Genomic DNA, 142,924 nt, shown 5'->3' with positions numbered 1-142,924 from the left:
TTTCTGCTGGGTCCATTCCTGTCAACTGGCGAAGTCTTAATTTACCCTTTTGAATCAAATCAGAGATCTTTTCTACAATAGTCTTTAATTTATTATTTGGTTTACATGGTAGGAATATCCATTCCAATATAATATCTTCCCTCTGCATCAAAATACCTGTTGGGGGATGTCTGGAGGGGAATATGACAAGAATGCATTTAAGTTCTGGATCCACACAATCCACATGTGCTTCTCGAATTGTCTTTTCTACTAGAGCCAATTCCTTCTCAGTCAGGTGCTTTATAACAAATATTTTCTTATGAGATTTATTTTTCACGAAGTCTTACACATTTGTAACTTACACTCCAGACAGGTCATTTTTAGGTCCAAATGGAACACTCCAAAACAGGGCAGGCCCACTGACTTGCCTAAAATGACAGTCTTGGCTCAGTTCAAGCTGGACTATAGGATTGCTGGTGGCACTCACCCTCATCATTCCCCAGGAACCTGTGAAATGGGTTTCTGTCTACCAGGAAGAAGCACTATTGAGTTGTCCCTGTGGTGCATACCAAAGAAGTGGCACCTCTAATGGAGTCTTCATCGTGCTAAATCCAATGGTTACTCGTGGGTCATAGAACAATTTGGTACAAACTTGTTACAGGTGTCCACCAGAGATGACCACTCAGTATTTATACCAAGGAGCTTTTAAAGGCAAAGACTATATCTTGGAACACCACTCTTCAGCTGCAGGGGAGGTTTGTACAAGCAAGCAGTTTTACAGAAGCTAAGGTAAGTTAGCTGGGGCATCTTGGCATCTGGTCCTAGAATAGAGTTGGCAATCTTCCATGGAATTCTTCATCAAGGAGATCAAATTCTAGTGAAACTACCTGAGGCCTGAATAAGTCAAATCATATGGAGCCTTTATTCCCCGCTGATGAGGTTGTCTTAGGTGGAGTATCGGGAAGCAGCCAATACCCTCAATTTGTTTATAAAGGCAAAAAAAAAAAAATCACAATTGTGATGTATACAGAAAGGCAACTCTGGACATCTGCAGCAAGCAAGCATTTACAGAAGCAGGGAGACAGCAGTTAAGTGGTCAGTCACCTAACCTTTAAGTCAGGGTCACATTGTATAGGAATTTATGGCTGTTCTATGTGACCAGAAACCAGTTTACCCAAGATAGCTTTAGCCATTAAAGTGTCTTAGGAATACTTTCATGAGACGGCGTAACTAGCAGCTCACTACTCTTGAACATGAAATGGCCTCGGCAAGAATGCAAGATGGGGAAACCCTGCACTGCCCTTCCCTGTCACATTACGTGAATGTCAACTTTAACCACACAACAGAGAAACTGAATCTAATAGTGTCTTTTTTTTGTGAATACTGCTGGTTTTATCTCTTAAAAAGTTAATTTTATAGCTGGGCAGCAGTGGTGGCACACACCTTTAGTCTGAGCACTCAGGAGATAGAGGCAGGCAGATCTCTGAGTTCAAGGCCCACTTGGTCTACAGAGTGAGTTCCAGGACAGCCAGGGCTACAACAGAGAAACCCTGTCTCAAAAAAAAAAAAAAAACATTTTATTTATTTGTCTATTGTGTGATCACATATGTGCGTGTGCCACAGCACACACGTGGAGGTCAGAGGACAACTTGTGGGAGTTGGAGTTCTCATTCACCATGTGGGTTTCTGGGAATCAAGTTCAAGTTGGCAGGCTTGGCGGCAAGTACCTTGATCTGCTGAGACTCTTACCAGCCCATAAGCTTGCTCCTTCCTTCCTTCCGTCATTTTATTTATTTATTTATTTATTTATTTATTTATTTATTTATTTATTTAGAGACAGTGTTTCTCTATGTAGTCTTGGCTGTCTTGGTGTCCACTATGTAGACCAGGCTATCCTCAAACTCACAGAGATCTTCCTGCCTCTACCTCCTGTGTGCTTGGATGAAAGTGTACCACCATACTTTGCTATCTATGTATTTTTTTAAATTTATTTTTTAAATTACACTCATGATATTAATCACATTTGTGGTATTCATAGATTACATTCGAAGTATTCATTTAAATATATATATATATATATATATATATATATATATATATATATATATAAAATGTTGAATGTCATTTCTTGAAGGGGGTAGGAGGTCTTAATTACAGGCTTACAGCACAATGGGAGGACCCTGGAGGGCAGAAGTTTGCTACTGATGTTTTACAATCTTGCATCTAAGCTGTTAACACCCGTTATTCAGGATACACAGACAAGGAACTTCCCTTAGGCATTCAGGAGGGTGGAACCTGGCAGGGAATTAGCATTGGGAGGATATCAAGGTCAAGGTCCGCAAGCAAGGCAACAGTTACCCAAAATGGGGGCCAGGACCCTGCAGGTCCCCCTTTTATTAAAAAATGAGCTTCTGACTTGGGTTGCGTGGGATGTCAGCAGGTCACCTTATCCGTCATGGAGACACCTGCCCAGGCCACACAGGTGCTCTATCTTAGGTTGGTGAGTGCTCCCCAGGTATTACCCATCTCTGAATACTCATTATCATACCAGCTCAATCGTGTGTGAGCTGCATGGTTAATTGCTGCAAAGATCTCAAAGTGGCACTGGGTTTGCAATCTGTGTGTTTGATACAGAAAAGACCAACAGAGCTCCTATCTCACCCATAGCCAGTAGGCTAAAGGCAACTGAGCCATTCCCTTCCTTATCGAGCCATACTGTACGTTGGAGTCCTTGTAAGATAGTATCCCAAAAGCAACTGGAACTTGAGTTTATAAATTTATAATTTTCAAAGACAATCAAGATGTATATAACTACTGAATTAAATTTATCATGCCCAATAGAATGAAAGATTAACTAACTGTAGTAGCTACTTTTGTTGCCAGGGTCTCCACTGTGCTAGCTGTAGTAAGCAATTATGAAATGATAATCCCAGAAACAGTAGGAGCAGTGTGTGCCATTGGTATAACAGCAACAGTGGCAGCAGCTTGCTATAAATTGCTTTTATTATGTTTAGAAATGTTCCTTGTATTCCTGATCTTTCTAAGACCTTTATCATGAAGGGGTGTTGGATTTTGTCAAAGGCTTTTTCAGCATCTAATGAGATGATCATGTGGTCTTTTTCTTTCAGTTTATATGGCGTATTACATTGAATGATTTTTGTATGTTGAACCATCCTTGCATCCCTGGGATGAATCCTACTTGGTCGTGATGGATAATTGTTTTGATGTATTCTTGGATTCGGTTTGCCAATATTTTGTTGAGTATTTTTGCATCAATGTTCATGAGGGAGATTGGTTTGTAGTTCTCTTTCTTTGCTGCATCTTTGTGTGGTTTGGATATCAGGGTAATTGTAGCCTCATAAAAAGAGTTTGGTAGTGTTCCTTCTGTTTCTATTGTGTGGAAAACTTTGAAGAGTATTGGTATTAGTTCTTCTTTGAAAGTCTGGTAGAATTCTGCACTGAAACCATCTGGTCCTGGACTTTTTTTAGTTGGGAGACTTTTGATGACTGTTTCTATTTCTTTAGGGGTTATTGGTCTATTTAAATGGTTTATCTGGTCTTGATTTAATTTTGGTATGTGGTATTTATCCAGAAAATTGTCCATTTCTTCCTGATTTTCTATTTTTGTGGAGTACAGGTTTTTGAAGTATGATCTGATGATTCTCTGGATCATCATTGTTATGTCTCCCTTTTCATTTCTGATCTTGTTAATTTGGGTGCTCTCTCTTTGCCTTTTGGTTAATTTGGCTAGGGGTTTGTCTATCTTGTTGATTTTTTCAAAGAACCAACTCTTTGTTTCATTGATTTTTTGTATTGTTCTCTTGTTTTCTATTTTGTTGATTTCAGCCCTCAATTTCATTATTTCCTGGCGTCTATTTCTCCTGGGTGAGTTTATTTCTTTTTGTTCTAGAGCTTTCAGTTGTGCTGTTAATTCATTGGTATGGGATTGCTCCATCTTCTTTATGTGTGCATATTTAGAGCTATGAATTTTCTTCTTAGCACTGCTTTCATAGTGTCCCATAAGTTTGGGTATGTTGTACTTTCATTTTCATTGAATTCTAGGAAATCTTTAATTTCTTTCTTTATTTCTTCCTTGACCCATTGATGTTTCAGGTGGGCATTATTCAGTTTCCATGAGTTTGTGGGTTTTCTATAATTTTTGTTGTTGAGGTCTAACTTTAAGGCATGGTGGTCTGATAAGATACAGGAGGTTATTCCAATTTTTTTGTATCTGTTGAGATTTGTTTTGTTGGCCAAGCATGTGGTCAATTTTTGAGAAGGTTCCATTGGGTGTTGAGAAGAAGGTATATTCTTTTGTGTTAGGATGGAATGTTCTGTAGATATCTATTAAGTCCATTTGAGTCATAAAATCTGTTAGGTCCTTTATTTCTTTGTTAAGTTTCAGTCTGGTAGATCTGTCTTTTGGTGAGAGTGGTGTGTTAAAATCTCCCACTACTAATGTGTGGGGTTTGATGTGTGTTTTAAACTTTAGTAGTGTTTCTTTTATGAATGTGGGTGCTTTTGTATTTGGAGCATAAATGTTTAGAATCGAGACTTCATCTTGGTGGATTTTTCCTGTGATAAACATGTAATGTCCATCCTGATCTCTTTTGATTGATTTTAGTTTGAAGTCTATTTTATTAGATATTAAGATAGCTACACCAGCTTTTTTCTTAGGTTTCAAAGGCTTGGAAAGCCTTTTCCCAGCCCTTTACTCGGAGGTAGTGTCTGTCTTTGAAGTTAAGGTGTGTTTCTTGTATGCAGCAGATGGATGGGTCCTGTTTTCTCATCCATTCTGTTAGCCTGTGTCTTTTTATAGGTGAGTTGAGACCATTGATATTGATGGATATTAATGACCAGTGATTGTTAATTCCTGTTATTTTTTGTGGTTATGTTGTGTTGTCCTTCTTTGGTGTATGTTGGTGTGGGATTATCTATTGCTTGATTTTTCATGGATGTGTTTAGCTTCTTTGGGTTGAATTTTCCCTTCTAGTGCTTTCTGTAGGGCTGGGTTTGTGGACAGGTATTGATGAAATCTGGTTTTATCCTGGAATATTTTGTTTACTCCGCCTATGGTGATTGAGAGTTTTGCTGGGTATAATAATCTGGGTTGGTATACGTGGTCTCTTGGTGTCTGCATAAGATTTGTCCATGACCTTCTAGCTTTCATAGTCTCTATTGAGAAGTCTGGTGTTATTCTGATGGGTTTGCCTTTATTGCCTTTACTTGGTCTTTTTCCTTTGTGGCTCTTAATATTTTTTCTTTGTTCTGTGTGTTTAGTGTTTTGATTATTATGTGGTGAGGGGACTTTTTTTTTTTTGGATCCAACCTATTTGGTGTTCTGTAAGCTTCTTGTATCTTCATAGGTATTTCTTTCTTTAGGTTAGGAAAGTTTTCTTCTATGATTTTGTTGAATATATTTTCTGTGCCTTTGAGTTGGTATTCTTCTCCTTCTTCTATCCCTATTCTTAGGTTTGGTCTTTTCATGGTGTCCCAAATTTCCTGGATGTTTTGTGTTACGACTTTTTTGACTTTAGTGTTTTCTTTGACTGACGAATCTATTTTCTCTATCGTGTCTTCAGTGTCAGAGATTCTCTGTTCCACCTCTTGCAATAGTTGGTTATGCTTGTTTCTGTAGTTCCTGTTCGTTTAGTCAGGATTTCTATTTCCAGCATTCCCTCAGCATGTGTTTTCTTTATTGTCTCAAATTCATTTTTCAGATCTTGGAATGTTTCTTTCATCTGTTTAATTGCTTTTTCTTGGCTTTCTTTGATTTCTTCCCATTTTTTGTTCGTTTTTTCTTCTATTTCTTTAAGGGAGTTTTTTATTTCCTCTTTAATGGAATTTTTCATTTCCTCTTTAAGGGAAGTTTTTATTTCCTCTTTAATGGAGTTTTTCATTTCCTCTTTAAGGGATTTTTTTATTTCCTCTTTAAGGGAATTTTTTATTTCTTCTTTAAGGGCCTCTATCATCTTCTTAAAGCCATTTTTAGGATTGATTTCTTCTGTTTCTTCTGTCTTGGTATGTTCAGGTCTTGCAGGTGTAGAATCACTAAGTTCTGATGTTGCCATAAAGGTCTTTATGTTGTTGCCTGTATTTTGCACTGGCGTCTACTCATCTTTTCCTCTGCTCGGTGCAGGTGGTGTCTGTGTCTGAGAGTGCCTCTCTTGTTCTAAATTTTAGTCTTGGTTCAGTAGGAGTTCTTGGTTAAATTGGTGCTATTGGGCTGTTTCTTCAGGAGCAGGTGATCTCAGTTGGTGAAGTATATACTTATGATTCTGGTGATCTGGTTTGGTGGCTAGGCAGCGCCTTCTTCTGTGTTCCCAGGTCACGTTTTGTTCATTCGTCAACTCCTCAGCTGATCTTGTTTCTTCAGATTTCAAACCTTAGGGATCTGAATCCTCTCCAGGATGGATTTCAGCTGAGCGGGGTAGTCTCACCAACACCTCCAAGTTGTTGGGTTTTGCAGGATCAGCAGCTGGGTTGGCCTCAGACGGAGTGTTCAGATTCTTTCTGGTTCCGTCCCACGGAGATAGCTTCTTCCCCGAGTGTTGGGGTTAAAGGCGTCCCTGTTCCAAGCTCTTGATTAAGAGCTTGTTTTCACTAGCTCTTCAGCAGGTAATAGCTCAGTTTCTGGTCTTTATTGCAACTGTGTTTCGGCTGCCGCCTGCTGGGCCTGCCTGCCTCCGCACCGGGCTTATCTGCCTCTGCCTGGCCTGCCTGCCTCTACCAGGCCTGTCTACCTCTGTGGGCCGCCACCAGGCCTGTCTGTCTTTGCCGGCCGCCGCCGCCGGGCCTACCTGCCTCTGCCTGTTGCCGCCGCTGCCTGTCTACCTCTGTGTGCCTCTGCCGGGCCTGTATGTCTCTGCCAACTGCTGCCGCACCTGTCTACCTCTGTGGGCCACAGCAGGGCCTGTATGTCTCTGCCGGCCGCCACTGGGCCTATCTGCCTCTGCCTGCCGCCGCTGCCGTGCCTGTTTACCTCTGTGTGCCACTGCCAGGCTTGTCTGTCTCTGCTGGCCATGGGCCTGTATGTCTCTGCCAGCCGCCACCGCACCTGTCTACCTCCTATCTATGTATTTTTAAGAAATCAAAGTATTATTAAGAGGAACAGTAACAAACTCCCTAAAGCAGAAAGGGGGTTTACCAAGTCAATTGCCTTAATTAGTTCAGATTTTAGTTAGGGTCAGGTCCAAAGGGTATCTCGCCCCCAGCTCCAACATGCACACTTAAAAAAGAGTAGCCTCCTGACTCATCCAAAGTTGAGTCCAGGCCCAGCTGTGTAAAGTTATGTTGCTTTGCCTGCCTATGGCACCTGATTGGTCCAATAAAAAGCTGAATGGCCAATAGCTAGGCAGTAAAGGGACAGGCAGGGCTGCTGGGCAGAGAGAATAAATAGGAGGAGGAATCTAGGCTTGAGAGAGAGAGGGAGAGAGAGAGAGAGAGAGAGAGAGAGAGAGAGAGAGAGAGAGAGAGAGAGAGAGATGCCTCGGGCTAGCCACCAGACATGAGAGCAGAAAAAGTAGGACATACAGAAAGGAACAAAAAGAAAGAAAGGAAGGAAGGAAAGAAAGAAAGAAGGAAGGAATGTAAAAAGCCCTGAGGCAAAACATAGATGAAGAGCAACAGGTTAATTTAAGTTATAAGAGCTAATGGGTCAGGCACAAGATAAGGCTGAGCATTCCTAACTAATAAGTTTCCGTGTCATGATTGGAGGGCTGGGGATCCAAGAAAGCCTGCCATATAGCTCAACCTGGACTATCGGAGGATTTTTGGTGGTTAGATAAAATCCAGCATTCTCCAGGAGTCATTTCCCTTACCTCTGGCAAAAGAGATATGAGGCTCTCCATTAACAAATACCTGCGGTGCCTATCAGCACATCAAGGTCCATGCAGGCCTCCATGCTCCCTCAGTCCCAACTCACACGTAATTGTTACACAGTTATACATTTCAGAGCCCCACACCAGTCTCCTGGTCCTTCCCCTCAGCTACTCACCCTTCTTATGACCTGGCTATTCCTACTATTCTCAGCTTCTGTTCTTGCTATTCTCACCATGTTCTCTATGTTCCCTATCCTGGTTATTCTCACCGTGTTCTCTGTTCTCTCTCCTGGTTATTCTCACCGTGTTCTCTGTTCTCTATCCTGACTATTCTCTCTTCTCTCTCAAAGACGCTCCTAACCTTGTCCAGTCCACTGCCATGCTCAGTTTACTTTTTTCTCTACATCTACAATAAAAACCATCCCCTTCACGGTACCATGGAGTATTCACGTTGGCAGTTTATACACTGAGATCTTTATTTTTTATTAAATTAGTTTCTTTTCAGTCTCATAGTGTGATTCCTTAATTTCCTATATTTTATCTAATTACTTTTTCAAACAAGGACAAACGAAGATGGAGGTAATGGCTACTAGATATTAATGTGCTCCAAAAAAAAAAAAAAAATTACTCACCAACAGGGCAGTTGGTGGCGCATGCTTTTAATCCCAGCATTTAGGAAGCAGAGAAAGAAGTACCTCTGAGGTTGAGGCCAGCCTGGTCTACAGAGTGAGTTCCAGGACAGCCAGGGCTACATAGAGAAAAACAAAACAAAAACAAAAAACAACCCCCCCATCACCCTCCAAACACTCATGTCTTGCACACGTATTTTTAATGAGGTATGTCAAAAATAATGAGTAATATGCTTAAAACATGCAAAATTCACATGGTCCCACATTTGTTCTCAGGAGATTCAAGAACAGAGATTCAAGCACATTACCTTGTGCTGCTTCAGATGCTGTTCTGAGTTTACAAAAGGCTGGTCCACTAGAATTTTCTCCTGGGACACCAAAAGCACCAAGGGAGTATACATGGTGCTCCTCGGGGTTTCAAAAGTCACAGCAGACATCTCCTCCACACTCTCCCTGCTCAGCAGTACCCCAGGGCTCACAGGTCTGCAAAGCTCTCCAAATGGAATGGACTAAACGGCTCGACAGAACCAGAAATGGCTGAGCGGGACTCTGAAAGACAAAGCCAGGAGCCAAATGGCAGTTGCTAACCAAGGCTCAAAAGGAGCACAAAGTGTTACCAGACTCCGGCAACCCCTACAGTAAGCCACGCTCGGCCACCATCCTAGATAAGCACGTTCAAAGCACTGAAGTAATTGTGAGAAGCCCCAAGCTGACGGGAAGGCAAACTGGGAGGTGTGGCCATTGGGGAAAGCTCACCAAGAGTCAGACTTCCTCAAGGGTCCAGAATCCAATTCTCATCTCCTTCACAGAGTGTGGGAAGACAGCAAAGTCCTTGGGATAAAGTGATTCATGCTGTGGAATGATCCTTCGGTACTCTATGAATATGTATCACTCTCATTGGTTAATACTAAAGCTTCTGGCCTATGGCAAGGCAATATAAGGTTAGGCAGGACAATGAAACTGAGGACTCAGATGAAGAGGGGTGTCATCCAGAGAGACTCGAGCCAGCGGCCCAAGAAACAAGATGCCAGAAGATCCGTAGAGCCATGGCCATGTGGAAATACATAGATTAATAGAAATGGGTTAATAATTTAAATGTAAGAGCTAGTCAGTAATAAGCCTGAGTTATTGGCTGAGCATTTTGTAATTAACATAAGCTTTTGTGCGTTTATTTGGGACTGGGCAGTCAGGACAGAAAAACTCAGCCTCTGTTTACAGACTTGAGCAACTGTGTGGACTCTTCAATTTTTCCTCTCCACCTGGGGTCAACTTGCTGACAAATTCTTTTCTGCCAGCCACAACTTGCCAAATTGTCATCAGACTTGTTAGGGTCACAGTCCCTCATAAACCCGCATTGGGCAATCAACCCCAACAGGCCAGTTAAAGAGACAAAATTGACAGTGGGAAGCAGAAAAAAGATCTGATCAGTGTGGTCACATGGAGAAGGGGGACAAGGAGGTCCAGCGGCCCTCTCCCACCTCGTCCATCCTTGGGATCCTGATGTAAGGTTTAGGTTTAAGTAGAAAATGAGACAGCAAAGTGTGTGGTCAAGGTGTGGTCCTGCCCATCATCACGGTCGGGACTCCGCCCTTCCCGCAAGCTGATCCGAAAAGCTGTCCAGGAAATCTCTTCCTGGCAGACAGACAAATTCCCTTCTGACTGGCACCAGGCTTCAGCTTTTTCCTCCCCCCAGCATGAGATTCCTGGAGAAATTCCATTTCTTGGGGTCTTTGTCTCTGAAGGGAGGGGCAGTGCCTCTTCAGAACATCTTTTGAAAACACACACACACACACACACACATCCACACCCGGTCCTATCAGGAGCAGAGTGTAGAACGGAGGATCTCCCCTGCCAGGTACAGGCTATTTTGGTTCTATTATTTCATTCTATGGCCTCCAGTCTTGCCTTTTCAATGGGAATATTTATTCTGTGCCATTGACTATAGAAGCCTGTAACTTTTCATTTATTTATTTATTTATTTATTTATTTATTTATTTATTTATTTATTTATTTTTTGGTTTTTGAGACAGGGTTTCTCTGTGTAGCTTTGCGCCTTTCCTGGGACTCACTTGGTAGCCCAGGCTGGGCTCGAACTCACAGAGATCCACCTGGCTCTGCCTCCCGAGTGCTGGGATTAAAGGCATGCGCCACCACCGCCCGGCCAGGAAGCCTGTAACTCTTAAAACATGTTTGTAATAGGTGCTCACAGAAGAGACTTAGGACTTTTGGTCACTGTTGGAATTGTTAATTAAAGACTACTGTGACCTCTAAAGTCAGGCTAAACATGTCTTATACTATGAGATGGGGATTGTAGGGTCCAGGTAGAATGCTAGGATTTAAAGCAATGTGGGAGCCGGTAAGTTGGCTCAGTGGTTGGGAGCACTGGGTGATCTTACAGAGGACCTGGGTTCAGTTTCCAGCACCCACATGGGGGCTCACGACCACCTGAAACTCCAGTTCCAAGAAATCCAACCCCTTGGCCTCCACAGGCGAAGCACACACGAGCTACACAGACAAAACACCCCTACACATGAAATAAAAATAAAAAGAATTAAAGTGATGTGTTTTGGTGTCTGATTGACAAGAGGTCTCGGGAGTTGTGAGGACCAATCTCTTTGTCAACTTAATGAGATTTCGGATGACCCTGGAAACACACCTCTGCATGTGTCAGTGAAGGCTTTTCCAGAAAAATTTAAAGAGGAGGGAAGACCTACCCTGAATACGAGGGACACCATTCTACGACGGGCTGGAGTCCTGGACTGAACAAAAAGGAGAAAGTGGGCTGAACACCAGCATTTCCCTCTCTGCTTCCTGACTCAAGGCAACAGGACCAGCCCCCACCCTCTCCCGCTTCCAAGCTTTCCCCAGGCTAGACTACTCCCTCAGAAAGAGCCAGTACTCTGGGAAGCCAAACCTTTCCCTCCGTGAGTTGCTTTTGTTAGGTAATGGTCAGCAGTGAGAAAAGCGGCTAACAGAGCCAATGAGATCCCCGTTTCTGGGGACGAACTGTGGCAGCTGTCAGGAGGATGGCCAGAGGTCCCACAAAAGCCAGACTTAGGGTTCTGGAAGGCCAATGTGTTACGGTCGTCCAGGCAACAGAAAAAAACACACTTGGCTTTGTGACCTCTCAGTCTGTACTGTGAACCTTCCTTCCTTCCTTGAGAGGATAACTCGGAATTGATTACTTCAGGCTGGAGGTGACTCAGAATACGGACGGACGGGGCAGGAAGGGTGGGTGGGTCTGCTGGGGCCGGGAGTCTGAGTGGAACTTGTAGGACGCCCTTGGCAGAGGGACGGTCAGCAGAGCTAGGGCGTTTTCTGTCTTGCTGGCCACGGCGGCGTTCTGTGGGCTCACACACAGAGGCCACGCTGGCCACAGGGTTAGGGTTCTGCTATCCATTCACAGTTAGTCCACTGGGGTCAGGGGCGATAGCAGTGGATAGCAAGCCTGAGGACCCGAACCCCGGGCACGGTGGCACAGGCTTCTAATCTCAGTGCTGGACAAGTGGAGACAAGTAGTTCCCATGTAGCTCTCTGGGGCTCAAAAGCCAGCCAGCCAGCCAGCCAGCCAGCCAGCTTACCCTCCCTGGCAAGTTTCAGACCCATGACTCTGTTTAAAAAAGGGGGGGGGGTCATCTGAAGAATGACACATGAGGCTGTCCTGCCTCCACATGCATGTGCATCTAGGTGTACTTACGTACACACAAAATTAAAGTAGTCCATTGACATGTAGCAAGGCAATGAAAGAGCAGGAGGGAGGGGAGAAAGGAGGGAAAGAAGGAATTCTTTTCAAAAGAAAATGGTTGCATGACCAAATAACCAGCTCTGCATCAGCAGGGCTGCCAGGAGCCCTCCTGACGCCTCCACAGTCCCCCTCCTACAGCAGCCCTTCTTCCCCCCACATGCCTGGCGCTGCCCCTCCTTCCCCACCTCCCTCTCCTGGCCACCTGCTCTGGGGCTTTCCTCCTGGTTCTGGCTCTGGGGTTTCCAGACCACCAACCCTGGAGTGGTTTCCACTGTGGCCTGGTTAAGAAATTGGCAAAGAAATCCAAGCCAGCCTGGTCTACCCAGTGAATTTTTAGGACAGCCAGGGCTACATAGAGTTACCCCATCTCAAACAAAACAAAACATAGTTACCCCTTCCTTATAAGGCCCCCAACACCAAATAAAGTGCAGTTCTACCAAAGTCATCCCGGGGAATCAATGAATCTGGGGGGCTTACTTACAGAACATAGGTGACCCCAAAGCAGGAACACTGGAAAGTCTATCCCCATCATGGATGCTGGCTTCCCCATGGCTTCCCAGACAGCTCCCTTCCAATAACCTGCCTGACCTGTATCCGCTAGAACCTCCCAGGGCCATGTGCAATTAGGGCGAAATTATTACAGATGGCTGGGGCTGAGTAGCTGAAGTCTGAGGTGAGTGTCGAAAGATCTTCCCTACCCCCTCCTCCTCGGAGGAAACATCAGCAGTCCCGGGGCCCTACTGAGTCAGGCTCTTGCACGCAGTCACGGGTGATCTGATGAGAACAGCGACGCTTTGCTCTGGAAGACTGCATTCTACAGCACCATGCACCACTGTGCATTCCCACAGGAATGTGGGGGAGGGAGCCAGGGCGTGAAAGTGTACAGGAACCCGAGAGCTGGCCAGGGATCTGGGGAGGCAGGGAGGGAGAGGATCCCCTTACCTAGGTATCTCAGGCTCCAGGCCCTGCTCCAGCTGGCAGACACGCCCGCTTGTCCTCACAGGTGTAGAAGAAGGCAGGGCCTGGCCATGTGGAAGGCAACGGGAGGGTGCAGCACCATGCAGGCTCTGCCCCTGCCGCTGCCGCCAGCCGAGGGGTGCTCCTGAGCTGTCCCCAGGGCTGGGAAGGTGGTTGTGTTTGGAGACAGGGCTTTCAATGGAGTTACCATGAAGTGTTCCCCACCCCACCTTCCCGGAGAAGCTGGGACACCATGCCCACACTTCTGTCTCTGCAAGATGAGGAGGCTCAGAGCATAAAAAAAATGGCTGGCCATGGATAAGGCTCAGGGAACTGGAGGAATTCTGGGAATGCCAGCATCTGTGGGGTGCAAAAAAGACAGAAGGAGAGCCACCAGGCCCCACCAACACTATGATCTAGACTGCTACTGCAGAGGGTCCTCTCCACTGACCAGAGGCTGGACTAGGACATCGTGATCTGGGCAGTGGGGATGGGATAGGTGAGGGAGAAACATCCTCCTGAAGGAGGAGCTGGTGGGAAGGGCGTTAGGAGCAGGGACTCCTCTGCCTCCCCTCCACCGCGGTTTCCTCCCGGCGATCTGGGACCGACTTTCTCCCCACCCAGGGAAACTCCGGCACTGGCCTGGAAGCCCCTTGCAGGAACACACTGCACCATACATCTGGCTGCCACCGAGAAGTGAGGGAGGGGTGACTGCTCCCTGTGCCCACCGGCCCTGGGTCTGGCATCTGGCAAGATGGCCTCTTCTCCACTCCTGATCCAGAACATCCAAGTGAAACTGGGGTGGCAGTGTGTGTGTGTGTGGTTTCATAGCTGGTATCCACTCTGGGAGTTCTCTAGGGTGGGGACAGAAAGCGGCCAAGGCTACAACTTGTTCCTGACCTGTCCCCGGATGGGAGACCAGTGCCGACAGAAGCCTAGATAGGAACTTCACAAAGGGGAGCTGCACTTTCTGGACCATCCCCATTCTGTCACATGGCGCCTGTGACCTGGGAGTCACATCTGTGCCCTTCTGACTTGGGGCTATCGTGTAACCTCCTGCCTGGCTTTGCAAACCCAGCAATGAGGTGAGGATGAAGATGCGTCTCTTGGGTCCAGGAAGCAGGAGCTCGTTTGTGGAACATCATAGCATATTTCCCACCACACCAGAATGGGTGAGGTCTCAATTCCTCCCGACCTCGTGTCTGGAACCTTCTCTCAGCCTAACAGAGTCACTGGGGATGCCACAATCTAAGTCTCCCAACCCTCCCTCATCAGACAGCCTGTTTTCTCAGTGAGTCCAGCAGGCCCAGGCTCCTGGCCTCACCCAAGTCTGGATTGTGGCAAAGTGTCAGTTTCTTGAAAGTTAGAGGTGGCTCCGAGACCATTTGCTGGTCATCAGTAAGGACTCTGGGAACCTCCTCTGCCTCTGTCATACCCAGAAAGGGGGGCTGTGAGAATTAGGACAAGGATGCCTTCATGGTCAGCCCTGTATGCTGCCCTGAGGTCCTGTCCTGAAGACATGTTTGTCCTGTGACTACCTCCACTGGTGCCACACTAAGAATACGCACAACTGTCTCAGAAACTGCGAAGTACCTGGGAACATCGAGAAGGCACCCAACTCATCAACCTTTCCAGGTTTAAAAAGAAGTGCCATCCGGGCGGTGGTGGCGCACGCCTTTAATCCCAGCACTCAGAAGGCAGAGGCAGGCGGATCTCTGTGAGTTCGAGGTCAGCCTGGTCTATAGAGCAAGTTCCAGGACAGGCACCGAAGCTACACAGCGAAAACCTGTCTCAAAAAATGTTCCTAATGCTGCGACCCTTTAATACAGTTCCTCATGTTGTGGCGACCCCCAATCATAAAAGTATTTTGTTGCTACTTCGTAACTGTAATTTTGCTACTGTTATGAATTGTAATGTAAATATCTGATCTGCGACCCCCAAAGGGGTCACAACCCACAGACTGAGAACCACTGGTCTACGAGAACGTTCTCTGGGTCTCTAAAGGACATGGCCTTACTCTGCTGTTTCCCTCTGTCCCTCTCTACTCTCAGCCAAGCCCACGAGGCTCATCTTCCAGAGATGGCATGATCTCTCTCTTGCTTGTTATCCTGGCACTGTACTGACCCCCCCCCATCACTATACTCGGTCCCCCCTCCCCCCTCCCCGCACCAGCAGCCCCAGAGCCCCAGACCCTTTATCCACTGTCCCAGTATTCCTGCGTCATAAACCACTGCACCATGTAGCCATGGTTGAAGCACAAGGAAGAAGTGCCTTTAGGTTAAAGAGGGGGTTAACGTACCCTTTGTTTCCTCCCAAAGATTTCAGCCATATGGTTTGGATGACGTTTACGTCATACTGAAAAATTCTGACAACCTCTGCCGATCAAGTGGTTTTGTAAGTAGCTTATGTAAGGCAAATTCCTTTTGTAAGTGACGTTTTAGTTGGGCAAGAGATGCTTGAGTGAGAACTGGATGCACGCTGACACCTAGAGCAGTGGTTCTCACCCTTGCTAACGCTGGGACCCTCTAACACGGTCCCTCATGCTGTGCTGAGCCCCAACCACAAAATTATTTTCATTGCTACTTCATAACTGGAATTTTGCTACTGCTAATGAATCATAATGTAAATATCTGATATGCAAGATACCCCACCAAGGGGGTTGTGACCCACAGGTTGAGAACCACTGACCTAGATGGATTTTTTTTTTTTTTTTAACCTAGCTTTTCAGCCTAGAAATGAACAGAAGCTGTTTGTGCAGAGGGCAGCTCAGCAGGAACAAACGGCCAGGCCAGGCCGGCTGAGCTTGTGTTCTATCCAGACAGAGGAGCAGCAGCTTCAGGCTGCTCAGCACGCAGGGATAGAAGAGCAGCTGAGTCATCGGCCTGGCATATCCAGGTCTGGGTGATGCACCATGTGCCCAGGGCGTAAGCCGGCAGAACTGGCTTACAGGAACCTTTGGATCTGTGCCAGCCGATCATGCCATGATCCTTTGGGAATTTAAAGGAAAACTGTGAGACCAATATGACAATAAGTTATTGACTACAAATTATTACAAATATAACTATGACAGGAACAACCTAGGCATGGCTGGCCAGGCATTGTGGAGAGCCAGGGCTGGGCAGCAAAACCCTAGTGAGGTCTACCTCTCCTTGAGTCACACCAGGAGCACAGAGAACCATTCACCTCCCCACATGTGATGGATGCCAAAGAAAATCAAACATAGGTGGGCACTGGTGTGCACACTTTTAATCCCAGCATTTGGGAGGCAGAGGCAGGCAGATCTCTGAGTTTGAGGCCAGCCTGGTCTACAGAGTGAGTCCCAGGACAGCCAGGGCTACACAGAGAAACCCTGTATCGAAAACCAAACCAACCCCCAGAAAACGAAACATAACATTTCTATCCCTGCAGGCTGTCTGACTCCACTTCCCCACTAGAGAACCACAGGAGCCCTGGTTGGGGATGCCTTCCTGTCTGAGATGACCCCCAGAGGTGTCAGCCTCCCTTCTAACGTCCTCCTTGCCTGAGGAAGAGGATAGTGTATGCCTCTGGCGCTTGAGGAAGTGAGGGTGTGACTGGCATATACCACAGGGGACGAGGGACCACCAGCCTGCGGGCAGCAGTGACAACGGCCAGCATAGCATACTTCATCCATCTGAGCTCGACGTCACCACAGCAATTCTGGGCTGGAGATTCTTCTAACACCCTCAGTGAGAAGTGAAGGAATCTGAGACCAGTCAGGGAGAAGAGTTGGCCCCAGGTCCAGCAGCCAGAAACAGGAGGAGCAGAGGCAAAGTTCAGGCTGAGCCCTGGGCCCTGGTGCCAGCCCCACTTTCCAGCTGTTGTGGAATAGTAGTTGAAGATGTGTTACATTTGTTTATGCTGTGGAACATTTGTTTAATGATGCGAAGATGCGTTGCATTCTTTTCTGTTGCCTTTGTTTAACTCTGTGAAGCTGTGCTTCTTTTCCTGTCTGAAACATCTAATTAGTCTAATAAAAAGCTGAACGGTCAATATGTAGGCAGGAAAAGGATAGGCAGAGAGAATAAACAGAAGAAGAAAAAGAGGAGATGGAGGGTTGAGAAGAGGAGGAGGAGAGGAGGATGCTGAGGGCCAGCCACCCAATCAGACATGGAGGAAGAAGTAAAGAAAAGATAGACAGAAACAGAAGGTAAAAGCCCAGAAGCAAAAGGTAGATGGGATAATTTAGGTTAAGAAAAGCTGGCTAGAAATGAGCCAAGCTAAGGCCGGGCATTCATAAAGAAGAACAAGACTCCGTGTATTTATTTGGGAGCTGAGTGGTGGGACCTCAAAGAGCCAGAGGCCAAAGAGTAAAAACTAACCACTAGACCCAGCCTTGCAGTAGGAAGCCTAGGAGTGTGGTCTGTCTTCCTCTACTGGCTGTGCAGGGTTCCCCTACTCCCCGCCCCTCCCCCCCACATAGGGGCTACCTATCATCAGTGATGCAGTGTTCTCTGGATTCCACAGAGGCTGGCTGCCACCCCCCCGCCCCCCACTGGGGCTGTGGTCAGTGGCCCGTTTGCTTTGCTGGGCAGGGCAGTCTCCCCCTCCAGGCTGGGGTGTTACAGAACTCCATCAAGTTCACTTCCTCCCGCCACCGGCCTTTATCTCATGGCTCAGGCTCCAATCTGGAGAAATAAAAGTCAGGCAAGTCCCCACTACTTCCCAGGGAAGTCCCAGCGAAGTCCCCGTTCCTACCCAATGTCAGCAGTATGGGTAATTTTAGCCTAAGTGGGAAAGGGATTTTCTTTGCCCTGAGAGGCTGGCAGGGCACACTGTGTCCGGCACATGTCCTCTGCAGGCTCTCTGGCTGCTGTCCAGAGCAGCGCAGCCACGCCTCCAGGCAGTGGGAAGGTTCAGCAGAGAGAATCCACAATGCCTAAGACGCAGTGTGTATGTGTGTGAGCAACTGGATGTGCCGAGCTGGCACTCCATGATTGCACGGCACTAAAACACTTCCCTAGGGGAGAATGGTGGCGTACACCTGTAATCCCAGCACTCAAAAGGCAGAGGCCACATGCTAATGAACTACAGACCCCAATTATCTCAGGCCAGCTTGCCGCTGCGCCTCTCCAGCCCACTGGCTGTCACATGAGCTGTCCTGAGGATACCAGAGCAGCTGCCTCCTGGAGCAGGGCCTGCGGCCTTCCAGCCACCGGCACCTATGACAGGAAGGCAAGACCAGGAGCAATCTGGGGCGACAACATATGACTTGAGGTATCCTAGGCTCCTGGCCTTAACAGGGACTCGGGGCACACCCCTGGCTGCAGACAGCAGCAATGGAGGAGCTTGGACACATCCACAAGTGATCTTGAAGGTCCTGGATCTGGGATCCTCCACAGGGCATCCTCTTCTGGCCACAGGTTCTGTCCTCCATTTTTTATTTTCTATTTTTTCTTTTTCTCTTTCTTTCTTTCTTTCTTTCTTTCTTTCTTTCTTTCTTTCTTTCTTTCTTTCTTTCTTTCTCTCTCTCTCTTTCTTCTTCCTCCCTTTCTTTCTTTTTTTGGCTTTTCGAGACAGGGTTTCTCTGTGTAACAACAGCCCTGAGTGTCCTGGAACTTGCTCACCTAGACCAGGTTGGCCTTGAACTCACAGAGATCTGCTTCCCTCTGCCTCCTAAGTGCTGGGATTAAAGGCGTGCACCACCATGCCTGGCTCTCTGTCCCTCCATTTTTGCTCTGCCTCGTCAACCCCAAGAGTCCTGGCTTCAACAGGTCTGCAAGAAGTATGTCCCTGGGCCCTGAGGCAGCAGGGACAGACAAGAGAGACCCCGTGGAGCCATGACTGGGGTAATCCGACAAATCATTGTGAAGAAAGAGGGCAGGGGTAGCGGGAGAGACACCGAGCAGAGTGGTTAAGAGCAGAGGAGGGATGGGAGGACTTGAGAAGATCCTTTGAGGCAGAGGGAATGATAGGATGAAGGTCCTGGGGCAGCGATGTTCAGTCCTAGAGTGGCTTAGGTCAGAACTCGAGAGCCAAGGTGGGCTGGGGGCAACATGCTCTTGGAATATGACCTGAGCTGAGGCACTACCCCGTGCAGAAAAAGCTTCTCCAGAGCCAGGTCTCCCTTCGGGGCACCGGTCCCGTCAGCCAGTATTATCCCGTGCCTCCCGGCTGACCTGGAGACTCCACTTTCACACTCGGGGTTTCCCCAGAGTGAGTCTGGGACAAGGAGTGTGTCTAGGAAAGTCCCTAGAGCCGAGAGCGAAGAAGGAAACTTCAGGCCAGGCCGTGGTCAGCTGGACTGTGCAGCGCTAGATGGGAGCTAGTTGGTGGTGCTGCCCGGGCGCGTGCACCAGGATGGTCGGCGGCTGCCAGATGCTATTCTTCTCTCTGGGGGCACAAGACCCAGGATAACATTCCTTCCCCTTCCCCCTCACCGGATCCAGCAGCCTTCTAAGGTCCTCTCCTCCAATTGACTGGGGAGGGGCATGGTCCATAGCTGAAGGGCCACAGGCAGTGGCTCCCTAGGGACTGGGGTGATAATGTGAAGGGGAGGGAAGCAGGTGTGTGCCAGAGTAGGAAGCGCCCTAACTGTCCTTCAGAAGCTAAGGAGGGTGATGCCAAGGCAAGTGAGGGACAGGGGGTCGGAGTTTGGGCAGCATCTGCCCACAGAGCCTGCCATGGCCACAGAGGACATCACTCGTTGGGTCTGGAGGACATGTGCTCTTGCCTCTGGGCAGGGACAGAAGGAGGCTCAGCGGGTTGGTAATAGAAAAGCCTGAAGCAGTGGTGGTGGGTGCCTTTAATCCCAGCACTCAGGAAGCAGAGCCAAGCGGATCTCTGTGAGTTGGAGGCCAGCCTGGTCTACAGAGCGAGATCCAGGACAAGCACCAAAACTACACGGAGAAACCCTGTCTCGAAAAAACCAAAAGAAGAAGAGAATAATGATGAGGAGGATGAGGAGGAGGAAGAAAAGCCTGAAGCCAGGAGACACAGCTAGAGTCCATAAGGTAGAAGAGGATGTGAGGTCCCCTACCCCACAGGAGAGGTCTTACCTGTGACCTCAGCTAGGCTAGCCTGATGTCAGCCTCCAGCCCATTTCACAGTAACTTGTGACCTCTGGAATTCCCGCATGGCAGGAGCTGCTCTTCCACCATCTCTGGGGCACCCCATCATCAGAATGAGTGGAAGTAGACAGGGCTGAGTCAGGATGGCAGGTTGGGTGTGGCCACAGGGCCACAGGGATGGTGACTGAGGGCAGAGAGGGGGTTACAAGGCCAGACACCCAGGCTGTCAAAACAGGGAGATGAAAAAGTCAAAAATGAAAGGGCTAAAATAGGACGGAAACCCCCCACCCTATAAAGTCAGGCCCTGACTGCTTAGAGCCTGGCCCAGTGACTGCGATGCCTCACACACAAAAATTAAGCCTAACCCCTAATGGCCCTGGTCCCTGACCCCAAAGGGCCAAGACTTACGACCTCAGGATGGAGCTGCCCTCTTGACCTCTATTCTGTGATGCCACGAATATGTCCCAGGAAGTGAGAACAGAAAACTTACAGGCGTAGAAATGGACCCATCCCCTCTCAGGGAGGCAATCTATCTATCTATCTATCTATCTATCTATCTATCTATCTATCTGTCTGTCTGTCTGTCTGTCTGTCTGTCTGTCTATCTACCCCCCCCACACACACACACTCACATTGCTTTCTATGTTTTTGCCATAATGTCTTATCTGTTACTAACATTTTTGTATCTATTCTGGTCCGGTGAATACTTTTACCCGTGTCTTTCCAGCATGACAGACATCAGGAACCAGAGGCCACACACAATTCAGACTGCTCCCCCCCATCCCCCACTAGCCATGCTTGAGACTACGGGAAGCATGTCTGCATTGAGAAGCTGAAGGGAGAGGCTGTGTCTAGGGGATGTGTGCACTGGAATCTGAGTGTGCCTAGGGGCGAGGTAGGGGTGCAGGCGTGGTCTCTCTTGGCCGTTTTCACTACGGATCTGAGTGTGTTCCTCTCTGTAGACTGGCCGAGGGTCCACAGCACCTCCGTAAGTAAAAGGAAGTGAGCCAGGATAGGGTCCCTGACAGGCTCAGGCCCTTCCTGATGAGGCTGAAGAGGGAAGGATTCAAGACCAGAGGCTGCCTGGTCCAGCTCTACTCCAGGCTGCACTTGCTGTGGTCCCCAGAGGCAACTTTGCGCACAGGAAATAGAACACAGTGCAGGGGTAGGAACTCAGGGCTTCTCTCTGGGAAGGTTGGAAAGTTCTGGAATGGCTACACAGCTGAGCTAGTGGCTCTGTCCCCACCAGACTGTCCACCCCTAAGCAGTTATGATCGACATGTATATTGTTACATTATGTATTTTTCATCACAATTTTAAAAAGTGATGAAGAAAACAATTCTTTTCAGTAAAATATGGGGCAAACATCCAGCATTAGGAGCCATGGAGTCTGGCCTCAGGGTTGCCTCCCCCACCTACAGACTTGTTTATGTGGTCATCTGGCAAGCTGGTGGGGGGTCCCAGGGGAAACAGGAACCACTTCTGTCATGGGAGAGACAGCTTTTACTGCCACCCAGTCATCCTGAAATCCACGCCTACACTCAGCACTTAACACTTCCTAAATAGTCCTGAGACCAGGGGCCAGACTTCCAGCGACACTGAGCCAAGAACACAAGAGCCACAGCCCCACGCCTGGGTGTCCGGGGGTTTGCCCTCCACTGCTTTCCCGGGGCAGCTGCCCCATCCACCTGTATTTTTTACAGGTTCAGTCCGTTCCATCCCGGAGCACGGCTGGTCAGGGAGCATGATCACTTGGTATCTCTGTCCACCTTGCCAAATGGGACCCCACCTTGGCACAGCTTTCTTCTGCTCACCTCCGACAGAGAGGGGAACAGGGGCCCTCCTGCCATCTCAAGCCTACAATAAGGGCACTGTGTATCGGCCTGCCACTGTGTTTGGGCGTTGGTTGACACTAATTCACTCCTGCCCAGGTTGGCTCTGTCACGGCAAGCCTGGCCTTGCCTGTCCCTCTAGCAGATGCCCAACAGCGAGTTATCAGGAGGCCATGGCTTAAACTGAGCTTAGAGTGAGCTGTGAGCTGTCATCCGGAGGCCATGGTCAAGTCAGCTGAGGAGGCTGAATTTTGCACGGGCTCTACATGCCCAGGCTTTGGCGTGGAGGAGGCAGGAGGGGGTGGGGCTGAGCGTACCTTGGAAACTAGCAGGCTAAGGTGTCCTCTTGCCCAGCCCTTTGGGAATCGTTGCTTTGAGTCAGTCACACGAGAGCATGGAAAACAAGCGACAGGCCGTTCTGCCACTTGCTCTCTGGTGAGTGACCACAGGACTTGGGGACGCCCTTCAGTGTCAACCGAGACATCTTGGCTGGGCCTGTGGCATGTCGGGACTTCAGAGATGGGATATGTCCTTGTATCGGCCATCTGGTTCCCCTCTAGGGATATTTCTCCTTACTGCTGAGACAGAGAAGCCGAGGCATGCACAGCCTGCCCTAACAGCTGCCCAGAGGTCCCTGACTCAAGCACTCTGGCCCTGACTCCCAGGACAGATGGGGTGCTGTGCAGTCTCTGCTGGGCAGGGAGGCACCAGCTGCTTTCCCTCTGAGGCGAACCCTGTGGCGGTGCTGTAGACCTTCTAGAGCCCTGTATTCATACTTCCTGGAGAATGGCTAACTTCCAGAAGTTCCTGTGAGTGGGTCCCCCAGAGTGGGGCTGGAGTTTCTGGGCAGGCGCAGGCAGCTGAGGCCGCTGTTTCATAACAGAAAAGCAAGTGTGTGGTCCAAGCTCGGCACTCAGTGACAGTGATTCCTGCCTGCTGTCGTGAGCTACAGACAGCTATACTCAGGCCTGGCTGCCAACAGAAGGGATTTTGGTGTGGCCACCAAGGCTATCAGAGGAGTTGACAACCTTGGGCCTCTTCTTGCTTGGGCTCAGGGCCTCCATTGTATGGGAGGCTGCATTATTCAGGACAGCGGCAGGACAAAGATCGAGCCACTTTAATATAGCAAGGACAGGGGGAATTACAACAGGGGGCTGGTGGGCTGCTGAAGGACATATGAAGAGTGGAGACACCCGGGTAAGGATCCGTGCTGAAGGTGGGTCACGGACACAGACATCCAAGGTGTGCTGGGGAGGTTGATATCTCTCGAGGGTCCCATTCTGAGGCCAGGGCTCTCCCTAAGCTGACCCAGCAATGGTCTTGTGATTCTATGCTACATGGTCACATGCAGAAGCCCAGGGTCCAGGCTTCCTTAGGAGTATGGCTCAGAGGCTACGAGCTAAGTCACTTAACACTGTGGAGACTGTCCCTGCTGCCCAGAGGCATGCAGGAGCAGAACAGAGACACAAGAAGGGGAGTAGGGGGGCTAGGTCCCCATGTCTGCAGGGGCTCTCCAAAGAGAAACGATAGCAGGCTGTCATGGTGGGGATGTACCTTTGCCATGCAAGTGAGACCTTGTCACAAAAAGGTCCCCCCAAGAACATAGACTGTCAAAAAACAAAACAAAACACCCAGAACCAGGCACGGGAAACCTTTTTGATTTGTTGGTCAGGAGAGTCTAAGATACTTCGAAAACCAATACAGGCTATTGCTGTTGCCCTTGGCTGCCTCCCAGAGGTTGAAGGTAAAGTCTCTATTGATGAAAACACGATGCATTTTGGACACAGGACTTGGAGGATCCGAGATAAATCTGACCTAAAACCCTTCTCCCTGGGGATGAGCTTTCCTAGTGCCAGAATGTGCTGTACGTACTGCCCAGGGAAGGAAGCAAGCAACAGTCCCACCCAGCTATTATGCCTATAAACCACAACGACCAGCATAGTAAGATATCCGTAAGGGTACAATAGCAGCACTCATATCTGGGTGGTAACCAATAGCTCTCTAGTTAGACTTAAGGTTCGCTCAACTAGAGAGAAACCATGCCTGGTATTAGAAACCTGTCTGGGGCTAGGGAGGTCATGGATGATGGAGGCGAGCCTACAATTGCCACATTACCAAACCAGCATTATTCCTAACTACATTCTAAATGCTTAACCACAGATAAGCGTGGCTCTCCTCCACTCATCAAAGACGCTTCTCTTTGCAATAGATGGAGACCGTTACAAAAACCCACAATGGATTAAAAATGCAGGATTAATTACTCATGAGTGCCCAGCCCCGATGGAGACATCTACAACACAACCTTGGCATCAAAGGCAGCTTAGGGAACGTGGCTGAAGAGAGGCAGAAAGACTGCAAGAGGCCGAGGACCAGGAAGTCTGTTGTGAGATTGTGTCTCCTAAAAGGACAGGGAAGCTTCGCTCTAGATACGTCAATGATATGGCCACCCACACAAGGCCTGAACAATGACAGTATCTACAGACACGCTAATATGGAAGGGGAAAGCTCACAGGGCTCCACCCTAGACAAAGAACCACAGGCAAGTAAGGAATGCTGAGAGTGGGAGACTTCATCTTCCCCAGAGATTATTCCCTTAATTGGCTATCTAATACCAACCGGTTAGCCCTGAGCTCATATTCACACAAGCAACACTAAGTGGACGCAGCAGGTGCTATTTATACATAGACGCAATTAATAACAATAAATAACAATGAAAGAAAACGAGACCATGAATTTGAGGGGAGGGAGAAACAATATAATTCTATTTTAACTAAAAAAAAAAAAAAAAATGACAAAAGCCAGGCCATGGTGGTGCACGCCTTTAATCCCAGCACTTGGGAGGCAGAGACAGATGGATCTCTGTGAGTTCGAGGCCAGCCTGGTCTAAAGAGTGAGTTCCAGGACAACTAGGACCATTACACGAAGGAACCTTGTGTTGAAAAACCTAAATAAATAAATAAATAAATAAATAAATAAATAAATAAATAATAAAAGGAGGCAGGGTGACGGCAGCCACCCATGTCTCAGAGGCAAGTCACAGGGGTACCCACAAGGTTTGAGCAAACACCCCAAGAGAACTACACCATTCTGAAACCCAGAGTAAAGAACAGGTGGTCGACAGAGGTGTGAAGGAGGCTGGGCCTGGCCCTGCCTCTGCTCACCTGTCCAGAAAGAGGCCAGCCCAAGCTCCCTGAGGCCCCAGCTCCCGTGGATCCAGAGTCCAAGTGACCTCAGACACTCTAGGAAATGTCCTACTTCCCTGACAACACAGAGAGGGGGCGGGGCCTCTGCTAGAGCCAGCTGACCTCTGCTCATGGTGGACTGGCCTGGGCCATAGAGGGAGAGTAATGGGACTCACTGTAATGAGCATTGCAGACCCCCGGGGAGGCTGTGGGGCATTCTTGCCTAGGTCCAGACCAGCTAGGCTCCCTGAAGGCCCTGAGGGAGGATCCCACTCTAACTTGATTCCTCATGCCCATGACACGTGCCCGTGTGTAGGTGGCTCCATCCTCCAGTACAACTATGTCCTTGATTACAACTTCCTATTTCTCGGAAAATACTCTGCAGAGAAAGTCTTCAAGACCGAAATGTCCTTCTCAGCTCTGTCTTCACTAGGGAAGTTGCCCACTACGCCAACACCAGCTATGACAGCAGAAGCCTCGAGGGAGGTGGCAGGAATGGCTGTGGCCTCAATGGCACTTTGAGGGGGCACTGGGTCATGCACATCACCAAGAACAGGGAGGCTACCCCAGTGCGTTCTGTGCAGCAGCTCTGTACACCAGGATGAGTGCCATACGTTTTCTTCCTCTTACCATTTCCAGTGACTTGGTTATATTATCTCCACAATCGCAACTTCACGTTGAACAGGGATGGGCATCCAGCAGCTTGGGGCAGAGCTGCGGCAGGCCAGGCCATCTTTCCCTTCTCTCAGGCAGTGGGGGGGGGGTGTCTCCAGGTCTCCAGTGGTTAGGAGACATCTGCTCCCTGCCCACTGAGATGCAGCACCTCCTACCTCCTGGCTCCAGAGTATACATCCTACTATCATCCAAGACATCCCAGCTTCCTGGGAAGGCCTCGAGGGGGCCAGAAGCCTCTCTTGGAAAGGGGTTTGGGGGTTGAGGTTCCACTGGAGGTGATGGGCTGCAGGGCAGGGACAAACTCAAGTTTTGGGTTTGGTGCTCCGGGGAGACACTGAGATAGGGTGTCCTTTTGGTTAAGAGATTTATTATGAGTTATTAACATCACTATAAGACAGCGTGGCAGGAGCTCTGAAGAGTCTGGGGGCAGAGTTTCTTCTCGGAGGTTTCAGAGAAAGGGGAGGTCATGTACCAGATGATTGATGAGTAGCCCATAGGACTTGCTTGAAGTCAGGTGTCTGAGTCTCACAAAGCTGCAGGGGAGGGGCTTGCGTTTGGGGGAGGGAATGTGACTTGAGGATGTAGGGAGAAGAGGGGAGAAGGGGCCCATTTAGCTAATGTATAGGTCTATCTTATGGGGTGTGTCACCAGTAGGCCCCAATAGCTTGGAGTCTGGTAGCCTAGGACCTGCGTACAGAATTAGCTATGAGAGAGAAGAGGGACATGGATGCAGATGGGTGTGACTTGGGCAGCCTCTCATGAGGAATCTAATCAGCTCAGATGCCCAGGGCGGGTCCTGGGAGTTTGGGAGTCAGAGTTTCTGGCCTTACCTTCAGTTTGGTGCTGTTTGATTTTGGTAGGTCACTGGGGCAGGGAACCCTTAAGAGGAAGCCGGTCTCTGTCCTGGGGATAAGGCCAGGCCTAGGGTAGGAGGCACACGTGTGTTCAGACTCCTTCCCTTCCGAGTCAAGGAGGCAAGGTCCTTACCTGGGCAGGTGATCTGGGAGCCCTGGACCAGGGAGGATGTCGCATCCTCTGCCTGCAGCTCCAGTCCAGCAGTGCACTGAAAGGTACAGAGATCAGGCTGTGTCCTGCTCAAAGCCACCACATGATGAAGAGTACAGTGGCTTTCAGGCTGTCCTTCCCTGGAGATCCCATACGATTGCCACTGCAGAGGAGAGATGGCTGCATTTGCTGGACACAGAGACACGACCTGTTTAGCACCACCCATGAGGCAGAAGCAAAATGGAACCACCGAGGCTGGCGAGACGGCTCAGTCAGTAAGATGCTTGTTGTGCAAACACAAAGATCCGAGTTCAGATCCCCAGCACCCATGTAAAAGCTGGCTGTGGCAGTGTTCTGGGGAGAGGCAGAGACAGGTCTTGGGGCTGGCTAGTTAGCCAGTTTAACCCAATTGCTGAGCGCCTGGTTCAGAGACCCTGTCTCAAAAGGTAAGGCGGAGAGCAGCTGTGGAAGAAGGCATCTGACAGTGACCTCTGACCTCCACACGCATCCACACTTAAACATATATAAGCATGCTCAGCTACATGTGCATATACATGAAGCACCACCTATAAACTTATAAACGCAGGTCAGGAACATATAAACACATGTCTGTATTCAAAGCCTATCAGCAGGAAGGGTGCCAGCACCTTCACCTGGATCCCGGGAAGAAGACACTTAATGCTGTGAAAGAGATGGAGTGTCAAAGAACGGACAAGCAAAAACTTCCAGACTCTTCCAGGGGCTTCAGCTCAGCCTGGCCCTCACTATTTGTCACTGCTTACTCAAACTGTCTCTGTCTGTTTGAATTTTTTTCATTTTGTTTTGTGGTTGTTTTGCCTACATGTATGTCTGTGCACCACATGTACCGGATCCCCTGGGGTTGGAGTTACAGAGAGTTGTCACCAAGCACGTAAGTGCTGGGAATTGAACCCAGATCCCATGGAAGAACAGCCAGTGCTCTTAACCACTGAGCCATCTCTTCAGTCCATCTGTTTGGCCATCAGACCTGATCCCATACCTTGCTTCCAAGGCTCAGTTCAAGCCTACAACACTGTGGCCACTCCCCACACGAGTTTGTTAATGTGCCACGATTCTTCTTATCTCTATCCGCCTCTGTCTCCATGAAGCCTGTTAAACTCCTTGAAGTCAGCTGCTGCTGCTTTAACCCTTTGTGGCCATTCTGCAATCCACACATCTGTGTGTAGGTTGAACCATTGTGATCCAAAAGTTAACAGTAGTGATCAACACTGGAATGAAAGAGTCTGCCAACAGCCATCAAAAGAAATCAGGTCTACTTGGCAAACTGCAGCCAATAAAGCCAATCTAGCTGGTACACACTGTTCTGACATTGTGCAAAGACACCGATGTGTCCTTCAGTTTTTCTGGGGATCCGGTCCGTGTGCTCTGTTTACTCGCTGTTAACTGTGTCTCTGGGGATTCATTTGATAAAGATCTGGTCTTTCACTCTGGTCCCAAATAAAAAGAGCCCCTGGCTGGGAATCCCCTGTAAAGATCAACTTCCTCTCCAGACAGCGTGGTGACTGTGGCTGTCTCTCTGTCACCTGCTCTGTGGTCAAGTAGCATCTGCCCTGTTCTGGCCCCCCATAGAAACTTCTTGGTCAGGTGAGGGGTCAGGAACCATGGGAGGCTCCTTGAAAGCATAGGATCCCTGCACACCACAATCCAAGTGTCCAAGCAAAGCCACACACACACGCTGGCCTTCCCACAGGTGACCACCCTGCTGCCCCCACTGCAGAGGCTACTGGGAGCGTGACCTCCCTCCCCAGAGCTCTTTGTTTTCCTGTCCCTGATCCATTACCCATGACCCTGTCACCTGCATCGAGCAAGCAATGCTGAGACCACCAAGACTTCTCTAGATAGTCTCAGTTTCTCCAGGGTTGTGGGTGGGGTGAAGATGGGGGTCCTGTCTGCCTTGCTAACTTAGCTCGGGTCCCCTGTAGGATCAGTCCTGGCCAAGCATACCTGTCCCCTCCCCCCACTTCCTTCTTCGTCTTTCCTCTGTAATCCTATCACGTGCACTGGGAATCCCTCACCTCTCTGGACTTCTGAAGAGCAGGTACAGAACAGCTGGTAGATCCACCACCCTGCCCGGGATCAAGGCTCGTATGAGGGAATCCCCATGGCCACCTGGGGGCCTCACAGAGGTGCCTTATGCTCAGATGATGCCCTTCGGAAGTGCCAGGTCTCTTCTGAATGTGCCCACATTCCTGGTTTCCTCATATGAGTACCTCAGAAGAGCAAATGGAAGCAGGCCCAGCCACACAGAATGTGTGCAGAGCTGAGCGTGAGCCCCGGGGGCCCTGACTGGTAGGGGGAAATCAATGCTGTGGCTGAAGCTCCAGTGTGTGCTTAGCTATGGTAGCAGAGCAAATGAATTCACAGCCTTGATCCAGACAAATCAACAGTCTCCCAGGTCACGTTTCAGTCCACACAGGCTCAATGGTAGCTCCCAGACACTGTAGGAGTCCTGGGGCACCCATGGAGGCCAGAACACAGCCTTTCTGTGACAGACCCCTGGAACTTCCTGTTTGAGGCCATGTCAGAAGTACTAAAAGATGCTTAATGTGAAATATTTTAGTACTTCTGCTATTTGGCTCAAACCAGGAAGTTCAAGGATGCATGACACAAGACAGAAAACATTAAGAGAGCATTTAAAAAGTGCTGAAAGATGCTGCGATGTGAAGACCATCCCGTGAGTTCCCATCCTTGTCTGGAACACGAAGACCCTTCTCTTTCAGAGCCAGGAGCTAAGGAGCACGCGTCTCCACAGAAGCTGCGAGCGGAGTTGAAGGGTGAGGGGGCCGACGGCCCTGCTGCATGGTGGTTTCCTTCAGGAAGTGCTGGCCCCGTCACGGAGATGGGGTTCAGCTCCAGTCGGCTGGGGAGTGTTGCTACGTCATCTGGTGACTCTGTCCACAGATAGGTCCACACAAGCCAGGGGCTCCAGGGGCTCCCGAGAAACTAAAATGAAGGCCATGACCCAGTACCAAGGGCGTTCCTGGCAGTGTCTGTCCTGTGAAGCATCCCAAACCACCGTCCTGCAGCCAGTCCTGGAATAATGAGTACCAGGCAGTAGATGGGACACAGCCCCACCTGTGAGGATCCAGGCACGGGCATTAGGTATAGATGAGGACCCCACTGAGGTCCCTCCTGTGAACCATATGTCTCTGACATGCGCCCCACTCATGCCTCAGTTCTCTTCTGTGAATGGGCTCATCTGTGTCCTCACAGAATTCTCATTAGAGACATCATGTCAAGCTCAGTGAATGTGACCTTCTCTAAAGGCAGATGGGACTGAAATTAGATTATTTAGGACTCGGGTCCTCTAAGAGGGGATATGTGGATATGGAAAAGCCATGAAGATGTGAAAGCCATGAAGAAATAGAGGCCATGAGGGGATAGTAATGATGAGGAAGTAGAGATGATGAGTAAATGGAGATGATGATGAAATGGAGATGATGAGTAAATGGAAATGATGAGAAAATGGAAATGATGAGATAGAGATGATGAGACAGAGATGATGAGGAGATGGAGATGATGAGATAGAGATGTTGAGAAAATGGATATGATGAGGAAATGGAGATGATGAGGAGATAGAGGTGGTTGAGGAGATAGAGGTGAGGAGATAGAGATGATGAGATGGAGATAGAGATGATGAGATGAGATGATAAGGAAATGGAGATGATGAGGAAATGGAGATGATGAGATGGAGATAGAGATGATAAGGAAATGGAGATGATGAGGAAATGGAGATGATGAGGAGATTGAGATGATGAAGAAATGGAGATGATGATGAGATAGAGATGGTTGAGGAGATAGCGATGATGAGATAGACATCAAGAGGGGAAAGAGGCCATGAGGAAATGGAGGCCACAGTCTGGACAGTGCTGCTCCACACTAATGGATACACAAGATGCTCCATGCCTGAGAAGGCCTAGGATGGGTCCTCCACAGAGCTTTGGAAGGAGTTAGCCCTCTGACATTTCATTAGGAGAATCAATCCATAATGCTGGAGGATTCTATGATGCCAACATGCTCATCTTGTAGGGACGTGGCAACTGAATCAGTTAAAGTACGTCTGTTGCCTGTGAGCAAGCAACATGGGACTGGCAGGCTCCTGCAAGCCTAAGGGATCAGATGAGAATGTGAGCTAAACCTTGAGAGTGACCAAGGAACCGTGGATAGACCTGGCAGCTGGGGTGGAGGGGAACCGTGGATAGACCTGGCAGCTGGGGTGGAGGGGCTGGAAGCTGGCCCAGAAGGTCCCAGATGGGGGACCCACATTCACTCAGCCTCCCATATCATCCTGCAATATGCCTATATCACTTACATCAGGAGTCAACACTGGGCTTTGAAGCTGGCAAGTTAGGGACAGAAAGGGTGTGCCATTTCCCGAGTACTGCTTATCTGTACTCTCCCTTGACCCTCATAGAAATCTAGAAGTGGGTTCTGTGGTTGACACACAGTCCCTGGACTCCACTCTTCCCAAGTACCTCATACATGTCCAGACAGTAGCCCGCATGAGTCAGACACAACCCTTCCAAATGACGACCCAGAAAACAAGTGTGAAAAGAGCCGCTGCTATGTGGCAGGTTCTCTGTGGGCATTGCTACGTGGCAGGTTCTCTGTGGGCATTGCTACGTGGCAGGTTCTCTGCGGGCATTGCTATGTGGCAGGTTCTCTGCGGGCATTGCTACGTGGCAGGTTCTCTGTGGGCATACACCAGAGGCAAGCAGCAGCCAGGTTGGAGATGTGTCACCACCTGCAAAGGGGTGCTCATGTTACCATACCCACTGGCTTCAGCTCAGGCCAGGAGGGGTGGTCTCAGGAGCAGAAGCCTCACCCCTATCTCCCGGAGACCCGGGGCACAGAACCCCAGGTGTTCAGTCACCACAAACAGCAGCCGTTAATTCCCTGGCAGCTTCTGTTTCTCCTGCCTCCTCAGTGCACAGTGGTGAGAGGCTTGTTAGAGTCCTGGCTGCTCTTGTTACCAGAACAACACCAATACATGCTTAGCTCTGAGGTGATGCTCTCTCCATCCCTGTCCCCGCTCCTCCTCTGCTACTCCTCGCTGGGGGCTGAACAACCTCTGAAAGTGTCCGGCCTGGTAGCCCTGGCTTTCTTATAGTGCACTTTGATCTAAGCAGATGATTCCTACTGTGGAACAACAGACAAATGGTTTTGGGGACAGAAGTCAGCCTGGCCATTGTCTGCCATACCCCATCCTGTGGCCCACCTAAGAACATACACACATTTTTACTTACATCCAGCCAGTCACCCATGTTTCCATGCCTGTAATACGGCCCTAGGAACCATGCTTGCTGGCCTTGGATAGTAGGGCTCGTGTGTGTGTGTGTGTGTGTGTGTGTGTGTGTGTGTGTGTGTGTGTGTTTTGGTTTTTGGTTTTTGGTTTTGTTTTCGTTTTTGTTTTTTTTTTGAGACAGGGTTTCTCTGTGTATCCCTGGCTGTCCTGGAACTCACTCTGTAGACCAGGCTGGCCTCGAACTCACAGAGATCCACTTGCCTTTGACTCCTAAGTACTGGGATTAGAGGCGTGCGCCACCACTGCCTGGCTCCTGTGTGTCTTGGTTTGCTTTGTGTTGCTGGAATAAGCATTATGACCAAAAATAACTAGGGTAAGGAAGGCTTGTCTTACCTAACACTTCAAGTGACAGTTCATCACTGAGGGAAGCCAGGGCATGAACAGAAGCAAAGACCACAGAAGAGTGGTTCACCAGACTCTTCCCAGGCTCATGTTCCACCTTTCTCTCACATCCCCGAACCCCTGCCTGGTGGTGGCACTACCCACAGGGGCTGGGCCCTCCTACATCAGTTAGCAATCATGAAAATGCCCCACAGACACGCCTACAGGTCAAGCTGATGGAGGCAATTCCTCAGTTGAGGTCCCCTTCTCAGGTGTGACAAGCTGACTAGCCATTCCACCCTGATTCACCTCTAACCAGGAGACCCCTTGCTGTCTCCTCTGGCACTCCTTTCCCCTGGCCCCTCCTCTGATCCTCCCTCCTCCTGATTCTCAGCACCCAACAACGGGTGAGAGTGTGACGTAGCCCGTGGGCAGCTGCCGGCAGTATACCCTGGCTCGCCTGGGTCCCTTAAGTTCCCAGAGTTCTGCTTAGCCTGAGGCCTCTTCTCTCCACCCCACCAGCCCGTTCCTTTTCCTCCCACCACCACCATGGATGGGCAGGTATCTGAGGACCCACCGACACTTGGCACGGGGCATCTGGAACAAGCACCCAGCTGCCCGGTCAGCTGCAGCAGCGGTGGCTCAGTCATCCCACAGATGCAGCTTCAGTGCAGGCTGTGTGTGCCATCCCATGCTGTGCTGGGGCCCAAGGCTGAGCAGGCATGGCCCCCAGAGAACCACAGCTCATGGGGGACAGATAGATCCAGAGACCCGGGATCAGCAGAGTGAAGGGAACCCATGGGTTTCCTGTCTAGGTTGCCTCCTGGTATATAATGTACTCCTCCCAAACTTGGTGGCTTCAAGCAGCTGTCTTTCCTCTGCTCAAGATGCTGCATGTCACCCAGGTGCTAACTTTCCACAGCTCTGCGGCCACTTGGCCTGCAGCAATGGTAACACTCCAGCCTCTGATCGCAGTGAGGTCTCAGGGTCCCAGTGCCTTGTCCCTTAAGTAGCCAGCAGGTCATAGGGCCAAAGTGAGAATGAAGGAGATTGAAGACATGGCTAGGACTGCCAAGGAAGATTCAGGCTCTGTCCCACCCTACAGACCATCCCTTGACCCCTCCCTCTCGTCCCTCCTAGGGCTGGAGAGCCAGGAGAACAGCACAGGCCCAGGAGGGAGTCCTGAGAGATAGATATCAGAGCCCCCAAAGGGAACCTTCGTTCTGTAGTCCCGAGGCAGCTCCAGCAGCAAAGGCCAGGGCCCCATCCGAGAACTGGCAGAACAGGCCTGAACTGAGTTCAGGTTGAGAGCAGTCTCAGGTCAGAAGACCCATAGCGAGACACACGGCATGCTGGGAGCTGAAGCCACAAAAAACAGCTCTTCCCATCAGGCTCCAGGTGAAAATCAGCTGGAGGCCCCTCAATATCCTGCCAAGCGCACTGTTGTGGGGGCAGGTCAACTGGGGTTAGAAGCAACAGCCTATACAGATGCAGACAGTAAAATCAGCCCTCAGCACCCGGAAGAGGTATGGCTGGACCGGCACAAACAGGGAGCTTCATACGCTCACGGTAATACACGCGGCTCCCCCCACCCTGCCCCCCGGAGTTACACTAATCACTTCAGAGAGAGCCAACACCAGAGCCAGGAAGTATCAGGAAGAAAGTGACTCTCCACAAGAATAAAGGGCTAGGGTTAGGTCAGCTCCCCAGAGACACAGCAATCCGTAGCATGCATGGATGGACACGTGCCTAACAGTGTCGAGCCATGAGGCGACGTTGACTGAACCACATGGAGATGCAGATGCACCCACGCACAGTCAAGACTTCAGCGCCTCTCCAGCAGAAAGGAAGTCAGTAAGGACAGTGCTGAGGTCAGCGTCGACCGCAGTGGACAGCTCTGAGGACTGTGCCCCCAGTTGAAGTAGAAATGCATTTTTCTCTAGCTTTTGAGGAACATCCATCAGCACAGACCACATTCTGGGTCGTGAACATCCCCGACTTAAAGGAATAGAAATCAGACATGGTACATCCTCCGATGATCACAATGGAATTAAATTCCATGGTTGGAAAATCCCCCAAACACTTGCAGATTAAACAACACACTTATAAATACCACATAGGTCAGAGAATTTGGAGATTTTTAAAAACATTTTGAACTAAATGAAAATGAAAACAGAACTTAATGACAACTGTGGGGTGCAGGGCAAACTGTGGCTCGGGGGGTGGGGGGGGAATGTCTGCCCTATGTCTGCCCTGGAACGTGGGTATCAGAGAAGACAAAACCCACATCGGTGTCTCAGGACACCAAATAAAGGAGATGAAATTAAATCTAAAGTTAGAGAAGAAAGAGACCAGATAGAATCCCAATAAAGCCTAAAGCTGGCTCTCAGACGAGATCAATGCACTCATTCAGTTTCTAGCCAAACTAATGTCAATATCAGGAACAGGAGCGGTCACGATGGGCTGTTAACACCATGCCCACAAACTGACAAACTGCATGAAATAGGTGAAATGGACCAACCCCTTTAAAAACACACCCTGCCAAAAATGCATACAGAAGAGACAACAGTCTACAAAGGTTCCACCCATCTGTCTATCTAGGTATTTATCTATGTATCTGCCTAGCTAAGAAACTAAAGTTACTATCAACCTTCCAAACTGAAAGACCCAGGCCCAGAGGCCCAGAGGTTCACTGGTCAATTCTACACTTCTGGGAGGACATTATGCAATTTTCGACTCCCTCTTTTGGAAGACAAAAGCAGAAGGAATGAGTCCTAGCTCATCGGTGAGGCCCACGTTTCCCTAAAACCCAAAGCAGACAGACATTACAGAAGAAGAAGCTGCACATCGTCATCTCTCGAAATGACAGATGGCCAAGATCCTCAGCAGTATTAACAAATACAAGCCAACACTGTATGAAAGGACTCGCACATCACGACCGAGTCAGACTGCCCAGATGTAAAGGGCCGCTTCAACACCAGGATCTGGGGTACACCATCCACATCAGAGGTTAAAGAAGAAAACCACATCAATTTGGGTGGTAGAGGGGACATTCCTCAACTCAATAAAGACATCTGAAGAGCACGAACAGCTAACATCACGTAATGGTGAGAAACTAGGCAGGGACGCCACTCCTCTTCAATGTGACACTGGAAATCCTGGCCAGTACAGTAAAGCAAGAAAAGGGGGGAAAAAGCCCCAACAGATTGAGAACTCTCTTTGTAGATGAAATGACTGTCTATGTAGAAAACCAAAAGGATGGGCGTGTGTGTGCATGTGCACACACAAACTCCCCTGCCCACCTCTGCTGGAACTAAGAAGCGATATAGGAAGGTTGCAGAATACAAAGCCAATTGCTTTCCTACAGGCCAACAACAAACAGCTGGAATTTGAAATTTAAAATACAGTAACATTGACTCTAGTACCTACAGAATCAAACACTTCAGTATAAACCTAACAGAATACATACAAGATATAAGGAAAAACCACAAAACTTTGGTGAAAAAAAAAAAAAACAAAGATCTAAGGAAACAGTTATTCCATGAGCTTGGACACGAAGGCTGTGTTCGTCAAGGTGAGGATTCTGCCAGTTTATCTGTGCCCTCAACACAATCCCACCCGAAGTCCCAGCAGCTTATTTTACAGGGAACTGGTTCTGTTCTGAAGTGTGTACTGAAAAGTCTACATGTTGCTGAATGGGCTAAAAGAAGCAACAGGGCCTGACTTGGAGACCAGCTGTGACGTCTAGTCAAAACGATAGTGTGGTGGTGGCAGATGGACAGAGAGCCACGGTAAAGCACTGTGCGTCCACAGCAGACCTTGGAAATACAGCCAGCTGACCTTGACCACAGCGTGGATGCAATACAGGGAGGCAAAGAAAGTCTTTCCAAGAGGTGGTGTTTGTGGATATCCACATTTTATTAGTTCCCTTTTTGTTTGTTTCTGGATCTAACACCATTTCCAGAAGCTTCTCACGAGTTTATTTTGGCTCGTCAGTCCAGAGCATGGCAGTAGGCAGCCAGAGCAGGAGACTGGCTGGTCACTTTGCATCTACACTCTTGGGGCAGAGAGAACAGGAAGTGGGGTGAGGCTATAAACCCTCAAAGCTCCCCCCATGATGTACAGCCCCCAGCAAGGCCGCATCTCCTAAAGGTTCTGTAAACAGAACACCACCAACAATTAGTGACCAAGCATTCAAATACCGGAGACTGTGAGAAATGTTTCTAATTCAAACCACAACATATGGGGCTGGAGAGATGGCTCTGTGGTTAAGAGCACTGGCTGCTCCTCCTCAGGACCTGGGTTCAATTCCCAGCACCCACATGGCAGCTCACAGCTGTCTGTAACTCCAGTTCCAAGGGATCTGACACCCTCTCACAGACATACGTGCAGGCAAAACACCAATGCACATAAAATAAAAATAAAGTAAAAACAACAAAACCCACCGCATAATGCAAAAGCAAACAAAAAGCCAAAAATATAAACATAGCTCTTCTACCTTCATATTATGTCAAATCAGGCTACAAACCTAAATGCACAATGCAAAGCTTGGAAAGCCCCAGTTGATGACAGAAGAGGAAAGCTAGATGATTTTTTTTTTTTCTTTTTTTGAGACAGAGTCTCATGTAGTCCCGGCTGGCCTCCAATTCACTAAGCAGCCAAGGATAACCTGGAATTCCTGATTCTCCCGATTGCCTCCAAGTGCTGGGATTTCAGGCATGCACTGCCACACTTGGTGTATAGGATGCTACAAATGTGATGTCAAGTGGGTTGGAGTGATGGGTCCATAGTCAGGAGAGGACGGCAACAGAAGAACCAATGGGAAAAGGTAGTGTAGGGAGTAGAAGTCCTCGGAAGCCCCGAGAGCATGCGCATTGTTAACACGGGCATGGCCATGTTAAGGATGCTGAGGCCTTAGTCTCAGAGGTGTGGCAGAGTCTTACCCAGGTGAGGACCAAGAGGGTTGGCAAAACTCTCCTTGGAGTCCAAACCTGAGTGTTCATGAATGATTGATCAGAATGTACACAAACCAGGAAACGCAGCTTCCTCCTCACAGGTGTTCACAGCCTGAGACTGCCCGCCCGCAGACCTGTGGAGAGCAGCTAACCCTTCCCCCTGTGCCGTACATAATCAACAGGATGAGGTTTCTGCTGGCCGCAGACGTCCTCTATCAGAGTGTGCACCCACACCGGACCCCAGCTTTCCTCTGTGTCTACCCTTTCTTCCTTCCCTTGACACCTTAGTCCGGGTTCCAGGGCCCAGGCTACCAGGGTCCTGAGAGGGGGTAGAGGGAGAGAGGACAAGACTGGCCCTCAGGGTGGCTGGAGCAGGTGGGGGTGAAGATGAGAGGAACGTCTGGAGCGGGTGCAGCAGTGGGAGCCCCTGGGAACTCAGCACGCCCTCATTTTGAGACTACCTGTGAAGTAGACCTGGGAGGCAGGGGCCGTGGGGTTCCCAGGAGGGCTTCTGAAGGTGGTCAGGTATAGGATGTAGGCAGGGGCCAGCTTAGCAGGACCTTGGCCTTGGTCAGCTCTGGGAACCTGCAGAAGGTCCTAAGGCTGGTCAGCTGTGCCCCCTGGTGGTGGTACCTAAAATCACAGCCTTCCTAATGAGCCTTGTGGACCTGGGTTGGCATGTCTCTAGGGACAGGATTTGTTCCAAGAACCTGGTCCTCAGGGGCATACCCTCTCACTCACCCTGGCTGCTTCCTTCTTGGTGGGTCCCGACCCCTTCCCGGACCTCCTTGTCCATGTGTCCACTCACACCCCCCAGGCTATCTGCCAACAAACCCTTACCAGCCCCATGAAGGCAAGGTTCATGGTCTCTTATCACATGGCATATGCCTGGCAGACAGTGGGGACTCAAGTCATTTCTAGGAGCCAATAGCTAACTTCTTGCTTTAGGTCCCATTGAGGGCTTTCTCAGCACCCTAAAGTACCGTTCAGCATGGCTCTACCTGGCCTCAGCTAAGCACACCTGTGGTCCCCACCTCCTGTGAAGCTGGGATGGTCCAGGTCAACATCGCAGGGATCTGGTTTATGCTGGATGAGCTGCTGGGGAAGCACAGAGCGTTGGTCATACTTGGTCACTTGTGGAGTCAGGGAAGATGTGCATGGGGCCACTCTGAACCCAGCAGCACATCTGAGCACATGAGCAGAAACTGTGCCCACAGGGACCCAGTGCATGCAGCTACCTTTCCTTTGGGGGCTCTCTCATAAGTTCACTTCTCTCTCGACTACCTGTGGTGTGTGAGGGACACGAGAAAGGGCAAAATCCAGGCAGCAGGTCACCCCTGAGCTCTAGCTCCACTTGTAGGTATATTATTACATTCCTGAAACACCTAAGGGCTAAGGATACCCAGGCCACATGGTAGGGTCTGAAGTGGGCACGGGTTCTGGGGGCACCATCCCCCTGTGGGGGTGCTCAGAGGCTATTGTACTCTTTTCTGCTCAGATGGCACAGCACAGGGGAACAAGCGGCTGCCGGTCTGAACGTCATGGGGTGGACACTCCCTCTGTAGAAACACACCTGAGCATGCCGGCCCCCCAGACACCCAAGGAGAGTAGGTGGAGGACAGAAAACTTATGGACGCTGCTTACCGAAGGATCTGTTAGTAGACTGCTTACCTCTAGCTGGAGAAGAGGCAGACAAGCGCAGCAGCGACATCAACAGACACTCTGCTCAGGGGATGCCCAGAAGGGAGGACAGAGGTGACTAATGTCAGCCAACATCCCGGGAGACACGACCCCCCCCCCACCAGCTGAGATCCCGACAGCCCTAGTGCAGGCGAATATGTCACACGGCGCATCTTCCAATTGTGGTGGGGGAAATATCGAGTGCACCCTGGGCACTGCTGGAGGGTGACTGCTGACGAAACCAGCAGCCTGTAGCCAGGTGTGGTGCTGGAGCTCGGGAGACCCATGAGGATGCCCACCGGTGCTTACCCCAGTCCACTCAGTCCAGCCAGGCGGCCCGGCAGGCTAACAGGAGGCTGAGGGAAGAGTATCGGGGAGGAGGATGGGCAAGGCTGTGCTGTCGCCATTGGCAGAGCAACACACATCATAGGGCGGGAGCTGCCACTCTAGGTGGCTTAGGGTGGACTGGAGCGGGCAGAAAGCAGGGGCTTGGCGGGGGATGGTACTGGCTCTGTAGTTGCACTGTGGAAACTCACGAGTTGTATACATACGTGGAGCTTCTTCAGGTTCACTTGAGGACAGGGGAGGGCAGACCCAGGAGTCTTCAGGTGCCCTAAAAGGGCACTAGTAATGCAGGTGCCATGGGTGCATGCCATAGCTCCTGGTAAGAGGTCTACAGGCCCAGACCACCAAAAATTGTGGCCCCTGGAGGAATCAGTCTGAGAAGCAGCAAGGGTCACCCTCTCCATGCTGTAGGCCAGAGTGTGTCATCTGTAGCAGGGTATGTGTGTGAGTGTGTGTGAGGGAGGGCTGTTACGGAATAATCTTTTTATACACTGTGAAGATGTGTCTTTGCCAAGGCCTTCTGATTGGTTTAGTAAAAGAGCTGACTGGCCGGTAGCTAGGCAGGAGGTATAGGCAGGATGGCCAGATGGAGGATGCTGGGAAAAAGGAGGGAGGCGTCTGAGGAGTCCCGAGCAGACAGAGAGAGAAGCAAGATGAACGTGACAGCTGTGTCATGTGGCAGAGGGTAGACAAGACATATGGGTTAATTTAAAATGTAAGAGTTAGCTAGCAACAAGCCTGGGCTATAGGCCGAGCATGTATAAGAAGTCTCTGAGTGGTTACTCGGAGCAGAGACACTCTGCCTACAGAGGGCACCAGGAGGTGGCAGACATCCTGCTCTGGAGGCTCCCTGCTGGCCTAAGCCTGCTTCTGCCCAGCATCTGACATAAACGAGCTAAAGGAGCTGTCTTCTCCAGTCCACTGCTGCAGCCACTGCCACCAAGGCCAAGGGTCTGACCCTCAGGCTGCCTGGCCCTTCAGAAGAGAATGTTCCAGAAGAGATGAAGTGTGCTCAGATCTCTGTCAGAACACTCTGACATACAAGGGGACACGTGCAGAAGGCACCCAGGGCACTACTGCCCTTTACCTTTCCTTCTTTACCCGGGTTACACAATCTCACGGTCTGGGGCAACGTCCCAGTCCTGGCCCGCAGGCTCACACAGATAGGCCCTGTACTGGTGATTTCCCCCTTTTTCTGAAAACTCAGAGAACTGAGACTCATCGAAACCTCTTGTTATGGAGTACCATTCACTAGTTTCAGAAGACCTGAGACACAGTTGAAAGTAGTTTCCAGTGTGGAAAGGAGTTTATTCTGTGGCTACAGGGACTGCCTGCTACAGAATTCCCCTGGCTTTAGTCAGCATGTGTTTACTTTGAATGAGAGAACTTTTCTTTATCCAGAAACAAGGTATTCTGATTATCAGACTGGTCTGGTAACGAAAACCTAAACTGTTTTCTTTTTTTAAAACTTAAGTACGGGCAGCGGTGGCACAGGCCTTTAATCTCAGCACTCGGGAGGCAGAGCCAGGTGGATCTCTGTGAGTTCGAGGCTAGCCTGGTCTATAAAGTGAGTTCCAGGAAAGGCGCAAAGCTACACAGAGAAACCCCGTCTCAAAAAAAAAAAAAAACAAAAAAAAACAAAAAAAAAAAAAACAGAAAAACAAAAAACAAAAAACAAACAACAACAACAACAAAACTGAAGTACCCCAGTCCATCTGACCCAGGATTGCAGAACCTAAGTGCTTCAACCAGATCCTCTGGAAAAGGTGCGCTCGGACCTTCCAATGGGAACACACAAGTGAGGTAAGCCCCCCTCCACTGAAGCCCTGCTGCTGCTTGGGGCCATGGAGGGGCTCTGAGCTTCCTGCTGGTGGAAGGAGCGGGGTCAAGCCCAGCATGGACGGAGGCAAAGCTCCTTCTTCAGGCAGAAGGCGTCTATGCTTCTAACACAAAGGCACTCCTGTGTCCTGGCTGAACGGAGCCCAGACAGGCCGAGTGTGGCCCAGGCGGCGTTACTTCCCCGTGAGCTCCAGCACCTTCTTCACCATGGCCCCGATGCCGTCGTGGATGTGGTGGAGCGCCGTCTCACACATGAAGGCCGGGGTCGTGACCACCTTGTTTTTCTGGTCTACATGAGCTTCGTGCGTAGATGTTAGGGAAAACGCAGCACCGGACAGGACCACAGGGCACTGTGGGGAACAGGCCTGCCTGCCCTCAGCCTTGCTGCTCAGTGACATCACACTAGCAAGTCTGCACCTGCTGAACCGCTGTCACCCAAGGGGAACTAGCTTCTGTCTCACAGGCGCTCAAGAGGAAGAAAATGTGACAGCCTGGGGGTGGGGTGTGGCGATGCCTGCATGCTGACCCCACATGGGGGGGTAAAACTCACCTCGGCCAGGCCCCCGCCAGTTCCAGCTGTGGAAACTGAGGACCCACTAGAGCAAGCCAGGAGCCCCGCCCACGTCTCCCACACTGGTCTTGCTTCCTTCTGTGGTGACCAGCAACAGCTCCCAACCCTCCAGGCCCCCGAGTCCCGCCCTGGCCTGCACTCTTCGGAGGCCACCTATCCTTGTGGGGACCAGGCTTGCCAGCGACATGCTCCAGGCTGGGCAGTCTCAGTAGGTGCAGAAACGTGGATCTTCCCTGGCCACGCGTGGAGCCGGCGTTCCACCAGCCTGCCTGGGGCATACCAAGCTAGGTCCACCCCATGACACTGGCTGGCCCGGTCTCTTGCCCAGGGGTTCCCTTGAAGTAAGACCAGCAAATATGATTCCTGCAGAGAAGGCTACCTGCCACGGGCACCCTAAACCACCAAAGGCATGGTCCCTAATGTGCTACCCGACACCACACTGACCGGCTGCCAGAAAGGATATGGTCACACCCTTCACATAGTGCTTGGCACCCAGGGCTTTGATGGCTTCTGCAGTTCCAGCGTAAGGCCACTTGCCACCCTCCTCTTGCTCGTGGCCCACGGTGACCTCGACGCCTTTGATCACTTTGGCGGCGAGAACAGGTGCGATGCAGCACAAGCTGAAAGGTTGAAGGAGCTGCGTCAGCACTGAGAGGGAGGCCTGACGACAGTCTGGTCCCCAGACGGGGCGGCTTGGGAGTCGTCAGGCATCTGGGCAGGGATGGCTAGGAGGGAGGCTGAGGGGCCTGGGCAGCCAAACTCCACACTGCCGTCTGGCTGTCCACTGTCTAGATGAGCGGTTTTCAACGGGGGTGCGGGTGGGGGTGGAACGACCCTTTCATAGGGGCCACATATCAGATATCCTGCATATCAGATTATTTATATTATGATTCATAACAGTAGCAAAATTACAGTTATGAAGTAGCAATGAAAACAATTTTATGGTTGGGGGTCACCATGACATGAGGAACTGTGTTAAAGGGTCGCAGCGTTAGGAAGGTTGAGAACCACTGGTCTAGAGTGTCTAGCAGAGGTAACAGCCCTGCATGACCTCGTGACCCTCAGAAGTGAGCTGCCCTGGCTGGGCATGGTGGCACGAGTGATAATCCCAGCACTCAGGAGGCAGATGGATCTCTGTGAGTTCAAGGCCAGCCTGGTCTGTGTAGTGAGTTCCAGGCCAGTCAAAGATATATCGCAAGACTCAAAAAACAAACAAACAAAAAAAAAGTGAGCTGCCCTGACACACAGGAGGTGGGCAGCTGTGCCTAGTGACCATGGGCTGGGCTCACATGGCTGCCCCACCCGGGGGCCAATCCCACCTCCACTGCACCCACCACACTCCCATGCCACCGCTCTTCACAGGCCGCCGCGGGTCTTACCGGGTTCCAGTGCTGGTGGAGGTGCCACAGCAAGAGCTGGCACGACAAAGCCCTGCCACCCACCCACCCTCGGTGTGTCACCTACCCGATGGGCTTCCTGGCCCCATGGAAGTCCTTCAGGACGCGCTCTACTTCCTTGTTAACCTTACAGTCCTTCCCGTCCACGGCGAACGTGCTCCTGCCGTGAGGGAAGAGGCTTTGCTCAGGAGTGTCCCCCCAATCTCGGAGTGGCCCACTGGACGCCAGAGGAGCGGCCCACAGTGTGGCCACATGCCAGGCGGACAGCCTGCTATCACACTGAGGGCAGAGCTGTGGATCTAGCTTCTCATTCACCAGCCAGCAGGGTGGAAGGCAAGAGGTGGGTGGCCAGTCTGTGACTGCACTCTGCCTTCAGAATCCAGGGGCAGCAAACCAGAAACAAAACCTCAAAGAGAGAGTTCCAGGGCTGGAGAGATGGCTCAGTGGTTAAGAGTACCGACTGCTCTTCCAGAGGTCCTGAGTTCAATTCCCAGCAACCACATGGTGGCTCACAACCATCTGTAATGAGATCTGGCGCCCTCTTCTGTACACATAATAAATAAATAAATCTTTAAAAAAAAAAAAAAGAGGGTTCCAGACAAAGAAACACAATTAGCCTAGGAGTAGCAGCCGTTAGTACACAGACAGTGGATGACATGAACAAGCGCCCTGTTCTTCCTGGGAGCAGAACGGCCACGGGCGGCTGGGCAGTTCGGGAGTTACTACAGTACCCCTAGAGATGGCAACCTGGCAGAGCCTAGAGTTCCACATGTGTGTGCACCTTTGTGCCAGGACACAGCTTCCGGGCCCTCCGGTGCTGTGGCCTGGAGATCTGGCTCTGTAGGACCAGGTCCACCATCAGGTGTTACTTCTGTTAGCCAAACTCACCAAATCTTTCCACCCTTTAAACTCTTACCCGCCCCCTCTCTCCCTCTCTCCCTCTCTCCCTCTCTCTCTCTCTCTCTCTCTCTCTCTCTCTCTCTCTCTCTCTCTCACACACACACACACACACACACACACACACACACACACACACGCCCTTTTAGGACGCTGTGAAAAACAAGCAAGCACACGGGAAGTCACCCAAGCCACCAGGCTGACTAGTAACAGGACTCGCAGCGCCTTGGCCACCATGTGGCGTCTACGCCACTGTTGAACAGTTCTCGACTCCGCTGCAGCGGACCACAGATAAGGACGTCAGGCAAAGCAAGAACAAGCACCTCCCACGCTGCTGGCAGCGATGAACACACCCACACACTTGGGGCTTCTCCAGAAGATACACGGGATGGCAGCAGTGCCTGGAACCACGGGATTCCCATTGTGAGCCTGACAGTACTCACTTGCCCTGACACATGTGCACACACGAAGTCCGTCACTTTTCATGTCGAAGGCTCATAAGCCAGCCACCCACGATCTCATACACGCTGAGCCTCAGTCACCTCTCACCTACGTGTGCCCACTAAGGCTTAGCCACCTGTGGCCACACACGTGTGCTACATTTCAACGATGGCTGCAGCCACCAACTAGCATGGTGGTCTCATGGGTTCAAGAGCGGCGTCAACGAGGGCCTTCAATGAGGGCCTGCCACTCTTCTGCAAAGGCCAGAAAGACTGAAGATGGCAGCTACCTCACGGGCTAGTGGGCTCAGACACAGGTACAGAGGCTCACAGACTCCTCATGCCATGGGGACTCAACACCAAGAACCTCACATGCTCCCGAGCCATGTTCACTGCTAAGTGAACAGGACGGACCAGCTTTGCTGGCAGACATGGCTTCTAGACAATCTTCCATGAGGTAGGAGTTGACAGGCAGAAGTCATGAACACAGCTCGGCCTTCCAAGAAACAGCAGTTCAGGTAGAAGGGAAAAAACCCCAGTGACACCCATGCCCTGCCATGCTGTTGTGAGGATGGGGCACACAAGCCCTTGGCTAAGACTGGCACTGCCAGAATCGCTGGTTTCAGGACAGAGGGGGTGGGTGCCACCAAAGAGACTGGAGGTGTGCGGAATCTGGAGAATCTGGAGAAAGGGACATTTTGATGGCCCAACCAAGCAGTCAGAGGGTTCAGCTGAAGAAAGCTGCACTGGTGACACTTGAGAGCATGAAGCCCCGTGTCCTTCCCTTCTGGGAGCAGGGGAAATACCTGGGGATACTGCAGAGCCTGCTCGAGGCTCTCCCTGACAACCAGCTGGGTGGCCACCTCTCAGACAGGGCCACGCTGAGGCTAGAACCACAAAGACTTCCATGAATGCACAAGAAAGAACCAACGGGAGCTGTGGAGAGAAGGACCCCAGTGCAGAGGCTGTCACCTTCAGTTTACTTGCTATTTCCCACAGCAACAGCAGCTCAGATAGCAAAGCACAAAAGGCTTTGTCTTTCCTGTTGCCAGGCAGTGTAAGGGTGTCCTGCTTACTGCTCTAGTGCTGTGAAGAGACGCTGTGAGCACAGCAACTTAGATAAGAAGGCATGTTTATGGTTTCAGAGGGCTATCCACGACCATCATGGCAGGGAGCATGACAGCAGGCAGGCATGCATTGGAACAGTAGCTAAGAGCTTACATGTGGTCTGCAGGGCTAGGGGCAGAGACAGACAGACAGACAGAGACAGAGACTGAGACTAAATGGGCCTGGTGTGGACTTTGAAATTTCAAGGCCCACTCCCCGGTGATACACGTCCTCCAACACCATCACACCTCCTAATTCTTCCAAAACTGTTCCACCAAACAGGGACCAAGCATTCAAACATAAGAGCCACTGTCATTCAAACCACCACGGAAGGAGGACAGCTCTGTGTGAGAACTGGCACTTGCAAGGACAAGCAAGCAGTGTTTGCTGAGACCTGACTCACAGCATGGAGGTCAGCAGACTGCCCAGCCCACCCAGACAGCTTCCAGGCACTGGAGTGCTCCAAGGAAGAAGCAGAGAACATCCCGCTGGTCTTGCTAAAGGGTCCCCAGTCCACCCCTTGTAAAAGAGCAGACACAAGTGTGGTCTAGACCCTTATACTTGGGAACGTACAGGTTTTTGGCAGCTCCAAAGCCTCCAGGGAATATGGCGGCATCATGGTTGGCAGCATTGAGCTGGGCCAGGTTGGTGATCTTGCCTCGGGCAATCCTTGCTGATTCTGCCAAAACATTCCTGGAAAGAGGACAGATGAAATGAAGGGTTAGTGTGTAAGCAGGGCCAGGACACAGGCACCATTGGGGACTCATCTTGAACACGGCTCACAGTCTGAAATGAGCATGTTCACACGTGGAGACCAATGCTTCCCAAGGAGCACATCCAGGCAACATCTGGAGACAGTGACAGGATTCCAGTGCCCTACAAAAACAAGCCTTGCAGGCTGGCCCCAGGATTGACACCAGGATACCTGGAATCTGGGGTCAGTAGGAACTGGGGGCCCAGCAAGTATCCACAGCAGACAGAACCCAGTGCTCCTCACCAGAGTGGCTGTCTAGGAAACTACTTTTAAGGATGTCTGAAGTCACCTGATCATCAGACACAGCAGGAAGTTACTGCTACCTCATCCAGGCTGGTAAAACAGAGGAGGAGGGGCAGATTCAGGGGCCAGGGTCCTGGACTGAGAAGGAAATGGCAGGGATCCCAACAGGCAGCCTTGGCAGGTAAAGTTCCCCTCCCTACCCATTCAATCTCAGCCCTTAAGACACAGCCTTCAGGGCCACCCTGTAGCCAGGCCTCAGATAAGAAATGTAGTTGTGCTAGGCATGATGGCACATACCTTTGATCTCAGTACTTGGGAGGAAGAGGCAGGTGAATCTCTATGAATTCAAGGTCAGACTGGTCTACATAGTGAGTTCCAGGCCTGTTAGGGCCACACAGTGACTAGGAAGAACAGACCAGGACCGTACATCCAGAGGAAGTACAACAGTGGCTACTGCCATTCCTGTAACACTCACTGGGAGGTCAGTCACTGTGCCCATGGTAGTGTATTCCCAGAACAGCTGGATGACAGCTGCTTTGAGGGACATATGCTCTACCACAAAACCAAGAAGGCTATACGATCGAAGCTGTGCGTGGGACTAGGGGTCCTGTATGGTCCTTCCCCTACCCATACCTGCTTTCGCTCTCAGAAGGCTCTCCCTTGGTGTGGTCAATCACATGCATCTGAGGGACATCAGGAGCAAAGATCTGGACCTCAGCCCCACCTCGGCTCAGGTGTACCAGGATCCTATGTGGAGAAAATCCACAAAGATGTCACTTCCAAATGTGTCCTCCAGACTCATGCCAAGATGATTTTACAAATGAACTTTCACCAAGTGCACGGGGAGGGGGCATTCCTAATTTATAGGACACCTTGTTGCTTTTATGAAGCCATGGCTGGCTCCAAACTAGTACCTACCACTTACAGACCTCTGCAAGGTGAGGGTGGAACCAGAAGAGCATGGAGGCATGTGCGTCAAGTGGTCTCTACAATTCATTTTACCAACTGGTGAGCAGAGGCGGCTGTTGATTCAGCAAGCGTTGCATTTTGGGTTCGGAGCCCCCAGGCTGCTGCCAGGCACTCTGCCTTCACCCAGGGCCCAGGTGGCCTCTTTTAGGTCTTGCCTGTGCTAATTATGAGTTTGAACTGATCACGATGTGAACCCACTGCATTTGGTTACGCTTCTGCCTTTTTAAACCAAGAGGGCGTTTACACCACAAACTTTGAGGACTTACGCAGAGGCCTCGTGGATCTCGGTTCCGTCATAGACTCCGCAGCCCGACAGCACCTGCAAGAGGAGAGACGCTGACGAGGACGAAGGGCCCAATACGAAATCACCAAGGGGAGAGGAGGGCTGAACCCCCTCAGGGGCCGACCCTGGGAAGGTAGTGGGTCGACCCCAGTCTGCTGGGAGCGAGCAAGGGGAGGGAGTTGGCCTGGGAGCCTGTCCGGCCGTGCACTCACCAATGCCACCCTGGCCCCGGGCCGCGGTGCGGAGCTGTGAAGGGCAGCGCGCTGGGAGGGAGCATGGTGGCGCCCCGAGAGCGGTGCGAGCGCAGAAAGCAGCCTCGGCGCCACCAGAGCCCTGACGACAGCCATAGCGAAGGACAGACAGCAGTGTCAGGAGACGAGCACCCAGCACGGCGTTGCTGCGTGCGCGCAGCTGGGCGGAGTCGCTCCTGGCCAATGGAGGAGCGCGCTGCACGCCCTTGCCCTAGAGGCGGGCGGGACCACGCCTGCGCAGTGATCGACGGAGCCCATGCCCCGCAGCACTTGTTCCGGAGTGGACTAGCGGCTGAGCCCGGCCGCAGAACACGCCCCCTACCCCGGAACCCCCGACCTAAGGGACCAGTAAGCGGACTGCACCTGCCCAGTGACCGGCCGAATGTGGGGCACGCCCCTCCCTGGTTTTGAGAGGCAAGGGCGAGCCTGGGCAGTTGCCAGCGCAGGTTAGGACTTTCCCATGAGTGTGCTGGTGGCCGTGCCCCGCGTGCGCAGTGCTTGAAGGGCACTCATCTTGGAGTAGGCCACCCCGACTGCCTTACTGCAGCTCCATTCTGTGCAATCACCAAAAATGCCCGTGAACTGATTTTAACAAAGTGAGTTCCAGGAAAGGCGCAAAACTACACAGAGAAACCCTGTCTTGAAAAACCAAAAAAAAAAAAAAAAAAAAAAAAAAAAACCAAAAACCAAAAGAGAAGAGCTGAGCACCTGTGCTTTCCTTTTCACATTTTTATTTGTTTTCTCTGTGTAGCCCTGGCTGTCCTGGAACTCGCTCTATAGACCAGGCTGGCCTCGAACTCAAAATCTGCCTGCCTCTGCCTCCCGAGTGCTGGGATTAAAGGCGTGGTGGCTGCAGTTGATGAAAGGCTTGTTACATAGAGTTCAGTGTCCATTGGGGTAATAACCAGACACCTTTCAAAGTTTCTCTTCTTCTCCCTTGCCACGGTGAACGCTGTCAGAGGTGGCCTGGCTTCTCTCGGCTCCTGGGGGTGATCGTTAGCACAGTGTTTGGTAGGTCGGCTGCCGGGTGTTTCTATCTTAGGATGGCAGCCCTTTCACATTTAGGAAGACACATGGTGAAAATAGGCCTGGGGTGTATAGCGGATGTAGAAGCCAGGGAGCATACAGATGTGGGCTTGGTGGTGCACCACTTATTGGGAGCCACGGCAAAGATACTCAATGGAGTGTCAGGCAATTTGCATCTGGCTGTCCACAGGGGCGGAGATGGGCGTGGTTACCAAGGAGCAGACCTATAAGGTACTCCAAAGGGTGGCTAAGCCCTGTTTCTGGTATAACAATTAAACTTGTTAGAGATGGGTGATAGCGGAAGTACAGCTCGGTAGTACTCGCCTGTCATTCCCCGGGCCCTGTTCCACATTCAGCCCACCCCCCCACCCCCACCCAGACAGACAAAAATGGTAAGGCTTCATACAACTGTATTCACTACTGCAGATGGAAATCACGGGAGGGCACTAAAACAAGCCAGGGCGGCCAGGATCCTGCCCCTGGGCAGGCAGAAGTGCCTCTATCCCAAGCTACACACAGAGACACTGCAGGAACAGGAAGCCTGGCGATACCAGGCTGAGCTCTGCTTTCTCTCCACACCCACTGTTCAAGCTTGAATGGATTCCAGGTGACCAGGACAGTGTCAGGTCATGGCTCAGCCTGAGTGTAACAGCAATGGCTCTAAGTGCACCAGGCGTCACACTGATCAATTCTTGTAGCCTGGACATAGAGGCCAAGGGTCTAGTATTCTGGCATGAGAGTTGGGACTTGTGGGTCACTTCACTGGTAAGTTGACACACAGAACTTGGTCAACCGCATGAGCAGGAAGTATCAGTAAGGCAGCACTGTGGTATGAAGGGACTGACCCCTCTCCCACAGAACCTGTACACACTGGCACAGATCTGTACAAGCTTCCCTGGCCAGGCTTGGGTTGTCACATGCACCCTTCTGGGTCAGCCCAGCACACTTTCTGCCTTGCTCTGTCTACATATAGATATCCCGGGCCACAGGCCTGAGCAGAGAGCCACTCTGATTTACCCTGCTTACTTAATGATAATGTCTCACCCAGGACACATTATAGACGTCAGAAACTCAAAGTTGAGAAGTGAAGTCCTCACATTTAAAAAAAAAGCTTTTCAACCCTAAGTTGGAAAAAAAAAATCATTCTCAGAAGTTCATATTAAAAATATAAATAGCTCTGACAGGAAGTTTGCAAGTCCACACTTCTAAAAAAGCATTCTGGGCCTACAGCATCCATGTGTCCACTGTATCCATCCTGGTCCTGGACCTCAAAGGCTGGCTAGCTGCCTCAGGGCAGCATGTGCAGTCTCACAGGAAGTCCCGGCTGCAGGCTCTCGAGGCCTCTGGCATCTCTCACTTCCTGGGCTCGGCACAGTGGTCCCATCTCCATCGGTCACTCAGGCTGTGCGGTGGTAGATCTACACCAGCATCCCCTCTTCTTCCTCTTCCTCTGCAGCTGTCCTGAGTAGGTGCAGACTGTCATCATCAGATGTGTCTGTGTCCTCTTCTGTGTCTAAGGGTTCCAGGGTACGTTTTACGCCCCGCTGCTTGGAAACTGCCAGAGCGTACTGGATGTTGTAGCGGTTCCAGTCACAGCTGGGGACAAAGGACATTAGGTCAGCATATGCATCCCACCCTGCCAGCAGGAATAGATGCCACTGTTCCCAAAAATTATCTCCTCCTTTCTCAAGCTGACTCAGTCCCTGCTGCACCCAGTGTAGAGAAGCATCTGGCTGCTCTCCTTGCTGGCCCTTCCATTACAGCCATTCCCAGAGCCAGGGGGCTGACTCTCCACATTCACAGGACTAAGGGGACGATTCAGACCTTATCTCCCAGAGCCACGGTTGAGGGCAGAACCCAGTAGAAAGGAAAAGCTGCACCTTGCACTTGTGGGTGCTATGGCCATATATACAGGGCTGCCTCACAAAGCTACACAAAGCCAGTAATGCCTATGCCTTGCCAACAATGCTAGACCAGGAGCAAGGCCTGGAGGAGAGGATGGAGATGCAAGAGTCTGTGGAGTCAGGAATGCATCGGCCAGGGAAAGGCTAGCTAAGCAGACCACCACAGCCTAGCACAACCACCTCCAACACCAGCCTTCCTGCAGCCAGGCAGGAAGAAAGGGCACGAGGAGGAAGGGCTTGCTCTAGACTCAGAAGCATTGTAAAGATAATCAGGAGGACTATGGGGACCACAGTGCCCAGGTGCCAGCCTCTCTTAGGGACCCTGTATGGAGAGACTAGTAGACAGGGATATTCTAAACCTAGCTAGGACACATGGCTATGCTCACAGATCACCAAATCACCTAGAGGAGGAGGCTGAGGAAAGGAAGGATGGATATGGGATCTTCTAGCTAGCACTGTCCAAGTACTGCAGTTATACACTGGCATCACCACCACACCAGGGAAACCTGCACACGCTGATCAGATTTCAAGAATCCAGGCTACCTGGCAATAAGACCTGTGGCCACCTCTTAGTGCCCAGAGGTGACATGCAAATCCATGCCAGGCTGCCTGGTCCTGCAATTGTGAGATGTCCATCCCCAGGGTGAAGGGTTCTCACTACGCCTCAGGCATGTCCCACCTCCACCTGTCCAACTGTGGCAAGTGTTCAGTGTCCTCACTTTAACGTCAGACACCCCCAGAGGTGGTGATCACACTCAGATCCCACTGTGAGTGGCAAATGGACTCAGTTCACCCAGCAGAGAACAGAACATGCATCTCTAACACCAGGATATTCCGGCCCAAATCAGACACCAAGGGAGCAATCTTAATCAGAACCAGCTGCATGAGCCCCGCCCCGCCCGGCCCCGCCCCCGCCCCGCCTTACCCTACCCTGCCCTGCCCTGCCACCAACCCCAAGGCACATACAGCTTGGAAACGTCATCCAGGTGTCGCTGGAGGCCCTTCTGAAGGAACTGGACTACAGGCAGCAACTGTCCTGCCCTGAAAGGAAGATGCTGTCAGTGTGTGTGTGACGGGAAGCTTCCCTGTGGCCATGACCAAATGGCCGGGTGACTTGACCCACAGGAGAGGAGCAAGAGGGAACCCATTCTCTACCTGGACTTCAGCCGCTGTCCATGGGACATAAGTAACTTCTGGGTCCATATAAGGTAAAACTCAAGGTGCCTAGACACTTCAAAGGAGGCAGCTAAGAACTCGAGTACTTTCTCTACATACAGCTCAGGAAGGGAAGCGCTGACAACATCGACTGCAGAAAGAAAAGCCGCGATCAGTTTGCAAAGAAGTTGCCAGAAGAATGGAGAGAGACACCCGGAGCTCCCCTGTCCTAGCAGACCAGGGCGGGCGGTCCTGGCTTACTTTCGTCCTGTGGCACAGCCTCCAGGACCTCCTGTGCCAGTTTCCTCTCATTGAGCCGGAAGGCCATGAGGATGGCCCGGGTAAACTCCCTCTGCCGCAGCGCCTCGCGGATCCGCCCAGGCGTCACACTGGTGTCCAGCTCAAATGGGTCGAAGAGCATCTGGGCATCCAGAGAGAAGATGAGGAGCCCTTCTGTGCTGGTGGCTGCCCAGCAGCGCCCTAGGGAGCAAGCAGCAAAGGGACTCCTCAGCTCTGGAATGCTCATCTGCCCCACTTCAGTGTCGACAGACCGCTGGCAGGCACTCTTCCAGGGCTGCAACTGCCCAGCCAGAGCACAGGTGCCCATTGCCTCGGCCTGTCCCAGGAGTCGGCAGGCTTCCCAGAACAGGGCAGACCTGCAGCCTCGAAGGCCACAGTCTGTGCTGCAGTTGCTCAAGCTGCCCACACCCAAGGTGTGCCCACACACTGGGCATAATCAACAGTGGCTCTATCTTAGAAAGACCAAGGCTACAAAATCGTGTGACCGGACAGATGGGACAGATCTGGGCCTCAGGCTGTGGTTTATGGACAGCTGGTCTATCTCCCAATATGGGAAGTGGGATATGGGGTGATCATCTCCGAATGTGTCTGACACAGGACGACAACACACCTTACCTCACCCTGTCCCCTCCACTAGTGCTGCAGACCACTGGCTCAGGACCCTAGACCTTGGCTACAATAACGGAACACACAAACCTAGCAGGCCGCAGGCCTAGGCAGACCCTTGAACATGGAGGGACAGAGGAAAGGTGGGAAAGGCACTGTCAATAGCTGAGGTGCTGAGACTGCCTCTGAGGAAGGACATGTGGACTGTCAGCTCCTACCCCTCCAAGAACAGGGCTTAGGATCCCACTATAGCTCATTATGGTGTGGATGGAATTTCACAGCTGTCCACATCAAGAACCAGGGTAAACATGTGGCCAGTCATTTCCTACTCACAGGACAGCAATGCCTAGAGCCTGCCAGCAGCAGCTCAACACTGCCCCTACCCCGGGAACAAAGGCCCTAACGCCTATCAGAATTGGCACCTGCTTATGAGGGTTACCCAGGCTCACCAGTGGGAGAGAAGCGCAGAGAAGTTACCCTGATTTCAGGTTTGAAGTGTCTAGAACTCATATCACCTGAGGAGGAAAAACAAGTGTGCTTACTCGACTGCACTCTGAGGCCAGCCTTCAGGTCCACTGTGCTGCCCGACGGCAGTCACAGGGACCTACAAAGAACAGCTTTCCCAGAGTTCAGGAGGGAAGCAGTCCTTCCAACCACCTGTCAGCAGCCCGAGAACCCTTGTAAGTGCTGTGGTCTCATGACGCTGGGCATCAGGGCACAGGTCTGAGGGCATGAGCTCCTTGAGGGCATCTGCTGGCCAGCAGACCGCTCTTCTGGTTCAGAGGTCTGCCCAGCCCAGGTGGGTCTGGCTGGCCCAGGGAAAGCCTCCATAAAGGTACTCCAGCTTTTCGACTCATGTGTATTGGGCCAGTCTACCTGGGACCTGGGTGGCTCCTAGCATTGAGTCTCTGGAGAAACAGATGGGGCCTTCTCCCATATGAAGCAGCCCAGGCATTCCAGGTTCCAGCCAAATGTCAAAACGCGGAAACACCGGACTCCTCACTGCAGCCTCACAGAGGGAGCAGCAGCGTCATCAAGGAAAGTGGGTGGTGGGCAGGGGAGGGCTTCTGCTCACCTTTCCTTACACCTGGCAAGGGAACTGCCACGCCGTTCTCCTCCCCAGCATCTTGATCAATGAGGGCCAAATTGCCAAACTCTGTCATCTTTCTTCGGTTCAGAAACTCCTACAACAGAAGCCGCCCTCATCTCGCTCTTGCCCATGTCACCAACTGTGCCTTAACTGGCATGTGGACCCTAGCCACAGACCCTTCCTTCAGAGCATGCACACACATGCTCACTCACAAAGGCACCAGAGGCCTGCTCAGAGCCCTCAGCCATATTCCTGAGGCAGCTGAGTATGAGGAGGGCCTGGGGCACAGACTGGTAAACAAGGAGAACAGATATCTAAAGGGTAGTGAGGACACAGCCCTGTAATCCTGGGGCTGCAGAGAGCCAGGGCCAGGCAGAAAGCTGTGCCTGGTCAAGACCTGCCTCTAAACCTGCCCTGAGCCAGTTTACGCCGAATGCTCCTGTCTTCCAAGCATCCTAACCATGTGGTATTAATACCAAAGATGGTGAAGGTGCCAGGCCCTGGGGGGTGGAGGGTCTTCTGGGCAGTCGGGCCAATACAGCCTTCCTGCTTTGCCACAGCCATAGGCTATGTGCCAACATCTTGGCCCACTCAATGCCCATGGAGCCAAAGCTAAAAGGCCTGCACCGCTGCTTACCTCCATAGCGTCCAGAGAGAGGTTGCAGGAAAGCTCAAACCTCTTCACCAGGATCTGCTCCCGGACGTGATAAAGGCACACAAACTTGGACATGCCTCCCGCCAGAATGTTCTGCCCATCCGCAGAGTAACACAGGGTGGTGAAAGCCCTGAGTGGAAGACAGGTTTCTCAAGCACCAAGCACTTGACATGTGGGCTCAAAAGTCATCTGGAGCAGGTAGGGACCCCACAGTGACACCCCAGGAGGCAAATACTTCTCACATTATTGTTGCTCAAGACTCCCTGGCCAACCTCAGCAAAAAGGTAAACCTATAAACCTAAACCAGCTATAACACACCCAGATGGCATCATCTAACCACTGGAGACAGCCTAGAATCGGTTCACAACTATGTGGTTCTAATCCCAAGGGGGCACAGAAAGTAACACACGTGCTAGTAGCCCTCTTGGCCTCTCTGTGGCCACCACACCAGGCTAATGGCAATGGCTTGCCAAGTGGAGCACTCTTTTCCTGCATGTGGAAAAACCAGCAAATCCACGGCGCTTCCTTGTTGGGTATGATGTGGACTTGCTTGGCTCTCAGAAGCGGCCTCTTTGCTATAGAGGCAGGCCCCACCTACCTCCACTAAGGAGTAGGCAGTCTCAGACGTATTTAGCAAACAAGCTGGCAAAGGGGCCTCTCTGTGCCCTGTGCTGGCTGTCCCCCACTCTTGCCAGAAGAGCTGACACTCACTTGCCCTTGGCTGAATGTTTGGCTGTGATCTTGTCCAGCTCCTTCCTGCCTGTCTTGAGGTCATGCCTGCCCTCGATGGAGCCCATCTGTACAGCGTTCTCAGGGTCCCAGAAGGTGATCTGTGAGTTCAGTGTGGCCACAGCCAGCTCTGCACCATCAGGCCGGAAAGTCACAGCCAGGGCTAGAGAGAGACCAACATCAGGCCCAGGCGACCAGGGAAGCCCAAGGTGCAAGGATACTCCCTGAGAGCAGTACCAACCCCGGAAGGCAGCCCAGCCCAGCTGGGAACAAACCAGCACCACTGGCTACCTCAGTGATGATGCAGAGGGGGCTTTGCTAAGACATGTAAGTCTGACAGAAGGGCAGCCAGGCTGGAAGTGAGTCACAACCAAGATTAGCCTGAGGCAGCATAGGGTGACAGCCTCAGGGCTGCAGTGTGCCGATGCTGCAGGTGACAGACCGAAGGCCACTCCCGGGGACTCGGGTTTAGCTCTGGAAAGCAACAGGACGCATGACAAACGCCCGGGCTCCAGGTCTGATGCAGCCCGCCGGTGGACTAAGCAACCAGTTTTCTCTGGTCACGACACCAACCTTCGGGGCTGCTTAGCTGCTGCGGGGGGGGGGGGGGGGGGGGGGGGCGGCAGTCTAACATCACTCTCACCCCCCACTGAGCTCATGTCAAACACGCAACTAGGATCAGGGAAGAGGCACACTAGAGAAGATCAAGGCTGGATGGCGCCAGGAGAAAAACAGCTCTGGCCCTGGGTCCCATCTGCAGAGCCCAGCCACAGCTCACCATCAGAGGTCAAAGCCAAGGTCTCTTTGGTTCTCCAACTGTCAAACATGTCCCACAGGCGCACTGTCTTGTCCCAAGAGGCACTGGCCAGGATGGACTTCATTGGGTTAAAGCAGAGACCACTGATGGGCCCCTCATGGCCAGACAGAACCTACAGAGGCAGAGGTGGGAAGGGCTGGGGTGCTGATGCAGGCTGCAATGAGGGAGTGTGGGAAGGCCCGAAAGGCCAGGCTGAACCCCGTCATCCACTTCTGCTGCTGCTTGCTCCATGGAGGTCTGGGCCTGGCTCTGCACCCAGGCCCGAGGCCCCGCCCCTGCACTGCTTTTGCAAGGCAGAAAGAAGTGACAGCCCTGCCCACCTGCCACCCAGCACCCTCAGTCCATGGCCCAGGGGACCAGCTCGCTCTTACATCAAGAAGCCTGCCTGTCTGCATGGACCACACAAAGATCTCGAAGGAGTCCTGCGCCCCTGCAGAGACGATTTCTCCACTTGAATCAACAGCCACACAGGAGAACTGTGTGGGGCGCGGGGACGTGAAGGTGCGGAAATTCCGGTACCTGAACAAAAACAAGGTCAAGGTAGACTCCCACACACACTTGCACCTCTTGAGTGCTCGTCCACACAGGAACTGGGGCCCGAGTGCTTGGAGGGCAGAACCCACCTGTGAAGGTCAAAGGCTCTCACGGTTCCATCCAAGGAGGAGGTGACAATGACATAGCCCGTGGCGGTGAAGGTCACACCAGTGACCCCGCTGGAGTGCTCCGTAAAAGTCACAAAGCAGAAGCCACTGAGGGTGTTCCATACCTTAACCTATAGTGGGAGCGCGGGGAGCCATGAACACAGCCAGCCCAGACCCTGTCCATGCAGCCTCACACACAGGCGTAGCGGCTACACCAGGTCACCAGGTGATGGCTAGAGAGGCCACCTGCCCCCCCCCCCACGGCTCCCGTCACCTCTGAGGGGAGACTGAGGGCACCTGTGGGTGGCAATGGGAGTTCTAGCCTAAGGCAGGCCCAGCAAGCGCCTGCCACTTCAGATGCTGGCCACTGGCACTGTTAGAATCACAGAGTCAGAAACAGGGACACTTGGACTCCCTCCATTCAAAGTCCACTAAATGGATAGTCTTTTAGGAGCCCATTGGGGCTGTTAAACCTGAGAAATTAAGGCCAAACCTTCACCCACCTGGCCTACCCACAGCTCAGCCCAACGAAGCCAGTACCCACCTTGCCATCGTCCCCGCCAGTGACGATATACTGCCCATCCGGGGAGTAGGCCAGGGATACCATGCTGTTGAAGTGGCCCTGCTGCTTGAGCACGTAGGATTCACTCTGCCATTCCCACACCAGCAGCTGGCCCAGGCCTGTGGGTACGGGAAAGCTGAGGTACTGTCTGGACACCTACCCCTAGCCTCTGCACATAGGATGGGACAGGGTATCCCCAACTACTCTTGCAATGCAGTCAGCTGGGTCTGGGCTCACCTTGAGTATTCATTAAGAGCATAGGCCTAAGGCAGCCCAGGGCATGGGAAATGGTTCCACTAGCTGCAGCTGGGCTGGACTGGCACAGAGGGCAGGTCCAGGACTGCTAGGCAGGGAGATGGGCACCTGCTGCAGGCCAAGACCAAGGGGCCATTGAAGGACTGACATTTAAGTATGAGCATGGGTCTCAGAAAAGCAACAATCTGTAGCCTTCAGTGACTGTCCTGCCACACACTCCATCTAGAACGGCTGTGGTTCTACTCCCCAGGGGAGCTGGTGTCTATTACAGAAGGTACAGTGTGGCACTCTGCGGCCTCACAAGGCCCAGTCTGGCTTCACTGGGCTCTTTGCAAGGCTCTACTTTAGCTTGTCTTTAGGGCAGGGAAACCAACCTGAGCAGCCAAAGGCGATCCAGTCCCCAGAGCTGTTGATGGCAACCGAAGCAACCCTCTGATCGGAGATACTGAGCAGACGAGAGCACAGGGAGGGAGGTGAACAGAAATGGCCACCCTGTCCACTGCTGCACCCTCTTCCCTGCAGGAGCTCAGGTCCCCGCACGCTGGCACCTGCAGTCACTTGAGGAACAACTACCACTTTAACACTCCTGAGGTAAGAACGGAATGAAAAGACCCAAGGACAGAGAATGGACACCCACGCCCGAGACTGACACCTGTGGCTGGAGTAGGGGGCGCAAAGGCTGGTGGGAAACTGCTCTGCACACTCGTTCTCCCTGGGCCTCACTGCGCATGTACAGAAGCACCCCAGTGGGCCAGACTCACCTCAGGGAGTGGATGAGGTTGAACTCTGGGAGCTCATGCAGATGGAAGACTCCAGAAGCAAAACCTGTGACTAAGAGATGAATCTTCTTATGGTAGGCGGCAGCTGTCAGGTTGTTAAAGTCTCCTTCTTTATTCAAGAAGTACCTGGATTAACAGACAGAGGGCTCTGTCCCCAAGCTCAGGGTGGGTCTGGGTCTCCACTCTCATCCAGAAGCCCGGGACAGAGGCACACAGGGAGCAGGGTGTGCAGCCAGACCCACTGTCTCCTAGCACACCCGCCTTCTCTAGGGCTTCCATCTACATGTGAAGGACCCTGGAAGCACCCCGATGTTTAGGGAAGGCGACCTGTTTCCTGAGTCTTCGTCACAGGTCCCATCCCAGCCCTTTCCTTACTGCCCACAGACAGACTCCTTCCTTCTACCCTGGCACCTGCCCACAAGCACAGTGGGTGCTCTCTCACTAGGTTGAGGCCAAGCACACCCCATCCTGGTCTACGTCTTGACTCTGCTGGGACATCCTGAGACTTCACAGAGACCTTAAGTCCACCCAGCCCTCCTCTTCCACCTCTGCCCGACATGGTAGAGTTGCTCTTTCCCATCCTGGACATTTTCATCTTCCAGTTCAGATGCCACGATGGCCCTGTCCTTCTCTACCCTGGATAGTGGCTCCCATCCAACGCCAGGTGTCTTCAAAACAGAACTGACATGATTATTCCTTTGCCCATAGTCCCACCATATTGCCTCTGTCACACCACATGGCCAAACAATCCCTCCATGCCTCTCAAGTGGAAACCTGGTGATATGTTCCCAGGGCCAAGACCAGAGCCCGGCACACAGCGAGTGCCAAATAAGTGAAGAGAATGGTAAGGGCTGGAACAGCCACAACAGGGCAGGCTGCGGTGACGGATGGCTACCCCAGCTATTAATTCTGCTCTCAGGTGACCATGACCAGCCTTTGTATATGATATCAGTCTCCTCGGGCCTACCTCTCCTCCTGCCAGACTATGAAGCAGTAGGTCCTCTCGTCTTTGGGACAGGGTCTTACATCTAATATTTAAGGACCCCAATCCAGGCTCACACACTCAAGGGCTTGTTCTCTGGACCTAGGTTTAGGTCCTCCCCAGTAAAGTCCCCCTGCCCCCACTTGAGGAGTATAGACCTGGAATACTCAGCCTTGGAGACCTACTTGGCCAGCCGTGAGTACTTCACTTTCCCAGCCTTCTCCTGCTCGGCTGGCATGGCCTTCCCTCGGATGGTGGTTTCCCGATCCCCCTCCTCTTCATCCTCCTCCTCCTCCTCTTCCTTCTCCCTCTGAAGTAGGTCTGCCTTCCAGCCCCTAGGGGCTTTCGGCTTCAGGCCCTCAGGGGGTGTGTCACACTGCCACACACACAGGGCTCCATCTTGGCTGAGTGAGTACAGCTGTAAGAGAAGCACCTGGGCTGGAAACAGACCACTCATCTGATGCCCAGGCCCTTCTATCAGGCGCCCCCTCCAGTTTAGCTTTTGGATTCCAGCTCCACCAAGGGCCCTCCGACCAGGGCAGTGGCCAGGGATAATCCTGAAAGATCCCCAAGCAACCTAGAGGCAGCCTCACAGAGGCTCAGACTGCCAAGCTAGGTAGGCAAAGGGACGTACGTACATCTAGACTGTTGGATTCAAAGAAGCAGGCCACAATGGCATCCTTGTGTCCACCCAGGGCATAGTAGATGAGGTTGTCCCAGCGTTCAGCTCCAAACACCCAGGTGGACATGTCTTTGCTTCCAACCACAAAGCACCTGGGATAGAGACACTTTCTCAGAGCCCACGACAGTGCTTCTCCTCTCGTGGCCACACAGTCATAAGGCCCTGCTTCTCTCTGAAGGAACTCGGAGACCACTGATGCCCTGTAAGGGGCTTAAAGGACAGCTCAGCCTATGGCTGTGGGCCTTTCCGGGAATGGGAGCTGCTGCCTTCCACCCGGGATGTCTGTTAACTACAGCCACATGCACGGGACGGGCTTGCTGCTGCTGTGCAGAGGCAGCATCCTGCGGCAGGGCACTGGCAGTGCAGTCTCGGCTCTGTGCTTGCTGGAGGTCGGGACAGTGTGCAGGAACAAGAGAGATCCTGTGACCGCCACCAACCTCTCCCTAGCACCCAAGACAAGCCAGAAACCCACAGATGACTTCAGGGTAAGGACAGTCAGACAGTGTATGAGGCGGGACCCAGGCCTCAGCAGCTCCACAGCTCCCGGACAGCATAGCTGGCTTGGGTGTTCTTGACAAACTGAATGTAGAAATAAGGAACTCTTATTTCTACAAAGGTCTGCATTCTATTAGGAGGTTTACAGTGGCAAAGAAGGGAAGAAGGAATACTGTAGACCTCACTTAGAGCCAGGAGCTCAGTCTTGCTGTTGGAGGCTACACCTAACCAGAAGAAGGCACATGCACATTTTAAAATGCAGCCATGGCTTATAGAAGGAAATTGCACTCTCCAGGGACACAGGGCCCAAGGTGCCCCCCAGCCTCACTTGGAGTCATCTGTCCAATCGATGCACGTAGTCTCATCATAGGGCCCAAAATAGGTTTTGTCCAGAACAAATGCATTGAATTCTCGCTTCTTTCCGGGGGCATGGTACATCTGAGCAATGTTGCCCTTAGTAACAACAAATTTTCTGCAGAAAGAAGAAACAGGGTCACAGGTGATATAAGGGGGGTGGGGATATGATATGATATGAGCTGACCCAAGACCAGTGCCCTGTATCCTGCTCTTTACAGAGTGGCACCCACAGCAACATCAAGCCAGGAGGCTCTCACCTGCCATCAGGGGAGAAGGAGATGCTGTGCACGGAGCCTTTGAAGTGGAAGTGGTGTAGCACCGACCTGCAGACCAGGCTGACTAGCAGAGCGTCGCCCCCTGGAAGAGGCCAGAGTGAGATCGTGGCCACCTGACCCCAGATGCAGCACATCTGCATTGAAATGCAGGAAGCTGCGGTGCATGGGGCATGGGTTTCCCGGACCCATGCTACAGAGCTGAGCTTGGCTGGGGTGATGCCCTGGTCACACAGCACAAAGGACACAGGGCCCCCCCAGCGCCTACCCACCCGGAGATCGATTACCTTCGTCAACGATGATTGCAAGGCGACCATCTGGAGACAGTCCCACACACTTGATGTTGTACTTAGTGGCCAGGGGCAACGTATCTGATCTGTTGCTGAGAAACACAAACACCCCAGTGCACAGTTGGTCTCGTGCACTCGGACAGGGGAGACGGCCAGACTAACAGCTGACTCTCCTGCCACAGGGCCTCTCTATTCCAAAGTCCCTAAGAAGATGCTATTTAAAGAAACAGCGACATAGAAGACCTGACTGGGCTCTATAATGTCGTCATATCCATCCCCCCCCCCCCTCATCACCAACAGGCAGGCTCCCTGCTGCCCCACCCGCTGGAAACAGAGGCCCAGAGCTAGCCAACCAACTGATGCAACAGAACAGAGAGCACAGCGGCCTGAAAAGTCGGAGGCTCTTGCCCAGGCTACCCAGGGCCAGCCCACAGCCTCTCAGACAATCCAGGATGGGGCTGGGTCATTCCCAGCCAGACAGGAAGTGGGCAGCACATTTGTTGGGACTCACGAAGCTAAACCTGACCTCCAGCTGCCAAGCCGTCCATTCTAGATCTGATCATCTGAGCAGGGAAGTCAGGACCCATCAGGGCTACGGAGCAAGGGTCCAGGGCAGCCTGAGCTCTCCAAACCACTTGGCCTCGGGTCCTCAGAGGATTCTTCCCGATAGAAAGTGCTCACCTTTGAGATGACCCTGCTACCTGCCACCACCTCCATAGAAGAGGTAGCGTCCCTTGCCAGGCACTAGCTGAAAGGCACATGACTTTTCCTTTCCCTTTAAGGGTAGTGTGGGTATCCTAGACACTAAAATGAAGACTGAGTATCCCCACAGGCAACTCTACCGTGACCAGTGGCCTCCTAAATCCAGCAGCCCTGCAAGCCACAAGGAGGAAGGCTCAGAGGACGGCTAGCCTTCATGTGCAGGCTCTAACTGCCATTGCTAACATTGCTTCTCCATACTTACTTTTTAAGGTCAAACACAGTGACTCTATTTCCCACAGGGCTGATAACAGAATTTCCATCGCATGTGAAATTCAAGTTTCCACACCGATAAACTGTACCCAACAAGTTCGAGAACTGCAAAGAAAACGAAGTCATCTTAACACAAAGAAAACAGTGTCAACTCTCTGAAATGGTGACAGGAAGCATCTGGGCAGAGGTGGCAAAGTGCCTGACTCCTAGGCAGAACAGGAACCCAACCTAATTCTCAGGAGCCCAGTGTTCCCACTAAGGGTAAGAAATTCCCAAGGAAGGAGGCATTTGCCAGGCACAGAAGGACAGGCATAAGATCCCCATTCCAAGAGAAGCTACGTCAATGAACAGGGCTCCAGGAGGTGCTCACCACACCAGTGCTGTGCATCAGCACCCATTCAATTATCAAATGCAAGCACCGACATCCAGCAGACACAGCCCAATGCAGACACCTGGACCTTGTCTTTTATGTCCAATATGAAGGTAAATGGCACATAGGCAATCAATTAGACTGATGTCCGAACACAGCAGCCCAGGAGTGCAGTCAGGTAGCTGCTTAGAGGGACTGCCTGGGCTGAAACCTATGGCAGGACTCAGCCAGGCCAGGGCTTGGGTTGTCGGTGGACAGCTAAGCAACGCTGTAGCAATAGGCAGAGCTTGGCTCCTAAGAGGTGTGACAAGCTCGAGGCTTGTCGAGACTGCTCCTGGGACTGGCGGCCCTGTGGAGAGCTAGCTGTGGCTTGGGGTTTGGTGTTAAGGGCCTTCCAGCAGCCACCGCTGCATTGTCTGACAGGATGAGTGAGGACAAGGCTGAGACCCACTCTGGAAGGAACCGGGGCTTCAGTGTGACTGGGAAAGGAAAAGGAACAACAGCTTGCGATGGGCCGACCAGTGCTTCCACAGGCAGACCTCAGTATCTCCCGCGTCCGCCGAGCTTTCGCTCGCCCTCCCTCTGCCCCCCGTCCAGCCCGCCGCTCACCCGGTAAGCGAACTTCATCCTGCAGCCACACGTGCGGTATCTGTCCTGAGCTACTTCCGGAATCCGAGCTACCTCCGGCGCGCTGAACACGCACTTCCGGGGCGGGACCACGACCAGAACGTCCGGAGAAGCCCCGCCCCCTCCTCGTCGCCAGCCCGCACTAAGCAGGCTCAGAGAGACCAGTAGGACCACGGAGAACCAAGCTAATGTCTGGGTCGCGCTGTGCAGCTGCTGCAAGCTCCCGGGCAGGAACTATGAAAGCGGGCAGATCACCGCATACTCGACTGTGACCGAGCCATCGCAAAAGAACCAAATTCAAACGGACTTTCTTCTTAAAATGTGTATTTTTAGAATTTTAATGCTTACACTTTTAAACAATCTTAGTACAGTGACTTTACTCAGACATATTACAGAATACTGTGAAGATAGAACCAACTCCTTTATGTCAAGGTCAGCCTTCACCTTTCCTAGCCCGAGTCCCAGAGAACAGCTGCCAGCTGTCTTACAAAGAAGGATCTTCGTGAGAAATAAAATTTTAAAGTCATGTAGGGATTATTTTAAGCATCATGGTTGGAGGGAATCACACTGATCTTCCCAGTTCTTTCATTAAAAGTAGCATAATTTTATTTTGCGTTTTTAGATACAAACGCATCTTTTTATTTCATGTTTAATTTCATTTTAAAATTTAACCTTGTTTATTTTTTTAATTTTTTGAGACAGGGTTTCTCTGTGTAGCTCTGCGCCTTTCCTGGAACTCACTCTGTAGCCCAGGCAGGCCTCGAATTCACAGAGACCTGGCTGCCTCTGCCTCCCAAGTGCTGGAATTAAAGGCGTGCTCCACCACTGCCCGGCTTTAACCTTGTTTTAAACCTTAAAGAAAAAGCCAAGTTATCTCCTCTTCATAAGATTTCTCTTCTTGTCTGAAACTTGCAGGCACCCACTCTAGGCTGCACAATGGGGCTATAGGCAGGAGACATTAAATACAGTCCCCACATTAGAATCAGAAGTTACAGTCCTTCCAATCACAGGAGACTCCAAGAAATTATCAAAGGTTATAACTGACTTTCTTTCCTGCTGCTTGTAGCTACACGCAGTACTAGTTGTCTGAACACCGGTGTGCTTGCTTCTGAGACACACTCCCTCCCTATCTGGCTTCACAATGTCTAACATCTGCTACATCTTCACAAACTAGCCTATCTCACACATACCCTTACAACAGAATCCAGTGACAGTCTCCTAGCTCCTCTACAAATAGGATGACTTTGGGTGATATCTCCCATCTTGAAAACACACACATGTAATTTCTGGGTAGCTAGAGGGGAGAAAAAAAAATCCCCTGACAGATTTGATTTCATCCTGTTTCCAGACTGACAGACCTACCAGCAACATTTTAGATTTCCCATTGTTTTATTCTAAATATATGTAATTAAAAATCTCCAGAGAACTCAGAAATATGAAAGCCAAGGCATGGTAAAAGCAGACTTAGACTCCACTCTAAAGATGAGCAGTACACCACACATGAAGAGGAACAGTGCCAGGTGGAAGCTTTTCGAAGGAGCAAGTCTCAGAGACCTCCTCATACACGGACTTTGACTTCTGCAGGGCAACTCTCAAGTTTTACAGCAAACAGATTTCAGAGGGCTATAAACTTTCATTCAGTAAGTATGAAAGTTCTATTTTGCATAACCAGCTTGCCCAAGTTTATTAGTTTTAAACTTCAATAAAGTAACTTTCAATAAATATTTATTTTCGGTACGCATTCCTCCAATTCCTACAAATGAAAGAGATGGGAGGGGGTAGGAATAACATCATCCTTTATTTGCTGACTGAGTTAAAAAGGAAATACACTAAACACTGAAAATGTTGGCTTGGTTCTCCTGGTTTCTGCCTGTGTTCCTGATTCCCTGTGCCCAAACTCGGTCCCTGGGGGACAGCCACTGCTTCCTCGTCCAGCTCTGCATCTCAGGTTCCACTCATGTAAGCCACGCCAATGAACCCAGAGCACTCTATCTCATATGTACAAAAATACATGACTTCGGAGGAATGAAAACGTTTAATACATACAGCATGTATTTACAAGCTATGACTTCCACACCAGTAAAAACAAACACACATTTATTTTGTCCTTGATTTTTGGTGCAACTTATACACAAACATTACATCAGTTAGTCTGTACTCTTAAAAATAATAAATCAACAATATGTACAATCAAATTTACAACCAAAAGTCAATGAACCCGTTGGCGCGGTATGACTGCAACCCAGTGGACCAGCAGAGGCTCCTCCAGGCCCTGAGTCCTTCTTTACGACTGACCAGAGCACAAGAGAGACCTCTCTCATCTTCACTCCGGATGGAGCATCTTCAGTTCCAAGACTTAAGGTGCAAAAGATGTCGATTATACAGCTACAATACATGAGCAGACTTTAAAGTGAGAGAAAACATTTCACCCCCACATCCAACAATTATAATAAATATAGATTTAATTCCAAGTGCATATGATATTCAATCAACATTAGGGAGAATCAGGGATCCAGAACTTTTAGCCTAAGCCATGTCCACATCACACTTCCCTGTGCTCTGGTCGTCTCTCCAGTACCTTTCATGTGGCTTCTACAGATGGACCTTGTGATCTGCCGGGCATCCCAAGGCACAGAAGGGGTTATGTTCCCTCCCACCCCACCCCGGCCCCAAAAGGTGTTACTATAAAACCATAACTAGGGAATCTGGAGTGTAGGACAGACAGTGTTTCATCCCTCAGGAGGCCCACAAGTCGCCCAGGGTCTGGGCTGTGTGAGCAGAAGGGCACACAGTGCCATAAGAAGACTGCAGAGTCTGCTGAAGGTCCATCTGAAAGAAACGGAAATGGATGGGGAGCCACCCAGAGAAAGGCTGTGGGAGGGGACCAGTCTTGTGGGGAGGGTACGATGAGTTGGGGTACCAGCATGGGGACAGGGTCAGGGGTGAAAAAATGAAAACAAATCCTGTGTCATAGACAACATGAGGTGATTCTCTACTCCACTGAGCAGCTGAAGGACACTGTTCTCTGCTGTGTCTGTAGCTAGGCAGAACTGCCAAAGTCTGGTTAGAACTAGTGTGTTACCACAGAGCACAATCCAGCCACATTCCCTAAAGTGCACTCACGGCCACTCTGACTTTGCTGCCCCATGGCATCGTCAGGTAACACTGACTTCCAGGACATGGTCGTCTTGACTGGGAATGACCAGGATCTGCATGCCAGTGCTGGAGTTGAAGACCTGGCCAGCGGGCAGTGCCTGGAGTCGGGGCATGGGCAAGCCTTTGTGCTCGCTGCTGGAAGCCGAGTGTGTGCTGCCTCTACTCCGCACGCTGCTGCAGTCCAGCTGGTCATCTAGGTGCTTGTCCACTGACAGGCTGTCATTTTCTATCCAGCTGTCTGTGGAAGACACAGGAAGTCAGACCAAGCCACTGCAGCCAGCACGAGCCTGGGGAAGGGGGAAGTCAACCTGGGCTGTTATATGGATATAGAAGGGTCACTTGAGTGTCACATCGTCACACAATTACTGTGACTTTGAAACTAGTGCAACAGACTTCGGTTTGGGTATTAACTTCTACTGGCCATAAAAATATGTTCTAGGTTTCAGTCTGCCACATGAAGCTACAGCCTAGTCAAATGCAGATTTGATCATGAATTCTAAAAGGGCTCTGTCTACAGCTCTCACACTATGTTCAGTAGAAATCACACTTCAGATTCTGACTCTGAACTGGCAATGTGGTTTGGTCCTTTCAAGATGCCAGGTAGTGACAAAAAGGACAGTCCCGGTCAGCCCTCCCACCCCTGCCCCGCCCCCACCACGGCTGGGAAACATCAGGACAGCACTAAGAACACTGTGCAGCCCACAATTTGGGGAATCTCATCTCGTCTATATCTGCACTTCATCTATCTATCTATCTATCTATCTATCTATCTATCTATCTATCTATCTATCTATCTATCTATCATCTGTCTATCTATCTATCTATCATCGTCTATCTATCTATCTATCTATCTATCTATCTATCTATCTATCTATCATCTGTCTATCTATCTATCTATCATCTGTCTATCTATCTATCATCTATCTATCTATCTATCTATCTATCTATCTATCTATCTATCTATCATCTGTCTATCTATCATCTATCTATCTATCTATCATCTGTCTATCTATCATCTATCTATCTATCTATCTATCTATCTATCTATCTATCTATCTATCTATCTATCTATCCATCCATCCATCCATCCATTTCAAGGCAGGGTTTCTCTATGTAACAGCCTTGTCTGTCCTGGAACTTTTTTTGTAGACCAGGCTTCCCTCTGCCCCCCGAGTGCTGGTATTAAAGGTGTGGGCAGCCAAGCCCAGCTACATCTGTACTTTTAACCAGGCTCTGTGCGAGTGGTTCTGCACGGTAGGGGTTGGAGGTGAAGCTGTGCTCAGATGCTCAGTGGGTCTGGGCAGTGAGTGAACTAACTTGCGGTACTTTCCACTTGGGATGGGTTACTAGGCATGACCCACTTTCTGTTAGGAGGGAAGCTTCTGCTCCTCTGTAAACTCCTTACCAGCATCCAGTTGAGAGGCGTGAGCAGAGTGATGGGGGAGGTACTTAAACAGTCGGACATCAGGCAAGGGGAGGTAACCAGCAAACAGAGGCATCACTTCCATATGGACTCTGTGAGTGGCCTGGGCAGCCACAGGCATGGAGATGACACCACAGCTCTTCCCACACACAGCCCAGTTGCTGCTGTTGTCCACAACTGAAATGAGGAGGACACGGCATTTGTACAGACAGCAGAGTGGGACCCCCTTCCAGTGAGCATGCGTTCGGATAATTAAGGCACACCACTGTTTTAGTGAAACACTCAGTTAGTTCTAGTTTAGACAGGATCACATTAGATGCAGACAAAAAACACCTTTTCCATCAGATAAGTGAAGTGTTAAATGAGGCTGTTTGGAGGTGGCAGGAGACAGATCTGTCTGTGAGTAATTGCAAAGACCAGTGACCTGTGCTGCGCTTTGGATCTCAAACTTCCCAAAGGCTCCCGTGTCGAAGGCTTGCTCCTCAACTGGTGGTGCTACTGCAGGGTCACACCACAAGGATGCCAGTGATAAGTTCATGCAAATGGCTGTTAGGAGGTGGGGCCTGGATGGATGAAGGCCACTGGAGATGTGACTTGGAAGGGTCTCTCTTGTCCACAGATCCTTTCTCTTCTCAGCTTCTTGAGTGTCATGAAGTGAGCAGACAGACACCTTCATCATATTCCCCAGCCGCCTTGTTTCTGCCTCGCCTCAGTCCCAAAGCAATGGAGCCAGCTTGATGGTGAGTAGAACCCACTGAAACCACCAGCCAAAGAAAATGTGTTCCTCTGGATTTCACAGGCATCTGTCACAGTGATAGAAAGCTGGCCAACACTGCCTTGCTCCTGGTCCTGGGTGTGACCCTTCTTGGAGTGAGAATAGTGACACTAGCCTTCAGATGCTTCCCAAGGATGTGGAAAGGTGGCACACACTGCATCACTGTGGCACATTTTGGACACAGCAGGGCCTAAGTATGTGGCAGCTTCATCAACATAGATTTTTGTTGTTGTTGTTTTAAAACAGGGTCTGGCTGGTCTGGAACTCACTATAGGGACCAGACTGGCCTCAAACTCACAGAGATCCTCCTGCCTCTGCCTCTGCCTCTGGAGTGCTGGGATTAAAGGTGTACGCTACTATTGCCCAGCTGATCCACATGCTTCTTAAAGTCACCCCGACTGATCTAGGGTGATCCTAACCCAGCCCGGAGCCAGGATGGTGAGCAGGAACAGATCCTTCCCACAAGAAGCAGACGAGCAACAAGGAGGTTACAGCTTTCTATGCCATGTGTGACTTGAAGGCCAGGAGCGACAGAGGCAGGTAGGACTGTCATGATGCCAGCCCATGCTACAGAACAGGCAGGGAGGCAGGTCTCAAAGTACGGCTGCAGGGTGCCCTGATCTCCAAGTGAGCTCCAGGCTGCTGCCTCCATGCCACACTCATGTTGGTCCTGATGAAGGCACAGGCCACAGTCACCATCATATCCCTCACATTTTTCACCAGTATGGAAGGACTTCCTCCACCAAGCAGTCACATTACTACTGTGCAGTCTCAAATGCAATGGGAACTTGGACTGGCACAGCATGACCACCAGGCAGCGGTCTTCAAAGGCCCACCTCCTTCAAAGGCACTTGGATTAGGCACTTCTTTTGGTCTAATTCCAGAGAACCACAGACACAGGCTGCCTACCCTCACTCTGACCCTTGCCACCTCTAATCCATTCCCCTTCCTGTAATGCTCTCACTTGAGACTGTCCCCATCTCAATGTGTAACCTCTTCAGAAGAGGGGTAAAGATGTCCAGTCAAAACACCATGTGTAACTAGAGTTCACTGTTTTACCCCATCATCAGTAGCTGAGGACATCTGAGCTACTTCAGCCTGGTGCTTCATGCTTTTCACATTCTCAGCTGCAGGGTGGTAGCAGAGCGCAGAAGCGTGTAGAGTGTTCTGCACTGTGCTCAACAGGGCATTCCTCACAATAGCTCGGTACGTGAGATAATGACTTGCAAACTATGGTAATCAGTGCTAGTATTTAGCAAATACTTTCTTGAAAATGAACCACATGAGGTGGGCATGTCATGTCAAAGAAAACAGTTTAGAACAAGGCATGGTGATTCACACCTGTCATTCCAGAACTTCAGAGGCTGGGGCAGGAGAACTTCCATGAGCTCCAGGCCAGCCTGGGCTACAGCGTGAGACCATCTCAGCCCCTTCACCCCCGCCCCCCATAATCCCCAGTCAGTCTTTATCCTAACTGAAAAAACTTGGGACTTTAAGCAAAAATTGGAGTTAGCTAAGCTTGCATGCAAGCTGTATGAATGCCTCTGTACTGGACAACCCCAGCTCCCCCTGGGCAGCTGGGCTGCTCAGATGTGGGTTCTGATGCTGTGAAATGAAATACGTCTACAACTCGAAGATGTGTACACTTGGGAAATGGTGCACTCATGAAGCTACAAAGTGACACCTGGCCAAAGATCCACTCAAAACAGAAGATGAGAAGGCTGCATGAAATGAGCATTTCAGACTCCAAGCAGTGGTGATCTGTAAAGGCTTCCTCATGTATTTCAATTATACACTGTTTCTCCTCAGAGTGGACACAGACAAGGCACAGAAATTCAGTTACCTCTGACTCAGCTAGATAGCAAAGAGGTGAAAGACCCCAGAACATCACATGTACTGTTATTTTTCTACTTGGGAATAGTGACTTTTCATGAAAAATATGTTATGTGTTCACTGTACTATTTTATTGTTATTGTGTGTTTGTACATGATGATATTCACACTGTGTGAATCAGGCACACACATGTCCCCGTACACACGTGGAGGTCAGAAGACAGACAGGTTTGGGAGTCAGTCAGTTCTCTCCTTCCAGAGTGGGTTTCAGGGATTGTTAGACTGTGCAGAAAGCACACTGTTACTCCTGGGCCTTCTGCTAGCCCTGCTTTATTTCATGTGTATATGTATGTTCCTATGTGTGCACATGTGGAGGCCAGAGGTCAACTATGGCCATCATTCCTCAGGCACCATTCACCCTGCTTGGAGACACGGCCTCTCACTGGCCTGGATCATGTTAAGTAGACTAGCCTGGCAGGCAAGTGAGCACCAGGGTCTGCCTGTCTTGGCCTTCCCACACTGGGATCTCAAGTGTCTGTCACCACCTCAGCTTTTCTATGTAGGTTCTGGAGACTGGCCTCAGGTCCTTGTTCTTGCTCTTAGTGATCAAGCCACTTCTCCAATCCTGATTATGAAATAGAATCTCAAGTAGCCCAGGATGGCCTAGAATTCACTTTGTAACAAAGGCTGGCCTTAAACTCCTGATTCTTCTGTTATCTATCTCCCAAGTCCCGGTGTTACAGACACGTGCCACCACACCTAGAACACTGGTGTTTTGTTAAAATAAAATCTTTACATTATTATTAATGTATGTGCATGTGTCACAGGCATATGCATGACATGGCACGCTTGTGGACGTCAGAGGACATTTGGGAATTGGTTCTCTCTTTCCACTGTGGGCTCCAGGGGTCAAACTTAGGCCATCAAGCAGGAGCTTCAATGGTAGGTTCTTTTACCCGCTGAGCCATTCTGCTGGTTCCACTGTTGTTTTAAAAATAATAAACATCTGATTCATTAAAGGGGCTTTTGAGAACTGCAGGGCCTGGAGAGGGGAAGAGAGGATTGTGTGTGGTCAGGGCTTCAGCTGCCGGGAGCATACTGATACAGCATTAGGGCAATGGTGGGGCTCCGAACCTTACACCGAAGAGCAGATGCATCCATGGTCCTGAGTCCCCAGACTGCTGCACAACGCTTGTCAGAACACAATGAATAACAAAGCTGTGTTCAGTGAGCCCATGGCTTTGTTGTATCATGAATCTATCAGGCAAATGTTCTGATTCTAGAACACTCTCTCCCAGGACGCCACATTTCACTGAAGGCCATGGAGCATCACACCATCAAGAAGAGCTTGAGGCCTACCTTCGTACATAAGCTTTGTGGAAAAATATTCCTCAGACTCCACGAGGGCTTCATCCTTGTCCACATCCAGGAGGTCGGCGAGCCGTGTGATAGACACCTCCAAGGAGCAGAGCGAGCCTGTCCTACAGTACTCAGTCCCTGAAGCAGGGAGGATCTCAGCTCTCACATTGTACAGTGTCTGGAAGGAAAGGACAGACAAGATGAGGGACTACTTATCCGAGTGGCCAGAGGAAAGGCTGCTGAGGGCCAGGGCTCTTAGGTGCCTTTTGAATACAGGCATTTTCAAACATGGGAGCAAGGGCAGTGGAGTAACCCTCCATGTGTCTCTCCCACATCAAGGTTATTAATATTTACTTCATCTGTTTGATCTAAGTATCCATTAGGGTTTCTAAATCCTGCCTAAGATATTCTGAAGCAAATTCCAGACAACTTGCCATTTCCTCTCTTATGTCAATACTGACTATTACGAAAAAATAGATGTTTTTCTTACCAAAACACATCATTACCAGAACTGGTAAAATTAACACAAACCCCTGGGTATCATCTAATTCAGTCTATAACTTCCTTTTTCCTTACCAGCCTCATTCTCACTGGCTTTTCACACAAGCTGCCCAACACAAACCAAAAAAGATCCCCAACCTGCCTGCTGCTGTGCACAAGTGAGAAACGAGAAACATACATCACACACTGGCAGTTCCAGCGCAGAAGCCAGGCACTCTGCACCTGGCATGTGAGGGGCCACACGGCAGATCTCAACAGAGTACAATGCATTGCCATTCAAAGGAGATATCTGAGATCGAGAATTGTGTTCTTCTGAAGATTCATGGAAAGATGACAACTCTCTGGGGATTCATAAGGCCAGACCAGTTCTCAAACAGCCTTGGTAATGACTTACTTATCAATCATTCAATTAAGTCTGATCAGAAAAGGCAAATGTCCACCAATCCGATGGGCTGGTCTCCTGCTGCTCTTCCATTATGGGGCACCAGGAGCTGACACACGCAGACATGAGAACATACATCCAGCCCTCTGACTGGGGTGAGGTGGGGTGCAGCAGAATGCTGAGTAGCCCATTCACAGAGGCCAGCTCTGAGGTACTCAGCAGAGATACAAGGTTGCCCGTTCACACATCCTGCACCAAACATTAGAGGGATCCACTGGGTGGAATGGTTTTGACCCTACCAAAGGACACATTTCCTAAGGGTTCAAAGTGCCATCGATGGTGGCAGCGGAGCTGATCTCAAGTTATCCTCTCAACCTGCCTTCTGGAGAAAAGCCAATGGCTGCAGGAAGAGCTTGCCCTGACTGTTGACTCTGCAAGTCTGTGACTAGAACCTGGGTTTTTCAGTAAGAAACTACCAGCCGCAGCCAGTGGTGTCAAACCGTCCTGTGGCACAGTCTTTTCGACAAGCAGCACAGGGGCAACTGATGAGTCACAGAACAGAGTGGCACACACAAAACTTAAACACGTGGTGGTGGCGGCGGCGGCAGCAGATGGGGAGCGGGGGTGGAGTGGGGTGGGGGCGGGACGGGGGACGACAGGGATCTTTGGTTGGTGTGTAAAATGGATGAAGAAAATTTTCTTAATGAAAAAAACAACAACAACAACAAAAAACATAAGCACAAGCACCAAGACTATCAAGCCCTTAGAAACCTTTCTGACCTTGACTGCAGCGGTGATAGATTCTTAGATCTGAAACCGGAGATTCAAGTGTTGAAGGGAAAAAAGTTAGATTTCATCAAAAGTAAAAACTCTGTGCTTCTGTGGATATCATCAAGAGTGAAATGCTAACTGAAGAAGGGGTACACGTTTACAAGTAACACACAATAAGGGACAGATGCCGGGAAGATACCAAGAAGTTACAATCGAATAATGAAAAGCCAAACCACTCCATGTCAGCAGACAGAGGACTCAAGCCAGCATCTCTCCAGATGACCTGTAACTACAAAGCCACGTACCACCTGGCCTCGTGGGAACTCCCCACCCCACCCGACACACACTCTGCAACCACTGCAGGATGGTTTTGACCAAGGAACCAGCAGCTGCAGTACTGTGAGAAGGTAGACCAGGACTCCTGGAGAGCTGTTGGAGTCCAGCAGCTTTTCAAAAGCCTACCCAGAGTTACATTATGAGCCAGCTCCACTTGGGGTACTTATTCAAGAGAACCAGTTATGTGTCTATGTGTGTCTGAGTAAGAACTCACGAGTAGATTTCCCTAGCATCATTATCACAGTAGCACATTATCAACATGGAAGATTCTGGCCACTGGAAATAGATGGACATGTGGTCCATCTGCAGTGAAATAGCACATGGGTAAAGGAACTAAAGTCCTGATGTAGGCGGCGGTGGCACACGCCTTTAATCCCAGCACTTGGGAGGCAGAGGCAGGTGGATCTCTGTGAGTTCGAGGCCAGCCTGGTCTAACAAAGCGAGTTCCAGGAAAGGTGCAAAGCTACACAGAAAAACCCTGTCTCGAAAAAAATAAAAATAAAGTCCTGATGTGCTTCCAAATGGATGAGCCTTGAGGACACTGCTAATAAAGGATGCTAGTCACGTGTCACATGATATCGGGGTGGGAAACTCTGAGGAAGCGTAGATCCACAGGCAGACCTGCCTGGAGCTCACAGATTCACCTGGGTAAGGAGGAAATGAGGTGTGGACGTGGATGGAGAGAGGTTCTTTTGGGACACAAAGTGTTCCCCAACAAGATCTGAAAAGTGTTCACGTAGCTGAATGTAAGAACACGGTGAAATGCGCACTTTAAAAGGTGAGCACTGTCACACAGAGAGACACCTCAACAGCTTTCCACACAAAGGTCCTATCTGATTCTTAATCTTAAGAATACATTTCAGAAAGCCACCCGACAAAGGCTCGTGACTAGAACCTTGTACTCAGCTTGCAGGACCCTGAAGGCGAAGCTCTGCACACTGGGCATGAGAGGAAGGCAGAAGCCACATGGACAGTGAGCAAGTCAGACCTCCTCCGCACCAGTGAGTCCTGCTGCCGATCTTCACCTATCAGAGCTGAGTGACGGCACTACATACAAACAAGCCACACGCTGGTTATATTTAACTCTATGGCTAATGTACACAGTTGAAGACATGGGCTTCAAAACAATTAGACTGATTTGGTTTGAGGGAGGTAGAAAAAGAAACAGTGTCAAGAACTGTAAACACAAATGCCTTTCCACCTGCCTAGCACACGGTCAAGGGACTGTGTTGACTGAACCAACCCCAAGCAAGGCCGTGTGCCCAGCTCCTGGCCATTCAGAGCAGCACAGTCAAACTCCAACAAGAGGTGGACTATGAGGAAGTGACGCTGTCCTGCAACACTTGCTGTTCTGTATCTGAAAGCAGTGCCTGGGGCAGGAGCTCAGGATGGAGATGAAATGGCTTCACCATGTCCCCAGACTGTTCCGATGACAGCAGGGGGACAGAGCAGGGGTCTCGGTCACACATCATCAGCATTGTTGGAGCAGCTGTACCCCAGGACACAGTACCACAGATTGGACAGGCACGGAATAGCTGCTCAGAGGTCCCAACCTTCCTTGAGCCGTGGCTCCAGGATATTGAAAGAATCCCCCTGAACCTCGACAGTATCAAGAACACGAAGTGCCCTGTGCTTCCAGCCCACACTCCATTTCCCAATAGTGCGTTACATACAAAAAAGTTCTCCACGTGAAATTCGTAAGTGTAGGGCTTCAAGGAGATGGTCAGCCGCTCTTCAGAAGCTGGGGAAAACCCCACAGAGAACTGGCAGTGCAGAGGAGGGGGAGGTTCCTGCGTCCACGTCAACTCCCAGACAAAGAACACGGACTGCTTGCTGTGGATAAGCTGCAATGAGAAGCACGACTTGGGTCACAGTGCCAGGGGCCTTGGAGAGGACATGGGCCTTCCACTGTGCAAAGGGGCATGTGTCAGGCAGTCTGCTGGGAGCCTGTGGGTTCCTGTGCTTTATCAGCACTTACCACTGCCTCCTCAGTCCTGCCTGCCTGGCCTGACACAGAACCTGGCCCCCAGCTGGTAAAAGGAGTCTGCTTTATGACTTCCTGCACTCTCAGCATCAGAGATCACGAAAAGGAGCTTTCAGAATCATTATTAGTACACAGCAAGCTCCCTACATGGCTCCATAATGGAGCATTAATGCCACTGTCAAATCTGGACCAATGGCACTAACCAGAGATGGTGGAAACTTCAGGAGGTGGGTTAGTAATTGAGGAAGGATATGAAAAAAAAAAAAAAAAAAACTGGGGTCTTGCCTGCCTTCCTCTCTTCCCCCTGGTTCCCATGAGGTAATGGCAACAGCAGGTCTGCTCTACCATGCTTTCCCCTCCATGACGTGCTGCCTCTGCACAGGCCCCAAAGCAACCAGGCGAAGTGACCATGGACTAAAACCTCTGGAACCAAAGACACCTTCCTTCCTTTCCGGTGACTGCTCTCAGGCACTGTATCACAGTGACAGATAGTTAACATGACCATCACCCAGTTTACATCGTGGCAATCATTTCCTATTAACATAAAATAACTCAGAAACAAGTCTAGCCAGACACATGGCCTAAACACCAGGGTCCATGCCTACAGGCTCAGGGACAGGTTCAACAGAGAGGTGATAATGGCCAAATAAATATCAGTGGGGAAGCCTTGAAAACACTGAAGCTACAGTCACGAGACACCAGGAATCCTCTGAGCAACAGCCAGCAACACTGACTGTCCAAAAGGACACAGGAAAGGGCAAAACATGCCAGGGAGCGAGGGCCCAGATGTGGGCTTCTCACAGCAACAGAGTACGGTAGGCCTTTACCTACAGCAGCGCAGGACCGCACTGTCTCAGGGTGACAGCCTGCACGCAATTAAGGTCACACACAAGCCTCTGTTTACATAATCCCACATGGGACAGGGCGAGCTCAAGGGCGAATTCTAAAATGACAAAGGCATTCCTGTGCCCTCTGCTGTCCCCTCAGCCTTCCAAGCCCACCTGTTCCACAGGTGAACTACGCAGGCACACGGCACCAGTGCGGCTCTGACCCAGGCCCTCCTTGCTGCCCGTAAGCTCATCAAATCAGCTGCAGGCTCTGCTCAGCTGCAGCCAGTCCCTCTGGTCTCCTTCCCTGAGTCCGGCCCTCAGACCAGAGCAGTTACCTGCTGAGACTGCGTGTTCAGGGGTTCCAGCCTCAGGTCAGTAGCATGACCCATGTCTTCCAGACGACTATCAGACAGCTCAAAGTCCAGTTCTGACAGGTTCTGGACACGGACTTGCACATATTTCCTAAAGCACAGGAACAAAGTAGGTCACTCAGGACTCTTACTCCCTATGTCTCGACTATGTGAAAGGGAGCCCCTGCTGGAGGGAATCCTGAAAGAACACAGGAAGAGTGACTGGTGTCGGGGCTTTCATCCGGGACACATTAAAGGTTCGTTTCAAACAGGCAGTCTGGGAGACAATGGCCCTGAGGACGGTGAGTTGATGTGTTGCACTGCGCAGTGTCTAAGAGCCAGTGGGGTTCTTGGGAGAAGCCTGACTATCCTCCCCACTTCAGGTTCTCCCTGCTCACTTCTGTTATCTGGAGGACATTGAAAAGCAAGTCTTTAAGAAAGACTTAGAGTCAGCATGGGAACAAATCTTTGTGCATGTCCAAGATGGCTGGTTGTCCACATCAGGTTAACGGAGGTGAAGGCCCACCCTCAATTCAGAGGTGTCACTCCATGGACGGGCATCCCAGCGGATAAAAGGAAGTGGAGCACTAGCCTTCATCTCTCTCTGCTTTCCGACTGTGACACAACATGACCGGCCGTCCACTGCTCTGCTGCCATCCCTTCTCTGACATGGTGGACTGTTCCCCAGAACTGAGCTCAAATAAACCCTTTAAGTTGCTCTTGTCATAGCAACCAGACAAGTATAATTACAGCTGGCTTTTCAGCCGCTTCAAAAAGGCAGCCGTGTTCTTTTAGCGATTACTGAGGGTTTCAACCTTGGCATGGAATGTTTCTCTGCTGTGTGTTACATGAAGAGCAAAAATACTGGAGGTATAACATTTCATTCTTAAAACTTACCCAAACCCGTCAGTCCCCAAGAAAGAAGGACTGTGACAGTGAGAGGTAAGAGTCAGGTGGTGCCAGCGTTGTCATTTAAAGCAGGAAGAGCAGACACTGTGTGGCCCTGACACTATGCTGTCACCTCTAAACTCGCCCTAGGTTTGATGAGTAGGAGTGCTCAGCTAGGCAACTTGGCTCCTGCTGGAAGACATCTTCATAGCTGAAGCATCTGGGGCTGGGATACTGCTGTAGTGAGAGCACTCAGACGTGCCCCTGCTGAGCATTCGGCAGAGTATGGAACAGCCAAGAAGCACAAGGCCCCAAGTATTAGTGCTTTAAAAACTCTACCCTGGAAGTAGCTGACAGTTACCAAAGGTGCTACGACAGAGGACTAGCTACACAAAACTATGAGGATGCACTGGGCAGCTCAGCACATAACACCTTGTAGAAGTTGAACAAGCGGAATCTGACAGTAAGCCAGTAGTTGAAGATCTTGTTGTTTTAACCTCGGCACAGTGGCTGTGTCCTAATCTACTGCTATTTCAGCCAGCAACTGCAACTCTGCAGTTACCGGCCTGTTTCTCTAGCAGCAGCCTGGCCACTCAGGCTGCAGCCTGGCGCGAATTCTGTTCCCGCAGGCACTGGCCCTGTCATTGCCACTAAAGGTAGCTTTACCTAAATTTCTATCATTCTATTTATGAATAGACTCAATTCAAAGGCTGGGGTGAAAAACTGCGAGCTCAGAGAGGCTGAGTAGCTGGCGTCTCTGAAAGACGCATGCTTCTGCTCCGCCAAACCAGAAAAACCGTGCTGCACCAAATCTATCCCTACTACTCCGAGTCTCTCTAGCTCTCCTGGATGCCCTCTGATGCTCTATGATTACTTTCTGTCAACTAACTCGGCCTCCTACCCAAGGTTAATTTTATTTAATCAATGCAAATGCAAACTCGAAGTTCACAGTGTGATCGAATATCCCCCAACAAGATCTGGTTTGGATTTCACCTAAAACTTTATACTGACATGTCAGCTGTGAGGCAGAGAAGCTGGGAACATGGCCTGGGGACCCAGGACACAGGGAGCTACTCTAGTAATGTGTAAAAACCCCAGTGACACACAAGGACAAGCTATGCACCCTGTCCGTTCAGGGGGAAGAAGCAGAGCTGGCCCCATTCCATCCTTACCGAGTTCCAGCGGAGAGCAGAGAGTGCGTGGTCCTGAAGGGCACACTGAATGTCAGTGCAATGACAGTGGAGTAGATAGACCACGGGCAGTCAATGGACACCTGCGAAGACACAGAGGCCCCTTTACCCACTGTCCAACAGCACAACTCTGCCACCATCCGCCCAGCTGCAGTGGCTTTACTGTGGTTCACCACCACTGTCCCAAGAGGAAATTCTATTAGACATATTTTCACATGAACAAGTGAAAAGGAAAACAAGGAGCTGCAGAGTCAACCAGAAATGGAGACGGAATTGTAAATGGTCCCAGAACACCAGCTCAGCTCCCAGCACAGGCATCCGGGCAGGAAAGAGCAAGACCACCTGTGTTTCATGCATCTGGGGTCAAGACTCCAAATGCACCTCACAGTGCAGCATGTCTCAAGGCTCTAAGCAACCATGAGCCACCGGAAAGCAAGCAATCATGCAATTACTTCACCTGTCTGACAGAACCCAGCTAAAGGCCAACCAAAGTGAGGGTATGGTGTAGACAGAGAGAGACACTCCCTAGGGGCGGGAGAGGGGCAGGTCTTGAGTTTGCTTTTATCTATTGGGTGCAAACCACATCTCCCACTAACGGAGGATGATGATCTTTACCTCCTGCATTCTCTGCACAGGGTGCAGGGAGAAATTTCCTAACTACTCTTGAGAGACTGTGCAGTGGTTTGAATGTAAATGACCCCCATAAGCTTGTGTTTGAATACTTGGTCCTTAGTTGGTGGAACTGTTAGAGAAAGATTAGGAGGTGTGGCCATATTGAGGGGGAGTCGCTGGAGGCAGGCTCTGAGGTTTTAAGAGCCTACCATTCCCAGTTAGCTCTCTGCCTCATGCTTGTGGATCAAAATGTAAGCTCTCAGCTACTACGCCAGTCCCACGTCTGCCTACATGTTGCTATGCACCCCACCATGATGGTCATGGATTCTAACCCTCTGAAACCATAAGCCACAAATCAAATGCTTTCCTTTATAAGCTCTCTGGGTTATAGTATTTTATCATAGCAACAGACTGGAAAGGAAAATCTCTTCTACAGAGACTATTTTTATACCTTAAGCCACAATGCATTTAAAGTAATGTTGTCTGAGGCCTGTCCTACTGTTCCTGTACCCACACTGCACAATGTGGGAGGCTCAAAAGGGGCCACAGGATTGGAACCTGTGGCACAGGAGGTGGACACACCTGGCAATACTCCATGGGTTGATTTCACATGCAGCACCTTTGACCAGAGCAACCATCTGAGTAGCTGTCAACATGTGCCAGCCCTAGAGACCACTCCAATAGAGATGTTCCTGGCTGAGTTGACCCAGGGCCTGTGTGACACAAACCCCTGCAGCCTGGTCATAGGATGCATGGGTCCACCCTCCTCCCAGTGTCATGATGACTCCACTTCAATCAAATCAGAGACTCGATGTCTTCTATGGCAGCTGCAGCTCAGATGAGCACACAGGGGAGCACAGACTCCATGCTCCTCCTACCCAGACAGGCAGAGGAAGCCAAGACCTCTCTACCTTGTGATCTGTGGTGACCATGCAATGGTCAGTTCTCTGTGTGTCTTTCTGCTTCCTGTGGGGCTCTGGTGTTCCCAGAATACTGGTATCCCCACCAGCTGCTGGAGCTGAAGGTAAAGACAGAACCTCCAGCTCAAACTCGATCACGTGGTACGCAGGTGCAGTGGGAAGACCGATGCTTGTGACCTTGTCAGAGGACTGGATCCGGAGTAAGGCAGTGGAGCTCTCCTCTGTGGGAGACAGAAAGTCACCTCATGTCAAGTAGGGAACAGGCACAATGGGAGGCACTGCTGAGCTCTCGCTGTCCTGTGTACATGAATGAGGACAGTGCTAGGGGAGAGGCAGGGAAATCCAAGACCCAAGACGGGGCTCCACAGGAGGCTGGCACCAGGCACTGCTCAAAGCACAGACAGGCAGGGGCAGCTCCCACACGGCTGCACGCTCCGTCTCAGGGCAGACCTACACCTGCCCCAAGGAAAAAGAAGATGAGGGCTAGGGATGGTGCCTAAAAGGGTGAGGAGCTGCTTCTGCTCTTCAGTGGTGTGTGGGGTGGATGGGCCTGGAGAACTGCACCCCTGTGGAACATGGTCCAGCTATAAACTGCACTGAGAGTGTCTTGCAAGGCTGGCAGCATGTGGCACCTAATGAATACACCATGCTCAGTATATGTCCCTATATGTATGCCCCACTCAGGTGCTAGCTCAGGTCATCTACAAATGCTGACCTCAGAGGACAAGACAAGGTGCCACAAAAGGGTCAGGACAGGGATGCCTGTTTATTCCCCAATCCTCGAAATGTGTGAATACAAGCGCACCAGCACCTGCCTGCCTTACCTCTTGAGTTAGAGTAGACCACGGCTCTGTTCTCCCCCTGACACAAGATGAGCATGGCTTCAACATTGCTGAGCTGAAGGCTGTCTCCATTTTTTACTGTATAATGGCCAGTAGTGACAGTAAACTTGACTTTCTGAGGAATGCCCGCCAAAAGGCTATCTAAATGAAACAAGACCGCAATTAGGACCACTGTTCCCCAGAGCAGCGGCAGGAGCTGGGGAGAGGTGAAAAGAGCTTTTCTTTCTTTTGCTGCAGCTTGTTAGCCCTGGACACCACTCCCCCCGGCCTCGCCTTTTCCTCGGTGGCAGCCACAGGACTCAGCAGGACTTCCCTAAGAACGAAGGACACTGTGCACTCAAGGGAAGAGGGGGTCTCCTGGGCTCCAGAGTGAGAGATTATGGTGTTCACCCAGTTATCAAGTCAGACTGGCGGCTCCAGGACAGAGGAAGGAAGTGGGCACTGGAGCTGCTCAGAATGGAGCAGGCGATCCCCAGGGCAGAGGAAAAGGTGAGAGGCCAGAGACAAGAAGGAAAGGCAGGAGAGGGAGACAAGGCCACGGCAGAAGGGGACCGAGCCAGGGCTTCCTCGGAGCTCAGCTCACACTGTCCCCCATGCATTTCATGGAAGAGCCCCTAGAGACAGCTGTGCCTGACCCTCCAGGGCTGCTGGTTGCCCAGGCAGAAGCTGGGAAATGAAGAAGTAGAGAAAACTGAGGTGATTTAACAAAAAAAAAAAAAAAGAAAAGAAAAGAAAGAAAAGAAAAAGGAAAAAGCTTTCCATTCTGTGTTTTTCCTTCTGTTTTAGATAAGCTAAAGTCAAGATCTGCATCTGCATCTGGTAATGGCCTCCTGAGGCAGCCAAGGCCTGCATGGAAAGACAGAGTGTGTGTGGTTTGTGTGTGCACTTGGTGTGAATCTGGATGAGCATCAGAAAACTATAGTCCTTGAATTTGTTTGTGTATGGAAGAAAACAGCAAACAAAGGTGTTCCAGGTCCAAAACCTTGCCTCTCTAGTGTTCCAGAACATGGTAGGAGTCATTTGTGAATGCTGCTCCTTCTACTCTGAAAGCTTACCAGCAGGACAGAATCTGGGGTTTCTTAGGGCCACGCTGTGGAGTCAAGCCCTCTCAGAACTTCAAGGGGGAAACTGATCAGAGTGTGAACTACCCTCTGTGTGCTGCCACCAAAATCGAGACAGTTGTACAAGGTCCCTGCAGAACACCTCCGTGTCTTACTTTCAGATACGCCATGGTTACTATGCATGACGGCTAGCAATCACAAGACAGTGGCTTCCAGGCCATTCCCACCACCCTTTCTTGGAGTCCCCTGCAGGTAGACAGCAGAGGAGCAGGAGCTGTGGAAAATGTGTATGAGACCCTCCCTGGAGCCCTCTGTGGCTTCCTGGGTGGCTGCAGGGTCCACTCACCAGCCAGTGGTTCCACATGCAGCTGAGGCTCCTGAGAGTACACATCGTACTGTACAACGGGGTGGATGTGTGCAAGGACAAACCACACGGGGCCCACCGAGGCCCGGAGCTGTCGCAGCGTGTATGTTCCAGGTTCCTTGGCCTAGGGGCAAAACAGGCACTTGGAAAGACGACAGTTTCTGTGTTACAAGTTCCCCAGGTAGAGATGGTCTGTCCTCTCACTCAAAAGCTACCCATCTTCCCTTCAGCCCTCTGTCCTGCGCATCACATCTGCACCCATGCTGCTCCAACAAAGCTCTGGCTCTCAAGCCCTCTGAGCAACCGATGCTTCTGGTTCAATATTAGCCTCTAATGAGGCAGACCCAGGGTAAGGACCTGTTCATGGCACACTTCTGGGAAGGTAATGAGGGAGACATTCAGCAGGTGTGAGGCCCACTAGGGCAAGACCATATCCAGGGGAGGCAAAAACATCTTCCTCAGACCCTGTCCTCCCATGAGGTGAAACCAAAAGGGCATGTTCCATCAGAGCAAAGGGCACAGTCCTGACATCTGGGCAGCCACCAAACAGAACAGCTTACAGGGATGGTCACCTTCAAAATCTCCTCAACAGCCAAACTACTGTGTAAGTACAAAGGTTGAATCTTCCCTAGGATAAAGAAAAACCTGGAAGCCTCAGAGGGCCTCACAGTGCTCTCAGGCTCCCTCCCCGTCTCTACCCACTTGAGAGCCATGTCCTGAGCTAGCCCAACCCATACCTGGGTCCTGAATGCTATCTTGTTGGCTCCTGGCTGCAGAGTCACACTGCTGCACCTCAGCACATGGGCCCCATCCTCCAGGGCCAATCCTGAGGGTGTCTCTAGAGAGGAGCCACTCTCCTGCTTCCTGAGGAGCATGTGGACATTCCTACAAATAATGCCCGTGGTGTTCAAAGAATTATCAGAGGGGCTTCTCTCCAACATCTCCGACAACTCCAGGGCAGGCAGGCTGTTCTGAGATGCAGGGAACAGGGAGGCCTCGGCTGGGAAGGTGATGATTCCATTGGAAGTCTTGTGCTTGGTCAGCCACTCAGCTGTCTTCCGGTAGTTGTTTTTTTCAATGCTAAAGTGGACGTTGACAGCAATCTGGTCCACGTGGACAGGGACAGGCATCTGGCTGCATACTGTTATCTCCACAGTCAGGACACCACCCGCATGGACCACAGCGTTGGGAGGGTCAAAATGGAGATCCTTTAGCCGTGCAAAAGAGTGCATGGGTAGCACCACCTTGTGACCTGCAAACACACACTCCATGTCCCACACTCGAGCCATAGCTCCTGCGGGCAGTGGGAGACAGTGTACTACCAGCTCAGGACCAGGGATGTTTATTTACAACAAAGACTGCAAGCTTTCCAACCTCCCCAGTTCCGTACACCACAAAGGCAGATTAAACAAATACTTCTAGAAGTCTGGGAATGAGCAAATTAACAGCAGTGAAGATTTTCACAGCTGTTTGGCAAATTTAGGAGGAACAAAGAACAACCGCTCCCTAATTTCAAACTCAAACTGGTCAGCACTCTGACTCCCAGAGTCACCTGCGAGGGACCCGAGCACCTTCCCAAGCAGCTCTTAGAAAGTGAAGAAGCCCAGTGCTCCACCATGCCCTCAAAGTCAGTCCTGGCGTCTGCCAGACTATGGACACAGCAGAGGGACAGCTGCCTACTGTTTGGGGACGGGAGTGGGGACAGCAGACACTGAGATGGGTGAGAGCCCAGTGTTCTCTGCAGCCTCTTCTATCTTCCTCTGCCCACGTGCCTTGGTGGTGTTTGGGAAGAGTACAATGCTACAGAACCACGGAACAGGAATAACACACTAAAGGAGAGTCTGGGGATGGGTTCCGTTAAGTGGGTCAAGTGCTTGGTGTGTGTGCACGTGTCTCTCCATTCGGAAGCTCAGCATCCACATACGAGCCAAGCACAGCGGTCTGCGTCTGTTACCGCAGCACTGTGAGCAGGAACAGGCACATTCCAGAGCTCTCCGGACCCCAGCCCAGTAACAGAAAACTCTAGGTTCAATGAGAGACCTTGTCTCCAAACCAAGTGGAGAAGTGAGTGAGAAAGACATCCTGACATCACTCCTGGCCTACACACACACACACACACACACACACACACACACACACACACACACACACAGACACATAGACACACACACATACAGACACAGACACATAGACACACACACACAATAATGCATACTTAGCACTTGAGAGGCAGATGCAGGAAGACTGTTTCTACTTCAAGCCAGCTGAATCTATATAGTGAGTTTCAGACTAGCTAGGACTACCTAGTGAGATCATGTCTCAAAAAATAAAACATAAAGATTACAGCAATTCAGCCGGGCGGTGGTGGCGCACGCCTTTAATCCCAGCACTCGGGAGGCAGAGCCAGGCGGATCTCTGTGAGTTCGAGGCCAGCCTGGGCTACCAAGTGAGCTCCAGGAAAGGCGCAAAGCTACACAGAGAAACCCTGTCTCGAAAAACCAAAAAAAAAAAAAAGATTACAGCAATTCATGGAAGCATTCTCGAGATAATCAGAAAGACCTGAGTCTGGGCCTCCAGCTAGGTATCAGAGTCCTTCAGTCCCTGTGAATGCCTCTTGTGTGATAAGGAGTCCAGAGTCCTCGTGTGTTTCACAGATGCACGTTAACCAGGTGAAGTCCACAGCTTCACTCAAGTTCAGCACAGAGAAAGAGAGGAGACTGACCCACGGCTGCTGCACAGGCAGGTGGTAAGGCTCCGCTCCTCCTCCTTTCATCCTGTATGGAAAACGCTGTGACACAATGGCCACCGGTCTCACCTGGGTTGTCTTCTTGCTGGCTGGCATAGCTGAGGATCTCCTGGCAGAAGTACTTCCGCTCCTCCTCTGTCAGATGATGGTCGCTGGCTAGAAGGCTGCTGGTCTGCAAGTAGCTGAAGTGGAGAGTTAAGGGCCTCCCAAGGAGGAAGAACCTCCCGAGGAGGAGGATGGGTTTTGCAAAAGGGCTTCAAACGGCCTCTCTTGCCTTCAAAGGACAGCCCAAAGGAGAGCTGTCATTTTGTTTAAACGTTATTAGAAACTAAAGATGTAATAAAATCTTCAGGTTTAATAAGAGTGAACACTGGGTCTGCTCTACGGGACCCCAGTGAGGCAGGGCCTCTCTCCCCATGACTAGGAGCTGTCCGCACACTCATGGTGAGCCATGCCACCACATAATCAGACAGTGACTTCTTGTTTCAGGACAACACTGGACTCAAAGGATACTTTTCCATTTGCCCAAGGTGTTTTTGGCACTCGGCTAGCTGCTTCCTCGTGTGTGTGACAGGCAGGGCCCAGCCCTCAGCCAGGTAGTTTTTCAAAGCTCCCTGAAGATACATCTCTGCCTTCTGTGGCGACCTTTTCCTCCTTGCAAAGTTAGCAAACACAAGCTTGTTAGGCATCACAAGGCCAGCATTGCAACCTCCACCGGACACTCACATGCCCACAGTTTGGCCACAGTCCCCCACAGCCCTTCCCACCAGGGTCCCTCCCATCTGAGCAGTGGACTCACAGTGATAGCATGCTGTTGCTCTGCCATCTTGACACTAGCACCGCTCACCTCTCCTAGCTAGACTTTCTTACTGGCAGGTGGGACACCAGAGCTGGGAGAAGGGAAGGGCATGTCCCTAGCCCTGGTGGCCAGCCACAGCCATGCTGCCACACCACACTGAACCCATGTCAACAGTCTATGTGGCCCAGCTTAGGTCAGATATGACAGGGCAGACACAAGCTGGTTTCAGAGACTGAAAGCACTGAAGATTAGACAAGTGATACCAGGAGAAAGCCTTCCTAGGTCCAAGGAAACAGCATCGATGCTCAGAATAAAGCCAAGTAAAGTTTACAGCACAAATTCACCAGGGCCTATTATACTTCGGGGAGACTGGGGCTCCCATTTCTTCCCCAGAGGTTAGAATGCTGGGCTAGCCAGAAGTCAATACTGCCAAGTTCTTCAGGGCATCCTTGGGAAGGAATCCTCATTTCCACTACTCTAGACATAATTAGAATTCTTGAGTTTCAAATTAAATGTTTCTCAAATTAAGTAAAATTTAAACAGGAAAATACATTTTTTTTTTTTCTGGATTCTTTTGTTGCTCCTGCAAATCCTAGTTTTTTTGTTTGTTTTTAAAGGTCCAGAACGTTCCATACCTCTTCATTCATAACCTCTAGTGCTAGAAAGCACTCTTTATCTCCAATAAGCCTACAGAGTCTGGGGAATCTTAACAAGAAGAGGGAGGCCAACTGTCATTCAGGTAGTATGTGGCCAAGCTGAACTGGGTCTGCAGGTTCTAACTAGCAGGCCAGTGCCTGGCATTGGCTTGTGTGCCTCTGGATTCTGCATCGGTCAAGTGCATTAAACTCCCAGCACCCAAAGGCATAGTTTCCCCCAGATTCAGGAGTGGACCATGACTCCTTGAACTTGCTCACAGCTCTGGCCCCACCATGAATGAGCTAAGGGAGGGATGGCTGCTCCAGAAAACTCGGAGCCACTTAGTCATCTACAAGCCTCTACCTAGCCATCCACACCAGTTCTTTTTTGTTTCATCTACTAAAATTACTTTAAGTACAGATTTCAAAACTCTGTTTCAAATACACAAGCTCCCCTTCCCTTTATAATTGCTATCTCTTACACTGTGTTGAAACTGAATCCCACTGTGCCGGGCTAAGCTTGCCTTTCCTCAGCAGACAATTTTATCACATGCAAACACTAATGCTAGCAGGTGTCTGTGCTCACTCCAGCTCACCCTCCCACCTACATCCAGAGGGTTTGTGATACACTTGAAAGAAAGACGACATGACCAAGTACTGTTTACCGACCTGGAAGGTAAGCTCTGCAATACTTCTCATTATTCATTCAAGTTAATTACAATGTTTTGTGCATCTGTATCTAGATATGTATCATTAAAGTTAATTAAATATAACAACCCTTAAAGTAATAAGCCAAAAACCTCCCCATGTGGTTCTGGAAAAAACTCAGAGAAACGATGACTGCCTAATGTAATGGATTCTGCCTGTTCCCATCTACCAAGTTATGCAAACTTTACACTAACTCTATGTATAAATCTTCTCATATGCATGTAAAATGCTTAAAATCAAAGAAGTCACCATCAATTACATGTAAAATTCTGCCAGATCTTTTCCAACAAGCTTAGCAGATCGAATCCTCCCAATACTTGTATACATCTCAATGGTGGCATGGGACAAGTCCTGTGAAAAAGCAAAAAAAGCACAATTACGTACTTGAGTTTATTTTTAAGGTTTTTTTACTTTTAATTTTGTGTATGTGGGTGAGGGTATGTGCACATGAATGCAGGTGCCTGAGGAGACTAGAAGCATCGAATCCCCCTGGAGATAGTGGTAAGGCTATTCCATATGGATCCTGGGAAAAGGACTCAGGTCCTCTGCACAGGCAGTAAATGTTCTTAACCACTGAGACCTCCCTCTAGACCTGTCCTTGACTTCTTAGGGCACACCTTACATTTACTTTCCCAAAGCTGCAGCAGGATACTGTGATTAACAGTTTTCACCTGGTATCTCCTTCCAAAGTGTCTCATGACATGCCAGAATTTCCATACAAAGGCAGTAACTTGGACGGGTGTTATGAAGCACATGATGAAAGACACCCTGAGCTCACAAGCGTAGCCCACCTCACTTCCCCACTGCTTCTGTCCGTGCACCCGTCCTGACACTCTTCCCACCAGCTTATGGAATGGGAGCACCATCCCAACAGATGTGCAGAGGCTTCCCACTTCATGGTCTACCTCCCATTACTTCCTGGAGTCTCTTGAATTTAACCTTTAAAACCAAGCATGGCAGCTCTGCCAAGCACAAACGGGGGCTTTTGACAAAGAAAATTATTCATTTCTGTTCTTACACATTCTATTTACTAAAGGGGAAAACCTTTGTTGAGCAAAATTTTAATTATTTCACTGTTGGGTTTGTGCCTAATTATGGTATCAGGGCACTAACATGTGAACCATTACCAATGTTTGTATAAACAGTGTTTGTTCCCCAGTGCGCTAAGTGAACTACCAGGGCCAACAGTAAGGGTCTAAAGTAGCAGCTCACCAATTCAGAAGGCCGTGCAGAAGAACCAAACCAGCTAAGGCTGAGAGGCTCTGTGGGCAGAGGAGGGACTCTGGCCATACTTACCAAGTAGTGCTTTTCAAAAGCTTCTACTGATGACAGTGCTTCCTGGAGTTTCTTGTAAGGACTCTGAGCTGTGTTGGCTGAAACACAAAGGCAGCAAGTGTCCTTATGCTGCAGCAGCATAATGGTCATATGTGTTAGACTCCATTTCAGACCTCGGTGGTGACCTCGCCTGACGCTTATGGGAATCGCAAAACCACAAGCTTTATCAGCATGACCCACATTATAATGTTTATTTCTTTCTACCTTATGAAACAGCCTAGAACCTTCCCTTACAACTGTTCTCTGAGATTAGACTTCTCAGAGCCTTGCACTCCGAACACTCGGATGGGGAAATGACTGTGAATGGGGCACACAGACCCACACACTTTCCCACCTGGCAGGGTGTGCTCTCACTGTGGGCATTCTCACTATGCTTCAGCAGCAATCATACCTGTTTCAGGTCTCTCAGCTCCTAAGCCCGCCAAAAGATCAACTGTCCTGTTGAGATCTTCTGAGTTGGGTCCTTTTTCTGACACAAGTCCACACAGGTACCCTAAGGACTTCAGCTGTTGAGGGAAAGCCATAATTTCAGTTCATTTGCCTTAAGTCAGTAGGCAATCCACAAATATAGTAAATATATAATCCCGACTCCCACTCATCGTGGAAGAAACAGCTTTCTTATCTAAATGATTCTTGTCTGAATTGTACCCACATCTTATGGGATTGCTGCAAGCTCACACCTTTTCTAGGTTAGTTCCAGCACAGAGCTGATGTTGTGAATCCTCTCTGTCATTCGGCTAGCTGTGCCCCACTTTCTGGGCTACTGCTCTGTGGGCACACCCCCCCCCACTGTACCCTGCCCCGCAGTCCACTCACAACACAGACTGGCCCACCCCGCATTTCTACATGCCCACTGCACCTTCTCATCTGTCCATCCCCGACACTGACACTGCCTCACCTGCCATCTGCTAAAGAAGCCGACAAGAACTAAGAGACTACGACCCATGGCTGTGTCCAGACACACTGTAAGGACAGGAGAGTATCCAAACCCATCTAAAGAAGCTAGGTTTCTGCAAACAGCCCATGCTGTGTGCCACACAGGCACCCTTAGAGACAATGCAAAGCCTTCACACCCAGTAGCAGGTACCTTTTCCATTGCATAGCTCCACAGTCCCACCATGTGAGCAATGTTGGAGTCTATCTGTGCCCGGTCACAGCAACCTTCTATCCTCTGCAACACCTCCAGACAGCTCAGAAATACCCAGCAATCCAGAGCACCGGGAGGGACAGAGACCTATGAGGGCACAAGTAGGGGCACATAAAACTGCTGTAAGCACACACCTATGTGCTCACAGATTTAGCTCCACAAAGTTACAGAAGGACAACCTATCACAAGCTTTCATCAGAAGCAGGCCACACTAAGGGGTCAGTCCTAAGACCCCATAAGAGCATGTCCCTCAGGATGGCAGCATCTTCACCTCTCATGCTAGGGTGAACAGGGAGGTTCTTCACTAAGAGGCATCATCACTACAGGCTGCAAGTCTGTGAGCCTAAGTGAACATACCATCTCCCCTGTACACACTGGGGAAAGAAAGACCTCTGGAGCAGGGCAGCACAGAGAACCATCATAGCAGAGTCCCTCCTCCAGTGTCATCATAGGTGTCTAGCAGAATTATGCTTCACTGTGGAGTATTATTTCTCCTACTTACTTGATTACATATAAGAAAAATAATTCGTTTAAAAAAGAGAGAGAGAGAAAGAGGGGCACCATGGAGCTGGCTTAATGGGTAAGAGTGTTTCCATTGAAAGCATGAGGACCTGAGTTCAAATCCCCAGTAGCCACATAAAAAGCCAGGCATGGCTGCACTTAATCCTCAGTAATGGAGGGTGTAGGGTGGAGACAGATCCTGGGAGCTCACTAACCGGTCACCCTAACCCAAATCGTGAGTCTCCAGTTCAGTGAGAGGCCCTGTCTTTTTATTATTATTCTTTTAACTGTATTTTACATAAAAGAGTGTTTTGTTCTGTCTGTATGTGTGTCTATATACCACATGTGTGCCTGGTGCCCAACGAGGCCAGAGGAGGGCACTGGATCTCTTGGGACTAGAGTTATAGATGGTTAAGGGCGCTGAGACTCAAACCTGTGTCTTCTGGAAGAAGAGCCAGCACTTTTAACTGCTGAGCCATCATCTCTCCAGCCCCAGGAGACTCTGTCTTAAAGAAATAAACTGGAGAGCAATAGGCACACAACCACAAACATGCACTCTCCTTACACACTTGTCCACAAAATACATACAGCTTTTCAGACTGTTTCAAAGACATGTCGGGCCTGTCATTTAGTATTGTATGGTATACAAAAAAAATGTTCTTGTATTATGAAATACTGCCTTACCAACATTTTAGCTAATGAAGTAAGTTCACACTACGTCTTGAATCTGAAGTGTCTCCCATAGGCTCAGGTTTTGAACTACCCTCCAGCTGGTAGCATTATCTGGGAGACTGTGTTACATTAGGAGATGGGGTCTAGCTGGTGGAGTAGGTCACTAGGGGCAAACTCTTAAAGGTAACAGACTGGCCCCTGGTTCTGGTTACTTCTGTTTCCTGATCCTCTGGGATGTGAGGAACCTCTATCAGACACTCTCAGTGTCATGATGAAGTGAAAATCTCTAAAACTGTGAGCCAAAAGTATTTCCTCTAGCTGATTTAGTCAGTTGTTCATAGCAAGGGTAATGTGACTGACATGACTCTCCACATGTTAACAGGGCTTTACAAGGACTATCCCTCGGGAAGCCTGCAGCAGGTCATGGGATGACATGCCCCAGTGGTGGATGAAGGTTATGTAACAATATCCTATGGCTCTGGGTAAGACACTTTGGAGGTCTCGACTGAGAAATGGTGCTGTGGATCTGACATTCTTTGTATGCACATGTGAATTTTCTCAGTGAAGAGGTCACTGAAACACCATCTTACTAAAGTGTGTATGATTCCAGGTAGTAAAGAGATCAGAATCTCCTAGGTGAATTATCCTCAAAAGGATTAAGATATTACTATCACTGCAGGTAACAATTCAAGCCCTCCCTGCCACTCACTGGCTTCCTCACGCACCATAAGGTCCCACTCTTCCCAGGGTAAGTGGGGAGAGGCGCCAACTCACTTCTAAGAGCTTCAGCTCCTGCACACAGCTGTGCAGCAGCTCCAGGGCACGCTGAGCCACCTCCCAGGGTCGCTGAAGGAAGAGGAGCAAGGTGCACTGGCGGGAGAACAGGTAGCTTCGCAGGTCCAGCAGTGTGGCTTCTTGCCTCTGTATCAACTCCCGTTTCTCCATGTCTATGGGCTTGCGGAGCACCAGTCCATTCCAGCTCTTCACCGGCTGGCAGAAAAAAGTCAGCCAGTTGGCACCATCTAAACAAACACACATCATGAAAGATGCTGACTGCAGGTACTTCACCTAACTAAAGCTCCTGCCCAGGACCTCCAGTCTCAGGCAGGAGCAGGCAGCTTTCCTACCAGGCACCACTAGACCCCTGCCCCACCAATCAGCTAGTGCTGTGAGATGGGGTGGCTCCCATAAGCACACCCATTTGGATCATGGCATTGGTGGTGGAACACAGTACATAGCATCCTACCATGCCCAAGAGGTCCTATGTAGGTATACAATGAGGTATACAATGCCACCTCGATGCTCACAAGCTGCAGAGCTGGGGGCACCTCTGACCCATGTCAGTAAGGCAGGGAGAAGGCACTGGGCTGCCTTACCTTACCTGAACATCTGGTAGTTGCCTTCCTCACTTCGTAGCTCCTCCTCCAAGCCCCCTTAGTGGAGGTATTAGAGGACAGGATGAAGGACAGGGAGGAGGGTGCAGCACCCAGAGGAAAGGCACTTCCTTTAAGCTTCCCAACAAGGTCCCCAAGTCTAAGTTATAGCCTTGATACTAAATATGATCTTAAAATAAGAATCTATGGAGCTGGAGAGATGGTTCAGTGGTTAAGAGCAATTGCTACTCTTCCAGAAAATCCAGGTTCAAATCCCAGCACCCACATGGCAGCTTACAGCTGTCTGTAACTCCAGTTCTAGGGGACCCAACAACTTCACACAGACACACATGCAGGCAAAACATCAATGTACATAAAATACAAATAAATAATTACATAAAAAAGAAACTATAATAACTCATTTCATCTGTATGATTTAACCTCACAGCCACTCCATGCTCAAACTGGTGACTGACATCCTTCAAGCACAGCATGTGGCCTCTCTAACCACAACCACTGTGATCATCCAAGTGGAGTTGCTGCATTGAGCCTGGGTGATACCACCACAGGCAGGCAGTTCCCTTTGTCAGAATGGGTGTTTTATGGTCACTCTCATGTTCTTCTCGGGCCTCTGGGCAGAGGACACCTCCCAAGGGAGGTGGTCTCAGCCATTCCTTTTCCCAAATTCCCTTCCACACCCATGACTATTGCTGCTGCAGAAAAAGCTGATTTCGTTCACATTCACAAGGGCCGCCCCGTGAGGGCAGGATTCTGCCTTGCTCCTAACTGCATTCAGAGCCGTGCCTGGCACCAGGTGCCCTCCAGAAGTCCATAATGAAGCAAGCCTTTCATTCAGCTACAAAGCTTGGCCTGGGCTTATTTTTAGACTTTAAATTGTTCCACATTTATTTTTAAATTGAGGAAAAACAAAGAAACTGTGTGAAATGTAAGAACAATTTTATATTCAAAAGAGGAGTGTATATTATATGGAGGCATAACATAAAAATGAATGTGAGAGGGGCTGGAGAGATGGCTTAGTGGTTAGGATCATTGGTTGCTCTTCCAAAGAATGTGGGTTCAATTCCCAGCACCTACATGGCAGCTCACAACTGTCTGTAACTCCACTTCTAGGGTATCTCACATCCTCACACAGATATACAAGCAGGCAAAAGCAATGCACATAAAAAAATAATAAATCTTTAAAAAATGTGAGAAATAGTTTACTTTCTAATTTCTCTAATTTAATTAGCAAACGTCTTACTTTGGTTATAGATTAGCATCTGTACATTAGCAGAGTAAGACATTCAAACTATTACCTAAGGATTGGTCTGGAGTTGGGGTCAATGAGTGACATTTTGAGACCCATCTAGAACTAGGGCAGGCCCAGGAAAGCTGACTGTCGCAATTAAAAACATGTGTAGCTTAGCCTAGATTGGGAGGGCAAGGAGAAAACAACCCCAAGTGTAGCACTAGGGGACATCTGAGCAGACTCTCAGGAGACAGTTGAACCTATTAACAAAAACAGCCTGGCTCTTGACTGGGCAGCTTGGAGGGATGTCATGACAGTGTTAACAAGAAAGAAAGAGGGAAATGTCTCAGCAAGGGGCTAGAGAGATGGCTCAGTGGCTAAGAGTGCTTGCTGCTCTTGCAGAGGACCGGAGTGCAGTTCCCAGCACCCACATTAGGTTAGCTCACAATTGCCTGTAACTCCAGCTCTAGGGGATCCAATGCCTTCTTCTGGCTTTCTTAGGTACCTGCATGTACATGTACATACACAAGAGACATGCACATACATGTAATTTTTTAAAAAAATCTTTTTTTCTAAGAGTCTCACTACATGATAGTGTTTCTATCTAAATAAACAATGAAAGCAGGATGGCTACCAGCTCTTTCTCTCTCTCTTTCTTTCTCTCTCTCTCTCTCTCTCTCTCTCTTTCTTATTTATTGTTTTATTATTTTTGTTTTGTTTTGTTTTGTTTTTCAAGACCAAGTTTCTCTGTGTAGCCCTGTCTGTCCTGGAACTTACTCTGTAGACCAGGCTAGCCTTGAACTCAGAGATCTGCCTGCCTCTGCCTCCTGAGCACTGGAATTAAAGGCGTGCACCACCACCATCCAGCCAGTACTTTTATTTTTGTGTATATGTGTATACCTGTTTGTATGTGTGCACATATGTACATGTCCCTGTAGAAGATGTCTAGAGATCAATGTTGGCTGTCTTCAATTGCTCTCTTATTTTTTTAGGGCAAGGTCTCTCACTGAACCCAGAGCTTGCTGACTGGGTCGAGTGGCTGACCAGTGAACCCCTGCCACGGGACTACAATGCACCACCACACCCAGCCTAGGATGAGTTCTGGGGATTCAAAGCCAAGTCCTTGTGCTTAACTGAATGTGTGTACGCACCAGCACAAGCGCCTTACCCACTGACTGACTCTCCACCTTTCAACTGTTTTCTTTGTGTGTGTTTTCATTGTGGCAATTTTGTAATCTTAACAGAATTTAGAACGACTGAAGCGTTTGAAAGGTCAATGGTGCTACTGCGATGGTGTCACAGTCAACTCACAGAAGGAACTCGGGACTGCAGACAGAGAAGGACTGCAGACAGAGAAGGACTGCAGACAGAGAAGGACTGTCTTTCCTCAGAACTCTGCAACCTGAGAGTAGCTTTGTAAGCGAGTTTACTACTTGAGATTCCTCTAAAAGCGACAGTGACTAATTCTTAATTATCTCTCATTTTACTTCCAACAGGAAAGAGAATATCCCTTATAATGTGCATAAACAACAGCAAATGGTTAATTACAGGGCAAACGGACTAGCTGAAATGAAAAGCAAGGAAACTGCTGAGCAACGGCGTGGTGATTGAAACATGTACTCACCCCCGGCCCCAAAGTTGACCACATACTGCGAGAACAGGGCATCCAGCTCGTCGTACTGTACCAGGGCATCTTCAAACTGCTGCAGCATCTCAAAGACAAAGGCAAGCTCCTCCTGTCACCAAAACCACCAGTCAGCTCCTGAAGCCACATGAGCCATGGAGAGCAGACAGTGCTGGGGAAGAGGCTCGGCCAGCGATCACAAAGCCTCCACAACATCCCATCAGTACTCACTCGCATAGGAGGGCGGAGAACACAAAGGAGAAGGGAAAACCAAGACCAAGTCTAGCCTGCCAGCAGCACTGGACACAGCTGGTCACAGCATACCCAGGCCCAGTGTGACACTGCGTCACAACCCAGCCTCTCGCTCTTCCAGGCACACAGCTGCCTCTTCTCTTGACCTGGAAGGTTCACTCTTCCGCCTAATCTCCACCCAGCTTCCTCTGGCCTCTCCCAGGCTGTTTGTTTGCCCTGTCCAGACAGGCTTCTGCTCGAGGGCTCCTGACCCCGGGCTGCTGATGCCTTCCTTCTCCACTCTGACCAGTTTACAGTAGATTCGAAAAGTGATGTGTGGACATCACCCTGGCACTCATGTGTGCAGCACAAACAGGTGCTTAGGATCTGTTGAATGAAATAGTGAACAAAGATGGCCATGGGAGATTTTTTTTCTCTGATTACTATCATTGTAATTAAATTTTGCTTTACTGTAAAGAAAAAGCCAGAGGGACAAACACATCTGTGTAAAGTCACACTGATGCACTCAGATCCACTTCATGTGGCTGCAATGCTTACAGCCTAGCGCCCCACATGGCACTCACTGGAGAGGGATCAGGAACACAGATGGAACCTACAGCCCACTTCAGATCCAGGCTCCAGCCTCACCAGCTCTCCCAGTTGCAGCTGGGCTGACCAGAAGTCTGGGCCTCAGGTTCCTCATCTGGCTCCTTATCGGCTAATAAAGTTCCCCATGCAGGGTTTCTGTATGAGCATTAAACTCCTGGCACAGTAACTAGGCTGTGAGTTCAGCTGTTCCCTGTAACCCGGAGGGAAGCTGCAGGGAAGCAGCTGGCTTGACCTTCAAAGCCCAGGACCCTCTAGTTCTATGTCTTGCTGCCTCTGAAAACACTACTGGATTCTCCTAACTTCCCTTCCCTTCCCTTCCCTCCTTCCTTTCCTTTTTGTCAAGTGCTTTGCAGGCTGAACTGCAATAAATTAATCTTTTTCAATTGTGATTTGATTTTCCTTTCAAGATAAGCTCTCACTACTTGGCCCAAGCTGGCTTCAAACTTCAAACTTGTGACCTTTCTGCCTCCAGTCTCTAATACTAGGATTACATGCCTGGCTGGTCTGCACCAGCTTAACTGTATAGCAGTGTCAAGTACACCCACACTATGTACAAGCAACATCCATGACCTTTTCATCCCCACAAACTGCAGATCTGTCACTACTACACAACTGACCATCCCCTCCAGGCCTTGGTAACCTCTCTTCATGGCCCGTATGTGAAGTAGGCCACTCCAGGAAGCTTGTCTAGGAACAGCATGCAGCGATGTTCTGTGCAGGCTCCTTTCACTGAGCGCAATGTCCTCAAGGCATGCCGTGGCATGGCATTTGTTGGGCTCTTTCCTCCTTCACTCCATGGTTGCTTTCTTACTTTTAATCTGAACTACTTTTAGACTTAGAGAAACGCTGCCAAGAAAACAGTGGTTTGTACAGAATTCTTAGTCAGCTTCCTGCCACACTAACACCTCATGTAACTGCAGTAACATTCTCAAATTCTGAAATCAGTTTGTACAATACTATTAACTAGACAGCCCTTATTCGAATTTCATGAAATCCATCCATGCACCTAACTAACTCTTAACTTTATGTGTATGGGTGTTTCGCTTGCATGTATGTCTGTATACCATGTGCATGCAGTCACCAAGGAGGCCAGAAGAAAGTGTCAGTTCCCCCTTGGAGGTGAAGTTACAGACAGTTGTGAGCTGCCATGCTGAAGCTGAAAATCAAACCCAAATCCTCCACAAGAGCAACTAGTGTTCTTAACTGCTGAGCCATCTCTCTAGCCCCTGTATCTAATTCTTCATTCACCCATCAAAATCCACCCACTCTTCTACTCACCTATTTATCTCTTCATCTCTCTATCCACACAGCTATGCATCCATGTATCCATCCTCCCACCCATCCACCCACCTGCTTACCCAGTCCATATAAGCATGTATCCACCCATCCATCCACCCATCAATCATGTATGATTCAAACTGACCTCCACCCTAATCCAGGCAATTTGTCTTCATCTAGCCATTCCCCTTCCTTGTCTGTAATTCCCATACTAAGCTTAATAAGCTTCAAAAGTGAGGAGACAGGGCCATCAGAAAGCTGTCTACAATCCTACAGAGAATGATAAGCACACTCAAATCTCTTCACCTGTGCCAAACCTTCCTAATATCCCTTAGATGCTTCAGAATAAGAGATAAAATTCAGTATCTAATCAGAATGGGTCTTCTATGTATTCAAAATATGTCATTTCTTCAGCAATAAACACATGACTGGTAAGTAAACATGAAGCTTAGTTTTCCTAGTCAAAAGACAGTGAAAAAAAGCAGAGAATCCTAAGAGCAAGACTGTCCCTGCATTACTACAGCTCTGCACCACATGGAACCACCATACCCATACTCCTATGCACCCAAGAATTTTCCCCTTCAAAAACAAAAGGTTGATTGTAAACAACGATTTCAAAGGCCTAAATAATTGGGTGAATTCCAGTAAAGAACCAGCTTAACACAATCCTTTACTGGAGCCTGGAGTCATGGAACATTCCCAGAAATCATTGCTTAATCCCAGTGTCTGGACAACGGTGAACCACCATACCACATCAGTCATTCTCCAATGCTGCACCTCTGCCTAGCTCACAGCAGACTGTAGAAGTCCCTGTGTCCAAACGAAACAAAGAGGAGCCCAGTGACCACAACTAGGTAGGGCAGTGCTGAGCTGGGAGGCGGTAGGAGAGCTACAGAATCATGGCCATCTGCTTACAATGGAAACACCCACTCTGTGCTACATGATTGGCTCCTAAAGCCAGGAGGAACTAGCCTGAGAGCTGCCTTGTGCAGTTAGGAGGGGCCAGTACCTGAACCATGAAGTATTCACAGAAGCTCCAGCCTGGCTCTGTTCTCTTTTCCCTCAAGGTCCGCATGTCATCCTCAAACTTGCCAAGGTTTTTGGTAAAAGACATGAGCAGCAGCGTCCTGAGTTTGGTCAGGAAGGCATTCCAAGATTCCTGAGTTCGAGAAGAGTCCTTCAAGGGGTCGGAGAGCACAACACACCTGCAGAGACATGAAGAGCAGTCTGGGAAAACCTTGGGTACAGCACACGTGCTCAGCTGAGCCTCCTTCCAAATCCCACTGCCTCTCCTGCTGTCCCTCTTCCATCCGTGGAAACCTGGCAACCGTCCGGGAGGGCCAGGCCCTGCTGCCGGGGCCGGACGCTCTGCCGACGTTTCCAGGACAGGCTAAAGCAGAACGGACAGGAGTCAGAGTGGGACTGAAAAGGAGGGAACCTGCAGACTTGGTTGTGACACAGGAGCCACACCACCCCGGTTCCCAACCCTCGTCCTCACGTCCTCACAAGTCCCAGCAGCTCCTTCTGCTGACAATGAAACTGAGGTAACTCAACTCGGGGTGGGAGGACACAGGCCAACTGCAGTTCCAGGTTTCTACTCGCCTCGTTTGGGTTACTGAGCTCGCCACACCCCTCTCTTCCCCAGCACCCTCTTGCTCAGCTGACACCTCTTCCACACTGAACCCACTCCGCTGGTCCCTGAAGCACATCCAGGGAGACCCCCTGCCGTGAGCCCTAACCCTCCCCATAGACATGCTTCTACATTCCACTCCAACTCTGCAGGACAACAGTAAGACACAGGACAGAGAGATGACAGACAGGTGGGAGACAATTCAACTGCAAGGCAACTGTGTCCATGATAGAAATAAACCTGAACTCAGAAATTACTTTAAATCTTGATGCAATGGACACCAGTAGTTCTTAAGAAAAATTTTATCAAGTTGCTAGCAAACAGCAAGATGAACCAACTCTGTGCTCCAACCCATCCCCCTAGGTACAGCAGCCTCCAGGCAACCACCAAAAGGGTAAGGGGGCACAGAAGAGCCGTCCCTCCATCACCCAACCAGTCGGCACTCATCTCTCCCAGAAGGGCCGAAGCCAGGGCCCTCCGCCCCAGGTCATCTCCCAACAGGAGCTGCTACCCGCCAGTTCAGCACTTTCCTAGAGCACTCCCAGGAGCTGCAGCTGCCAACACCCTTGCTGAGCAGCAGCAGCACAGTCTCCTGGAGTCCCCACACTGCAGGGATGGGAAGCACACCACACTCACAAGGCAGGGCTTTCCCTCAGCAACCCGCCGCCTACCCACCAGTACCCACGCTGCACGGCACTATCATTCCTTTATCCTTCCTTGTTAGACCTTTCAGCTCCCACCATCTCTGGGTTATCATCCAATTGTAATAATCAGAAAGGCAGAGCCCAGCACAGCTACTGATGCAAGGAAAGAAGACCGATCAGGAGGCCAGTAGTGTCTCCCAGGGCACAGAACACCAGAGCAGCTGCTAGCAGGGGCACACGGGAGGAGGAGCTCCAAGGAGGACCTCATACACCCCTTCAAACACTCGCTGAGTCAACATCTGACTCGTAGCATTTTGCCAAAGGTTTGAAGAACGCACAGAACCTGTAGACAAGCAATTTCCCTTTAAAGAGTTTATCCTACGAAACAGTTAAGGACATTCACAGTGTCCGAGCTGGGAAGACATGCACAATGTTACCTATAATAACAGTAAGCAAACAAGAGCCCAACAGTCCTTGAGGTTCCTATAAATAACATATGGCTTATTAATGTAATGCACTATTATGTACTGACTAGCAATAACGGGACAGGATATACCGTTCATGGAAAACTCACAATGTACTAAGCAGGTATCAATGTCGCACAGAGAAGGACAATGCTCTAAAGACACACAGAGGAAAATGCTCTGCCCTAGGCTGCTTCCCCACTTACTTCATACAGCCTGCACTTTCCGGCCCATCCCTATCCCAGAGCACCTCCCTCAGGCCCCCAAAGCAGGCTGGCTACACTCTTATAGGCTCTTGCAGTATGGGAACCCTCCACTGGTGGTAGTGACATGGAAATGACAACCTGTAGCACAGGGCAGGGTCCAGGTTCCAGTGCCAGTCTGTGAGACCCAGCTATAAGCACACGAGTCAGCACACAGCCAACTGGCCAACTGGGCACTAGGAGAGAGGAAGTTCGAGCACAGACCGGCAGTAAGCCACTGCATTGGGATGAGGTCGGTGTTTTGCAACTTCCTTCCAGGAACTTTCAACAAGTGGACTATAAACAGAGAAATGTGTGTCCCACAGTTAAAAAGCTGTTTAGGGAATTCTACACTATTCAAGGACTGATCTTCCTCAGGGCCACTTGGCCCAGAAGCCTCTCCCACTACACTGCACACCTGGAGATGACCTGCTAGGCTAGGAACTGCAGAGGATGGATGGGGGGTGGGGTGCCCAGTATCTCTCTGTAGCTTTCTAGACTGGCTGAGTCAGTGGTCATCACTGACATCAACCAAAGGGGGTAAAATGGAAGACACACTTACCTGTCACTCTGTTTATTACAAAAGTCATTTCTTATTTTGTCCACAATAGAAGTTCGGGGAAGGATGTTGGTTTTGTTTTTTTTCTTGGCGTCATTTTCAACTACTACTATCAACCAGTCCACAGAGCTGTGAGCTTTCAGAACATTCTGCCACTTGGTGAGGTCATCTTTTACCGTAGCTTTGTACACTTCAGTATCCTAAAAATAAACAAGTCACTGTGAAGGCAAGCTCCCCAACGCACAGGGTATCAATAACAAAGAGGCTCTAGCCACAGAATGTTAACACACCAGGGCAGCCAGAGGGTGAACTGGAGTGGGAAAAGCCCAGAGGCCCCAGCCCCAGCCTCAGCATATTCTAGCACAAAGGTATGAGATACAACACCACAGGCTTAAGGGCTGAGGAGGTCACCCAGGGTGACACTGTCCATGAGTGAGGAGGAGCTTTGCTTAGGGTTCTGTGCCCAAGCCTCCTAAGGCTAACACTGTCATGGGTCACCCAGGAGCCTAGCCTCCTGACGGCTGCCCTGTAGCCTTCTGGGGGGGCCCTAGAGTCCTGATCCAACCTCAATGCCCCTTCAATTCTCCACATTAGAGCCAAGAGAGCAGACCACCTCAGCTCCCTCATGCTGTCCCAGCTCACAGGAGCTGGCAGAAGCACTCAACCTGTACTCAGTTCACTTCTCTCTCAGGACTAACCCAAGTGGTCAGAGAAAGCACCCTCCCCCACAAAGCCTTGGTCAGAGAAAGCACCCTCCCCCACAAAGCCCTGGTCAGAGAAAGCACCCTCCCCCACAAGGCCCTGGTCAGAGCAAGCACCCTGCCCCACAAAGTCAAGGAGCCAGCACAGATCTCCTCTTGGTTGTTCATTCATCTCTAGTGCTCCCAGGACCATACTTACAATTCCATTTACACTTAGCAAATCTAAAACCAAGACGCAAGGACTGGGCTTGGCTCTTGTGAAGCACTTGTCTAGCATATGCCTTGGGTGCAACAACAACAAAAGATACTTAAACACAATTCAAAATTCTGAGTTTTAGAAACAGCTATTGTTTAAATACACACACCCCTTTTAAGTGTATACAATTTACTTGTTTTTATTTTCTGTGAATGGCCTGCACGTTTGTCTGTGCACTACGTATGTGTCTGGTACCCACAGAGACCAGAAGACAGTGCTAGATCCCCAGCACTGAAGTTACAGACGTTCCGAGCCACCTTGCCAGTGCTGAGACCTGGATGCACAACCAGTGCTCTTAATCGCTGAGCCATCTCTACAGGCCTGGCCTCTCCTTTTCCAGTCCCCTCACTGTCTCACTCCAGGGCTCTTCGGATTTCCAGCCACTCCTACTGCTGATACAGACATGTGCGGATTTTATTGACCCAACAGAAAGCCCTTCTGTTTCCAGGCCTGGGAAATGGCTCAGCAAGTAAAAGTACTTGCCGCCCAGCCTGATGACCTGAGTCTGATCTCTGGAATCCACAGGATGGAAAGAATCAAGTCCTAAAAGTTGTCCTCTAACCTCCTCATCCATGCAGTCACACACTCGTACGTACGTACGAACGCGCACCACACCAACCAATAGATCCCTTTCAGTCCCTCTTTTGACTTAAACCACTAGGGAACTCTAAAGGCAGTACTTAAAATTGTTTTCAAAGACTATGTTCTGGTTTAAATTAGAAACAAATACAACCCAGAAAGATCTTTTACTTAAAAACAGAGGAAAAACCAATGTGCAAAATCATGCATGTGGGGCATAGACATATATGTAAATAAACATGCATACACATAAAATAAAAACAGAATCGTAGGCAAAGCAGTCAGAACATAGCATCTGTAGAAGCAGGGAAGTCAAACAACAGAAGGAGGCCCCAGGATGGCAGAGGGTAGAGGCAGAAGATAAACCTTCACTAACACATCATGCATGTTCAAGAAGACAGTGGAAGACTGAAGCGAGGTTCCCAGGAAGTAGGGACCAGGACCAGGACTGGGAGCCCTGGGCTACAGCTCTCCCTCGAAGACTAAAGGAAGCTTCTGAAGTCTCAGTGCCACACTCTGTCAACTTGCTCCAGACGACCTCTTACAATAAACAAGACTCAGGTGGAAACAGCACTTGTATCAACCCTGACAACCTCAGCTGGATCCCTAAGATGCACATAGAGGAATAGAGAATTAATGGCCAAAAGCTTTCCTCTGACCTCCACGTATGTGCCATAGAACATTCACGCCGCATGCGCGCGCGCACACACACACACACACACACACACACACACACACGATGAAATAAATAAATAAAAAGCCAAGTGTGGTAGCACAAGCTGCAACCCTAGAACTCTGGAGGTCAAGGCAGGGCTGCAAGGCTGAGGCTAACATAGCATGTTAACATAGCATGACACAGACCAGCACAGGGAAAGCTCGTCTCAAAAACCAAAACATCAAAACGCAAAAACACACACACACACACACAAAATGCTCCTTATTAGGATAATTTTAATGAAAAATGAATGCCATTTACAATGACCACAGAAATTAAACTAACGTAAGTGGGGGTGAGGGAGTTGGACAATGCAAAGCTCCTATCACGCTAAGGCTAAGACCATAGCAAGGCACAAAGGAATACAGAATCACATCATAGTCCTAGATTCAAGAAAACTTACCACTACTAAATTTTTCTTCAATCAATAATGAATTACATGACAATTTCAATCAAAACTCCCATGCCTCTTCTCTTCCCTCTCTCTCCCTTACTTCTTCCTGTCTCTCCAACTGCAGTCCTGTCTCCCACTGGGTAAGAACTACTCCAAATGGCAGCAACTTCTAGTGCCACAGTGCTCATAGATCCGCAAGCAGAAGGTGAGGTAGGGCAGCTTCATGTTTCCGGGTTGGAAGAGAGAATACAGTGGGTGGGTCTCTAATGGCCCGGGTCCCTCCTCATGGCCTTCTGAGAGCACAAGGCTTCCCACAGCACAGTGACTGGGGTCTAGACAACAGACAGTACAGACTGCTTTAAAAACCACAGCCCACCCGAGCTGAACCGGAGAACATAAGGACCGGGCCTCTCAGCCAAGAAAAGTCCCTGGCACACGGAAAAGAGCACGTGGAGCAGGGCATACTGGAACAACCATCTTCAGAAAACACAACTTACACACTTGGCATACAGAAGAGAAAATGGGCATCAGCAAACAATTATTTCCAAAGAACAGACAGTACAATAGGTAAGAAAACCCCGATTGTCCCCAACAGACAACAGTCAACAGAGCTGAAGTATCCACAGTGGTATGCACACAGAACATGGTTTAAATAGAGTTGAGCTTTATAATAAATGGAAAAGGGAGAGGCTATTAGGAAATGGTGCCCTGCCAATTTGCTGCCCATTTAGACAAGAAGATCAGATGTCTAGACCCCCAACCCACAGCTCCCACCTGCAGAAAAATAATTTGCAGTTTCCAGACCAAAACCAAGTGAAACCAAGGGAAGATCAACTCTTAATCAGACACTAGACCTTCCTGAGTAGGACACACAATCTAGGAACCATGTTTGGCAAACTACACGCTTCACTCCATATAAATTAAGCTAGCTGTAGTACGTGTGCCTGATACTGCCTATCCCCCTATCTCAAGGAGGATGCCAGAGGATCTGAAACATGCCATCACTAGATCAGTAAAGACAGGCCACCAGGACACAAGCCACAACACTAGGGACTCTGCAGCACATGGAAGAAGACAACTCTTATGGATCCACATTTTAACAACACAATCTGAAAAAAATGGAGTCACAGAGGAAAATGAAGCGGCACAAAACAGAAATAGTATAAACAATCTTTTGTGAACACAATGCAATCAACCAAGTTTAGCTGTTTCTAGAAACTGAGAAAATACTTTCTAAGTAACCCTAAGAAATGCTCAGGAGTCAGTGGCAGGAGGATCTCCATGAGTTCAAGGCCAGCTTAGTCTATACAGCAACTTTCAGGTCAGCCACAGTTACACACAGTGAGACTCTGTCTTTAAAGGGAAAAAAGGAAGAAGAAAAAAAAAGAACAACAACAACAAAAAAGAACTGGCTAAAGATTAAATACAAACAGAAAATAGCAAATTTCTTGGGCTGGGAAGATAGCTCAATGGTATAGCACTTCCCTCTAATGTGTGAAGCCCAGTACCCCCCCCCCACAAAAAATAATAACCACCACAATAATAATGACCATGTCTGAAAAACAAGACACTAAGATGTATTTAAAGTAGTAACCAGAGGAAAGTCTGTAACTTTAAAGATCTATTATCACTAAAAATTTAAGAATAAAAACATATACATTTAAACTAAAAAAATAAACAGAAGAATAAACTATATGAAAATGAAAGCAGAAATGGAGTAGAAACAGACTAACAGTAAATGAGATTAATAAATTAGTTGTGGCTCTCTGACAAACTAACTTAACCAAGGAAAGCAAGCACAGACACACACAGTAAAAACCAGGAGCCCAGGTCAGAATGGACCACTTGGTCCAGGTCAGTGGAAACAATTTAAAACTTAACTAAGATGTGCAACTTCTAAGCAAAGCACAGTCTATCAAAATTAACCAACGGCTGAAACAGACCAACTTCATGGAAGGGAATCCAGGAAGTTTTCAGGCAGTTCTCACAGGAGGGCAGCTGCTGCCTCAGTCTCTCACACAGAACACCCGCAGCTGTACAGCCAGCAGCTCCTATGCGACATAAACGGTTTCAGAAAGAGAACAAATGGAAACTCCCAGTCCCTTTCCTGACTCAAAGGTTTTACTGAGGGGCTAGAGAGATGGCTCAGAGTTCAGAGCATTTGCTCTTCTCCTAGAAGACCCGGTTGGTTTCCCATAACCCACATGGCAACTCATAACCACCCTTAATTCGAGTTCCAAGGCACCCAATGCCCTCTTCTGTCCTCTGTGGACACCAAGCATGCATGTGGTACACATACATACATACATGCAGGCAAAACACTCAAACACATAAAATAAAAATAAATGTATCAGTACTTAAGCCTCATAAAGATGGCACAAAACAAAAGCTACAGACCAACCATGTGTGAACAGAGCAGTCACAAGGACTCCAGTGAGTATTCTCCAGCATCATGCTGAGAAAACAAGGCTGAGCCAAAGGGACCTACACCAGGACTACAGGGCTATTTTGATAGGAGAACCATGCCTAGAGCTCAATGAACTCGCAGATGCACAGAGAAAATTGTGGGGTTTTTCTACCATTCTAAAAAGGCCTTTTGGAAAGTCAATTTACATTTCTTAGTGTCAACTCTTGAGAAAAAAGGGAGTAGATGCTGTTTCCTTCATGTGAGCATGTGCCCCAGTCCTAGTAATGGAGAAAAGCTAGGGGCATTCCACAAAGAAGTCAGGATGAGGCAGAGGTGGCCATGACCTCTCAACAACCAGAGAAACAATTCTATCAGTTAGAACTGAAAAAGTAGAAGGGTCTCTCCCCTCCCCGCTCTCTGCACATCACATGATCTGGACTTAGGGGCCAAGAAAGTCAACAATAAAACTAATGCATACAATTAAAGAAGTCACCAAGGTTAATACGAATATAAATCAACAGGATTCCTACACACAGAAAATACATATAATAAAGCCCAGGGGGAAAAAAAGTAATGTACTTGGGCTGAGATGCATCTCAATGTTACACACTTGTCTAGCACATGCAAAGCCCTGGACTTGATTTCCAGCACTTCAAAAACGGGATAAAATAAAAATAAATCTGACATTATGGATAAACGGTCATGGAGAGAAACATTCATAGGGTAAGTCTGGCATGGCCGTCCTACCTCTAAGGCAGCTTCTGGCTACATCTGGGGTTTGAACTCCAGGAGGGCTCCCAGAGTTCTATCAGGTCTATACTATGTATATGTGGTTAAGAACAGATCTGCTTTCCTTTTCAAGCTCTGGTAGGTAGAGGCCTTGTGTGACCATCCTCAATAAGAACCATAAATTCCCAGTCTTTACTGAGCCTGCCTGGTAGACAACGTCTCACACTCATCCCCCACATCCCGTGTGACTTCCTGAGAAACAATACATGGGGCAAAGTATGGGTACAACCAGGCACAGGCCTCTAGAGTCCTGTCTTATTCAAGTTACAAAACACTGCTGTAGCCTCAAGTGCAGGCTGAAATCCCAGAGGAAATGACTTCTGTATTCGCACACTGCTAAGTGCTTATTTTATTACTTAGGCCGGAAGAAATAACCCTCAGAACTTCCCCTTAGTTCATGGGCAGGAGAATCCTATTTGAGCTCATGAATACACAATTACAAAACACAAGTGAAAGCTACAATGCCAAGCAGAGTACAGAATGGGGCCTACCAAGTAGAGCAAGTCCTGGGGAGGAAAAGAAAGGGTCACGACGACACGGGGTGAACAAGTTCAAGAAGATTAAACCCTACGGCTACCGGGTCACGCAGTCAGAAGCGTGCCAACTCAGGGAGTCCCCAGGAAAGCCACAGTTAGGTGAAGCAGGAATACAGGGACACCACCACCTCTCTGAGGCCACAGACAACAAACAGCAAGAGAGCACAGTCCCCACACTGGATCCCGAGGTCACACTTCCACTCCTACAGGCTTCTGCCCCAGCCAGTACTTACACAGCACTCCGTCCAGTAGATGTGGAGGAAGGGGAAGGTGAGCAGGGCTTTGTTCCCTTCTTTGGGCAGCAGCTCCTCCTTGAACTGAACAAAGTTGGATTCCAGGTGAATCATCTTTGGAGCTCGGCCATAGGACCTAAAACAGTTTTTAAAAGTCACTGAGAAAACAACTGAACACCACAGATGGGAAAGTAGTGCTGTGACAACACAGAATTCATTCACATCCAGGACTTCAAAACCATGCTAATTGTGAATTAAAACTGGCCAGAAATCCTGCATGAACTATTACCGACAGCCGTCATATCAAAGCCCCTCTCCAGAGGGCCTTTCATTTGTTCAAGAACACAAGGCAGATAAGCTCAAGGGTCAGCCTGAGCAAGGCTGCCACGACCTTGTGAGAATAGCACTCTGGCAGTGACACCTACCCTAGGCTCACCCTAAAAAAGGAAGACATGTGTCCCAAGTGTCAAAAGTATAGAAAGTTATTTACGCTTTCAAAAGTCCTAATGCTTTTGTGACATACTGAACTACTGGTGCAAAAGAACAGATTTTTGTTTGCAGAACTCAAATTAAAGAGTGGCACAAGCCTCCCTTTCAACCCAAGGAAGCAGCCACAGAGACCCATAGACCACCTGCAGCTCATCTACACATAAGAAGCCCCTGCTGCTTCTGTAACACGAGTCTTTCCCATGAGGTTCTGTGTTTAACTAATGGAGGCTATCTACATTAACCACGACTATACTTATATTCACACTTGTGGGCTTTCTATTTGCAAGATCTCTACTGTCTGTCTTCTGTGAGATTAACTCAATTTCCTTTTTGCATTGTTTTGTTCTGCTGGCTTCAAAGTTTACGATCTATTTCCATTCTGTTGATTTCATTTTCACCTCAAAATCCTCCAAGTTACCTGAGTTAAATGCACTTTTTCAAAGATGGAAGCTTCATTGGGATTCCTCCTTCAGTTAGCCTAGAGAGGCTGCCACTGCTTCTCATCTCCTAACAGTCTAGAGATATCCTGCTTCCAGCAGGGCTTGTGACCAAATCCAATAGGTTCCACATGGCTGCCTCCAGGCCTAGGAGCACAGGACCCCAATGGTGGTTCTTGTTCACATGTTTGGGCATGAGGCCCTAGAGCTCTGCACAGGAGGAACCTCCAGGCATTAACAGAGGTGACCAGGAGCCACTGCCCCTGTGCAGAGGAGGTAGAACTCGGAGGCATCCAGAATTCCTTGTCTATCCCTCCAGCAACCTCCTTACTAGCTCTGGCTTTCTCCCTTGCCTTTCAAGGTTCGTTCTACACTTTATCACCTGTCACAGACTGCTCTGCTCTGATAAAACAGGTCGGTCCAACATTCTTCCTCAACTTCTCCAGCTGTTTTTCTTCTCCCCCAACTATGTCCACATTCTGCTGCCGTTCCTGCTGTCTCCCTCTTCCTCTGCTGCTGCTCTTAGGAGTCCTCCAAAGCTCCTGTGTGGAGACTTAGTCCATGTTTCACTGATGCTGAGACAGCCCTCTATGTAGTAGCACGTATAATGACCCCATTTCAGGAATGGAGTAAGCTGCCACTGAGGAACAGGCCCATACTTATGCAGTCAAGGGCTCTTCTCAGAAACCAGCCCACAAGCTCAGCATTCCTGGCCTCCAGAACAACAAGTCAAATCAATTTCTGTTCCTATAACAGTTTCAGCCCACAGTGCTCTTTAAAAGCCCTGTCCCTGGGAATATTTGCTAGTTAGTCCTTTACACTCAGTGACTGGGGCTCCAGGAAAGGGAAGAAATAAATCCATGTTGTTTCTCTATTTTGCTTTTTCCCATAATCTTCTCTTTTGCTTAATGAACACAGTTAGTTCTTCTTGTGTCTTTTGGAAAGTTAAGGAATACACTTCTTTGACATTCTTTACAGATCACACCATTTCTTCAGGGATTAACCACCCACTCCCAACGTCAATCGGCTCAACTGCTTTCTTTCTTTAATAGCATCAGGACTTTTCAAATGTTGGATAATTTTTCTCAAAGAGCACTCTCCAGCACTGTGTATTTGTTATAGTATTAGTAGCCAAATGAGACATCACATTCAGTCACAAAAATACTAGACACTCACTAGAGAGCCAGAGTAAGACAGTCCCTGTGACCATACTAATCTTTTGTGTTAGTAGGGCAAAGTGCATAGTCTGAAAGAAGATGACCGTAAGAGTCAGACTCGCACCAAGATGCACACCAATGAGAAACTTCAAATGCTCTGACAAAAGTCAGATCACCTGGACTAGCCAGTTTAAATCTACACATCTTCTACAAGTGATAGCGAGCTTACCAGGACAATTTCCCAACCAGTGGTTTTGTCTGGGCAAGTGACGAGGCAACCCCCAGATCCTGCCCCTCCCCCGAGACACGGGTGGGAGCAATGGCAACCAGAGGAGTAAGTTACTCAGTGAGCTTCGACCTGCCTCCGCCTTCTCTTCTATTTTTCATGCTCATTTCCAAGCAACGCCTTTCTCTAGTTTCTCATCCTTCAGAACGGTGTGAGAACACCGTGGGGACACACACCTGTAACCTCAGCACCTGGGAGGCAAGGGCAGGAGGATCATCACAATCTAAAGCCAGCCTGGTCTACCCAGTGAGCTCTAGACCAGCTGAAAATACAAAGTGAGAATGTGGAGAGGAAAAAAAGAGGCTGGGGGCCAGAGGGGCCAGAGAGAGAGGGGCTCTGGTAAGACAGCTGTAGCCCACATTTTCTACCGGCAGGTAGACGCTAAGAATACTGTTTCCTCTGTAAACACCCTACACTTTTAAGGCACTGGTTAAGCAGGAAAAAAAAAAATCAGTTAAAATTTCTACAAAATAGATCTCTAACTCTAAGAACTATCATCTAATGTCTAGAACAACAATAATTCCCATCCAATGTGCAAGTCCCTGGGTGCAGGTACAGCACTCAGTATCACAAGAAGGAAAATAAAATCAAAAGCCAGAAGTGGTGGTTCGGCCTGTAACCCTAGCGCACTACTCATTATGTGGGGCAGGAGGAATACGAGTTTGAGGCCAGCCTGGGTTACATAGTAAGTTCAAGGCCAGCATGAAGTGCCTAACAAGATTCTATCTCAAAAAACAAAAACAACAACAAAAACAAAACAAAACCCATGATGAGGTTAGGAAAGTCAAGGCCTGGGTCCAACCCCAGCACCAGGAACACAAAAACAAACCAACCTTAAGGAGCCAGCCCTCCAGGGCAGGAAGCCACCCTGTCCTTTGGGCTGCACTTCAGAACAGAGGCGCTTACTATCTGACTTACTCATTCGGCACCTGAACTACATGGAGAGTCCAAACAGACACCGTACCTTCTCCATTCCATTGGTTCTCGTGGAAGCTGCTGAGAAAGTGTCGGATAAATAGAGGTAAACAAATTCTGATCTCCAGCACCTGCAAGGAACAAGTGAAGTCCAGTTATGCCATTTTAAGAGAAATACAGCAGAAATATACTTGAAAGTTTACAATGTTGATACTCTTAAGCAACTTTATATTCAGTAGAGTGGATGGAAAAGCAAGGCCCTTTTGTGCCTAAATGTAAGTGACTAGTTTCAGGAAGCCAGCACTTAACCTGCCAGGTTGAATGAGGCAGAGCCTCCACAAGGAGCTATGGCTCTCACAGAGAAAGAGCTGCCTTGGAAGCAGCTCAGCCCAGCCTCCTGGCCTCTGTGGCCACTGCTTTCTAATACTACAAAGGAGCCGAAAACTCCACACAAGCAAAGGAAGCTGAGAAGTGAAGAGGCCGTTCTGCCCTGAGACGGTCACTCAGAGCTAAGAGCACTGAAACACGCCAAGTCCATGTGATTACGCAGGGCATCCATGGGGCATCCCCAACTAAGAGGAGGAAATGCACATGACCCCAACACAGACTGGGTACTTAATCTGTGAGCCCCTGACCCTGGTGAAGTTAGAGGTGAGCAGGGAGAGGCCTAAGGCTGGCCTGGGAAGACACCTATGTCTGACTTCACACTGGTGCTCCCCATGACATTCAGCTTGCATCCTAACTTTAACAGAACTGAAAAGTCCATGTGTCTCTCCTGAAATGACAGCATGACCATAGCATACACAAACTAAAAAGGAACTGTTTACTACAGACAACTCCACTGTCATACCCAGGGTCCTCTTTCCGAGAAAGCACTCTCCTAACAGCCTTCATTGATTCTGAAGAGGAGATTGGGAACTGATGTGAGCCATCAGCACACTTGCTTATTTTGCCATCATGAGCCAAAAACAGATCCTGAAGATTACACTGCAGTATCAAATCTCTGGGGAGGGAAATGGTGTATCTGGGCCCCTGGAAGCAGCGGCTAGTGGGGTGTTGGAAGGCTGACTGCCTGGTCCTGACTAACAGCATATGCCTGCATTTTGTGCTTCCTGTGGTTTGTGCACTAGACAGGAAAGGGAAAGGACAGCTCCCCAGCAGGGCCAGGGTGTGGCTAAGTACGTACGTACATGTACACACACCACCACCACCACCACCACCACCACCACCACCCTTCCCCAAGAGAGACCTGGCAGAAGCCATTCCAAGTCTGCTATGCTTTCGCCCTGTTTGTTTATGTGCTAGTCATCCCAGAATCAGGAAGAACTCCCCAAGCCATTCTCCACAGAAGGGTCTCTGAGTACAGCTTGGTTCACAGCAACCTTTCCTTCATTCTGGAATCCACTCACCTTTACCTGTGTCCTGATTTAGAGTTATAGGCCATGTACCTGCCATATGCAAAGCTATCATCTGACACACCGTAGGATTTAACCTGCCATAACACCTGGCTTTCACTCCTATCAGGAAATGAGTTTTGTCTTCCAAAATCCAAATGTCCCTGAAGTCCTAACCCCAGCTCCTCAGAACAGAGCCTCACTGAATGATCAGGCCTTTGGAACTGATGATTCAGTTGGAACTAAGTCTTACGGGCAGGCCCTAATCCAACCTAACAGTGTCCTGATGAGAAGAAAAAAATGTAAGCTCAAAGAGCCACCAGGGATATGAACAGAGGGAATGGATTTATAAAGGCAGGGAGAGGGGGCTTAGAGCCCAGCCCGGCACCATGGATCCTGAACACTTATCCTCCCCTGGGCAGTGGTCCTTTGTTACGGCAACCCTAGCACCCCTCACTTTGATAAGAAGGGCAAAGTCTTCTGAGCCATTGAAGCTCCATAGTAAATGGCTAAGACTCTAACTACAGGGTCGAGGAGATGCTCAGTCTACACAGTGCTTGTCCCACAAACATGAGGACCAGAGTTCCGTCCCTAGAACCCATGTTAAAAGGCTCTCATGGGGGCACATACTTATAATCCCACCATGGGAACCAGGGGGACCCTGAGGCTTACTGGCCACTCAGTCTTCTAGGCCAGGAGGTGAGTTTCAGGCCAGGTGAGAGACTGTCTCAACTAACCAGGTAAATGGCTCCTGAGGAATAACATCTGAAGTTGACCTCTAACTCAATGCACAGAAGTGCATACTTACCCACACATGTATCTGCACCCACACACACCTGTGCACACACACATGCAAAGAATATGAAGACAAGCCATCCTAAGTTTCTCAGAGCACATAGCCATTACTAATTACTATGGTCTTATATATTTATATCAGCATTACAGAAACGAGAGGTGCTTTCCCCAACACCTGAAGGCAAGTGTTGGAATTTTCAGAAGAATCCAATCTCTACTCCCAGGGAGGAGATGAAACGAGCAGCATTTCTTTCTAGCTCCCTGAAGCAGAACACCAGAGAAGGAAGTGTCTCTGGATCACGAAGACCTGGCTCAGCGCAGCTTCCTCAGAGCAGCAGGCTATGACAGGCAGGCCAGCTGCTCCGAAAACAGCCACTGGAGCACAGCTTCCAAGAACACTGCCCAGAAAACTCCATTCTACTGTCCTGACTCAGGGGGCTGTGAAAAGAGCCAACTCAGGCCATTTCCTAGGAGGACTTACCCAATTAATGTAAAAAGGTCATCTGAAACACTGCCATGAGCACAAGTCTCCTTCCCTGCGGACCCCAGTGCTCCGTCAAGCTGAGAGTCAAGAGGATGGGTCGGGGAGCACAGGACAGACCTGACTGATGAACAGACCAATCCACAAGCAGCTACAGGAGTGTGTCGGACCCCCTTGGCTAAAGCCCCTCCAAGCACACTGGAACCAGACTAAAGGGCCGATGCCAGAGTCCTCAAACATCCAGTCAGAGTAAGGAATGGCATGAGATCGCTGTGCCCTGTACAAGGGTGGGCACTACCTCAGTGTGCTGTTTGAATCAGCCAAAGTCCTGAGGCTCAGAACAGAAAATTGTCCACAAGAGAAGCAGAGCTCAGACATCTACTGATACAAGCAACACTTGAGGCTACCCCAAGAGCACATGTTCATGGCCTGCCCATGCAACTTAAAACTCTGTACACTCAGAGAAGGAGGGCTAATTACACTTGGTGGGGGTGGGGGAACAGCATCTCTTCTCATTGGACTAGGTGTCCCATCACCAGGTGACAGCAGAACTCTGGATGGGGTTCACAGACAGCAGAAAGCACATCTCACTGTTCTGAGGCCTCAGAGGCACTGTTCGGTGAGATTCCAATTCTCCTTGTTCAGTGTCCTCCAGTGGTGGAAGGTGTGAGGAGTTCTTGGGCTCTTTGACAAGAACACTAATCCCTTTGTAGGGATTCTGGCCCAGCACACCTGAAACTTCAAGCCAGCCTGTGAAGGAGGGCCACTGTATAGACAGGAACTGAGGAGGGGGTGGGAGAGTGCTTCCCAGCAGGCCATGGTCAAGCAGCTGGTAAGAGTCAAAAAGGCCTGGCACCACGCTCTTCAGGGTCAGCACCTGGACCTAGCGGATTGTGACAGGAGGAAGATCTCCAGGAAGACCCCCAGTGCCCACTCACCCTGTGCTACCCCTCAGTAAACCTTAGGGACAGGAGCCAAGCCATGGGCAGCCCAGCTGTTTCTGAGGAGACTCCTCGATCTCACCAGCTACGTCTCATTCTGAAGGTCGGATTGTTCTAGGGGCCCCTCTGCTCCACAGCACTCACAGTGGGAGGCAGGGGCAGACTTCAGCTAAGTTCCACGGCTGGACAGTGGCATGGCTGGCGGCACTCAGCCAGGGCTGAGTACGACTCGGATTACCAAAGAGCCCTGTCACCAAGGGAGGACACACAAGAATGAGGCTGACCTAAGAAGATCCTTCAAGAGAGACCCCAGGGTTCCACTTCTGAACAAAAGAGTCAAAAGAAATGCACACTGTACCTAATACCTGCTGACTACAGACCTTCAGAAATTGCTGTTTTCTACACATGCTGTCGCAGTGAACAAGAGCTGCAGCCCAGAAAGAGGCAGCTCCCACAGCTGGAACTCCTCTCTGGAGGGCCAGTCTGAGCCTAAGCATGCATGTTCTTGACCCAACAGCCAACACACATTAATCCCTCCTCAACGGCATTTGCTAAGACAGACCCTCCAATGGACAGTACAACAGCCAAGGGCACGGTCTGGGAAGTTATCTCAGCCTGCTCAACAACTCCTAGTGGATCTGCTGTAACTCACCATGTCAACCCTATAATAAAAAAGTCACTAAGGAAAACTTCACACTGGAGCTATCACGGGGAAATCTAGGATTAAACACATAACCTGCCCCCAGTGGTCCTTCAGTGACCCTGTCCCTTCAACATGGGCTGTCACTATGCCTGTCCCATCTAGCCTTCCTCCTGACCCCCACTCTGGTCCCTGCATTTCCACCTCCAAATCTCATCCACGCAGGCACACCGCATATGTGCACTTGCTCATGCACAGGCACACACAGGCATAAGAATGTACAATACCACACAAGCGCTTCCCCCAGTTCCTGCTCTAGGGGACAATCACTTCCTTCAGTAGGAGTGACGACAGGGAACACAGTATGGTTCCTTAGAGGCCACAAGCTTTATGCCGTGAAGGTTTGCAGAAAAGGAAATTCAACTGACACAGAATACCAGCCCCAAGACACAGAGTGCCAAGGTCCTTTTCTGTATACACCATCACCACCTAACTGAGGAGACAACAGCCACCTTCAACAACTCACAGAGCCCAGGCTAATCTGGAAACTGAACAACCTAAGGAAACAATTGGATAACTGCATCTCAACATAACACCATGAAAAGACGATGTAAACGATAGATTTTTAACATAAACTTTATTTATCATTACTGTGGTGTGTAAACTCACATGCACATGCATTATGTGTGCATGTGACCACACATGCCACAATACGCATGTGGAGGTCAAAGGACAACTTTCTCTTCTTCTGCCTTTAATAGGTTCTGGAAATTGAATTCAGGTCATCGGGCTTACATAGTAATAAGTGCCTTTACCTAGGAGCCATCTTGATGTTTCCAGTTTGTAGGTCGGTTTTTTATTTTTTGGGTTTTTTGAGACAAGGTTTCTTTGTGTGGCCCTGGCTGTCCTGGAACTCGCTCTGTAGCCCAGGCTGGCCTGGAACTCACAGAGATCCACCTGCCTCTGCCTCCCGAGTGCTGGGACTAACGGCGTGCACCACCACCGATGGACTAGTTGCTAGGTTTTTATGTCAGAGCAAACAGGAGCACTGTGGCTGCCTGGGTGGACGGTGCAGGTTGAGAAGAGCCCTGCGTTAGACTAAGGGGTTCCTTGCTTCTTTTCTTGCTCTCCCCTCATTACCCCAAAGCCTTTGTCCAAAACCACCCTTCTCAATGGGTTTACTGCAGCTTCAAGACCGCACGATGAAGGAAGAGAAGAGCTGGCAAGTCCAGCAATGTAACACAGCAACCGGCATGGCCAGGAACAAGACAGACACAGCACAGTGAAGCTCCTCAGGCTGGGCCCACACCCCAGGGACAGCACAGTGCAAGGCACACTGAGGAAAAAGAGAGCTGTAGGAACCAGCTGAGTTGGCAACCTCTCACCTGAGAGAGGAAAATACAGAATATCATTCCTTTAAAAAATTTTAAATTACATTAAAAAAACTATTGGGGGGGGTCATTGCACCTGAACCATGTATGCACGTGGAGGTCAGGAGACAGACTGCAGGGGTCAGTTCTCTCCTCCACTACGTGGGTCTCAGGGATCAAACTCCAGCACTGACTGAGCCACTTACCCACTGAGCCATTCTCCAAGCTTATGTTATTTTACTAAATTTGCAATGGGATCCTTAGGTAAAGGAGACGCCAGGGTAGAGGGCAGAATTCAGTTGTCCCTTAAATCTGAGAGACTTGCCCCAGGACCCCAAAGGACACCAAACTCTACCAATGCTCAAGTCCCTAATATAAGGTGGCACAGCACTTGCACAGAACCTACACACATGGTTCCACACACCGTAAATACCTTAGCTGACTGCAGGCCTGATCTAATGTAAATGCTGTGTAACTCAGTATACTGATTATACATAGTGTCATGAGTTGAGTTACAGATGCAGGGTTTTTTTCCCCAAAAAAGAAAGAATGTATAGAAGATAGAATAGTTGAGTAAATAAAGCCTTGCATTATTGAGTTTTTACTCTGACAATCTTTAAAATAAAAAAGACCCCACTGTAGCCGGGTGGTGGTGGCGCACGCCTTTAATCCCAGCACTCGGGAGGCAGAGCCAGGCGGATCTCCGTGAGTTCAAGGCCAGCCTGGGCTACCAAGTGAGTCCCAGGAAAGGCGCAAAGCTACACAGAGAAACCCTGTCTCGGAAAAAAAAAAAAAAAAAAAAGACCCCACTGAACAAACCTAGTGACAAGTATCCAAGTCAAGGTAAGCTTCTAGATTGCATTTATACTGAAAGGAAGCAGGGCTCCTTGGATGATGGCGACTGTGGATCAGAGGCAGGAAGCACAGCAAGCCGAACAGTCTAGGACCTAGCAAAGTGCCCTGCCTCAGAGAAAAAAGCTCTGACTGGTCAAAGGTAAAAGTGCACACACCAGTGCAGCAGCAGCAAGTGGCCAAACACACCAAGGGTGCTCATGACACTGGAAGAGCCAACTGTCACTAGAGAGTACAGTGAGCCAGGTCTCAAGACACTCTGTGAAGGGGAACAAGGCATACTAAGTACAATAAATCTGCATGTATAAATGCTTTTAACTCAAGTATTCCTACTAATAAATGAGGAAAAACATTCAAGTTAGAATCTCACCATTTTACAACCTTCAGGAGTTACAATAAGATTGGAGAGACAATAAGATATTGTGCACCTGCTGATGGAGGAACACACCACCAGTAACGAGACAGTCCAGCAAAGGCAAGACAACAAAAGAATAAAATGTTGAGCTCCCAGCTAAGGCTGATCAAACAGAGAGAACTCTGAAGAACAGCTGAGATAAGGCTGCAAAAAACTGGAAGGCAAAAGGAACAGGGGGGCAGAGGTTCTAAGAGAATGACCTCACTTTAAAAACTTCATTTAAGAGGCTGGAATACGGCTTGGCAGTTAAAAGCACTGTATGTTCTTCCATAGGACCTGGGTTCAAATCTCAGCACCCATACAAGCTAACAACTTCTGTCACTCCAGTTCCGGGGATCTGACGCCCTCTTCTGGCCTCTGCCGCACTGCACGAATGTAGTACACAGACATCACACCCAGGCAAAACACCAATACACATAAAATAAAACAAGTCTTTTTTAAAGACCTTTATTTGAATACTAATTCAAACTACGCTTTTTAAAGCGTTAAGACACCTAGGAGGCCAGGTATGGTGGTGTACAACTGTTACCATCCCAGCACTCAGAGACAGAGGCTAGAAGATCATGAGTATGAAGCCAGGCTGGGCCACATAACAAACATCTGTTTCAAAAAGACACAGTGAGTTAAAATTCACTATATTCTATTTTAAAAAATGCTTTAAGTATAAATTCTGTAGCTATGCTTTTAAAAGCTCATATCTTTGAAGATTTATTTTTATTATTTTAAAAGTGTGTGTGTGTGTGTGTGTGTGTGTGTGTGTGTGTGTGTGTGTGTACACATATGCAGGGGAGCGTGCCTGTGGAATCCAGAAGAGTGTTGGGGCCCCCGGAGACGGAGTTACAGGTAGTTGTGAACTGCCCAACATGGGTCCTGGGTCCTCTCTTAACCATTGAGCAGTCTTCCCAGCCCCTCTAAAAGGGTCTACAGCTCTGACAAGTCACTGTCATCTTGTTCAGAGAGGTGGAGACCCAGAGGCTGGACTCAGGTCTGTGTACCTTCTACAAAGAGGGTCACTCCAGAGGGAAAGGTCCTTATCGCTTTCAAGGGAAACCATGTTATCAGTAAGACCCCTGATCCATCTCAAATAAAAAGAGCCATGGGACTCCTCCTAAGTCCCTGAGTAACTCCTAAGGAGTCTTGACTGACCAGAACAAAGACCATAACAAATTTAGGGCCACCAACATGGTCTTAAACACCCGACAGGAGAGCATAGCAAAGAGTCATCTAACTAGCACTATCCCAAAGTAAGTTTCTACCAGCACTGTCCAGACTCTCGTCCTGACCTGGGCCAGCCAGGGCCTGGCACTTGTAAAGATTTACAGAGGCATCATTCAGGCGGCCACTTTAGCCAATGTAAAAGGCTCTACAGAGTTGTCAGGACTTTGTCCATCTGTCCAGAGTAAAATCCTATCTCCCACAAAGCACAGGAGAGGCAAGAGAGTCCTACCAAGTGGTAATCAACTAAGGACCTGAACTGTTTCTTCAAGAGACCTTACCAGAACCTGGCTCAGATTCCTTCTACAAGCCCTTCTTGTAGAGGACATCCTAACCCCTTTGGGGGCAGGCATGGCCTCCGTCTTTCTGGATACTATTGACTAACTCCTGTGTTGTTTTGTTGTTGTTTTTGGGAGCCCTTGGGCTTCCTTACTAGTTTTGTATTCAGATTTTTTATTAACATTTGGCCCTTTATTTTACATACCGACCACAGTTTCCCTCCCTCCTCGCCTCCAGTTCCCCCCAACCCACACATACTCGCATCTTCCCCTTTCGGAATGGAGACTCCTGTGCTTTAACCTCTTGTAAGTTTTGTGTCTTCTAGGGTTCAACAGTTCTAGCCCATGTGACACTTTGACAATATTCACCCCCTGGCACTGGAAGCCCCACTTCCCATAAGCCTCCTGGACTAGACAATGCAAACCTTCTCCAAAATTACTCTAAGTATGGTTCTCTTTTCATGGCCTGCCAGGAACTCCTGCCAGAGTAATCAGCTACAGACAGGGCCAAGCGTGCATCCCCCTTGCTCAGCCCAAAGAAGCTACTAAAGAAGAGACTTACAACCAACCCCCTCAATACTGGGTTCATGGCTCTGCTGGGGCAGAGGGTGGCAATGTGAAGGAAGGCCATGATGGAGAGTTCACAAGGGGGAATGTGTCCCCGATGCAAGCCTAGTCGACAGCTCCATTCCACCCAAACTGAGGAAGAGGCAATCTTATAACACAGAGCTGCTCCATCTGCATGGGGGAAATTGCATGCACAGTGGTTGGCCCTAACCACACACCAACCAATCAGGACTGTCCTCGTTTACATGCGGGAATTACATGCCAGGAAATTGCAGCCTAACCAAAATGTAGTTCACCCTCACTACACAAGGACTCCTCAACAGCCCATCATCTTACACAAGTTGTCCTTCTATTCCCACAACTGCTCTCTGCCATGTGCTGTATCAGTGGTTCTTAACCTGTGGGTCACGGCCCCTTAGGGGTCACATATCAGATATTTACATCCTGATTTATAACAGCAGCAAAATTAGTTATGAAGTAGCATCGAAATAATTTTTCCACAACACAAGGCACTACACTAAAGGATCGCAGCATTAGGAAGGTTGAGAACCACTATGATAAATAAGCATGTTTTGTTCTAACAAAAGGAAAGAGGAGCTAGGGAGATAATTCCGTGGATAAAGGGCCTGCCTTGCTGCACATGGTCAAAGGCAGCCGTGGTTGTTAGTGGGGCCTGTAACTCTAGCACTGAGAGATGGAGGGTGGCGGGGGACAGACAGATCCTTGGAACACCGTGTAGCCAATCAGCAAGTACAAGGTCCTGCAAGAGACCTTCTCTCAAAAGATAAGGAACAGAAGACACCCAATATCAACATCAATCTCTCTTCTCCACACATGCATGTACATACACAAAAGGAAAAAAACAAGACATTAAGAGAAAATGCCTTCAAATATGTAACTGAGAAAAAGATGTATTATCTGGAAAATAGAATTGAATTACAAATTAAAATGAACACTTAACAAACATTTCACTAAGGATTATATGTGTGGGGCACTCGTCATCTGGAGACTGAGGCAGGAAGAGCTCCAGGTACAGGCCAACCTGGACTGTACAGTAAGTAACACAGTAAGGCTGTCAAGACAAACAAACAAGACAGAGGAATCTTCCACTACAGGGAAAAGGCAGACAACAGGCTGTCAGGGAGGATGTGGGAAGCTGTACACTGCCAAGGATGTTAAACAGTATAACCACTTTGGGAAGAGTTGGCACTTTCCTAAAAAGCTAAACATAAGCTCACCATGTGACACAGCCATTCTCCTAGAATCCTCTATGAAATAAAAACACATGTCCACGCAAAGACGTGCAGTAGAATTCAAGAGCCAAAGTGTAGAAAAAATCCTAATGTCCACCAACTAGTGACCAAATAAACGGGAGGCAGACTGGTCACACAGTGGCTGATTGGCAATCAATGGAAGAGGCTGCTGACAGCAGGATGAACTAATGCACAGTGTCTATCAAAGATGCCAGACAGACTCCATGATGTGATCTTGTAGATTCCTGGAGTTCCAACCGCATCTTCTGAGGCCTCTTCTAGATGCCAGGTGGGCCTCCCCAGCACAAGGCCAGCCCATGACCAACAGGCCTTGGTTCTGCTGTGATGTTCATTGTGCACTGACTTGCAGTAGAGAAAACTTCCCTAAATGCAGCTGCCACTAACTTTCAAATATGCCCCCGGCATACTGGTTAGATTTGCTTAACTGGATTAACATGTATTCCCCTGTTTAAAAGTCCACACAGAATGGGCAAGTTCAGTTTACCTAAGAACAAGCCAAGTAGTCTCCAAGAGTTTTCTACACTGCTCTTAGTGTACAGAAGGAAAAGAACATTATGGCATCAGAAGTATCTACCTCATGGAAGCAGTAAAAAGGACACCCAGCAGGATGTTCCCTGAGAGAATTAGTACTCGCTTATTTAATCTACTCCACAAGCAGACTCAGCACCCAGTACTTGCCAAGTGCTATTCAAGGTGCCCAGAGCACAGCAGTGAAACAGATCGAGCCCCCTAGTCATGAAGCTTTACACTCCTTACACTCTAGCCTGGATTCAATGTGAAAAGAAACAATAACAAAGACAAAAACAAATATTTATGTTAGGAGCTCTAAGCCAAGAAAAATGGGTGAAGTCAGTGAGATCCCAAACACAAGTGAGGTGTGAGAGGCAAGGCAGGCCTAGGGGTCAGTGACATTTCGACAGGTTCCAGAAGGCAGGCAGGGAACCATTATGTCCCCAGAAGCTGGGAGAAGAGGAGGCAGAGAATCAGAGAGTGCCACAGAGAGCACCAGGCCAGGGGCAGGGCCAGGGGCAGGGCCAGGGGCAGGGCCAGGGGCAGGGGCAGGGCCAGGGGCAGGCTCTACGGCTCCAGGCAGAGGTTAGTTTGGGAGGGGTAGGGCTCTTGGGAGGCCTTTGAAGGTTACTCTGTTTCTTTTGGTTTTGGTGGTGCTGGGGTAGAACCCAGGGCCTTGTCCACGCTTGTGCATCACGCTAAGGCTAAACAAACATGCGCGCACCACTGAGCCATACCTTAGCCTTGGGAAAGTTATTCGAAGAAGGTGCTGTGACAGCCGCAGGGCCTGAGCTGAGGAGTTGTGTGCTATGCCTTTTCTGGAAGGGTGGGTGGATATAGGGAAGCCACTGCAGGAATCCCACAGACAGAAAGAAGGGCCTGTGATGTGGGGCCCACCATAAAGTTGGGAAAGATGACTGGATCCTAGCCTTATTTCAGCCGTAGGAGGGGGAAAGTCAAAGCCATCAACCTGTAACTTAAAAACAAATACTCTTGTAGACCAAGGTCTGTGACTAGACTGACAACTTGTGTTGTGAGCAGACAGGCAAGAAAAGGCAGGACACAGGAGAGCACTTAGAGGAGGATAGGAGGAAACAGACACAGAAAGATGCCAGGCAGACCTTTGGCCTGCAGTCCCTGCCCTCCTGGTCTGCAGGTGGGGAACAGAGGTCAGCAGGTAAGAAAAAAGATGCTGGAGATCAGCCTGTGACACCTCATGAAACTCCACACTCACACTAAATCACGTCATTCACGTGAAGACACTGTGTGCCAACAAAGAACTTTCCCAGTACCACAGCCCTCTGTGACTGCTAGAACAGGCCAAAGAGATTACTAAATACAATAACCAGGTGACATTCTGTGACATTCAAGGCACTGAGACCAGAAAAGGTTTAGGGATCTCTTCTTAGCTAGCTTCTTTTGCATATATTCATTCCTCTAACCTCATATCAACTAAATTATCCATTTCACAGCCTGAGGTCCCCCAAGAATAAAGATGATCACCAAATGGCCTGGAAAACACAAGTACTCCTAACCAGCATGGGCAGAGATGGCACACCTACAAAGCCAGGCTGGCTGAAGAGTCCTGTAACCTCAGTTACTTGAAAGGCTGAGGCAGGACAATTCCAAATTAGTGAGTCTCAACAAGTAAAGACTCAGGTGGATATACAGACGGCTCCACAGCCGAGCACTTGCTGGGCTCCATTCCCCCTGCTGGAGAGGCAAGGCAGGTAATTACATGATGTGTTTCCTCTTCTTGCCTGCCCTGCCTACCGACCTCCTCAGGCTCCTCCCACTGTTCAGTCACTGGCTGCTACCCGATCCCACCCACACCTATGTTTACTAATTTTAAGAAACACACTTCACACTTTGTTTTTGTACTTTCAGACTGGGTAGGAAATCCAAATCTATAACCTCTCATCTACAGGGGAAAGTCCAACTCCAACCAGGTACAAAACACTGCAGAGCTGCTGGTTTCTGCTGTCTTCTTTCTCCTTCAAAATGTATAGCATTAGATCTGTCCCTAGGGCAAGGTGGCCACCTGGAGAGGACCACCATCTCTGAGATGTTTCACCATCCCAAGGTGACCACATGTGCTCCATCACGGAGGAAAGCTACAGACAGTGGACCATCGACTGTCTCTGTGAATACGCACACAGTAGGAGGAACACGTCTCTCCTAACATCTCTTGGGTCAGGAGCCTGTCTTTCTTAAACAAAGAAACTTGGTTTTAGGGGCAGGAGGAACTAAGCTAAAACTTAAAATGTAAACAAATGGATTGGCTGGATTTCAGTATCACTGAGCATTTTCCATGATTAATAAATTTTATGGTAAGCATCGAATTTTTCTGACCCTGCAGCAGGCTTCCCCAGCTGCCCAGCTGGCACCCTGCAGTTTCCACACAAGGGCTCCAGCACTAACAGATCCTCTGCAGAGGTGGTCTCTCTCCACCACAGCCCACCAGGCAGGATGTTAAGAATCTTCCAATTATGGCTAAAATCGACTAAAACGGCTCTGTAGCCTCAAAACATTATTAAAATAACTCAGCAATATTTCCAAACAACAACCTCTTCTGTTTCCCCTTAACCTCTGAGAACTTTCCATTCTTCACATGCCCACAGTCCAGCACTGTCCAAAGGAAAAAATGAGGCTAGGAAGATAACATAAAATGCTTGCCAGGGAAGCATGAGGATCCAAGTGTGGGTCCTAAGAATCCATGTGAAAAGCAAGCCGTGGTGACATGGTTGTGATCCCAGCAATGTGGAGGTGGATGCAGGTATTATTCCTACAGCTCACTAGCCAGCTAGAATAGCCTAACTGGTGAGCCCCAGATCTCAGTGAGAGACCCTGTATGAAAACAAACAAACAAAAAAGCCAAGGTAGACAGCCAAGGTGGACCACCTCCTGAGACTGATTTCTGTTCTCCACAGGTAATGAACCTGCACACACACGAACATACACACGATGATAAACACAAACTCTGCTTTCATCCTAAAATGAACAGACTGGCTAGGAAGGTGTTTAAAGAGATCTGAAGGAAGACTTTTTTTTGAATGAGATGAAACAGATTGGGAAGCAAACACTAAGAGAATTATAATGCGTAGTCCTGGAGTGCTGTTAAAAGCGAACTGGCCTTCGGGTAGATGTCTGAACGGCTTTCACTAGCTTCTCCTTCAAAACATAAAAAGATGAAGAAGGAATGAGGTGAAAATAGGATGAGTGACTGCCAAAGCTCCAGCCCCAGGAACATGAAAATGGCACTGAGTATACACCGTCAAGGTGGAATGTCCAAGTGTCAAAAAAAAAAGAAAAAAGAAAAAAATCTTTTTTTTTTTTTTTTAAAGAGATTGCTTTACTTTTCTCTGAAATTGCTTTGTTTTCTGAGATTCCAAAAAAGAGTTGCACCTTCCAAGTCAGGGACACCATCAGCACACTTTCTTATGATGCTACCTCCAAGCCATGGGAATTCCCCCACCAACACCCCAAACTCCAACAGGCCTGCAGGAAGGCACACTGCACCCTGCCACTGTCCTACACACAGGAAGGCAAGAACCTGAATATCACACATTTCCAAGCACTAACTACCGGAGTAATTAATCCTTCCCCTTTAGTCACAGCTGATGCCTCCGAGCTTGGAGCTTTATCTTCAGAAGGGTACTGATAAAATGCCTATCAAAGTTAAAATGCCTATGCTCAAAGTTAAGTAAGGGTCGGGAAATACAATCAGGTAAGTGGATAACCCTACAAATAGGAAGTACTTATCCAGAATTCCTATTGTGTATAGTACTTGAATTGGGTGCAACTTTCCCGAGGGGACCATGGAGAACCTGGGCAGGGTGGGGCAGCCTCAGGACCAGCTCTGCCACATCTGTCCACCTGCCTGCAGGTGAAGTCTGGCACACCTTTCTTTCAGTTGCCAAGCATTCTGGGGGGAGGGAGGGAGCTACTGCTGAACTATGCAAGTCTCCCAACTTTAAGGGAGACACATCCACTTCCCTGAGAAAGTTCATCTACAGACAAAGCAATGATAATCTGGGAGGCTTCAGGAGGGAAGGCTCTGGGAGGAGTATGCCCATCCGTCCAAGGGCCCAAAGGAGAGAGCAGAGCAGCGTGTGCTGTAGACCTTGGGAATCCCGGGGCCTAGCACCTAGCACCAGGTTTTGCAAACAGTGCTTCCTGTTTACAAAAAGTAACTTCATAAGGTCACATACATACTGAACTACCAACAGCCAAATATCACACCTGTGATATTTGAGAGACTATACTTACACCTGTACTTTGAGAGACAGCATGGCAACTTGTCAACACGTCAACTAACATGTCAACACTTCCCATGAGTTCGTGGTTTGCAAAACTACTCAATTCTTTTAAATTATGCTTTTTAAATAATGAGAAGAATTTTCTTTTTCTGTAGCAGAGAAACAATCCGTGTGTGTGTGTGTGAATGTGTGCATTAAGTGGGAGAAAGAACAAGTGCAGAAGAGGCTGTCCGAGCGGAAACTCGCTGGTAGCGCAGCCCAGATGTCTCATGAAAGAGCCTGCAGGCACAGGAAGATTCGACCTGACAGAGCTGGGTCCCTAAGCGGCTTGGCCGGCCACCTGCCACTCCGGCTTGTCAGTTACTAGAGGAAGAGCACCTGCAATCTGCGGAGAGCCGGAGGCCTGCCCACCGGACTGCGGGTCAGTGCGCAGCTCAGCCCGCAGAAGAGCCGACCCGCGGGGAAGGGCGGCCCGGTCCCGGACCAGCAGCTCTGACAGCACCGAGAGAGCTGGTCTGGACCGCCGCAGGCAGGACCCAAAGCTCGGAGCCGGCTGCACAGCGGCTCGCAGGTCACCAGTGGAGAGGTCGGAGATGGACCGTGTCAGCCTAGGTGGGAGCTGCCCCGCCCGGCCGCGCCCCCCGACCCGGTCGGCCGCACTTACAGGTGACGATGGGCTTGTTCTCCATGGTGTAGACCACCGGCGGCTGCGGCTCCTCAGGGGCGTCCATGGGCGTCCGGCGTCACCGGCCCGGCCCCCCGCCCCCCATGGGCACCCGAGGCCGCGCGGGGCCCGCTGAGCCCGCGCCTCCGCGCCGCCGGCCCCAGGCAGCTCCTAGCCGGCCGCCCGCCGCCGCCGCCGCCGCCGGCCGCGTCCACTTCCGGCCCCGGCGCCGCCGCGTGACCACTTCCGGGGCGCGCGACTTAAAGGGGCGGGCCCCGCCGCCGCCTGCCCTCCTACGGGAAAGGCCGCGTGCCAGGCGGGCGGCGGACGGCGGGCGACATGCGGAGCGCGGCGAGGCTGCTCTAGTTGTTGCGCTGTTGCGGGCCTGGAGACGCCTCTGCCTCGAGGCTCGGGCAGTCCCGAGGGCTGCGGGGGGACAGCGGGTGGTGCACCTGCCTGCGCTCGGTGACTCGCGCTTCTCACCTGCCCAAGCAGGGTGACCCTTGGACCCTTGACCTCGTCATACCTGCCTAAGCTGGGTGACCCTCCGCCTGGCACCTGCGGGTGCTTCCGGACCCTCATCCTCGCTCCTATCCGCGCACCTCCCCCGCCACTCCTTGCGGGATCCTGGTATCTCCAAGGGAGCTTCCTCCTTTCTGGCCTCTGCAGGATGCCTCAGAAAAATCCATCAAAACCTTGGATCGGTTTTTACCTCTGGACGAGCTCAGCGGCGCTGTGCCAAGCTGAGTCCCTGCTCACTTGTTAACACCGATTTGTCAAGTGTGCTAGATCAAAGCAACCAAGATCGAAAGCGTTCCCACCCACCCCCTGCAACTCAGAGTTCTCTGTGTACACCCCCTTGCCGGCCACTTTCCCAACTGTCCTTTCTGGGTGTTTTCACGGGTGTCAACGACACACGTTGTTTCACCTGCAGTCAACACTCAGCACTAAACTTGGCTCACAGAATATGCTCTTCCGTGTGCCCCACCTTCGCCAATACTGTCCACCCGTAGCTGGTACTGCTTTGAAGCCTCTGGGTATTGGGAATGCCGCAAAAATCAAATCTTACTTTGAACCTCATAAAAGTTTCTAGTGCAAGTACAGCAGACCTCTGGGAGCTTTTGCAAATAGACTTCAGTGTGCATATGGAGTGTCTGAGCAAGGCTTAACTGTCGGGTACATGTTGGTGTAGGCTTTGGGGCAACTGATTAAGGAGGCTGGCGGAGACTGCCAGGCACAGCCTAGAGAACAGGGCTAAGCAAGCGTAAGGGTCCTAAGACTCTGTAAATGCTCCAAAGGTTTTGGCCCCTATCCATCTAAGCATTTGTGGGATGTCCGTGCAAAAACACAACTCTCGCCTCAAGTGGAATAAGAGACGGTTTATTTTGGAACCAAATTTGAGTGACCACCGCCCAGGAAACAAGGGTTTTGAGGAATCTTCTGAGGCATCTATCTCAAGCAGGTTACCCCAGGTTTCATGTTTCCCCCATGGAGGCAGTTTGAAGAAGTTGTGTAGTAGCAGAACGTAGAAAAAGTCATAAATCAAGACATTTTAAAATACATTGGTGGGTACATCAGAGACTCACTGACAGGACAATGGAGGAATCTCTCCTCTTGGCCTCAAGTGACATTCCTAGCTTTGGAGTGGGTGGGAGCTAGTGGTCGGCTAAGTTAATAGGTTTCAAAAGGTTTTTAATCTATTTGTCACAGGGTGCTAGTTCTGGCATGGGCAATGAATGGCCATTTAGGGAGCTAAAGCTAGGATATGCTAGAATAATTAGGCTCTAGACCTGCAATGGTACAACCTCTCTCTATCACCGTAGTTGTAATTAGTCGATCAGTCTTGGCAGACTTAGCTCCTTTCCTGGGATTCTGCTTCACAGGAATGAGCTCCAATGGGGCCCGTCAGGAGCAACAGGGACCCTCAAGCCCAAGCAGCGGGACATTCAGCTGAGACACTAGAGTAAGGACCCTGTCACCAGGCCACAGGCTCCCTCTTGCAAAGTGACAGAAGGACTTCTGATTTTACATGCCACTACAGTTTTTGTGTCTTACCCTGCTTTTTGTTTTTAGCAGCCCTTTAACAACTTCAACTCAAGTCTTAGCTCAGGGACTCCATAGCAAAGGCTGTGTGTGGCCAGATCGGGCCTCAAAGCCAGAACTTGTCTGTCCCTGCCCTCCAATAAAGCCTAGAGCAATGACTTGATTTGATCTGATCAAGTTTGGAGATGGAGTCCTGCCAGTTGGAGGGACAGGGGGGGGGAGCACCTTGAAACAAACCTACCGGAGCTCCCAAGAGGGAAGGCAAATGGAGCTCAAGGGGAAGAGAATCCAGACTTTGCAGTGTATTACTTATCAAAGTCTAATGTGCACCAAGAAATGATTAGACAGAGCAGGAAGTGTGAGGCCCCACTAAGACATCCAACCTCAACAGAAAGCAGCCAACATGACCCAGAGACTCTGTTTACAAAGGCCAAAGCAACTAGTCAACATATATTCAAGGAACTAAATTAACACACATGAGGAAAGGCTGACAGGAGAGTAACAAAAATATTTCATCTTATTTATTTTTATGTGTATGGGTGTCTGTGCATATATGCCTGTGCAACAGTACATGCCTGGTGCCCGCAGAAGCCAGAAGAGGGCACTGGATTCCCTGAGACTAGAGCTACAGATGGTCCTGAGCCACCATGTGGGTGCTAGAAATCAAATGCAGGACCTCTGGAAGAGCAGCTAGAACTCTTAACCACGAGCCATTTTTTCAGGCCTAGAGAGAAAGTATTTTAAAAGAATCAAATGGCTGGAAAGATAGCTCAGTGGTTTAAATCTTGCTGCTATTGCAGAGGACCCAAGTTCAGTTCCCAGCGCTCACACTGGGCAGCTCACCACCCCTGTTAACTCCAGTTCCGGGGACTCTGGCACTGTCTTCTGGCCTCTCAGACACACACACACACACACACACACACACACACACACACACACACACACACAAATTAAAAGAAACCTTTATTTTTATTAAAGAACAGAATTCTAGAGCTGGAAGATGTGGTAACTGGAATGAAAGTGTGACTGGGTTGGATGAGAGCCAACTTAGAGATGACAGGAGGAGGAGCAGTGGTGTGACCACAGGTGGACAGAAAGCGTTCAGTCCAAAGGAAGAACCACAAGAAGTAAAAACCTCAGGGACCAAAAGGGGCATGGAGACTGGGCTGGCTGCCGTGGGACTGGAGTTACCAAAGGAGAAGAAAGGGAGACCAGGCCAGGGAAACATTTAAAAATAACGACGACGACGACGACGACGACGACGGCATAGTGAGAACTATTTATTCACAGGGTAAAAAAATTTGGCAAAGCTGGGTGCGGTGGCACACGTCTTTAATCCCAGCATTCGAGAGGCAGAAGCAGGAGGATCTCAGTGATTTCCACGCCAGCCTGGTCTACAAATAGAGTTCCAGGGAAGCCAGAGGCATTACACAGGGAAACCTTGTCTAAAAAAATAAAACTTGGCAAAATCTGAGTGGGATACTCAGAAAGAAAGAAAGGGAGGAAGGAAGGAAGGAAGGAAGGAAGGAAGGAAGGAAGGAAGGAAGGAAGGAAGGAAGGAAGGAAGGAAGGAAGGAAGGAAGGAAGGCCCCCCAAAGGGAGTGGCACTGTTAGGAGGTTTGGCCTGTCTTGTTTTTTTTTTTGTTTGTTTTGTTTTTTGGTTTTTCGAGACAGGGTTTCTCTGTGTAGCTTTGTGCCTTTCCTGGAACTCACTTGGTAGCCCAGGCTGGCCTCAAACTCACAGAGATCCGCCTGGCTCTGCCTCCCAAATGCTGGGATTAAAGGAAGTGTGTCACTGTGGAGACTGGCTTTGAGGTCTCTTTTCTCAAGCTTCACTCTCTGTGACAACCAGTTGACTTCCTGCTGCCTTCTGGTCCAGATGTAGCCAGCACCAAGTCTATCTGCAGGCTGCCTTGCTCCTCATCATGATGATGATGGACTGAACCTCTGAAACTATAAACTACCACCTCAATTAAATGTTTTCTTTGTAAGGGTTGCTGTGGTCACGGTGTCTCTTCACAGCAATAAAAAACCCTAAGACAGGTACATACAAAGATAATATTCAGAGATGAAGAGGAAAGTTTAAGAAGGCCAAGAAATATGGACATTACCTTTGAAGGCATGATGATAAGGGTAGACTAGCTTCTTATCAGAAGCCAGAGATCTGAAACCAGGTGGAAATTTATTTTATTACAATATTTATTTATTTATTTATTTATTTATTTATTTATTTATTTATTTATTTATTTATTTATTGTGTGTGTGTCACATGCACACGTATGTGTGTAGATGTAACCAACCATCTTATTAAATAAGAAACAGAACCAATGTAAAAGAGAAAGCCAAGAGGTCAGAGCTCAGAGCTAAAATCTCACCCTTCTGCCTGTGGTGGTCCTAGCTTCCCGAAAGAGAGCTATTCCTGTGCGTATGTCTTTATATAATCTTTCTGTTCTGCCTTCTCATTGGTTGTAAACCCAAACACATGACTGCCTCGTCACTGCCTATGAGTACAGCCCTCTAGGTCTTAAAGGCGTATGTCTCCAATGCTGGCTGTATCCCTGAACACACAGAGATCTATGGGATTAAAGGCGTGCGCCACCACTGCCACACTCTTTCTATGGCTCTAATAGCTCTGACCCCTGGACAACTTTATTTATTAACATACAATTAAAATCACATTTCAGTACAAATAGAATACCACCATATTTCCCCTTTTCTATTTTAATAAAAAGAAAAAAAGCAAAAGGTTATAACTAACAAAAGAAAAACTATATACAAAAGTACAATAACTATATACAATATATACAAGTAATAAATACCTAAACAATGTCTAGTCCATTTGTATTTGACAAATCAGAGAAAATAATTCCATTATCTATCCTATTTTGGTAAGTCCAAAATGTATCTAATTCCTTTCTATCCTAGTTAATCTTCAACTATAACTAACTAACCTTCAACTATAACTAATTAATCTTCAACTCTCTCAGAGACCCAAGAAGGAAATAATATTAGCTAACAAAAATAAAAACAGGAAGTGCATGCAAGCAACTTCCAAAAAATTTGTGAGTTGACAGAAACAGCCAGCTGCCTGGACAGTCACCTGAGTTTTCTCTGCAGTGTTGGGGCATCATCTTCAGCCTATAGGCTTAACGTATCTGACAGACTCATTTGTGAAGTAGGATGTACACAAGGTCAACAGTTCAACCTCACATTGGGTGAGAGCAGTCCATGTACCAGAAACACCTGAATTCCACTAGTGCCCTGTCATGATTCAGGATTTTAAATTCTGGAAACTGTTGATGGTATTTTAATTCAGCTGTCCATTCTTCTTGGCTGTGTGTATATGGCTTCATCTCAGCATCCCCTTCTTCTCTACACCCCTCTATTAAATGCCAGTCTACTATTGAGAGGCGTGAGCCTTTAGCTGCTGTTCCATTGCACAACAGAAGCCATCGGCCCACTGCCTGTTCAGGTGCCTTCAAAGAAAAGGGCACTGTACCTTTTCTGGATTGCGAAGGCCACTTCAGGGATGGTGCCATATTGTCCTGGCCTCAGAAGATGCCTTTTGATAAAGCCATAACCACACTTGTTTTGGCAAGAATCAGTACTGTCGATGTAACCAACCATCTTATTAAATAAGAAACACAGAAACAATGTAAAAGAGAAAGCCGAGAGGTCAGAGCTCAGAGCTAAAATCTCACCCTTCCTCCTGCTGTCCCAGCTTCGCAAAAGAGACCTACTTCCTGTCTGTTCTTTTTTTTATAGTATGTTGTTCTGCCTTCTCATTGGTTGTAAACCCAAACACATGACTGCCTCGTCACTGTCTGAATGTACAGCCCCCTAGGTCTTAAAGGCATATGTCTCCAATGCTGGCTATATCCCTGAACACACAGATATCTATGGGATTAAAGGCATGTGTCACCACCGTCACACTCTTGCTATGGCTCTAATAGCTCTGACCCCCGGACAACTTTATTTATTAACATACAATCAAAATAATATTTCAGTACAATTAGATTACCACCACACAGTACTCCTTTGTTTCATGTTCTGTCTGTCCATTTTGTCCTATTGATTCGAGGATACTTTGTTGTCCAGTGGCTAACTTTTGCCACAATGAAAGTTAACTCCATATGCAGTTTCTTCAATGCCCATATTTTCTCTGAAGTAGATTGGTACTGCTAGGAGCCGACATGTCTCAAAAAAGAAAAATTTCTAAGTTATTAAAACATTTTAAATGCCATATTCTGTAGATCTCTGAAGGGTTTGAAGATGACCTGTCTAAAATATATCTGCTCAATTTTTAAGACATATATAATATGACTACAAGTTCTATTGTAATGTCTAACTACTAACTTTCATTTCTTTATATCCTAATAGTTGGTAATAATAACATTCAAGGATAAGAAAATTGCATTACATTGTTAAATGAATGGTATAAATACAATTAGAAATATACATATAGCATTTTCTAACAATATCAATTTCAAATTTGTATACAATATAGAACAATCCAATCCAATGTAAAGTATTTAAAACTAGTAATTGTCTTTTTCTTTTCTTTTCTTTCTTTCTTTTTTTTTAAAACAAGAACCTTAAATCTAATCTCCTTTGCTTAGCCTTTTTCCTAACCCTTGACAACAACTTGTAACCAACCCCCCTAAACATTGAAAATTATCCCAGACCCAAAACCCATTAAAAAGACCAAAAACACACAGAGATCTATGGGATTAAAGGCATGTGCCACCACTGCCCGGCTCTTTCTATGGCTCTAATAGCTCTGATCCCCAGGCAACTTTATTTATTAACATACAATTAAAATCACATTTCAGTACAAATAGAATACCTCTATATATGTGCCATGGTGTGCATGTGGAGGTCAGAGAAAACCTTCAGGAATCAGTTCTGTCCTTCCACTCCAGGATCAAACTCAGGTTGTCAGACTCAGCAGCCCAAGCCTTTACCCACTGCTCCATCTCACCAGCTCTCCGAAATATTTAAAACACTAAATTTAAAAATATGTCAACCTCAAACAGTACCAAATACAAATTATTTTTCAAAATAACAGGAAATAATAAATATGTCTCAGGTGGCCTGAGGACATATTGTACAAGACATAGAAGACCTCTTCAGATGTGGGGGCGGGGGGCAGCGCAATAATACCAGCTGAGACAGTGATGCCCAGGAAGGAAAACTTGTCTCAAAAAAACCAAAAGAAAGAAAGAGAGAGAAGAAAGAGAGGGAAGAAAGAGAGAGAGAGAGAGAGAGAGAGAGAGAGAGAGAGAGAGAGAGAGAGAAAGGAAGGAAGGAAGGAAGAAAAAGAAAGGAAGGAAGGAAGAAAGAAAGAAAGAAAGGAAGAAAGAAAGGAAGGAAGGAAGGAAGGAAGGAAGAAAGAAAGAAAGAAAGAAAGAAAGAAAGAAAGAAAGAAAGAAAGAAAGAAAGAAAGAAAGAAAGAAAAAAAAAAAAAGAAAGAGACAAACAATACATATGAAATTCCAGGCTAGCCTCTTCTCACTTTTTTTTAAAGTTTTATTTATTGTTTTAGCATCCCAACCCAAAGTTTCCCTGCCTCCTCCCAGCCCCCTCCCCATCTACTCCTCAGTACCGACATGACAGCAACCAGCCAGGTTGTAACTCCAGTCCCAGGAGACCCTATACCCTCTTCTGACCTCTGTGGGAACCAGGCACGCATGTGGTGCACAGACAACATGTATAGGCAAAACACCCATGCACATCAAAAGAGAGAAAAGGACAGAAGAATAAAAACAAGAAGGGGGCTGGAGGTGGCCGCACAGCTGAGCAGGTGCCAGGCCCTGGATTAATGGCCAGCACCACAAAAATAAATGAGACAGAGAGAGACAGAGACAGAGAGAGACAGAGACAGAAAGAGAGAGACAGAGAGAAAAGAAAACCATAGGCTCATATGCTTGAATGCTTGGTCCCCCGTTGTCAGAACTAGTTGGAAAGCCTTAGGAGTGGTCTTGTTGGAGTAGGTATAACTTTATTAGAGTAGGTACCACCACTGGGGGTGGATCTGGGCTTTCCAAAGCTCACATCAGACTAAGCCTTGCTCTCTGTCTCTGTCTCCTGCACAGGTCAGATGTGAACTCTCAGCTACTTCTCTGGTGCCATGCCTGCCTGCCTGCCTGCCTGCCACCACACTCCCTGCCATGATGGCCATGAACTCACCCTCTGAAACTGAAAGCAAGCCTCCTGTTAAGTGCTTCCTTTTACAAATTGCCTTGATTATGGTGTCTTGTCACAGCGATTTGGTACTTCAGACACTGCTCAACATACACTAGCATTGTTGTAATGTATTCCCTGCTTTTGTTGCTGTGACCAAGTACCCGACAGGAAGCATCTTAAGAGAGGGGAGACCGGGCGGTGGTGGCGCACGCCTTTAATCCCAGCACTCAGGAGGCAGAGACAGGTGGATCTCTGTGAGTTGGAAGACAACCTGATCTACAGAGTGAGTCCCGGGATAGCCAGGGCTATATAGAGAAACCCTGGAGAGAGAGAGAGAGAGAGAGAGAGAGAGAGAGAGAGAGAGAGAGAGAGAGAGAGAGAGAGAGTTTACTTTGGCTCATGGTTTGAGAATCCGATCCACCATGGCCAGGAAGGATGCCCCCATGAAACTCCCCACATCTGGGCAAACCAGCACTGGGATGGGATGGGGGAATGACCAAACTCAGCTTGCTTTCTCCTTTTTCCCTTTTAATTCACCAGGGGACCCCAGGCCCTGGGGTGGTGCTGCTCACATGGAGGATACTTCTCGCTCAATTAATCCCATCTGGAAAAGCTAACAAGACACACCCAAAGGCATACCTCATCAATGCCATAGATCACCCTTTCTTTCTTTTCATTTGAAAATGGATTCTTATCTTATACAATATATCCTGAGCACAGTTTCCCTTCCCTCCATTCTTCCCACCTCCTCCTCCACACACACACCTTCCCTCTCCCCCGGATCCACTCCCCCTCCCCCTCTCTTCAGAGAGGAGCAAGCCTCTAAGAGACAACAACCAAACATGACAAAACAAAATACAAGGCAAAAGTTCTCGCACTGAGGCTGGACAAGGCAACCCAACAGGAGGAAAAGAGTCCCAAGAGCAGGCAAAAGAGCCAAAGACACACCTGCTTCCACAGTTAAGAGTCCCACGAAGCCCACCAAGCTAACAGCCACAACATATACAAAGAGGACCCAGTGCAGACCCCTGCAGGCCCGGTGCTGGCCGATTCAGTCTCTCTGTGAGCCCCGCTTAGTTGATTCCGTGGGCCACGTTCTTCTGGTGTCCTTCCCCACAGCTCCTACAATCATTTTACCCCCTCTTCCTCAGATTCCCCAAGCTCCGAGGGGAGGGATCCGATGGAGACCTCCAGTTTATACTCTCTCCCAGAATAATGCCTGGCTGTGTGTCTCTGGAAGCCTCCCTGATTTCAACTGGACAAGGCATCAATCTGGTCTTCTGGCAGGCACAACCTGTGGTTGAGAGCAGAGGGGGGTATCCACCCAAGGGCTGGGACACAGCAATGGGGGGGGTCAAGAGGGGATGGTCTTTGGGACCCACAGGGGGCATGGAGTGGGAGAAGGGAGGCTGCAGCTGGTGTTCTGATGTAGCACCAGGAATGAGCCTAATGGATTGGGTCTGCCGGGGGGCGGGGGCGGTACAGAGAGCCCCTAGATGTTTAATCTTAATCTGTCAAGTTGGCAATCAAAATTAACCCTCATCACATCCATTACACATCAGGAAAATGAAAACTAATGAGAATGTGAGGGGATAATGGTGTAGCTGAGTAGTAGAATGTTCGTCTAGTAAGCACAAAGTCCTGGGTTCAATTCCCAGCCTCTTGATTTCTCTCTCACATACCTTCCCGCCCCCCTGTGTTGTGTCACATTCACTTTAATAGCTAAAATAAGATAACATTCAAAGTTCCTGGGAATGAAGGTGGGGGTCCACACCTGCCCTCCGTGTCTTTCGTCCGTCAGTACAGGCAGTAGAGTCCAGCTACCCTGAGGAAATTCCCACAGCTGCTCCTCACGAAGATATGAGCCCTGGCTTGATGCCAGGGCAGCACCCACGTGGACATTTTCCTTCTAAAGGGACAGATGGCTAAGGTGAGCCCACTGTCTGTGCTGGGTGGCACTCTGGCTCCACTGGGCTGGAAGTGGCCTGCTGGACCACTCTCCTGTGACAAAACATCTACTGGGGCCTTTCTGTCCCCATGGGGACTTAGAAAATACTTGGACTTGGCCCAAAGGCTGGCCCATTGATCCTTCCCGTTTTCTGCTAGAAAATGTGGCTACTCCCGTCAATCAATACCTGTGGGTTTTTTCCAGATCCCTTTCTCATGAGGCAGCACTTTATTTCAACTGCTTGGTTTGGAAAGCTGGTGGGCCCAGAATGCAAATGGTCTTTCCCGATAGCCCATGGTGTGCTAAATTATATGTCTGGATATTATGCATGCTTCATGGAAGAGAAGGCTTTGCTTGCCCTGCCCCCCAAAAGGCCAGGGTCAAAAAGAATGGTAAGTCAGCAAATGTTGATTGCAAGTTTATTCATGGAGGCCCCAAATGGGGTATAGCATAGATGTCCTTCAGTGGGTGGACAAACTGTGACCCAGCTGCACCTTAGAATACTACTCAGCAAAGAAAAGGAATGGACTCCGATGCCTGCAACCACCCGGGTGAGTCTCCAGAGAGAATACTAAGAACCCCCTAGCCTGAAGGCATATGTGCAGTTTCAATCCTGAAACGTTGGTGGGAAAATAAAGATCAGAGAAATGGAGAGATCAGTGGTGGTCAGGGAATGTGGGGGTACAATGAAAGTGGGGAGGCTACAAAGGATAATGTGTGGGGTCCCCCTGGAGAGGAATGGTCTGCATCAGAACTGTATTAATGTTCATACCTGGTATTTTGGTTCGGATGTGAAGTGTCTCCCCAAAGACTCATGTGTTGATGGCTTGGCATCCAGCTAGTGGTGCCATAGAGAGATGGATGATTGGATGGTGAGAGCTCTGATCTTTTATTATTATTATTATTATTATTATTATTATTATTATTATTATTAGTGTCTTTCACATCATGCCTCTGGATCCCATCCATCTTGCACCCCCCCAAAAAAAAGATAAAATTTAAGAGAAAAAAAAAGGGAGGGAGGAAGAAGGGGAAATCTCATCATGGAAGCTGCAGTGTGACACAGTGAGTCACGCAGTAAACCCCTTTATCCATACATTTCTACATGCAGGAGTTTACTGCAAAGAATCATTGGGCTAGCTTGAAGCCCCGGTCTCTGCTGTACCGTCATCACTGGGCCCTCACTGGGACTCCCCTGGACATCTCTTTGCTGCCCTGTGTCTTGGAGATCCTCCAGCCCTGGGTCCACAGGACTGTCACTCCCTGCCCCCATTGGTGCTCCAGCAGATCACAGATGAGGTGGATATTGGGGTGGGTCAACACATAATCCTGGTTCTGGGCCTGGGTAGCTGCAGGGTTGGTCAGGCTGCCAGCTCTCCCCTGTCTTCACCACCAGGGTGGAGAGCTCTGATCTTATTGATTAATAACCCAATGATGGCTTCCTAAGTGAAGGGACTGTTGAGAGGTGGGGCCTAGGTGGAGTAACTGAGGCATGGCCTGTGACCTATGCCCTGTGACATATGCCCTATGACCTAGTTTCATTTCTGTTGCTGGGATAAAAAGCAGCTTAGTGGACAGAGGTTCGTTTTTGCTCACAATTCTAGACTGCAGTCCATCAAGCAAGTGAATCAAGGAACAGGAACAGCCAGTGACATTGTATCAACCATCAGGAGCAGAAACAATGGAACCCACGCCACTCCTCAGCTTACAGTCTCTATGTTCATACAATCTGGGGCCCCAAACCAGGGAATGGAGCTGCCCACTTCAGGGCTGAGTCTTCCCACACCAATGAAAGCAGTCAAGAAAATGGTCCACAGACCTCCATGTCCACAGGCCAACTTGAGCTAGATGATCCCTCAATGAGACTCTCTCACAGGTGATCCTAGGTTGGGTCAAGTTGACAACTAGAAATGATCACCACACAGGAGCAGGGGCTGAAGACACACTCTCTCTGTGTGTCTCTGTCTCTCTGTCTCTCTGTTTCTCTCTGTATGTCTCTGTGTCTCTGTCTCTGTCTCTCTCTCTCTGAGTGTCTGTTTCTGTCTCTGTGTCTCTGTCTCTCTGAGTGTATCTCTCTCTGTCTCTCTCTGTCTCTCTCTGTCTCTCTCTGTCTCTCTCTCTCTCTGTCTCTCTCTCTCTCTCTCTCTGTGTGTGTGTGTGTGTGTGTGTGTGTGTGTGTGTGTGTGTGTGCACTCTGACCACCATGAGGTGAGTAGCCTTCACAACAGATTTCCATTACTATGATATTCATTCAGCCCTCTACCAGTCCAAAACCACGGAACATCGCGCCCACTGATGATAAGCTGAAACCTGTTAAAACTCTGAGCCCAAATAAACCTGTCACCCTTTAGGTAGTTCTTCACGGGTATTTGTCACAGTCATGGATAACTGCTGAACACATCCAGCTGGAACACTGTGCTGCAGTTTTGCTAAGATTTGGCTACTGCCCCCCTGGGGTGGTGGGTGCAGGGGGAGCATGGTCATAAGAGGCCATTCCTCCTCTGAGAACTGCACGCCAATCTGTATGATCTCAAAATTCAGCTTAGTGTTTTATTTTATTTATTTATCTATTTATTGCTTTTTGAGACAGAGTCTCTATATGTAGTCCTGGCTGTCCTGGGAAATTACTATGTAGACCAGGCTGGCCTCGAACTCACAGGGATCTGCCTTCCTCTGCCTCCCGAGTGCTGGGATTAAAGGCACACACCACCATGGCTGGCTATCAGCTTAGTATTTTGAGAAGCCATTCAACTTTGAAAATGGTATTGTGTGAATTTCAGGTCATCCATGAGGTGACTCAGGTATGGCTTCCCAGTTCCATCTCTCCCCTACTGGCCCTCATGAAGTCTCCAGGCATCTGGGACCATCTGCACTGCAGACCAGACATCTGACTCAGACATCCCCTGGAGTGTGCTTTTCTGCTGGCATTTAACTAAATGCTTCCCTAAAGAGTATTCATCAGGAGCTCAGATGGGCCACCGGGGAAGTGAAAACAGTGACAATTATATGGAGATAAACAAATGGCGTGTAAACATGACTCTCCTGCTGAATTAAACCAAGTCCAGAGCGGGAACAGAGTCAAGGTGGTAAGCATGTGAGAATACACTTCCCAGATGGCCCGCAGGGCGGCTGGTCTGAGAAGCTGTGACAGGCACTCCCTGAGGCAGCAGTCTCACTGAGGGGCTCTCCTGGACCTTGGTGGGTATCCCCACCACACCCACCCACTCTCAGTCCTCTTCTTCAGGGTCTCATCTTTGCTGTCCCTGTCCTGTGTGCTCTGGTCAGAAGCGCTCTCGGCATCTGCTTGGGCAGGCACAGCATGCCTTCCTACATCACTTAAATAAGTATCAATAAAGAAATCAACCTGGCCCCAGAGACAGCGTTTCCCGACACTGTTCAATGCTCCTATTTTTAGCTCAGCTGCCTTTTTTCTTGGCTCCTCACTCTCTCTCACCATTGCCAAGCTTATTCCCAGGAAATCTGTCCTTGCCTGTGCCCATGAGCCTCAGACCAGCAGCCACCACTGTACTGAGGTCCTCACCTGAGCTTCACCTTTGCCAGGGCTCCAGGAGTCACCTGCTGCCCCGGAGGCCAAAGCCAACTTGGCCACGGGAGCAAGGCCAGTGCCTCTCACACCAGCCCCTGGCGTAGCTCCAGTTGAGGTGACCCAGCAGAGCGTGGTGATGGGGACGGCCAGGAAATGCTGAACCACCCAGCATGTCAACCTCTGAGAACACATAGGCCCCACAGAAGAGGCCGGGCCAGCGCTGTTGGCTTCCACAGTTATTCCTACATAATTGGTGCAGTGCACTGTTCAGCCTGGGTGGCCTGAATGGTAAGAGAAGAGCAGTCCTCCTCGTGGCACCGAGTGTCAGCCATCCGGGCCACATGTTCTCAGCTTACTGCAGAAAAGGGTGCCCAGCTGGAGTTGGGCCTCCAAGACAGCCAGGGCTCCACCCTCTTGTTCTAAGCTGAGAACCTCTTCCAAGTAAACCCAGAGCATTGGCACCACCAGGAAGGTGCCAGCACACGGGTAGGAGGGCCACTTTGCTCAGCGAGGTTGTATTCGGCCTCAAGGGAATGCCAAGCAGTCCCCGGATGGCTCCTGGTCCTCCTCTGCTCCCCACCCCTTCCTGGGACATCCCAGAAGCACCACCTGCATCCAGGGCCCTGCAAACTGCACTGTGATGGAGACGCTTTGCTCGTGGCTGTGCAGCCCAGCACCAGGGAAGTAGCAGAGTCACGGGCTTATTTGAATGCCTGGGTTATCTCCAGGGTCTATTGACTATTCCGGGGCTGGGCTGACTCAGAGAGTTGCTACCATCAGCTCTGCTTTGAACCTGAGCCGCACTCTCTCATTGTAACCAGGAAGGCCAGTGGCTCTGACACTCTTTGCATACCACGGAACTCGGGTTTGAAAGAGCAGGCTTGTAGGGTGCTGGTGGCCATCCTAGCCAGCCCACTGGCCTCAGGCTTCCCCCAGTGCTGTGGCCCAGGGCAGGGAGCAAAGACCTCCCTCCCTCCCCAGCAGCTGGCTGACCCCTCTAGGACAGGACAGGAGCTCCAGACCAAGGTGACAGATATCATCATGACTGGCCTGTGTCCTCTGAGGCTTGCCAATGATCACCTGCCCAATCCCATCTGGGATGTCTCAGTAACAAACTCGTTATGTAGTTCTAGCTTTTGCCTGGTGCTCAGAGCTGATTCTGCCCCCAGGCTTCGTGGAAATCCCACCCAGGTTTCCACGGAGGCTTTGTGCACACACCCTCAACCTAAGCGGACAGTGAAGTCCACTTCTAGAGTCCGCTGGAAAGGCAGATGTGCCACCTCTCAGCCCAGCCCAGCACTCGCTCTGGGGCATGGATGGAAGGAAATTCTTGTTGAAGACCCTGGGGTGGGGTAGGATGGTTCAGTGGTTAAAGGCACTTGCTGCTTATTCTATTTGGTTTCTGTTGCTATGATAAACACCAAAGACCTAACATAACCTGGGGAGGAAAGGGTTATTTGACTTATAGGTTAGCGTCAAGGGAAGTCAGGGCAAGAATTCAAGGCAGGAACCCGAAGGGAGGGCCCGAAGCAGAGACTATGGAGGAATTGCTCACTGCTCGGTGGCTTGCTTAGCCTGCTTCTTTATACACTCCAGATCACTTGTCCAGGGACGGCATCACCCACAGCGGGCTGGGCCCTCCCATATCCATCACTAAGAAAATACCCTACAGCCTGATCTAATGGAGGCATTTTCTTCATTGAGGCTCCCTCCTCTCTAGCTCGTGTTAAGTTGACACCCAACTAGCCAGGACAGCAATGTATCAAGATCCCGTCTCAAAGTAAAAACGAAAAGGTCTCTGTCTGTACTCAGTGG

At 49.4% G+C, this 142,924-nt stretch overlaps 3 protein-coding genes and 1 long non-coding RNA gene across 4 annotated transcripts; all 4 read right to left on the bottom strand.

Moving 5' to 3' along the window:
• Window positions 1–8,611: 8,611 nt before the first annotated feature.
• Window positions 8,612–9,509, bottom strand: LOC119086809. The gene is made up of 2 exons (XR_005090165.1): window positions 9,185–9,509; window positions 8,612–8,977 (listed from the first exon to the last, which is right to left on the bottom strand). It is a non-coding gene; the product is annotated as an uncharacterized LOC119086809 (long non-coding RNA).
• Window positions 9,510–41,133: 31,624 nt separating this feature from the next.
• Gatd3a (glutamine amidotransferase like class 1 domain containing 3A) lies at window positions 41,134–48,412 on the bottom strand. The gene is made up of 7 exons (XM_028860430.2): window positions 48,210–48,412; window positions 47,981–48,033; window positions 47,379–47,492; window positions 46,322–46,441; window positions 43,372–43,464; window positions 42,371–42,527; window positions 41,134–41,638 (listed from the first exon to the last, which is right to left on the bottom strand). The coding sequence occupies exons 1-7, from the start codon at window positions 48,342–48,344 to the stop codon at window positions 41,510–41,512; spliced, it is 801 nt and encodes a 266-aa protein (XP_028716263.1). The 5' UTR covers window positions 48,345–48,412; the 3' UTR covers window positions 41,134–41,509.
• Window positions 48,413–49,667: 1,255 nt separating this feature from the next.
• Window positions 49,668–63,893, bottom strand: Pwp2 (PWP2 small subunit processome component). Its single transcript, XM_028860457.2, has 21 exons — window positions 63,797–63,893; window positions 62,810–62,922; window positions 61,843–61,937; window positions 61,541–61,640; window positions 61,255–61,398; window positions 60,388–60,523; window positions 59,935–60,167; window positions 58,750–58,893; window positions 58,363–58,433; window positions 57,716–57,852; window positions 57,154–57,302; window positions 56,902–57,049; window positions 56,492–56,642; window positions 55,696–55,876; window positions 54,967–55,114; window positions 54,315–54,423; window positions 53,689–53,754; window positions 52,595–52,813; window positions 52,334–52,484; window positions 52,145–52,219; window positions 49,668–50,870 (listed from the first exon to the last, which is right to left on the bottom strand). Exons 1-21 carry the CDS (start codon window positions 63,812–63,814, stop codon window positions 50,693–50,695), a joined length of 2,766 nt encoding a protein of 921 aa, XP_028716290.1. The 5' UTR covers window positions 63,815–63,893; the 3' UTR covers window positions 49,668–50,692.
• Window positions 63,894–65,593: 1,700 nt separating this feature from the next.
• Window positions 65,594–127,545, bottom strand: Trappc10 (trafficking protein particle complex 10). Its single transcript, XM_028860456.2, has 23 exons — window positions 127,386–127,545; window positions 111,780–111,861; window positions 108,447–108,582; window positions 101,840–102,036; window positions 99,307–99,502; window positions 96,180–96,291; window positions 92,708–92,955; window positions 90,701–90,847; window positions 90,005–90,119; window positions 89,575–89,651; window positions 88,538–88,629; window positions 86,650–86,790; window positions 86,206–86,318; window positions 84,128–84,642; window positions 83,373–83,514; window positions 81,948–82,106; window positions 81,115–81,344; window positions 79,574–79,674; window positions 77,499–77,625; window positions 76,023–76,193; window positions 72,360–72,537; window positions 68,376–68,570; window positions 65,594–67,208 (listed from the first exon to the last, which is right to left on the bottom strand). The coding sequence occupies exons 1-23, from the start codon at window positions 127,450–127,452 to the stop codon at window positions 66,970–66,972; spliced, it is 3,780 nt and encodes a 1,259-aa protein (XP_028716289.1). The 5' UTR covers window positions 127,453–127,545; the 3' UTR covers window positions 65,594–66,969.
• Between the last annotated feature and the right edge of the window lie 15,379 nt (window positions 127,546–142,924).

Source organism: Peromyscus leucopus, chromosome 16_21 (genome assembly GCF_004664715.2).
Source record: "Peromyscus leucopus breed LL Stock chromosome 16_21, UCI_PerLeu_2.1, whole genome shotgun sequence".
Classification (NCBI taxonomy): Eukaryota; Metazoa; Chordata; class Mammalia; order Rodentia; family Cricetidae; genus Peromyscus; species Peromyscus leucopus.
This window is presented reverse-complemented; position numbering and strand designations above follow the sequence as displayed.

What these genes read in the sequence shown, in the direction of transcription:
- Gatd3a (XM_028860430.2), bottom strand. Translation starts at nt 48,344, where the DNA reads ATGGCTGTCGTCAGGGCTCTGGTGGCGCCGAGGCTGCTTTCTGCGCTC. An exon ending in GGGGCCAGGAAGCCCATCGG is followed by an intron (nt 42,528 to 43,371) that starts GTAGGTGACACA and finishes TCAACCTTTCAG; the next exon opens with CTTGTGCTGCATCGCACCTG. An exon ending in ACTATGTGAAGGGTGTGACC is followed by an intron (nt 41,639 to 42,370) that starts ATATCCTTTCTG and finishes ACATCTACGCAC; the next exon opens with GAAGCTCATGTAGACCAGAA.
- Pwp2 (XM_028860457.2), bottom strand. An exon ending in TGCAATCATCGTTGACGAAG is followed by an intron (nt 61,641 to 61,842) that starts GTAATCGATCTC and finishes GGCCTCTTCCAG; the next exon opens with GGGGCGACGCTCTGCTAGTC. An exon ending in GATTGGACAGATGACTCCAA is followed by an intron (nt 60,524 to 61,254) that starts GTGAGGCTGGGG and finishes TCTCTATCCCAG; the next exon opens with GTGCTTTGTGGTTGGAAGCA.
- Trappc10 (XM_028860456.2), bottom strand. Translation starts at nt 127,452, where the DNA reads ATGGACGCCCCTGAGGAGCCGCAGCCGCCGGTGGTCTACACCATGGAG. An exon ending in GGAGCTATGCAATGGAAAAG is followed by an intron (nt 90,120 to 90,700) that starts GTACCTGCTACT and finishes TTCCCTCAACAG; the next exon opens with CTGAAGTCCTTAGGGTACCT. An exon ending in CTTTTGAAAAGCACTACTTG is followed by an intron (nt 88,630 to 89,574) that starts GTAAGTATGGCC and finishes GCTTTTTCACAG; the next exon opens with GACTTGTCCCATGCCACCAT.